At 33.5% G+C, this 125,854-nt stretch overlaps 3 protein-coding genes and 1 non-coding gene across 9 annotated transcripts; 1 reads left to right on the plus strand and 3 right to left on the minus strand.

The window, feature by feature from the left end:
• Positions 1-26,085: 26,085 nt before the first annotated feature.
• On the minus strand, positions 26,086-26,192 carry LOC128195682 (small nucleolar RNA R71). Its single transcript, XR_008247479.1, has one exon. It is a non-coding gene; the product is annotated as a small nucleolar RNA R71 (small nucleolar RNA).
• Positions 26,193-64,502: 38,310 nt separating this feature from the next.
• LOC108328971 (E3 ubiquitin-protein ligase PRT1) lies at positions 64,503-82,754 on the minus strand. 2 transcript variants are annotated; one of them, XM_017562909.2, is made up of 8 exons: positions 82,586-82,754; positions 82,006-82,034; positions 81,742-81,921; positions 67,181-67,261; positions 66,905-67,099; positions 66,594-66,794; positions 65,838-65,932; positions 64,503-65,164 (listed from the first exon to the last, which is right to left on the minus strand). In XM_017562909.2, the coding sequence occupies exons 1-8, from the start codon at positions 82,669-82,671 to the stop codon at positions 64,865-64,867; spliced, it is 1,167 nt and encodes a 388-aa protein (XP_017418398.1). In that variant the 5' UTR covers positions 82,672-82,754; the 3' UTR covers positions 64,503-64,864. The 2 variants fall into 2 exon arrangements, with proteins under 2 accessions (XP_017418398.1, XP_017418397.1); XM_017562908.2 differs by having other exon boundaries at positions 66,905-67,261; positions 82,586-82,747.
• Positions 82,755-105,317: 22,563 nt separating this feature from the next.
• Positions 105,318-113,997, minus strand: LOC108318704 (transcriptional corepressor LEUNIG_HOMOLOG). 4 transcript variants are annotated; one of them, XM_017556424.2, is made up of 19 exons: positions 113,725-113,997; positions 113,552-113,609; positions 113,199-113,285; positions 112,942-113,039; positions 111,442-111,551; positions 111,066-111,358; positions 110,877-110,952; positions 110,668-110,776; positions 110,049-110,101; positions 109,705-109,956; positions 109,164-109,238; positions 108,822-109,037; positions 108,144-108,285; positions 107,959-108,068; positions 107,539-107,688; positions 107,218-107,373; positions 107,019-107,135; positions 106,324-106,521; positions 105,318-105,829 (listed from the first exon to the last, which is right to left on the minus strand). In XM_017556424.2, exons 3-19 carry the CDS (start codon positions 113,246-113,248, stop codon positions 105,686-105,688), a joined length of 2,349 nt encoding a protein of 782 aa, XP_017411913.1. In that variant the 5' UTR covers positions 113,249-113,285; positions 113,552-113,609; positions 113,725-113,997; the 3' UTR covers positions 105,318-105,685. The 4 variants fall into 4 exon arrangements, with proteins under 4 accessions (XP_017411913.1, XP_052729083.1, XP_017411914.1 ...); XM_052873123.1 differs by having other exon boundaries at positions 109,164-109,235; positions 113,725-113,941; XM_017556425.2 differs by having other exon boundaries at positions 109,164-109,235; positions 113,714-113,941.
• Positions 113,857-115,066, plus strand: LOC128195456 (uncharacterized). Of its 2 annotated transcripts, none has more exons than XM_052873124.1 (2): positions 113,857-113,983; positions 114,411-115,066. In XM_052873124.1, exons 1-2 carry the CDS (start codon positions 113,963-113,965, stop codon positions 114,966-114,968), a joined length of 579 nt encoding a protein of 192 aa, XP_052729084.1. In that variant the 5' UTR covers positions 113,857-113,962; the 3' UTR covers positions 114,969-115,066. The 2 variants fall into 2 exon arrangements, with proteins under 2 accessions (XP_052729084.1, XP_052729085.1); XM_052873125.1 differs by having other exon boundaries at positions 113,886-114,015.
• Positions 115,067-125,854: the final 10,788 nt, after the last annotated feature.

Consider the following 125,854-nt stretch of genomic DNA (forward strand, 5'->3'; position numbering starts at 1 on the left):
GGTTAGCGTGGGATAACAAACCAAGAGGGGGGGTGAATTGGTTCTTACTAAAATCGTGTGCCTTAAAAATTTCTACTCAATTAAACTTACTTAGCAAATAATAAAGACTATAAAATAGAGTAAGGTTGAGAGAAATTTGCACAGTTGATTTTATCCTGGTTCGGATCTTACCAATCCTACGTCCAGTCGCTTATCTCAAAAATAAGATAAACACTTCACTAATCACAAAACTATTACAAACTACAATCACACAGATACAATTTGTAAAAGTTTAGAAAACACCTCTCTTGAAGCCACAAGAGATGAAACACCACCTCCTTTGAATCTTCACAAAGGATGAAACACTTCCTCCGAATACTTCACGAAGGATGAATTCCTCTTCCAAACACTTCCTTAGATGCACCAAGGATGAACCAGCTATTCCTCTATCACCGTAGCAGTATTTCACCAACTCTACAGACAGAGTTTCCTTAGCTGAGCAAGAGTACACAATTCTCAAGAGTTTCAGAGTATTTGAGCACAAGGGAAGAGTTGGAGTTGAGAGAAAATGAGAGTCTATTTATAGACTCATCCAAAGGCTCCTCCATTTTCGCTTTTAGACTTTCTGACTGTGTTAATCGATTAGCTACAGTGGTTAATCGATTAACAACCCAACGGATACTTCAACGGCTCTAAAAACGGCTAGTTTTTCAAACGTTCACCTTGTTAATCGATTAACAGCCCTTGTTAATCGATTAACGCTAATCGATTAACACCTTCTGTTAATCGATTAGCACTGCACTGCTGGGCTTCTTCATGGCGCACTGGAACAATCGATTAACAGCCCTTGTTAATCGATTAACGCTAATCGATTAGCACCTCTTGTTAATCGATTAGCACTGCACAGAATTTTGCTTATGGCTTATTTTTACATCACTTTTGAATGCATACATAAAACTACTAATTTTCCTATGTTCATACAATTATTACAAAAGATTACAAGTCTTCAAAGATCATTCTTCATGAGTCTTGTTTGTTCTTGACTTGAGTTGGACATCATCAAAACTTCATCTTCATCAATTTGCTAACAATCTCCCCCTTTTTGATGATGATCAAAACTTTCTTGATTTAAAGCTTTTGGTAATAATCTGTATTTGAAACACAACTTAAGGAAGAAATAATTGTTAGGGTACTTAGAAATAAGTTTAAGGCTTTAAATATTTCTCCCCCTTTTTGATCATTATTAAAAAGTGATGAATAAGTGCTCCCCCTAATTTGATTAGAAATTATACTCCCCCTTAATAAAAGCATGTATGCATAGAAAGAATAAGAAAAGACAACATACATTTTATTGAATATTAAGAAGCAAGCATACAAGGAAATATAAAGGGCACACACTAATAAAAGCATAGAAACATAAATTTCCTAGGGCTCATCATCGCTATCGGGTACATAGAGTTTTGCCAGTTTTTCATCAATCTCCTTAAGATGATTATCAATTGCATCATATCTAAGAGCATGATAAGCCATCATATCATCCATCCGTGATTGCTGCATAGAAGCCATATCTGCAATTTGTCTAGATATACTCTCTAGACTATATTCTTGGGGAGGATGGGATGGTCCAGCAACATTGGTTGGATGAGGCATAGGTATATCTTCATCTTCTTCAGCTGATGCATCATCTTCTGGTGCAATATCATCTTCAGCACGGACAAACATATTTCCTTGGCGTATAAATCCCATTTGATGCAAAGCTGATTCCTCAATTTCATGACTTCTTAAGACGGATAGATGTTTCTCTCCGGTGACATCAACTCCTTTATACACACATATTAAGGAAATAAGGAGGGGATATGGAAGATGACTTCTATCATACCTCTTTGCCCGGACAATAGTGTCGGAGATAAGATCCACCCAATTGATTTTGATATTTTGAGTAATGGCAGACATGATCATGAGATCAATTTCAAAGCATTGGGCTAGGTTTGAGCCTCTTGGACACAACAACCATACAATAAGATAATGAAGAACCCTTTCCTCCATTCTAAGATTTCCTACAAGAAGATATCGCCTATTTGGTAGAGGTTGTTGAGGGTTGCGCATGAAAGAACGATATGCCAAAATTTTGTTAAAATCACCAAAGTCATTTGGCACATGCATGGTATTTTCTAAGATGGGAAGATGAGCAACATTGGTCCAAATGTCATTATCCAGAATGATATCTATCCCTTTTACACGAGTGTAAATAATACCATTTTGGGATTTTAGATTGTAGTAGAATACTCTTACCAAATCTGGATAGTAATCCCCTTGTAGTTGCAGGAGATGCTGGACACCTTGCTCAATCAATTGCTGAGAAAATTGAAATTGATGTGTGGTAAACCAATTGAGATCTACAAATTTTTGACGAAGAATCTTGCGTTCTTTCCACATTTGTAGATATTCTTCATGCTTTCCATCATCGGAAATCCACCCTTGAATGTTCGGACCACGTGCAATAGGTGTGCTTTCCGATCCATAGCTTCTTCTTCTTCTTCTTCTTGATGGTTCAGCCATGAGAGCAAGAGATTTGAATTTTGAGAGAAGAAATGAAGTGATTTTGAGTTGTAGAGGGATGGGTAAGGTGAGTGGGTAAAAATGAGGGATGGTATGGGTTTAAATAGGCAAAAAAAAAAAAATGACCCCCCAACGTTCAAATTCAAAAAGTTACCGTTTATAGCCGTTTATAACGGCTAGATTCTGCAGAATTTACTGCAGGTTACCGTTGTTAATCGATTAACAGGGTGTGTTAATCGATTAACGTTAATCGATTAACAGGACGTGTTAATCGATTAACAGACGCTGATTTCCGAAAATCAGCAAATTGTTCTGCTTTTCAATTTTTAACATGTTTTTAATATCCCTAGGTCTCTTCTAAGCTCATAGAATCTATCTTTAGGCAATGCTTTGGTGAAAATATCAGCTAATTGGTGTTGGGTATCAATATACTCTATTTCACAATCTCCTTTTTGCACATGATCTCTAAGAAAGTGATGCCTAATCTCAATGTGCTTGGTTCTAGAGTGCATTATGGGATTCTTTGTAAGGTTTATTGCACTTGTATTGTCACACTTAAGTGGTATATGATCTAAGTGAATGTCATAATCTTCTAATTGCTGTTTCATCCATAAGATTTGTGCACAGCAATTTCCCGCAGCAATATATTCAGCCTCAGTGATAGATAAGGCTACACAGGCTTGTTTCTTAGAATGCCAAGAAACTAAGGAGCTACCTAGAAGATGACATGTTCCACTAGTGCTTTTTCTATCTATCTTACAACCTCCATAATCAGCATCTGAAAATCCTACAAGACTAGGTTCCGTTCCAGATGGATACCATAAACCAAAGGATGCAGTTCCCTTAAGATATTTCAATATTCTTTTAACTGCAGTAAGGTGAGATTCTCTAGGACTAGATTGATACCTAGCACACACACAGACACTTTGCATAATATCTGGTCTACTAGCAGTGAGATATAACAAAGAACCTATCATACATCTATATTTGGTTTGATTTACCTCTTTACCTGACTCATCTTTGTCAAGATAGCATGAGGTTCCCATAGGTGTAGATGCTTCCTTTGCTTTGTCCATTTCAAACTTCTTAAGAATTTCTCTACAATACTTAGTTTGAGAAATGAACGTACCTTCTTTCGTTTGCTTAATTTGAAGACCAAGGAAGAATGTTAATTCTCCCATCATAGACATTTCAAATTCACCCTGCATAGTCTTAGCAAATTCCTCACAAAGAGATTTATTAGTTGATCCAAAAATAATATCATCAACATATACTTGAATAATCAAAATATGTTTTCCAACTCTTTTAATAAACAAAGTGGAATCAACTTTTCCTCTATTAAAGTCATTTTCTAAAAGAAAATTGCTAAGTCTTTCATACCAAGATCTAGGTGCTTGTTTTAAACCATAAAGTGCTTTCTTTAATTTATAGATGTGATTTGGAAATTTAAAATCTTCAAAACCGGGTGGTTGTTCAACATACACATCTTCTTTTATAAAACCATTTAGAAATGAACTTTTAACATCCATTTGAAATAATTTAAATTTCATTATAGATGCATAAGCAAGAAGTAGGCGTATTGCCTCTAACCTGGCAACTGGAGCATATGTCTCATCATAATCTATACCTTCTTCTTGACTATATCCTTGAGCCACAAGCCTAGCTTTATTCTTGGTGATGTTTCCATCTTCATCCAGTTTGTTTCTAAATACCCATTTTGTTCCAATTACTTGATGAGTATCTTCTCTAGGAATCAATTCCCAAACTTGATTTCTTTCAAACTGGTTGAGTTCTTCTTGCATTGCTATACACCATTGTTCATCTTGAAGAGCTTCCTTAATGTTCTTAGGTTCAATCTGCGACATAAAAGCTACATTCATACAAAAATTAACTAAATTTCTTCTAGTGTTTACCCCTTTTGATATGTCGCCAATGATGTTGTCCAATGATAATCCTCTAGGTTGTTGCCATATTTTGTTTAGATCTTCATCATCTTGAGGATTATTCATTTTCTCTTCATTGGTTGTCTTTTGCAAGTCTTCATTTTCACCTGCATCTGATTCATCTGACTCAAGAGGTTTTACCTCAAGGTCCACAATTTCATCAAAGACAACATGCACAGATTCTTCTATTTCAAGTGTTTTCCGATTAAAAACTCTATAAGCTTTACTAGTTAGAGAATATCCTAGAAAAATAGCTTCATCGGATTTGGAATCAAATTTTCCTAAATTTTGTTTTCCATTATTTAAGACAAAACATTTGCATCCAAAAATTCTTAAATGTGAAACATTTGGTTTTCTACCTTTAAAAAGTTCATAAGGAGTACATTTCAAAATTGGCCTAATAAGCATTCTATTTAATACATAACATGCAGTACTGACAGCATCAGCCCAAAATTGTTTAGGAACACTATATTCATTTAACATAGTTCTAGCAAGTTCCTCTAAGGATCTATTCTTTCTTTCTACAACTCCATTTTGTTGAGGAGTTCTAGGTGCAGAAAAATTATGAGAAATGCCATATTCTTCACAAAAAGTTTCAAAAGATTCATTTTGAAATTCACCTCCATGGTCACTTCTAATAGCCTTTATTTTCAAGTCCTTTTCATTTTGAACTAAATTTGCAAATTTTTTAAATTCTTTGAAAGCTTCACTTTTAAGAAAAAGAAAGAAAGTCCAAGTATATCTTGAATAATCATCCACAATAACTAAAGCATAATAATTTCCTCCAAAACTTTTTATCCTAGAGGGACCAAATAAATCCATGTGCAAAAGTTCTAAGGGTTTTAAACTAGAAACAACATTTTTCGAATGGAAAGATGATTTCACTTGTTTTCCCTTTTGACATGCATCACACAATTTATTTTTCACAAATTTTAGTTTTGGTAGACCAATTACTAAGTCTTTAGAAATGAGTTTATTCAATTGTTGCATATGAATATGTGCAGCTCTTTTATGCCATAACCATGGATTTTCTTCTTTTACTACTAAACATGAAATATTCCTATTTGATGCATTTTCTAAATCAATCAAATAAATATTGTTATGCCTAATTCCTTTCAAAGCAATTTCAGAAAAATCATCTTTATAAATAGTGCAAGAATTTTGTTCGAAGGTTACCTTGAATCCTTTATCACATAATTGACTAATGCTAATTAAGTTATGCTTTAATCCTTCCACATATAGCACGTCTTTGATCATCAAGGTATCTTCACTTCCAATATCTCCAATTCCAAGGATTTTTCCTTTGTTGTTATCACCATAGGTGACAAAGCCTCGTTCCTTTTTCCGGAAGCTTGTAAATTTCTTTTTATCTCCGGTCATGTGTTTTGAACATCCACTGTCAAGACACCACATATACTTCCTTGGTTTTGATAATTCCTACAACATAAAAAGAACAAGCTATTTGGGTACCCAACTACTTTGTATGGGTCCTTTGGGTTAGATTTAAAAAGATTAAAATCATTTTGCAACCCAAGCATATCTTCCACTTGGAACACCATAATGCTTAATTTTACATTTATTAGATGTATGACCCTTTTTCATACAATAAAAGCATGATGCAACATTTGTGTTCCTATAAGTAGTTCCTTTTTGTACCTAAGTTCTACGGGTTCTATGATTATGTTTAGTTTTAGGAACATACTTATTTTTAACAACCTTATTTTCATTAGTTTTACTACATTCTCCAGTGGTTGTATTTTCAGAAAAATATTTGAATTTTATGCAAGATTCACATTCATTTTTAGTAACATATTTTTCTTTTTCATAATATAAAACCTTATTTTTTAAATTTCTAATTTCTTCCGCTTGATATAAAAATTTATTTTTCAAACTTCTGTTTTCTTCAGATAAATTTGTAAATTCAGTTTTCAAATTATCATTTATTTTAGAGAAGTTTTCAGAAGTAATTTTCAATTTTTCATTTTCTTCAAGAATATTTTCAAAATTCAATTTTAACTTTTTGAAGTCCTTTTTCAATTTCTTATGAGCTATATCTAATTTTTCAGATTCTACTAATAAAGCAGCATAAGTATCATGCAGTTCATCTTCATCCATATGACTATCATTATCAGAATAGTGTGAACTACTTACTTGGCTGACGTTATCATCATCTGCCATCAAACAGATATTTGCTTCTTCATCTGAGTCGCTTGAATCTGAAATGGTCTCATTGTCGTCTTCCCAGGCAATGTAGGCCTTCTTTTTCTTGAAGAATCTTTTCTCCTTCTTTTCTTCACCCTTCTTTTGATTTGGGCAGTCTGCTTTTAGATGCCCCTTTTCTCCACAACCGTAACATCGGTAATTTGAGGAAGATGCTTGATTATCTTTCTTTTCGTATCTAAATCTTCCTTTACCTTTAGACTTCATGAACCTGTTTAACCTTTTGATCATGAGACTTAAATTTTCTTCTTCGTCTGAGTCTTCATCTTCTGATTTACCTTTGTTTCTTTCAACCTCCGACTTTAATGCCAAACTCTTCTTGTTGTTTTTGGCTTTTGCTTCTTCTTCATCAAGTCTTCCAAGATCAAGTTCATGCTCTCTCAACTTTCCAAATAATGCAGCCATTGTCATCGTGTTGAGATTTTGTGACTCAGAAATTGCAGTCACTTTTGGTTGCCAAGACATGTCTAAAGATTTCAAAATTTTAATGTTAAGCTCATCAGTATCGAAAGACTTACCTAATCCAATAAGATGATTTACGATGTTGGTGAAGCGTTTCTGAACATCTACTATTGTTTCCCCTTGCTTCATCCTGAACATTTCGTATTCCTGGATTAATGTATTCTTTCTTGCTCTCTTAACATCATCTGTACCTTCGTGGGTTACTCTAAGTACTTCCCACATTTCTTGTGCAGTTTTACAAATAGAAATCCTGTAAAACTCATCAACAGTTAAAGCAGATGAAATAATATTACGAGCTTTTACATCATTACCAAATTTTCTCTTATCTTCAGCAGTCCATTGGTCACGGGGATTTGGTTCCTGCATATTGTTAATTGGAACAAAAGGACCAGATACAACAGCATCCCAAATATCTATATCAATAGATTCCATAAAAATTTGCATTCTTACCTTCCAGAATGCGTAATTTTCACCTGTGAATAGTGGTGGTCTATTGATAGAAGCACCCTCTGCAAAGGTTTGATGTGATCCCGCCATTTGAATGACTATCAAAGCAAGCTCTGATACCAATTGTCAGAGCGGCTGCAGCGGAATGGTTAGCGTGGGATAACAAACCAAGAGGGGGGGTGAATTGGTTCTTACTAAAATCGTGTGCCTTAAAAATTTCTACTCAATTAAACTTACTTAGCAAATAATAAAGACTATAAAATAGAGTAAGGTTGAGAGAAATTTGCACAGTTGATTTTATCCTGGTTCGGATCTTACCAATCCTACGTCCAGTCGCTTATCTCAAAAATAAGATAAACACTTCACTAATCACAAAACTATTACAAACTACAATCACACAGATACAATTTGTAAAAGTTTAGAAAACACCTCTCTTGAAGCCACAAGAGATGAAACACCACCTCCTTTGAATCTTCACAAAGGATGAAACACTTCCTCCGAATACTTCACGAAGGATGAATTCCTCTTCCAAACACTTCCTTAGATGCACCAAGGATGAACCAGCTATTCCTCTATCACCGTAGCAGTATTTCACCAACTCTACAGACAGAGTTTCCTTAGCTGAGCAAGAGTACACAATTCTCAAGAGTTTCAGAGTATTTGAGCACAAGGGAAGAGTTGGAGTTGAGAGAAAATGAGAGTCTATTTATAGACTCATCCAAAGGCTCCTCCATTTTCGCTTTTAGACTTTCTGACTGTGTTAATCGATTAGCTACAGTGGTTAATCGATTAACAACCCAACGGATACTTCAACGGCTCTAAAAACGGCTAGTTTTTCAAACGTTCACCTTGTTAATCGATTAACAGCCCTTGTTAATCGATTAACGCTAATCGATTAACACCTTCTGTTAATCGATTAGCACTGCACTGCTGGGCTTCTTCATGGCGCACTGGAACAATCGATTAACAGCCCTTGTTAATCGATTAACGCTAATCGATTAGCACCTCTTGTTAATCGATTAGCACTGCACAGAATTTTGCTTATGGCTTATTTTTACATCACTTTTGAATGCATACATAAAACTACTAATTTTCCTATGTTCATACAATTATTACAAAAGATTACAAGTCTTCAAAGATCATTCTTCATGAGTCTTGTTTGTTCTTGACTTGAGTTGGACATCATCAAAACTTCATCTTCATCAATTTGCTAACAAACTTGTCCTGAGTCCACTTCTAAGGTTGAAGTGTAATTCTAGGGGAGACCATAAGGAGGGAAAGTTTGTGCTTCTGGAACTCTTTGTTGCGCTCGTGATGTGTGCAAATCTACTAGGCTTTTTGTAAGGCATTCAAAATAGGCTTCACCTCATCTGCTCATTCAATTGTTGGATATTAACTTTCATTCCTTCTTGAACTTCTCCTTGGTTCTCCAAGATTTGATAACTGGTTTGAGTCCTTTAGGGTATCTTGGATGTTTAGCCATATTTTTAAGTTTTTTTTAGATGAAACAAATTAAAAAAATAATGAAAATGAAAAGAAAAAGAAGAGGCAATGTAGTTCAAATACTCTAGTCGGAAATTATAAAGCTGTGAAAACATTGCCCCGGCATAGTTTGGAAATTAACACGAAATAGAGTCAATAGGGTGGCTCATCATTCAGAAGTTCCGAAAAAGTGAGTCATAGGAAGTCTTGGTCAACTGACTCGGGCCTCATCCATCAGATTCTTGCAATAACTGAGGAAATTTTCAATCCCCTTAGGCGGGTTAGAGATCGGCTTTGCAGACTCAACATCAGCTAATAACTTTAGAAGACCTTCAATGGCTTCATTGGCGAGGGAAGCTAGTTATGAGAGACTTCTCTTTCAATGCCCCTTGCTCAACAATATGCTTCTTCATCTGAATTATCAATTCTTTATGTCTCTGTTTTAGCTTGATGTCAACATTCCTTATTCCAGTTTTCCCACTGCTGCTTTCACACGCTGCTCAGCAGTGTGAAATTGCTCTTCACAATTTGGGTCTGGAGAAATTGCATTGAATGAAAATTTGACTGTCTTAACCCTCTCTGTGATCCATTGGCTAAGGGAATCTTTCATCAAAACTCCATGATCTTGGATCTCCCATCGAACGAAACATCATTACTCCAAGCATCTCTAACTTGATGGAGCATTCCAATAATGGTTCCTTCCTTTGAAGATCTACGATGTGGCAAGGGATGCAGGCGTTGGTGATCATCTCGCAGGATACCCAAAAGGTTTTTTTTTGACACACAAATGTAATCAATACACAACACTAGATACCCATGAGGGAGACATCAGGATAACTCCTGCAATGGTGTATGATACACGATCTTTGCTGCCAAGAAAACATGCCCTTTAAAAACTTTTCCTTCTCTAAGCTTGCACAAAGTTGCACTCATTCATTTGCCCTTTTCAGCTTTGGCTTACACTATAGTAACTCGCTCAAAGGACATGTGGCATTCAAGGCTCCCTTACTCATGCGAGAAATGAAGCATATATACAACACAGGTAAGCAACATAACATCTTCCTGCCCTTTAGCTCATAACAGTGAGTAAGAGTCCTATAAACTTCAGCTAGGACAATGGTGATTGGATTCTCAGAGGGAATTTTATACCCCACAAATGCATTCATGGCAGCTTAGTCGACGAAATCCTTGGTATTAGGAAAGGGCATGACACCATAGGGGATCAGAGCAAGTACATTCGTAAATGTTTCCCACTTTTCGATGCAAGTACCATTCTAAGTATCCTTGACAAAGGCCCTTTGCTTTACCCTTAAGTGTGAATTCACTCTCCAACTTCATAGGGGTACTTTTATAATTCTCGCTCGCTGCAAGACATGGGTATACTACCCAAGATAGTTGCATAGAGTTTTTCCCTCGGGAGGTGTATCTAAGATTTGCCCGAATTCTTCCATTTTGACAGGCTCAACAAATTTTCATATTCCTTCTTGCATGCATCTTTCAGGATTATCTTTTTTTTCTTCAGGAGTTCTCTCAGACCATCCATATTACCCTTCTTTACTTCAATGGCTATCATTTCCTTTAAAATGTCTGAACTTGAACCCCCCTTGACTTCAGATCTCATGTTAATTTCCATTTTATCTCAAAGGCTTAGTCACAAATTTATAATTTCCTGACTAGAACCAGTGACAAGACCGTAAAAATGTATGAGAAAAAGAAAGAAAGAAAAGAAAAAGGTGTATAAAAAAGGTATAAAGATATGTACAAGGTGCTTGATTTTATTAAGCAACAATAAGGATTATAAGGCTGCATACATCTCCCTTTGTGCCCTAGATAAGGTTCAACGCTAAAGATTCAAGGTCAAGTATATGCAATGTCACAAGGATGGTTCCCTGAGCCTAAATATCAATGGTCACTAGAGCTATGGCCCCCTTCACAACATCTCCACAACAGTCGAGTAATCAACTAGATGTGAAAACACAAATGAAGAGAACAAACTCTAGCTGGGGTTCTCACGATAGCCAAACAGGAAGTATGTCCCAAATGGCACCGCTACACAACCCCTCTATTTCTAAGTTACACTCAGACCCGGGTATAGGGTCCCACTCATGATATGCATAATGTGTGTGTGTGAAGGGAGAATGCAATGCATAGCCAAACCCCCACCTGCAAAACAACCAGAAAAATTCCCAGGCAGATATAAACATGGTTTCTACCCTGGGGTTCAACATACAACAATTTTTTCAAAGAACAAGCAAAACAACTCACATGCAATTATTATAAATATCAAACATAGATAAAGAAAAGGAAAGGACAACATAAAGAAAAACCACATCGAATTCGCATATCTAATTAAATGGCTTGACTCTCTGAGAATCGCGACGGGACGACGATCCAAAAAAAGAAACGGGTTTGAAAAAGAGATTTGGAGTCGCCACCATAGTTTATTATGGAAAACTACGGAAAAACCATAAAATAATAAGACACGGTCCACGAAAACGAGATTCTAGGTTCGGGAGTCGGTTACGTGTAGGGAAGGTATTAGCACCCTACAACGCCTGCCCGAAGACAGTACCTTTAACTAAATACGCGAATATGATGTGGTTTTCAAAATGTTTAACTATCCCCTAAAATAAAACTCTAAATAAACAAAATATATTTTTTAATTTTTTGGGCCCGACAAGGATGAACCTTGCTCCTACATATTCTCATTCAGAATGAGAAATCAGGGTTACGTAGTTCTTTTGGAGCTGTTTCAGAAAGTTTATTTGGAAATTGTTTGAAAATTTGTTTTGAAATGATTTTGGATTTTTGGGAAGTGAACCTGACAAGGACTAGCCTTGCTCCTACGTATCTCCACTCTTGATGGAGAATCAAGGATCACGTAGTTCTGGCAGAAAAATTGTTTGTTGTTTGAAAATGCAGATGTTTTTATGGCTGAAAGATTGTTTATTCAAAATGGACGTTTTTAGTTTTTGAAGGTTTTTATTTTTGGTATATTTTTATAAAAGAAAGCAAAAAGGTTTTTAGCACAAGGACGATGCGAGCGATCACACATGTGCTTAATCTTTAAAATATTTATTGGTATTTTTTTTATAAAAGAAAGATAAAAGGTTTTTAGCACAAGGACGATGTGTGCGATCACGCATGTGCTTAAACCTTAAAAACATTTTTATTATTTTTTTTAGAAGAGAAGAAGAAAAGGTTTTAGCACAAGGACGATGCGTGCGATCACACATGTGCCTAAACCTTTAAAATATTTTATTATATTTTATTTTTATTTTTTTAGAAAAGAAGAAGAAAAGGTTTTAGCACAAGGACGATGCGTGCGATCACACATGTGCCTAAACCTTTAAAATATTTTATTATATTTTATTTTTAATTTTTTAGAAAAGAAGAAAAAAAGGTTTTAGCACAAGGACGATGCGTGCGATCACACATGTGCCTAAACCTTTAAAATATTTTTGTAAATAAGGGAACAAAATAAAATAAATAAAGAAAAGCAAATAAATAAATAAGTAATAAAAATAAAACAAATAGTGGGGGTGCCCAAATGAGAAAATGGGGTGTCTAAATTATTTTTCCTTTTATAAACAGATTGGGCCTAAACACAAACTGAAAGGGGGTGAGGAAGTGAGAAAAAAGGGGTGAGGAAATGAAAATAGGGGGTGAGGAAGTGAGAATAGGGGGTACAGGCAAGAAAACGAATTTTAGTTTTTTTGTCATTATGTTTTAGGAACAGGATGGGCCTGAGCCTAGGCCAAGAGAACGTATGGGGGTGTGCGGGTAAAAAACGGGGGCTGCGCGAAGGAGAAAGGAGTTTTTCTTCTTGGGCTTGACCCAGCCCTGGCCCAGGGTGGCTTTTCTGACCTAGAATCCCCTAGGGGTTCAGCATTCCCCTTCCATTCCTCACCCACTCAGATCCAACACTCTCCCGTAAGCTCACTCCCTCAGCTCACACATTCTCCAGAGACCCAAGGTCTCTTACTCTCTCCGCAGGCTCACCACCTCTTCAGCCGGAACCGACCACCGCGACATTGGCGACACCTCGTCTCGACGCCGTCGGCGAGACCTCGCCCCACCGTGGCCACTGTTGGCCGCAACCCCTTCGCCCTCCCTCTCTTCTCGCTTCGGAGACGATGACCCAGGGAGGGGTTTGCTTCCTCTACACATGCGCCACCACCTCCGCCAAGACCGGTCGCCGCCAGTGCGCCGATGGCCGCCACAGATCCTGCCAGTTTCCGCGCCAAGCCCTCGCTCCTCTACCTCCCTCCTTCTCTTCTTCGTTTGCAAAGGGGGCAATCCCTTTCCCTCTTCTCCGCGTTCGAGAGCGGCAACCCCGAGGAGGGTTCTGCCTCCGCTGCACGTGCACTACAACTTCTTCAAACCGACCCCGCGCCACCACCTTCTACTCGGTTGATGATCTTCTCCCCGCTCCGACGAATGGTGGTGTCAAACGTTGAAGGCTATGGAAAATCAGATGGCTCGCGCTGCTCCATGTCTTCGAAGAGGAGAAACCGAGAATGGATTTTCACAACTTCATTGTACAGGATTGGAACGTGTTTGTGTGCGTATGAGTGTGAATGTGGATGTTGATTCTCCGCTTTTCAGGTGAAGGGATACAACAAAGCCATGTTTATGGTGTTGGAGTTGGGGATGAATGAGTGGCGAGGGAGAGCATCCATACGAAGTTACAGAACACAGCCAAATGCAACGAAACAAATACCATTCCAGATACCATCTCAATGGTGATATGGCTTCAAAAACAGAATTTTGGTTTGGCTTATTTGAGAATGGGATGGAAAAGGATGGTGATGGATAATGTGGTGAAGGGAACGGGACACACGCAAAGAGAAGGGTCTTCTTCGAAGAAGCAGAAGATGTTATGGAATGGTTGGGAGAGAGATTTCAATGGATGATGATTCAGTGAGTGTGGGGAGGGTGACGATGGTGTTTGGTAACAATGGCCCGTATACAAATAACCATGAAACAATCATATGCAAATTTAACAACAACGTAACAGAGGTATATTCATGGGAAAGTAACCAATTTAGTAGAACATGGAGTGCAAGGCATTACTTACCTCTTGAAGATCCGATTGCTACTGCCAGCCTTGCGCCTCCAATGAATCTCTCCCTTTCCCTTTGACTGGCTTCTTCCTCCCTTTCCTTGTTGAATGATGTCTCTTGTTTTTCTCTGCAGGTGCCAATGTCTCCTTCTCGGCAATGGATGATGATCCAGTGAAGATGAAGGTCCCAGGCTGCGTGTCAAATCCTTCTTTGCTTTTCTCTCCAAAACCAGAATAATCACCGCCTTCCCTCTGCTCTCTCTCTCTGTGTGTTTTTGTGCAATTCTATGTGCCCCAAATCGCTCCGTACCCAATTCCGTATCCTCCAAAACGGATTGTACCAGTACCCTACAAGCCGCCTCTGCCATCACCCCAGCACTATGCAGAAAATGTTTTGCTCCCTCTCATTCCAACACACACGTACACTGCTCCCTAAAAAAAAAACACTTTTTCCTTCTTCTTTTTCACGTTTCAAACCTTTTCTCTTTTTTTTTTGCTTTTCCCTTTTTTTTAAAAAAAAACCACTAAATCAAATACAAAATAGTAAAATGAAATTAAAAATAATAACATAAAATAAAATGAAAATGCATAAAATAAAATAAAACAAATCAAAAATAGAAAGAGACCTATCATTTAGTCAATCCGAACGAAATTGGGTGTTGACAATGTGGCTTATCACGGTTTAAAAATAAGGTTTAATGTCTTCATAAGTCCCTATTTTTATCCAGAATTTCAAATAGGACCCTTTTTTGTTTGGCGTCTCAATTGGATCTTATTTTTGTAAAATTTGAGCAATTAAAGGTCTGCCGTTAAATTAGGCAAATGACCGTTTAAGTGTTGATTACATGGCATGGTTAAACTTCAAGTTAATGAGACGTGGCATTATAAATTAATTTTGTATTAAAAGTTATGAATGCATGATGGTGTAATAAGCTTTTTGAAAGGGCAAAGTGGGAAAAATAAAGACTTTCTGTTTCTTCTTCTACCTCCACATTCTCGCTCCTGCGTCCCAAATTTCCATGGCTGCGTTTTGGTTCTTTTGAATTGGGAATGCACGAACCTTGATGGTGGTTTCCCTTCAGGTTGCGATTGGGATTCTGGCCTAGAGGAGGTGAATAGAGATTCACTGTGGTGCTCTGGATGCATTTTGAGGGTTTCTGTTGTGGCCAGATTTGGGGGTTTTTGGGTTTTTCTGGTTTGGCTTTGCTAGTCCGGTAATGGTGGAGAGTGATAGTTTTAGTGCTTGCAGTTGGAGCGTGGAGGAGATTGAATCTTGCGATCTGGCATAGAGGAACACGCTACTGGTTATGCGATAGTGGAGAAGACAAAGATGTCGCGGCGCACTCGCGATGATGGAAGGACATGGTCTGAAGGTTCTCGCGACGGTGTCCATGGTAGCGCGAGGTAAGATTGGATGAACTCTGTCTGTGTCACGGTGGTCATAGAGGCTGGCGATTTGGGTGGTGCGACTGGGTTGTCTGCTTTGCGCGGATTGGGGTTCATGGTGTTGGTGGCGGCGACTTTCGCTCCGACGAGGATGATGATAGTGGAGGCGCGCGATGATGATTTTTGCGAATTGGTTTTCTCTGTTTAGGTTTCTGCGATTTTGTGCTTTGATTGACAAAGGAGATGATGGGGTGTGTCGCGATTCTGATGGTGGTGGCTGTGGAGGCTCGCGACTCTGCAGCGACACTAACGGTGTAGATGAATAACGATGGTGGGCCACAGCGAGATGAGCAAGGTGGTCGTGCTTCAACTTGTTTCAAACCGATGTTCTTCCCCCCACCAACACTTGCATCTACTTCAACAACAACGATTTTGTGGATGAATGATGAGCCCTGTGACTCAAATTTCCCCAATTTCATTTCGATATAGCAATTGCAGAGAGAATGAATAATACCAATTTCCAACTTTGTCCTTTCTTTAATTGAATTTCCATTCTGTTTACTTAATTTTTTTAATTCAAAATTTAAAATAATAGAATTGAGTCACGTTTTTAATGACACATATGTTAAAACAACACTATCAGCATGTCAGGTGACACAATCTTTAACACCGTTTAATCAATTTGACGGAAAGTCCCTATTTGATTCAATTTTACAAGAATAAGGACCCAATTGAGATGCCAAAAAAAAAGGGTCCTATTTGAAATTCTGGATATAAATAGGGACTTATGGAGACATTAAACCTAAAAATAAATTTGAAAAAAAATGGTGATGAAGGCAATGATAGTCCACCTACTTAGGTGGTGTGGTACTTGCCTATAATACCTAAGTTTAAACAATTATTTTCAATTAAAGAAGATGCAAAGAACCTTAAATGACACATTGACGAAAGAAAGTGTGATAATCTTCTTTGACACCCAATTCATTCCCCACAATGGAAGAAGATAAATAAAACATTTTCAAAATTTGGTGCAAAACCAAGAAACTTAAGACTTGCACTTGCAATTGATGGTATGAACACTTAAGTAGCAAAGATAGTTCATGGGATATTTTGTTGATGATATACAATCTTTCTCCTTTGTTGTTCATGAACAAAAAATATGTGATGTTTTCCATGATGATATCCAGTCCTAGACAATGAGACCATCACATTATTGTGCCAATGTGAAATGTATTTTCCACCTTCATTTTTTTATATCATGGTTTATTTGATTGTTCATCTAGTCAGGGAAATTCAGATATGTGGGCTGCTATTCTTGACGGAGATGTACCTTGTTGAAAGATACTTGAAAATCTTAAAGGGATATATATCAAGAATCAGAATCGACCGGAAGCTTCAATCATAGAGCTATAAGTTGCAGAAGAAGTCATTGAATTTTGTTCAAGTTATATGTCAAGTTTTGAACCAGTGGGACTTCCTAAGAGTAGACATGAAGGTAAATGTGAAGGTAAGGGTGTTCGAGGAGTAAAAATTGAAAGTGTTAGTAGAAAAGAAGTTGATCAAGCTCATTTGTAGATCTTAAACAATATTGTTATGTGATTCCTTACATTTTGCAACATGTTGATGAAACAAAGTCTGCATATACCCACAAATGAGTGAAAAATGAAAACTTAATGAACATATCAAAACTTTCTTACCATGGTTTAAGAAAAAGATTTATGTGATAAGGTTCAAAATAGTGGTGTTAGACTACAAGCTAAGGCTGTACATTTCATCAATTCTAAAGATAAAATTTCAATTACAACATCCATGAGTTATTTTGGAATAGCACAAGAAATATGGAAAGTTGATTATGTTAGATTTAGAGTTCAAGTTTTCAAGTGTAAATGGATTGATATAAATTTCGATGTGATGATAGCTGACTTCGGGTTCACTTTGGTGGACCTTAGCAAGATGAGTTACACGGATGAACCATTTATTATGACTAGTAAAGCAAGACAAATATTTTATGTCAATGATCCAACCAATAAAAAATGGTCAATGGTATTGGAAGGTAAAAACATGCACAAATATATGATGATGAAGATTCTTTGGATATACTTTAAACGATATCTTTTTCATCAAGACCCATTGAAGGGCAGGTGGATGACGTAGCTGATGACATCAATGCAATTTAGAGTGATCACAATGAAGGGATCTGAAAGAAAACAATACCTTAATAGTTTTTTTTTTGTTTTTTTATCACGTTTACAATTTGTTCTATTTTTTTATCACGTTTACAGTTTGTACTAACATTGTGTTTTCATGTATGACGAGCTTCAGATAAGGAAAGAGCAGACGTTGTAGATTTGTGACTCGATTGTCTGATGTAACACCCGGATGCGTTGCCATGGAGAGTTTGGTGGTCAAGATTGATCCCTCGATTAGGTATGCCTTTAGGGCCACATGCAGAAAAGTTTAGGAGCTATTTGGGCATGTTGGCAAAAGCCCATTTCTTTATTATCATTGCATCTTGGGATGACGTCCCAGAGATGGACAAAAACCTTCTATGACAGGACAATCAGGTATGTTTACTTAAAACAAAATTGATATATTGTTTAAAATGATTTAATTATATCACTAACGTTTTTTTTTCAACAACAAAATTTTGATATTCCAAACACTGTATAAATTAGAAAGAAAGTCTTATCGCACATAGTGATTAGATGGAGGGACTTTAGGACAAGGCTGACATGTCTATATGTGTTTGAAGACAAACAACATGAAACTCCTTGTGTGAAGTACATAATAACTGAAGAGGAGTGGATGCAGTTTCGTGCATCTAGAGAGTTTGGAGAGTGACATGTTTTTTTCTTAAAGTTTTGGTATAGTGGGATAAGGCATTCAATTGTGATTTACACTTATGAATATACAGGGTTTGATAGGGTAAAAGGTTAGCAGCCCAAGAAAGACAAATACGTAATGATGCACAACATGTACTATCACGAGATGGGTTAGGCATTATTCGAGTGAAAGATAAGAAATAATCATGTAGAGGCTTTAGAACTTGAGTCCCCTAACTTAGCACCTGCACCTGCTAGGCACGAGATGTGGAAGGCTGCTCGGACTAAGTCTGATGGGAACATGACATCACAATCAGCTGTATTGATATCACAAAGAATTTTAAGTACAAATTCTGAACAGATAAACAGTCTATTGAATGTATAAATGTTTTATGTAACAAACTTCAGTGTCATATGCATGATGACTTGGTTGAGCAACAAACTCAGGGTTCCTTTGTTGGCTAAGGTAGGGACGATATTCCTAGAATGGTCATTGGAAATCCAGAGCACCCAAAGCGTGTGTGTGACGTTGGAGGACCAATTGGTCTTCGAGACTACTTTTGCACTACGCAAAGAAGTAGTGAATCCTTAAGTCAGGAGGCATAGAGGAAGATGTAGTTCTAAATAGACGAAAGGCTCAACCAATGCATGAGTTTTATGGAGCAACACTTCATGGAGCAGCTACAACAACAATAAGAAATTCAAAGAGCAGTTGAAGAAAATTTCAGTCCATGACCCAAGCAAGCATGGGGTTGCCCACTAATGCTCCAATATGACGTTGTGTGAGCACAAAAGGCTCATTCTCTGTTGCAGATCCTACTAACTAGGTCAATATGAGTTGTTGGTTGATACAAATCTCCCACACGTAGTGGTTTTCGGACGAGTAGTTGAAGGAGGACAAAATATTCATGGTACTCCCTTATTACTCCACCACATGCGTGTGACGATGGATGAATTTCGTGATCCCCATGCTCAAGTGTCTATGCCAACTTCAGAAATCCAATTTGTGGGGGAGGCTATAGGCACATTTATAGCTTGAGCTAAAGAATTGATCAAGCCATACATTGGCACACAACAAGTATTATATTTTTATTATTAATATTTTTATGTTAAATTTATAAATATTGATAAACTACTTTGAAAATATTTATTTCAACTCTTACGTCCTGAGAAGCAACCCATGCATCAGTCTGTGATCCTTGAAGATGATGACATGGTAGAAATAAAGGATGATCCTCTAACAAAACTAATGAAAAAATTACCCAGGTTGAATAGAGGACCAGTAGTTGCACTAGTATTTGGCTTCGAGTGTCATGCATCACTATATATCACTCTAAATTATACACTAGAGGTCATTAAGGGAGCGAAGATGTTGAATATTTCAATCATACAACTATGGTTCACGTAAGATATTTCATTGTCTTCAATACCAATTATATTTAGATTGTAAGATTTTAAGAATATACTTAACTTTCTTGTTATAGGTACATGGACACAGTCATTGTGGACCAAGGTGGGGCTTTCATATATGGATTTCCTGAACCTCAGACCACTCAACCTTCTGGTAACACACTTGATACTAGGGAAAAATATATACAAACATGGATGGTTAAGTCAAAAAGAGACATATCATTAATGCAGAAATGGCCTTTAACGTCACCCCTTAAACGTCGGACCACAAAATAACCAACGTAAATTATTGACTAGTGGCATTTTCGTAAATAAGTTGGGCATATAGACGTCTGTTAGGAGGGGCCCCGACTTCTATAATATTATAGACGTCGGGGCCCCTCCTAACCGACTTCTATATGCCTAACTGGTAGGTGAAAAGTCATTTTTTTCCGCCATATAGACGTCTGATGCCGCCATCTCGACATTGTTGATGAATCGACAAGTGTACCGAATCGCCAAGTAATATAAAATGGTTAGACCAAGTATCGTATCCCAAAGGAATCTCGACACTAGACAATAACTTGATTAATTAAGACTTAAAGAAAACGAGATCATTAGTTTCAAAATGCAAAAATAGAAAATTAAATATGAATGCAGTTTGATCAATAGTAGAATAGTACAGTGATGAATGAATGTTGTTTTTAATATGGGATGAGTATGTTGTTGGGGTTAGATTTCACCAAGTTCCCTCTCATGTATGTAAGAATTCTTCTTTATGCATTAATGTTAACGTCACTCACTAAATCACTTAAACCCGATCGCTCGACGAAATAAGTCTGTCCTTAATCACCAGTTCATGCAATTCCTAGCATTCCTAGTAATTAAATGTGAAGATCAAGAGCTTTAAGACGACCAAGACTCATACCCTCCCAGCACTCATACAATTCATACACCACACTATGAACAGGTTAAACGAAGCATGCAATAATCACAAATGAATTACTCTAACAATTAATGAAAAAGCATATGTTATTAAGAATCAATTCAAATACATGAGAGTTCACAAGGTTACATCATCCCCCAACAACAAATAGAGTTTAGTTCACCATAGACATGGTGAAACTAGATGAACAATGGAGAAAAATGAGATAGAAAAACCCTAAAAGTAGAAGATGGAAGCTCCCGCACCAAATCCGCCTCTAGAGGGTGCAAGAATGTGCTGCTGCGCTCCTCAAGCCAAAGATACGAAACCTAGGACGTCTGGGTCCTTTAAATAGAGCGAAAACAGAACAAAAATAAGGTCCAAGCCCGTGTCGCTGGCGCTCAAGCGCCGCACTTAGGGCGCCCGGGCGGTGAACGGTGGTTCCTGGCGCTTAAGCCTAAAAAAGGGGAGTCCAAGCTTCGTGCTTCTGACGCTCAAGCGCCCAAAAGGGGCGCCCGGGAGGTGAGCGACACTCTTCTGTGCTTAAGCCTCCAAAAAGGGCGCCCAAGCTTCGAGCATTCCTCCCTTCTGGTGCTTTTCCAGGCCTTTCTGAGCTCCATCTCCTTGGAACTTCATCTCTACTTTCCATATTATCTCATTTCCTGCCAAAACAAGGGAAATTAGTCATAAAACCATCAAATTCAACCTCAACTCTCTTATTCACACAACTTAACAGAAAAACATGATTCCAAGCAAGTTTGTAAGCAGAAAAAGGTGCATTTAGTGTCAAAATTACATCACAGATAACTGTATTTTCAATCGTTATCACAACCCCAAACTTAGAACTTTGCTTGTCCTCAAGCAAAACAGAATGTAACTCAGCTTTTCAAAACAATCACTACAATGACTCAACATTTTTCAAAAACTTTTTCTTCCAAAACAAGAGATCACTTTTATCAACTCAACATACAGATGTCAGTCAAGATGAACAAATGCCTTAATTCAATTAAAATCAATGTGATGCTCATATACTTCAACAGATGCTATCCTTAAGAATGATCAATCAATCAAGCAAAGATGTAATCAGAAATTCAAAGAACTACTCCTCACCACGGAAAGTGTTTCACTTAAATACTCAAAAGTGTATCACTCAAGCACTCAAAAGTGTATCACTCAACTCAAAGGTGTATAGTGAGGTTTTGATGTCTTTTTCACTCTGCTATCACAATATCACATAAATTAACTTTGCCTTTCATTTAACCACAATCAAACATGCTCACAAACAAGTTCTCATCACAAGGGCTTTTCATGGCTTGTAACTTAGCTGGGCTAAGAAGAAAATTGGTTTTTCTAGTAAGCAAAATCCTTGAGTTAAGAGAGAAATTTATGATTTCATCATTCAAGCACAAACTCTCTTTCTTTTTCTCAGCTTTCCCTTGCATTGAGCTTTTCTTTTCTTTTCTTTTCATCTTTCTTTTTCTTTTGCTTTTGCTTTTCCTGTACTCACTGCTTAGCTCAATGCTTTTTCTTTTCCTTTCTCAATCTTTCCAGCAACCCCAAACTTGAACCTTTATCAATACCTCACAAATGTTCTCAACTTAACTCAAGGTAAAGATTTTCACAAAGGGTTTTCAAAACATGCATAAGGCTCAAGGTTCAAAGGTTAGAACAAATTGTTTTCTTTTCAGTGGACAAAAATCATGTGAAGGCTAAAAGAATAAGGGATAACAAAAGATGGCCTTGATCATATGAAAATTGCAAGCAAGTAATTCAATCACAAAAAATTTGGGCAAAATCATTCATGCTTCCAAAGTAATAGCAATTATTCACAATAACTCTGAAGCCCAAAACTCACACAAGTAAACTCTCAAGTCCCATAATTCAGAAAAACACCCTGCTTAGTATCTCAATCAAATTTTACCTCAAGCACCTGTTTCATACACTATGAGCCATCACCTGTATATTAGCACATCATGCATCATCTCAACATCAATCAATACACTAGAGCATCACAAAGCAATACTTATCACAAAACAAAACATAGTTGAACCAAAGCAATGTAGTTCATTCAAGCAGAGTACAATAATCCTATACTACAATCAAAAGGGAAACAATGAAAATAGAGCAAAATAAAGTAAAGCAATAAAGACAGTAAAATAACAGAAATCCTGTTCTAGAACAAAGGTGGCATCCATCAGTAGATGCCAAGTACAACTCATCACTCATCATCATTAGAGTCCTGATCCTCCTCAGCTTCCTCATCTTCATCATCCTCATCTTTAGTGTCCTCATCCATGGCTGAAGCTTTAGTTGCTTCAGCTCTACCACCCTCCTGTGCTGGGTCAACGAGCCATGCCACTCGGTCTGCAAAGTCCTCCTGAGATTTGAACTGTCGCTCAGGAAAGGTGGACGTCAGTGTCCTCAACAGCTCCTTCTCGCCCATGTATAGAGCAGCCAGTCTAGCATCCAATAGAGACAGGTAGATGTCCCGCATCTGAAAAGGAGTGGCCTCATGAATTGGCTCCTGGGCTGGTGGTGGTGCTCTCTCGTGTGCCCTGGGCGGCTGCAGTGGATGAGCACTAGGCGGTTGTGGTGGTGGCACTGGTTGGCCTAGCCCATCCACTGCACAGTAGTGTGTAAAGTAAGTAGTGTGTAAAGTAAGTTGCGTCCAATTCCTTTCTTGGAAGCTCCCGTGGTGGTCTGGACACATCAACACCTACAATCTAACAAAGATGGGTGATCAAGGAGGAGTGTCCCAGGGGTGCCTTATTGCTTGCACCACGAGCACAACTTTGGATTTCATTAGCTATAACCTGCCTAATGTTGATGTTGAGACCCCTAAGAACACAGTAAAGGAAGATGGCCCTCTGGATAGTGATGTTTGACACATGGGAGCATGGCTGGATGTTGGCATGAGTGAAAGCCATCCAGTACTTTGCCAGAGGCGTGAGGTGGGGTCTTATGATGTGAATAGGTGCCCCAATGTTGTTTCTTTGAAAGTGACCTCCGGGCACACATAAAGTTCGCTCCACATCATTATAGTCCACTCCTTCCATCATGGACATTGCATACTGGCATTTCTCCCCCTCCCAGTCTGTACCTAGAAAACTGTTAATGGTGTCAACATCAAAAGAAACCTTATTACCCCTTACGTAGCTAAAGTACGTCTCTTGCTCTACCCCCAACGCTTTTGCATTTGTATAGAATTCCTTGATGATGGCAATGTTGGCGGGTGTGAGGTAGGTTGCCAAGTGGCCCCAGTCTCTATTTTTCAGCTCCCTTTCAAATTGAGGAGCCAAGGATGGTATGTTGGCCACCTTCCGCTCCATGAGCAGTCTCCTTCCCTCCACAGTTGGGAAGTATCTCTCATAAGCTACAGTTTTGAACTTATTAGAGTAGAACTGCTGCTTCTCCTTCCTCCTGGTTCCTTTGTCTTTGCTATCAAGAGTTTTGATCCTTTTTCCTAATGAAGAGGTCATTCCTACACATAGAGATTCACAAAACAAACACATAAATCATCAAGCATTAGTCCCTAAAAATCACAAACTCTTCTCATTCAAGCTGAGGGCAAAACAGAGAGCCCTCAGCGCCACCTGCACAGAACCAAACAGCCAAGAAATAAAGAAAAAAGAACAAGAAAACATCTACTGCCGCGTTGCGCTTGGGCACCCCTGAAGGGGCGCTTGAACGGCGAGCGGTGCTTGATAAGTGTGAAAAAGAGTTGTTTTTACACTTATAAATGAGCTCAATCTTTTAATTATTCATGTTGTTCTTCATTGAAAAGTTGTAATAGGTAGTAGATTGTTATGTAAAATATTGTATAGGAAAGGGTGTGTTATTTGGACTCTGTCAACCAATTTTCGCAAAGCGAAAGCCAAAATTCGCACTGCCAGAAGAAGGAAATTCGTTGTGCCCTGAGCAAATAACATCAGTTAAAGTGCATCAGTTAACAAAATTCGCATAGCACACCAGTACATGTGGGCTGAGCGAATTAATGAAGTTAAGTGGCTTTAAAAGAAGTGACAGAAAGACAGAAACTTACTTCTGACACACGAACAAAGCGAGAAAAATACTGGAGAACTTAGGAGACCTTTCAAGACATCAAGACTTCACTTTCTCCAAGGAATTGTTGAAAAGAGTACGTTTGAGATGTCTAGGATAGGCTAATCTTTCTGTTCATTGGAATTGGTTGTATGACGACACATTAATGTAAATTTCCTGTATAATTCTTTTTAAAATTTCTTTTGTACTGGAAAGTATTTTTAGAACCAGAAACGTAAGAAAATAAACTAAAAGTAACTACGCTAGGAATAGCTTTTGTGCTTTTGGTCATTCTCAACATCTGAATCTAATTCAATAGATAATTTTAGAACTTATTTTAAGGAATTAAACCAAGATACTCTTATGTGAATGCTTGAATAGAGAATCTATGTTGTCCAGTGATCTTTTATCGTATTTTTCAATCTTAATATTTTTACGTTGTTAATTTCATGCTAATTTACAAATTGAAATCACAAATGTTATCATCAGTAATTGATCTTGATAAATAATTTTAATTGAATAACGTGACTCAAATTCCCTTGGGAGAACGATACTCTTAACTTAATTCACTGTATTACTTGAACGATTTGGTATACTTGCCAAAAAGCTATCAAGTTTTTGGCATCGTTGCCGGGGAATTTGATTGTTATTATTATTTCAATTATTCATTGTTTATCAATTTCAATTCTGTTCCATTATCTGTATATCCATTATTTTTAATTTTTGTATATATATTGTGTTTTGTTTCTGTTGTTATTTTTTTGGGTTGATCACTTGAGATTGTTGTTCTGCATGAGAAGCAGAACAAAATCTGAAAATTTATTGTTTGATTCTGAGATTGAGAGAACATCTCGTAGGAATAACAGTAGACGTAGGAAAGAAAATAGGAAAAAAGAAGCTAGAGAACCTAGCTTGTCTGCTACTTCCAACACTTTTTCTTCTTCAGATCAAGAGGATAAGGATATGGAGGGAAATCACGATGATGAACAACCAAGAGTTAGGCATACGTTGGAAGATTATGCTTCTGCGTTTGTACCTTCATCTTTCAATAGTATAGCCCGACCTGTGGTGAATGCTGCTCATATGGAAATGAAGTCAGCGCTGATTCACCTTGTTCAGAGCAATCAGTTTACTGGACTGTCCCATGAAAATCCCTATGATCATCTGGCAACTTTTAATGAGATATGTAACACTGTGAAAATTTTACATGTGGCAGATGAAGCAATCAGACTAAGTTTTTTTCCCTTTTCTTTGGCTGGAAATGCCAAGCTTTGGCTCAATTATTTTCCTGAAGGAAGTCTGACTGTTTGGGATGATGTAGTGGTAAAGTTTATGAATAAATATTTTCCCCATTCCAAGATCAATAAAGGCAAAAAGGAAATATCCTCCTTTCAACAAGAGCCTGAAGAGTCGTTGAGTCAAACATGGGATAGGTTCAAGGGGTTGCTAAGAAAGACTCCAATTCATGGGTTTGACGTTCCCACTCAATTAAACCTTTTCTTAGGAGGATTAAAATCTCACACAAAGCTTATGCTAGATGCCTTAGCTGGAGGTAACATTAGGTGGAAGACACCTGATGAGGCACATGAAATAATTAATAATATGGCATCCAGTGACAATGATGTTCAAAGTGAGAGAGTGCAAACCCAAAAGAAGGAAATGTTTGAATTGCAATCCCAAGATGCCTTGTTAGCCCAAAATAAAATCATGACTCAACAACTTGAGTCTTTAATGAAAAAGTTGTCACAACTACCCAAGGAACATCAAATTGTATGATAGGCACAACATCATCAAACTGTGCAAGGCTGTGAACTGTATGGTGGAGAACACCAAAATGGACAGTGTGCTATTCAGACCAAAGCAAATGAAGAGGTTAATTACATGGGAAATCAAGGTCGTCAAGGAAATTTTGGAAATTATAATCAAGGATGTAGACCTTATCCTAGCATGGGTCAGGTTAGTTCTAGTAGACCACCACCACAACAGTTTCAACAATAACCTTCTTTAGCTGATAGGACTTCAAAGTTGGAGGAAACACTTCACCAATTCATGCAAGTATCCATCTCCAACCATAAAAGCACTGAAGCTTCTATTCGAAACTTGGAGACACAAGTGGGTCAACTTGCTAAGAAGCTTAATGAGAAATCTGAGAAAAAAATTGTGGCTAAGAATGAAGTTCAACTCAGGGAGGAATGTAATGTCATAATAACCAGAAGTGGAAAAGAAGTGGGGTTTGATTACAAGGAGAAGCCAACAAATAAAGAGATTCAAGCACAAGAAGAGGATGATCAAAAGAAGGTAATTGAAGAAGAAGAAAGTGGAGACAAGAAGGAAGATGGAAGTCAAAAAGAGAAAGTGTTGGTGAAACAACTTCCTTATCCTAAAAATACTTCACAAAAGGATAAGGAGAGACAAATGGATCAATTCAAGAAGATATTTAATCAACTTCAGATTACTATGCCCTTGACTGAAGCACTACAACAAATTCCTGCTTATGCAAAATATGTGAAGCAATTCCTCAGTAAAAAGAAAAAGTATTTAGATGAGGAAATAATTGAAGTGCAAGGAAATTGCAGTGCAATTATGCAGAAATCTCTACCTCCAAAAGTCAAAGATCCAGGGAGTTTCACTATTCCCTACATCATTGGAAATCTTGATATAGGAAAGGCTCTTGTTGACTTAGGGGCTAGCATCAATTTGATGTCCCTAGCTATGCTAAAAAAGATTGGTGGCCTTAAAGTCAAGTCAACAAGAATGATCTTGCAAATGGAAGATAGGTCAATTAAGCATCCCTATGGTGTAGTGGAAGATGTTGTGATTAAAGTTGATAAACTAAAATTCCCTGTTGATTTTGTAGTAATGGAAATGGAGGAAGGTGTAGATATACCTCTCATTCTTGGAAGACCTTTCATGAAGACAGCTAAGGTTTTCATTCATGTTGATGATGGAACTGTGAAATTAAAAGACCAAGATGAAGAGGTGACATTTAATGTCTTTGAAGAGGTGAAGCAAAGTCAAGAGGAAAAGACTGGTTCCAAATTAAAAGATGAAGTTTTAGTAGTTACTAGTCTTTCAAGGCAAGTTGCCAAGTTGGCCAAAAAGAACCTTAATTATTTCAATCCCAAAGTGAAGGAAAGAGATGAAGCTAAGGAGGAGCAAAGAGTTCACCAACAATCTGATGTGAAAAATGATGAACTCAAACCTGGCAAACCTGTGAGTCATAAGAATAGGTTATGGGTTATCAAGGACATAAAGGCAAATGGGGTACTCGAAATAGAGGCTCCATATTCAAGAAGAATTAAGTTGGTGACAAGAAAATTACTCAGAAAATGTTGGTGTCAAGAAAGGAAGAAGCACACCAACATCAAGAATCCAACTTAACCATGAAATGTCTGGGTCAAGCTAGTGACGTTAAAGAAGCGCTTGCTAGGAGGCACCCTAGCACATGTCTGTATATATGTGTATTGTTGATTTTATTTTTGTAATTGTTGAGTTTGAGTATGGAGAGGAAGTGTTGATGAAGCTTGAATATTGATTCTGACGCTCTAGTCGCGCAGCGCATAGCTCAGGTGCGCTAAGTGACTAGATGATATTATGAGGCAGTGATTTACTCGCACAGCGTATTCCATGTGCTATACGTGAGAGAAAAAGAAATTGCTCACTATATTGAGGTTCGCACATCGCACCACATGTGCTTTGCAACCTAAAATTTAATTTTCTCTCTGTAAAGCAATCCGCATAGCGCATTGGAAAAGCAAAGCGAGCAAAATCACTGGAGCAAATAAGGAGAAAATGAGCCATTAATTTGCATCGCGAACATCTTGCGCTATGTTATCCAAAGTTTGAAGGAACTCTTTGTCAAAATATTCGCAAGGCGAAATTTTGCGTAGAGCGAGCAAAAATTTAAGAGGGGCTTTGATATATTTATTCGCAGAGCGCACAGCTGAGGTGCGCACTGCGAAAGAAGTTGAGAAAAAAATATTAAAACAAGGAGGAGTGGTCAGAAAGTAGTCATTCGCATAGCGCACAACTGAGTTGCCCTCTGCGAATGTTGTTAAAAAAAATAAAAATAAATAAATATAAAGTAAAAAAAAAACATTAAAAATTCGCATAGCGCACAGCTGAGGTGCACGTTGCGACTGAACTCCAATATTCAAAAAAATAATAAATTATCAACGTGTGCGCGAGCATTTATTGCACGCAGATTCGCACAGCGCACAGGTAAGGTGCTCTATGCGAATCCACTCGGAGGGGTTTTTTTAAAAAAACCTATTCTTTACTTTTTCATTTTACCACTCTTCACTCTTTTACCCTAACCTCACTTCTCTATCACTTTCGCATAGTCTTACCTGTGCTCATTCTCTTCCTCCCAATTTTCACTTTTTGTCCTCCATTGTTAGCACAATCAAACTCTATTGTGGTGTGCTTGCTGTGATTGCTTCTTTGTTGTGGCTGCTGGTGTCTTTGCATTCTATTACCTTTTTCGTTGCTTCCAAAAAGCTTCATTCGAAGTTAGTTTTCTTCCTCTATTTCATAGGAGTTCATGGTTTAGGAGTTAGTGTGCATTCTTTTGTCCATCTGAAATCATTGGTGATCTGTAAATGTTAAAGGTGTAGTCGTTTCGCTGTTCTAGACTTGATTCGCACAACGAACGTACTGAGATTTGGCAATTGAAAATTTTTGCACAGCGAGCCAATCACATAACGAATAAACAATTCCTGCACCTTCTGATTTGAAACTTTCGCATAGCGAATTTTTCATGACAAGCACAGCGATTAGTTTCGCATAGCGACTCTTGGTACTACACTACTCTGATAGTAATTTTGCATAGCGCATCTATGCGCATAGCGAGTTGATTTTTCAACAACTACTGAATTTTCAGATTCGCATAGCGCACACTGGCGCATAACGAATCCCATCTGGCAGCATCTCTGTTTTGTGCCATTCACTTGCTTTGACCCCTTCATCCACAGTTGTTGCACTGTATATTGTTTCTTGCAGATGGTATCTTTTAAGAGCACACAAGAGAAGAAGACAAAGACCACCAGAGGGTCTTCTTCTAGATCCCAACCTATAGAAGCCCAAGAGGAGAACCTTGTCCTGAACTATGATCAGGACCGTTTTGTTTCAGAGGCAGTCTCCGATAGGTTCCATCAGAACATTATGGGCAGGGGACTATTACCTGAGAGGAGGATTGAACTGAAACCAGGGGAATATGACGATATACAGGAAGAACTTGAGAGGAGGAAATGACCTTTTGTCTTAGCCAACCTCCCAGATGAGATTAATGAAGTGTTGGTCAAGAAATTTTATGCAAATGCTTGGGAACCTAACCACTCTCAGCCTCCCTCTCGAGTCTCCAAGGTGCGAGGAAAGATTGTACGCTGAATATCATTAAACAGGATGATGCGTACACTCAGCTAGGGATATGGTTATCAGCTAGGGACTAGTGGGATGCCAGTGAGAATTTTAAGAAAACATCTGAATTCACTTGCAACCATCTGGAGTACCTTCACATTCACAAACATTTGTCCCAACTCTCATACTTCCGACATCAACCTGGAACGGTCGTATATGGTATATGGTATATGGTATTATGATAGGGATTGATATGGATGTGAGAGCTTATATCTCCTAGGAGATTGCGCTGATTGGTGATAATGATTCTTGTAAGCTTGGGTTTCCTGCTCTGGTGACATCCTTGTGTAAGGCAAGTGGAGTAGCTGGGGTATCCGATATAACTTTGAAACTACAACCCCCTCTCAACAAGAAATTTTTTTACAGGAATTGCACCAACAGGGGGGAGTTGTCTGCTATGAATGTTCCTCCTCCAGTTCCTCCTCCACGCAGGAATGTTAGAGCTGCCAGACCGCCCTCAGCTCCTTCAGTTCCTTCACCATACCTATTCACTCGTTACATGCAGCAGAGTCTGGCTCGACGGGACGACATTCGTGACTGGTGCACCAGTATGAGGCAGGGTCAGGTGTCCTTACAAGAGAGCATGTATCACCTGTCCCTGGGCATCCCTGATTTTCCTCCATATTCATTAATGATTGAAGCCCAGTTTGCAACGCAGATTCCATGGCTTGAGGGCAGGCCTGAGTCCAGGTGGGGGAGTGCTTACCCAACAGCACCAAAGTCAGAGCAGCAGGAGGACATGATGGCAGGTGACAGTGATAAGGAGGAAGGGGAGCCAGATCCCAAATGGACACAACAGAGTTACCAAACACATGAGAGCCAGTGGAGATCAAGACCAGATGGGTCTTGGTAAAGCAGATGGACAGAGACTCCTGTTGTTTTGTGTTTAGTGTCATGTTGTTATTTGAGTTCATTTGTTATTATGTGGAACTTTGTTTAGTTGATTTATGTTTGTGGTTGTAAAGACAATTGTGTTTTGATTTATTGATTATGCAGCATCTGATTAAGTTATGTGATTCTTGAGGATGATAACATGTATGTTTGTGGGGCTGTGCTTCAGAATTTTTATCTGTGTATGAATATGACCATATCTGTGAGTGTTGAGAGCATATGTTGATTGAGAGATATTGAGTTGTCTAGATATGGAATTGGCTTTTGCATGATTTTGCTTCTACGTACATACACACACTTTTTGGTTAAGGATGAAAAAGGCCCTGTTTGTTATTGATTATACAGCTACTTGGCCAGATAACCCACCTTGAGACACTGTGCTACTTTGCAAACCCTCTTTGAGCCTTGAATTCTTTCTTTCACCTTGAGCCTATTGTGTTATCCTACCTTACACCTTAGAAGAGAACATGTATTATGCTTTAAATGAGGTTAAGGTTGAATTTAAGTTTGGGGGAAGAAAAGATCATATAAAAAATAAGTTGATCAAAAGGATGCTCAAAATGAAAAAGAAGGTTGAGCTGGAAAGAAAATGGTATGCGATGAATGATATATTTTGGGAATTGAAGTTGTTCTCTTCTTAATAGGTTTCTTTGAATCCAAGAAAAACCATGATTCTTTTTCTAGCCTAGCCAAGCATTAACCTGAAAAGACCTTTGGACTTAACCAATAGTGTGTGAATCAAATGAAATTCAAAAGCTGATGAAGTTCTATGACAATTCTACTGCCATGTGAGGACAAACACTTGAGTGTGAGTAATGATAAATGTTGATCTGGTTGTTCATATTCTATGCACAGGTGATTTTGTGGGTGATGCACCATGTCATACTTGTTTGAAATCTTTGGGAATGCATGTGATTATTCTGATGTCCAGAGCCATTTTATCAAAATGTCAAATGTTTGTTGTGATGTTCATTTTCTTATGTGATTTCATGAGGGCATGAAATAGTTCAAGTTTGGGAGAGTTGATAAATGTGAAAAAGAGTTGTTTTTACACTTATAAATGAGCTCAATCTTGTAATTATTCATGTTGTTCCTCATTGAAAAGTTGTAATAGGTAGTAGATTATTATGTAAAATATTGTACAAGAAAGGGTGTGTTATTTGGTCTCTGTCAGCCAATTTTCGCAAAGCGAAAGCCAAAATTCGCACTGCCAGAAGAAGAAAATTCGCATAGCGCACCAGTACCTATGCGCTGAGCGAATAACATCAGTTAAAGTGTAGCAGTTAAGAAAATTCGCATAGCGCACCAGTACATGTGCGCTGAGTGAATTACTAATCTTTCTGTTCATTGGAATTGGTTGTATGACGACACATTAATGTAAATTTGTTGTGCAATATATGGTTTTGTTCTTGTTCTTTTCTTGACTTGTTTTTTATTATATGGAAGTATAATTCTCTTTAAAAGTTCTTTTGTACTAAGAAGTATTTTTAGAACCAGAAACGTAAGAAAAGAAACTAAAAGTAACTACGCTAGGAATAACTTTTGTGCTTTTGGTCATTCTCAACATCTGAATCTAATGCAAAATTATCTGCTAAGTTAATTAAGGATTTAATAATTCAATAGATAATTTTAGAACTTGTTTTAAGGAATTAAACCAAGATACTCTTATGTGAATGCTTGAACAGAGAATGTATGTTGTCCAAAATTTTACTGTAATGTTAGTCAAAGACCAATTCCAGTGATCTTTTATCGTATTTTTCAATCTTAATTTTTTTTACGTTGTTAATTTCATGCTAATTTACAAATTGAAATCACAAATGTTATCATCAGTAATTATTCTTGATAAATAATTTTAATTGAATAACGTGACTCAAATTCCCTTGGGAGAACGATACTCTTAACTTAATTCACTGTATTACTTGAACGATTTGGTATACTTGCCAAAAAGCTATCAGTGTTGTCAAGCATGGCTTTGCTGCATTTTTCACATTCCAATTCACTTTTCACTCAATCCCAACCACAATTAGCACAATTTAATCGGTCCAAACAGTGATAAAGCATGCATAGACAGTACCAATCACCAAAAATCAAGCTTTTTCATCAACATTCATCAAGAATCAAACTTTTGAAAGATTAAAACACTAGATGCATTACTTACTTGGTTGGAGACAAAGGATTAGTAGATAATGCTCAAACAAATGGAAGAAATTTAAACTTCTAGCAGCTACACACTCCAAAACCCCAAACTTGAATGGTTGAATGATGCAAAATGGGTGAGAACTAGGGTTCTTGGTGGAAAAATGAGGGGAAAAGTGAGGAGAGAACTTATGAGGAGTGTTTAGGGAAGCTAAAGTGGAAGAATTCTTAAAAAGGGGGCTTGGGCGAAACCCTAGGGTACAAAGTGGGCCGAAATCCCGCTTAAGCCCTCTTAAAAACCCAATTCTGCAAATCGCGCCGCCCAAGCGCTCCTTAGGGGGCGCTTGAGCGGCGTGCGGCACTTTTCTCCCTTTGCTCTTTTGGCTTGTTTTGGGTATTCCTGACCATGGGTTCTCAGATTCAACTTAGAATTTTCAAGTTTCTTTTCCCTAGCTCTCACAACAACACTTAAGTCAAACAATTAATCTCTCTCCACCCCTCAAACATTAAGTTATTACAGACTATGCACACTGGAATCAAGCAAACACAAAATAAACAGAAACAGAATTCAAATGACAAAAATCCAAACTAAAAAGACAAAATAAAAGTTTTTAAAACACTGGGTTGCCTCTCAGTAAGCGCTTCTTTAACGTCACTAGCTTGACCCAATAAGTTCATGTCACATCTTTGATCTTGGAGTCATCTTTTCCTTCTCCACAACAATTGATCTTCAATAGCTTCCTGTTCACCTTTTTTATTCTCCTGGAAATTGGAGATTCAATCTCTATTAGTCAATCAGTTTTGAGTTCTTTCACAACCCACAACTTTTTGTTGAATCTCACTGGGATGCCTGGTCTAAGTTCTTCATGTTTCTCCAGGGAGTCTTGATGAACACTTTTTCCTTTGATGTCTTTTTCTTCTTCCTTTACCCGTGACAGGAAAAACTTTTTACCTTTCTTTCCTAGCTTGGCAGCTTTAGTACTAGTCTCTGATGCATCTCCACATGCAGCTTTGAGACTAGTCTTCTTCACCTGGATTTGCTGCTCAACATTGAAGACATTTAAAATCACCTCCTCTTTTTGGTCTTTAAGTGCTATAGTTCCATCATCAACATTGATGATCACCTTGGCCGTTTTCATGAATGACCTTCCAAGAATTATAGGGATCTCCAAATCTTCCTCCATCTTCATTACTACAAAGTCCACCAGGAATCTGAGGTTGTCAGTTTGAACCATCACATCTTCCATCACACCATAGGGCTTTTTGGTGGATCCATCCGTCATAAACAGAGTCATCCTTGCAGGATTGACTTCAAGACCACCAATCTTTTCAAGAATAGATAAGGGCATCAAATTGATACTGGACCATAAATCAATCAGGGCTTTCCCTATTTTATTGCTCCTGATAGTGTAAGGAATGGTGAAACTTCCTGGATCTTTAACCTTAGGAGGAAGTGTCTTCTGCAAGATCACACTGCACTCTCCTTGTACCTCAATTGTTTCCTCCTCTAAATATTTCTTTCTTTTAAGGAGTTTCTTAAAAAACTTAGCATATTCAGGAATCTGTTGCAATGCTTCAGTCACAGGAATTATAATCCTCAATTTTCTGAAGATTTCTTCAAAGCACCATAATTGCATCTCTTTTTCATTTCTGGAACACTCCTTAGGGTGATGAAGATTTTTCTGATTTTTTTCTTTTTTTCTCTCAACCTCTTCTTTTTCTTTTCTCTCTTCTTTTACAATCTTTTCTTTTTCTTTTCTCTCAACTTCAATTTTTCTCTCTTCTTTTTCTTCTCTCTCTTTTAACTCAACTTTTTCTTTTCTCTCTACTTTTTTCTCTTTCTCCCTCTTATCTTTTACGCTCACAATAGCCTTGCATTCTTCCTTGGGGTTAACTTCAGTATTAGCCCCGAAACTTTTGATAGGTATCTCTTCCAACTTCTTGGCTATTTGACCAACCTGCATCTCCAGATTTCTAATAGCAGCTTCAGTGCTTTTCTGATTGGAGAGAGTTGCCTGCATGAACTGTTGAAGAGTCTTCTCAAGCTTTGTAGTTCTGTTAGCTAGAGAGGGTTGTTGTTGCCACTGTTGTTGTTGTTGTTGTGGTGGTCTATTGAATTTTCCACCAGCTTGCCCAAATTGACCTTGTCCCATGCTTGGATGAGATTTCCACCCTTGATTGTAATTGTTGGGACGAAACTGGTTGCCCATGTAGTTAACTTCTTCATTGAGATTCTCGAGCATTGCACATTGACCATTAATATGATCACCACCACATAGTTCCCAAAGTTGTTATTGAACCTGTAAGACACTCTGGCACTCTTTTGATGGCTGAGAAAGCTTCTTTGTCAAGACCTCCAATTTTTGAGTAATAATCTTGTTTTGAGCAAGCAGGGCATCATAAGACTGTAATTGTAGAACTTCCTTAGGTTGTGATGGAGTTCCTCTTTCACTGTGCATCTCATTGTCATTGGTAGCCATGTTGTCAATTAATTCATAGGCTTCCTCTAGAGTCTTGCATTTGATATTGCCTCCAGCTGAGGCATCCAACATCAATTTAGTTTGTGAACCAAGACCTCCAAGGAAAAGAATGACTACCGTTGCTTCATCAAAACCATGAGTAGGTGTCTTTCTCATAAAGCTCTTGTATCTATCCCATGCTTGCCCTAATGTCTCCTCTAAGTCTTACCTGAAAGAAGAGATTTCCTACTTCCCTTTGTTGATCTTTGACTGTGGGAAGTATTTGTTTAAGAATTTTGCAACCACATCTTCCCACTCAGTCAAGCTATTTTAAGGAAAAGAGTTCAACCATAGTTTAGCATTGCCTCCTAGTAAGAAAGGAAACAAGCTCAGTCTAATAGAATCATCTGGCACTCCATTCAGTTTCACAATATTGCAGATCTCATTAAAAGTGGTCAGATGCTCATATGGACTTTCATGTAACAGTCCATTGAATTGGTTGCTCTTCACTAGATGGACCAATGTAGGCTTCATCTCCATAATTGTGGCATTGACCCTCGACTTTGGAATGTTGTTAAAATGGTGAGGGCCAACAACTGTTTCATAATCTGCCAAAGTACGCCTACCACCATTGTTGTTCATGCTTTCCTGATCAGATTGTGAGGCCTGTGAAATTTCCTCTAGAGAAGGTTCTCTAGCTAATCTATTTCTTATTGGCCTTCTACTAGTCTCAAGTCCTTCAAGAAGAGGTTCAGAACTTTTGTTGCTCCTAGTCCTGACTGTATCCTACATAAACTAGACACAAAACCCTAGAAAACACTGTTAGCACAAAAACAAAAACAAAAACAAACGACACAAAACATAAATTAAAAATAAGATAAAAATAAAAATAAAAATAAAGTCAAAGTTAATCAAGAATCACACAAATAGAATAAGACTTAAAGAAAATGAGACCATTGGTTTCAAATGCAAAAACAGAAAATTAAATATGAATGCAGTTTGATCAATAGCAGAATAGCACAATAATGAACGAATATTGTGTTTAATATGAGATGAGTATGTTGTTGGGGTTAGATTTCACCAAGTTCCCTCTCATGTATGTAAGAATTCTTCTTTATGCATTAATGTTAATGTCACTCACTAAATCACTTAAACCCGATCCCTCGGTGAAATAAGCTTGTCCTTAATCACCAGTTCATACAATTCCTAGCATTCCTAGTAATTAAATGTGAAGATCAAGAGCTTTAAGACGACCAAGACTCATACCCTCATCCCTAAGAAATATTACTCTTGGGAGTAATTCAACAAGAACCTGAATTGCAAGGAACCTCCTAGCACTCATGCAATTCATACACCACGCTATGAATGGGTTAAACAAAGCATGCAATAATCACAGATGAATTACTCTAACAATTAATGAAAAAGCATATGTTATTAAGAATCAATTCAAATACATGAGAGTTCACAAGGTTACATCATCCCCCAACAACAAATAGAGTTTAGTTCACCATAGACATGGTGAAACTAGATGAACAATGGAGAAGAATGAGATAGAAAAACCCTAAAAGTAGAAGATGGAAGCTCCCGCATCCAAATCCGCCTCCAGAGGGTGCAAGAATGTGCTATTGCGCTCCTCAAGCCAAAGATACAAAACCTAGGACGTCTGGGTCCTTTAAATAGAGCGAAAACAGAACAAAAATAAGGCCTAGGTCGTGTCACTCACTACTACAAATTCATTTATTACCGAAGGATTATTACCGAAGGTCTCTTACCCCTCGGTAAAAATGACATTACCGAAGGCTTTTGGCCGTCGGTATATGCATTCACATAATAAAATCTGAATTTGGGATTTCCCTCCTCCGTTTTCCTAAATGCTTTTTGGGAAAGCTTCTCCCAAATTTTCACTCCCGTCCCCGCGCCATCGCTGCCCTTCCTGGGATTTCCCTCTTCCATTCACTGGAACCGGACGTCCAGGGTCGCCGGACGCCTACCGCAGTCCGCACCGCCGCTCTTGGGAGCGCCCACCGCTCCTGCAGTCCGCACCGCCGCTCCTGGGATTTTTCTCCAGCGCCCACCGCTCCTGCAGTCCGCACCGCCGCTCCTGGGATTTTGCTCCAGCGCCCACTGCTCCTGCAGTCCGCACCGCCGCACCGCCGCTCCTGCAGTCCATGGTCGTCGGACGCCTACCGTGATGAAGCCTGGCTCCGCCGCAAGGGAAACTGGAAGAACCCTCCCCAAGACCACGACCATCACGACCACGCCGTCTTCCTCTGCCGCATCTGACTGCGAAGACACTCCTTCCCCGCATGGCCCACTCTGCCATCTTCACCACAGGTACTTAATTAACACTTAGCTGATCTCTTGTTTGCTTTCTATAATAATTTGCTTGCATTATTAAGTTTGCATAAATAAACTCAGGTTATCAAATTCTTTGAGAAATATAGATAAGGACATTTAAATCTTGGTCTTTCTATGCTTAATTTGTGTTGATTGTGATTGAAGTAGATTAAGATGTGATGATGTTTTTTCTGAATTATTGGGTTGTTTGATGTGAATTAAGACGTCTTAGAGTTTCTGGAGGTGCCAACATTTGTTGGATCTTGGTCGTTGAGGATATTTGAATAAATAGATTGTTGGATGCTTAACTGGAAATTTCAAGCTGTTGTGTGCTTCTTCTTCATGTTGTTGTGGCTTCTTTTACTGCACCGTGAGTGCTTTTCCCATGTCTTTTCCTTACACCGTGCAGCTCCACTCCCTTCAACGTGGTGTGCCTCGTGAGCTCTTGTTGTAGCTAAATATCTTCACTTGTTAATTGAAATGAGTTGCAAGTGTTGAATGCAAGCCGTGGAGTATGAGCTGGATGCCACTTTAATTAAATTATGTGCAGCTCTTCATTTTGATGGCTTCAAGATTCACGTTCCAGCCAAGAGAATTTGGTGGTTCCCACCTTTATTCCATCTTTCTGAATGCTTTTCCAAAATGCTTCTTCATGGGCCCTAGGCCGTGGAGTGTATGTGTGTTTTTGCTTCTTTTCTTTTCTCTGGACTTGCTGATAAGAACCGTGACCTCCACCTCCTTAACAATACTAATTTAATAGATTTCAGCCACTTCATTTTGTAGCTTCTCTCATGGCCATAAGCTTCAACAAGTGTGGCCCCCTCCATTATTTCAAACCATGTGGTAGATACTTATCAAATTGAGTTGGCCGAGAGTTGTGGCCCATTGTTGTCTCCTACGTGATATGCTTCCAAGTCATCACTAAATAAAAAATTAAAGCCTTGGGAATAAAAGTGAGTGGTGGCCCATTGTTGTCTCCTTTATAAAATGACAAAATAAACAAAACCAATGCTGCACTTCTTTTCCCACATGGCCGTGAGCTACTCCTCTTGTTTCTCTTAGAAACCAAAATGAAAACAAAAGAATTTTGCTTGCATTATTCTTTCCATGACCGTGAGCAAAGTGGTTCCTCATTATAAAATTCACACTTCATTCTTCATTCTTCAACATGAAAGCTCTAAAACCGTGAGCTTCAATTCCTCCATGACTTGCAGGGGAAGGGAGCAGGACCTAAGCAAAGAAGAGCCTTGATTTCTTGTGCCAGTAAATACAAAGCAATGTTGATAGTTGATGTTCCACAAGCCACCGAGGCTCTGCAGAAAGGAGACCCCAAGTTTGCTGAAGATGGAGCCAATGATGCTGCTAATGAGGCTACCTTTTGTGAGAGTGATTTCTCTGGGAATTGAAAACTCACCAAACAGAACAATGCTATGCACGATGTTACTGCTATTACTGCTGCTATTGTTAGATTGCTGCTCTAGATTTTCAACTTCCTCGAACCAGTACTTAGTTGTATTCACTGATTGTTGCAGATGTCTTGGAACCTGCTCTTGCTTGTTATGTAAAAAAAAAAGCTGGTATCTATTTTAAAGCTCTAATAATAAGTTAATTTCATTTTGCTTTCTTTTTGTATATTTAGACATCATGTTCTGGAAGAATATGGTAGTGTACATTCTTTAATGCTTGCCCCTGTTCCTGTATTTTTGTTTCTATGCAGTTTTGTGCTTAATAAGTGTGCAGTATATATGTATGTAATGGCTGAAACAGTACCAAAGATTTGAAATAAAAGGAGGAACGTACCGAAGGCTTACCGAAGGCTTTTGCCCTTCGGTAATTACCGAAGGCTTACCGAAGGCTTTTGCCCTTCGGTAATTACCGAAGGGCAAAAGCCCTCGGTAAATTTTAGCGACAAGGGATTTACCGAGGGCTTTTTGGCCGTCGATAAGCCTTCGGTAATTACCTTTTACCGACGGTTTTGGGCTTTTTCCGAGGGCTTCTGGCCTTCGGTAATGCCCTTCTTTTTTGTAGTGACTGGCGCTCAAGCGCCCCACTTAGGGCGCATGGGCGATGAACGGTGGTTCCTGGCGCTTAAGCCTCAAAAAGGGGCACCCAAGCTTCGTGCTTCTAATGCTCAAGCGCCCAAAAGGGGCGCCCGGGCGGTGAGCGACACTCTTCTGCGCTTAAGCCTCCAAAAAGGGCGCCCAAGCTTCGAGCATTCCTGCCTTCTAGTGCTTTTCCAAGTCTTTCTGAGCTCCATCTCCTTGGCACTTCATCTCTGCTTTCCATATTATCTCATTTCCTGCCAAAACAAGGGAAATTAGTCATAAAACCATCAAATTCAACCTCAACTCTCTTATTCACACAAGTTAACTGAAAAACCTGATTTCAAGCAAGTTTCTAAGCAGAAAACGGTGCATTTAGTGTCAAAATTAAATCATAGATAACGGTATTTTTAACCATTATCAGACGTCTATATACGATTATCAATGTCGGCCCCTTGTAACAGACGTCTATATGTCTGACAGGGTAGGTGAAAAGTTAATTCAGACATCGGGCACCCTTCTAACCGACGTCTATATGCCCCGCGAATATTAATTTTTAAATCAAAAAGACGTCATATTAGTGAGGGCCCCGACGTCTATACTATTATAGACGTCGGTCCCCACCAGAGCCCGACGTCTATAGCGTATTATACTGGAAAACGCGAACCCGTGAGGAGTTACGCTCAATGTTCATCGTCTTCCTCTCGCGTTTTCTCTTTGCGGCATTACATTTCCAGGTGCGTTTTTTCTCTTTTGGACCGTTTAAATTTACTTTTACTCCGATTAAATTACTCTTTCATGAAATATCTTCCATTTGAACCGATTAAAATTCGTTTTCGTTGCGTTTTGGTGCAGTTTCTAACGTGTTCTTGGGCGGCGTTTTTGACCCTTTTTGGCCTATGTTTTTGGCGTGCACTCCTCCATTTCCCTCCATTGCTTTTTTAATCTGCTAAAAAGGTTAGCTTCTTTGTTGAAAACATTTTTTGTATACATGTTATTGGCTTTTGTGTATGCATGTTATTGGCTTTTGTGTATGCATGTTATTAGCTTTTGCGTATGCATGTTTTTGGCTTTTACGTATGCATGTGTTATTGGCTTTTGATTATGCATGTGATAAAGTTTAGTTGTGTTATTATAATTGGCATGTTAGATTATAAGTATCAAATCATTGAGTGAAACTTAGTTCCCGTTTGAAATTTAACACAAACGATTAATCTTTTAATCGTTTGTATTAAATTTTGAATTATCCGATTGGACAGTTTGGGAAAATTATTTTTCATAATTTGCTATAACATGTACGTTGGAGTTTATGGATAAGATTGATAAAATTTCAGTTTAGTATTTGTGTTGTTCTCTAGATGCATAGTTGATTGTTGTCATCCTTGACTACTCTCATTTCGTGTATTTTGGAGACCAATGCGAAATGCTGCCGAAATCTTATCAAATTTATGATGTAGACTTCTTTGCATGTGTCTTAGCAATTTATAGAAAATAATTTTTCTGAATGGGTAGGGCATAACCTTGTGAGAGTTAAAAAATTGAAATTGATGAAGTATGTTACGAACATAGTATGGATCGAAGCTGGATGAATGAACATCGCATCAGTGAAGATGATGAGATGGCTGAAGCGGAGGATGAACCTCTATCAAAGCTAATGACAAGATTACCCAGGTTGAAGAGAGGAGCATTAGAAATATACTAGGATTTGAGAGTATTTGGTCTCCCCCCATGTGCCATTATATATCACATTCAATTATGCATTGGAGATCATTGGGGGAGACAGGATGTTGAATATTTCCATCCTTCAACTATGGTGCATGTAAGATAGTTAATATTGTCTTCCATATTAGTTTTATTTAGATTCCTAGTTTCTAACAACTTAACTTTGTTGTTTTAGGTACATGGACACAATCATTGTAGACCAAGGTCGGTCTTCCATGTACAGATTTGTTGAACCTCAGACCATTCAACCTTCTGGTAACACACTTGAAAGCAAACAATATTATCTGCAAACATGGATGACTGAGTCAAATAGAGACGTATACCTTGTGCCATACATTGATGGGTATGTGTTGTTTTATGTAAAAGTTCATTAAAGTTTACTTAATTAGTTTACTAACTATTTATGATTCATGATAGGTCTCACTGGCAGCTGATGGTCATCATTCCCAGACAATGTAGAATTATATGGTTTTGTTCGCTGCACAGGAAGACGAAAAATGACTTGAGAAACATGCTTCAAGGGTAAGTGTTTCTCCAAAGAATGACTTTGAATTTCTTGTTGACCTTAAATTTTTATGATAAATATAGTTATATTAATTTTACTCTGTGTTTTCAATCTAAATAGAGTTATGGGTAAATCCCGAGGTCAACTAGTTCAAGTTTTGTATCCAAAGGTTGTAAGTCATTTATAGTTCTAATTCATTTTCTATGTTATTGAATGATCTAAATTCTTGACTATTTAGTTTGTCATTTTAGTGTAACAAGTAGCTAGATTCATGGGAATGTGGCTTCTATATCATGTCTTGGATTAAGACCATCATTCGAGCTGCCATTACAGATGACTGGAATGAGGTAATGATGCATACCTTCAATACATTACAAATCAAATTCATCTTTGAAGATATATGAAACCATAATGAATCTTTCTTCATTTTGTAGTGCTTCAAGAGTACATCTTCTATACCAGAGGACACAATTAGGCAGATAAGACAGGAGTGGACAGCTTATCTTCTGCAAAGATGGAGTTAGGAACACTTATATTTGTTGTTGAACATTACTTAGGTTTAGTTTAAGTTTATATTTTGATAGTTTCGGTATTGGATTGTGTTTTAGATTAAGTAGAACTTTCTTTAGTTCAAACGCATATATATATATATATATATATATATATATATATATATATATATTATAGTATACTGTTTTGTGACAATTTTCTGTTTTTCAGGTGTGGTTTTATTGTAAAAATAAATTAATTTGAAAAAAAAAACACCAAGTAGACGTCTGTTAAAGCCATGTCCGACGTCTATAGACGTCTGTCAGTGCACAAACAGACGTCCAATGAGTTACAATGGACAAAACGTTCCAGGGCCTATAGACGTCAGATATGGATGCATCTGACGTCTATGTAGACGTCTGGTATACCCATATCCGACGTTTATATAGACGTCTGGTATATCAACATTCGACGTCTATATAGACGTTTGGTATATCCAGTCCGACGTCTATATAGACGTCTGGTATATCCAGTCCGACGTCTTCTTAACGTCACCCACAAAGACGTCGAATCTGGATCAGACGTTAAAAGGCCAAAATAACAGACGTTTAAAGCCCTGTGTAACAAAATGTAAAAATTTATTAAAGTTTACTTAACTAATCGACTAACTATTTGTGATTCATGATAGGTCTCATTGGAAATTGATGGTCATCGTACCAAGACAATGCACAATTCTATGGTTTTGTTCCTTGCACATAAGGATGAAAAATTACTTGAAATCTATGTTACAAACGTAAGTGTTTTTTTTTTATGTTTCAAATGCTACAAATCCATGTTGTAAATGTGTGGTTTTCTTATGATGAATATAGTTATATTAATATTAACCTATGTTTCAATTGTAAATAGGGTTATGGGTAAACTGAAAGGACAGCTGGTTCAAATACTCTAGCCAAAGGTTGTAACCCATTGATATTTTACTTATTCATTTTCTATGTTATTGTATGATCTACATATGTGACTATTTTCTGTCATGTTTAGTGTAACAAGCATATAGATTCATGGGAATGTGGCTACTATGTCATGTCTTGGATCAAAATCATCATTCGAGCAGGAATTATAGATGATTGAATTGAGGTAATAATACTTAGCTTCCATGCATTACAAATCACATCTAGCTTTGAACATTAGTATGCAAACATAATGAATTTGAATTAATTTTGCAGCATTTCAAGAACACAACTAATAAGATACGACAAGAGTGAACAATGTATCTTCTACAGAGATGGACTTAGGACCTACGGTCATCCGATTACGAACAATTCTATTTTTTGTTGAATACATTAATTAATTTACTTTTGATACTTTTACTTTTGGATTGCTTTAGTATTCACATGACTTGAAACGAATAGTATACATAATTATGTGATGTGCTGCAATCTGAAATGATTTTCTATATTTCAGATGTGATAAAATTGTAAAAACAAATTAATTATTTTAAAAAATAATAAAATTTATGTTTGTTAGTGTCAAAACAGACGTCAATTGAGGCCTGTTAATTTTGAGTCTGACATTAAATTAGTTTATAAGACAATCCAGCATTTTCTCGCTCAACAAGGCAAAGAACGCGCTCAGCTGTGGTGGACGTCAGTTTTGTAGGCGTCTAACGTCAATTTTGACGTATGTCCATGTGGCAGCTGATGTCAATAGACATCATATTTAGAATTCGACGTCAAATTGGCATCTTCCAATAAGACGTAAGAATTTGGTTAGAAGTTAAATGTCGGAAATAACAGCCGTCAAAAGTCTTTTTTGTAGTAGTCTATGATGTTGGTGAAATTTAAAAAAAAAAATCATTTATATGATTCTCTTATATCTAATTTAGAGGAAGAATTATACTTAGATACTTTATGTTTACATAACATTTTTGATAACTTTGAAATTGAAAAAGTACAAAAATAAACAACAATACCACTAAATTTTATGATATGGGAAATGGTAAACAAAGAAAAAATCAATAAAAATTCATACATTTTAGTGATTGGATCCCTAAAATCAATCATAATTCAATATATATATATATATATATATATATATATATATATATATATATATATATATCTTAGTAATGCACTTAAATAAAAAAAACTCCAAGGCAATCAAAGAGAAATATCCACCACGAAAACCCACCTGTTCAAAGCACAAAAATAACCTCTTAAACAATCGTGTTGCTACCATCCGGAACAAAGAAATGAGAAGAGAAGGACAAGAAATCATGAAGAAATTGAGAATCTTAATTTATGTCAGATTATTAGGGTTCGATATAAATTCAACGACGTAATTATCAAGTCTTACGTTGGTACTGTCTGACATAAAGTTCAATTTTTTAGAAAAGCATCACTGTATATTTTTGTCATTTTTTTCCTAGACCAATATAAATTTATTGTTGTAAAAAAAAGCCAATTTTACAATAATGTGTTTCTTTTAGCCAACTAGCTTACATTATTCAAAATCCAATTTACAAGCACTCAACGCGGGTCTAGCAGAGGTACCAAAATCACAGGGAAACGTTAAAAATGTTAAAACTTAGACCCTTACATTGGATTTTTACAAACTAAGCAGGAAAGAAAAACCATCTAAAAGATCTCTCGGATTTTATAAGTGCTGGTAATATTTTATTTTCACATATTTCATTCATTCTGATAAATAAACTCTCAGCCTGATAATATTTTTTCTTTGATATTTCATTTTTTATTTTTATTTTCCTTAATAAAATCTTCATAAAAGTGATACTAACATGAATTTATTTGAAAACACTAACCCAAGTTGTTTTAGACTTTTTGACATATGTAAAATGTCTGACGTCATAGCGAGAGACATTAAATTAATATTTGTTGTTTTTGAACAAACGTCAATTAATGTATGTTGTATTTATATTACGTCTATTGTTTTTATACAACAGATGTCAATTTATGAATTTGTTTTTTTAAAATTTTTTTGCCAATATTTATCGTTACTACAACCATGAAAAATCAATATATAATTGACCTCTATTCTTTGATTAACAAAGGTTAAAAAGACAATTAAAATCTGTTTTTTTACCAACAGACATTAATCGCATGATTTTATTTATGATATTGTCACCGGTCATATTTAAAGTTAGGAGAAAATTAAACATTGTACACTATTTTACACTCATTGAAATTTAATTGGTCATAATCATTTAAAACTTTAATTTAATGCGTAATAACAACGTCTGAATCACATATTATCCTTTAATACAAACTGTTTGTAACTTTTTATATTCAAAACGTAAATAAATACTTTAAACATTAAACTAGATAAAAGAATTTTGATTATGTTTGCAAGAATATTTGGGATATTCCTATTTAAGTCTATGCTTCCACTAAAGTAAGGACTCTTCCTAGTCTAATGAACCGAATTAAATGGATTCAACTCTTGTACCAATTACTTGAACTTAACTTACCTTTCTATATTTTGAAAAAATTGTCACCAATACAAATCAAGAAAAAGCCTAAATGATGATGAAGAAATTTCATGCTATTTCGACTTTATCAATGTAAATCCCTGTTTTCATGAACAAGCATAGTTGAAGTGTACCTATATTGACATTAAACTCATTTCTATTTCAAACCTTATTAACCATAACCTTATCTTTTGTTTTGTAGCATTTAAAATGTTTTAAATGTGCTATAAGAGCAACTTTGTAGATTTATTTCAACTAGTGCATGATTATCTTCTTTATGAATACAACTTAATATATACTCAATTGTTTTTTATTCACGAGTCATTACTGTACAAAATTAGTCTACCACCATGTCGGATCAACACAAAAATGACAAAAGAAATGTGCGAACATACAAGAAAATAAGTGAAACTTTTTTATGTTGAGAGTTTTGGGGTTCAATGTAAAAGTCAATATAAATTCATGATCTTAGGATTAAGGAAATAGACAAACACTATAAAAAGAAATAAAGGAAGAATGAAGATAAAGAAAGAAAACAACTCTAACTTTATGAAATTTACATTGAATTTTACCATGTTCAATATATATTTATATTCGAATATTAAGACCAACATAAATTTATATCTCCTACTTTTATGTTGGACTCTTATCCGACCAACATAATTAGCTTGAATATGAAAAGTCCCTTTTTTACTAATACAAGATAAATTAGTTTCTTACATAGTTTGTAGATTATTGCAAGAACTTACAAATATCATATAATTTGATCATATTACAACTCATACATTCATAACCTTCATTCAACATAAATTAAGCAAAAACATTAGCTCGATCAAACTAATTCCTATTTTTAATAATGTCACTTAAGTACTTCACGGGAAAAAATTGTAAAGAATAGATAATTTCAGACTAAAGGGAAATGTGAAGATGAAGTGAGGGTTTTGATGTTGCCAACAGGGTTAAGGAATTGAGGAAGTGAAAGAAATTACAATTATTATTTTTTTGTAAATTTTTTTAATGTCCTTTAAATTTGTATAAAAAATGTATAACATTTTTATTTCTATCAAATTTAAATGTGATAGTTTGATAAGTTAGCTTGTATTCTAAATATAATAAATTAAAAGAGTATTTTATGTTATATTTCTGCACGAAATAATTTGCAAAAAGCTAACACGAATTTGAAACATTAATTTTTTTTACTTATTATAATGTTACTATCTGCAAATTTATATTAATAAAAAAACTCTAAAAATAATTCATAATTTCTAATAGTTTTTCTGGATTTTTATTTTCAATAATAATAATCATAATAATTAATATAGGTATATAATTTTACAATTATAAACAATAACGTTTGGCAAAAAAGTTTCTTAGAAGAAAATTCTCATAGTTTCACAAAAAAGTTTACCTATAGACAGAAAATATTATATATATATATATATATATAATTATTTTTCAAAATTTAAAACCTTTATATATTAAGAGAAATGTACAAAACACAATTATATAAATAGAGCATATATTATTCTTAAACAATCCACTACCAGACTTATTATTACCCACTACTTGCATCTACACCATCATTTACTTAGGTATAATATAAGACTGTAGTAGATTAACAAATCACAAATCAAACGCTAAGTTAATATAATTATAATAAATCAATAAAGACATATTGGAATTTTCCTCAACTTTCACAATTAAATATATTTCTCCAAGTAAGTTGAATATTAGTAGACTCAAATAATATCATCAAATCACAATTTAATACACCCTAAACCCAACTCAATATAATACTTCCTCCCAAAAAGTCACTATACCCTCATTTTTTTTCACAGGACGGTTCATTCATCCCATATTTCATCTCAAACATTTATATAAATATGAAATTAAAAGTAATCAAATTTAAGTTATAAACTTTATACAATTTACTTTTTACTTACTGCCCTATAGACAGTAAGACCTTCCTCTAAGGAAGTTCACTAAATTGTATGACTTGTGTTGAAAGTCCTACAAAACCGATTTGTAAGGTGAGGTTTGCACCTCACTTATATATTATAATTTGGTCTTATCTCTAGTCGATATGGGACTTCCAACAACTTGTCCAAAGAAATCATATTATTATTGTATCTTTATATTGTATCTTTATATTTTTAAAATATTATTAATTGCTTTTGTTTTTATTAATATTATTATTTTTTTTATTTTGCAGGATCAAAATTTTTAAAGATACTGTCATTTACTGTTATTTTTGAAATATTTCTTTGATTTAAATTTTATGACGTTTTGAATATAACTTTGGATTTATTATTTATTTTTTACATTGAAAACTCAATAGATAATTTATATTTTAATGTTTATTTCTTTTAATTAATATTTATTTATGGCATGGAACTAATTTGTGACATTTATACATCAAAATAATGTCTAATAATATGAAGAAAAGAATATCTATAATAAAAAATTATTAATTTTCACTATAAGTTTAATATTAAAATGATGATAATTATTAATTACAAATTAATAACAATGACAAGTAATGCATCATCATTTTCACTATTAATATTACCTACAATATATTTACGATGTGATGACTTGCAATAATGTTACAAGTATAGTAATAAATAGTAAAAATAACAATTTAATTATTGTCTTTAAAGGTAAACAGGATCAAATTTGTAATTTTTTATGATAAACATTTATATCACTGAAACTAATTTACTTCTAATAATTAGAAATGTTATATATAGAAGGTAGAATTAATTAATTATTTTAACTGTATTAATTTTGTTTTAAATTTTAAACATTATCATCATTTAGTTCTTGTTTTTCTCGTTAATTATGTTATAGAAAATTTACTTTTACATCAAGATAATTATTGAGTATATATTTCTTATCACATAATAATATATTTCATATTACACATTGTTATGAATATTGATATCTCAATATGTTGATACTTTAAAAATTATTAATCATTTTTTTATCACATGATGATTTATTAAAAAAAATAAAATACAAAATATGAGAAATCACACTAAATCCATGATAAAAATTAAATTGCACAAAATATAGACAAATTATAATATTATAAAAAAACATATAAATAAATACATAGATATAAAATATTAAACCAATTATATGATTATTTATGAATGAAAGTCAAATTATCCAACTTATCAACATAATGAATCCCTTCATGAAAAATATGAGAAATTTTGAATTGCGCATACAAAAATGTAAGCACCAACATCATCTACCTTTAAGACATCAAGCAACCACTTGAAATGCATTAATGGCCCCCACAAACTCAGCATAAAGAAGTATGTACCCCTAAAAAAAATTAAAAACTACTCACATATTCACCCCGGTCCACTTCCTCATATGAAGTCAAACTAAAACAACCCCTAGCCACACCATCAATATTCACCTTGAAGCCAATTAATATATGGAACTTGTCCTATTATGTTCATAAATGAAACCATTTACCTTTCCTAGTTTGAATATTAAAAAATTTAACACAAAAAAATATGTTTTTTTATATTCTTTTGAAGTTTCCAATCATACACACTAACTCTTTAATTTGAAAAATAACATAGGGAAATACATTTGAACCTTGAAATCTATTATGATTTCTCATCCTTCAAATCATTTGAATAACTATAGTAATGACATCCACTTTAATCACTTTAAGCAAAATAATTAAGCAACCAAATCCAAAGAAAAAAACTGTAAATCCTAAAAGATGTCTTTCAACCATTCTCACAATCATATAACAATATAATAACGAAATAACAAATGAAAAAAAAAATTTCGACCCACACAAAGAATGCAAAAAACATAAAGTCACTCTTTTTTTAACATCCAAATTAGTAGGTAAACAACTTCCAAAGAACCAAAGTTTTAGTTTGTGGCACCTCATCCATTTAAATCAAGTTACTCCAGTCCACACATTCCATACGAGAAGAATAAAATCTTCTTGCAACTTTTTGGAAATGCACACCAGTATCGTCCAAAATCTAATTAGCATTAACAATTAAAGAAGAAAAATCACATAAAGTAGTAACAAAAAAAGGAAAGTTTCAGTGAGTACCTATTTAGGCATGGTTTATTTAGCAATCATAGTTCATGGTTTATTTTTCTAGTGATTTATAAGTTAGCTCTAGGTTTTTGTATGCAGAGAAAGTATATGAAGATATCTATGATGATTTCTGGTCCACGACAACCAAGGTGACATAGATGTCTATCTTAATCCATTGATTGATAATTTGAAGTTTTTATGGGATGATGGGATTGAAGTGTTTAATGGATTTTCCAATGAATCACAAAGGATACCTGAGCGAATTATAAGTAATCATGTTTTGTTAGTGTTAATTTAAATTTTAAAATAATATAAAGTCTTCTAATTTATGATGCCTTGTTGTAGGATTCTCTAGTTGAGCAACGCACCTAGGGTACTTTTAATCCTCAAGGTCGAGATTATATTCTTACTTCTATTATTAGACGAGTCGAACACCCTATACATGTTCATACTACTGGATATGAAATAGGGGTTCACTCCTACTTTAGAGCCTATTGCAATGTCAATCCCATTGGTCTTTTACACCTAGTTAAGTATACATGAAGGAACTAAGGAAACAACTAAAAGATTACCTCAAACAAGAGCTAATGAAGAAGTTTGACAAGCAGCTAAAGAGCTTATTACTCTCACATTAGCTCCCCATTATAGTACAACTTGACCTTCTTCCTATTATCAGAGTTAGAACTAAAGGGAGTTTTCAACTATAACTCAATTTTGGGATGCCATTGACTTCAGTGGCCAATAAAAGTTATACATATTGGTTGGTTATGATTATGACCCCCGATTGGTGGCCCAAGGGAAGTGCTTTGAAAGTGTCACCATGTTACATGGTCAGCCTCTCCCCTCTCTTTTGGTAAAGGTTATGGTGGAGAAGGTATACTATAGTGATGCTTCAGTTCCTATGCCAACATTGGAGGTTGGCATTGAATAAGAAACATTGCAAACCTTCATCGTTTGTCCCCAACATCTCATGAGGATGGCATCAAACACTTCGCTTTGTATCTCCACTAATATTGTTACATATGTAGTTTATAATATTCTAACCAATGTCAATGTCTCATAGTGTGTAGAAACATCAAATAGACTTGAATGTGAACAAAAAGAAAATAGTGTCTAACAAGGATCCAATGGTCGCATTTAAGGATAATGTTACAACTATAGGGACAAAGCCAATAACAATTGGGATGTAACTATTTTTTGGAGAAGAGTGAGCTTCCTTTATACATGTATATGTCTAATTTGATAAAGATTGTATCAGCAATCAAGAGTTAAACATATCTGTTATGCAGTTACGGAAGATGTAAGATCATTTTTTAAAATCATTTTTATTCATTACCTTATTACACATATGTTATTAATAATATATCAAATTTAGGTACTTGCTTTTGGCAATTTAAATATGTTATAACTAATTTTTAATTTTTATCGTTATTGACAATCCTAATTATATCAGTCTCAGATTATATTGTTGCATAGTTTTGTTCCTTGCATAAACAGATCTCTAGTTCCTTTAAACAATTAGTATTAGTAAGTTTTTTTTAAGAAACATTTATTATTACATTGACCTTGAATATACAATATCACATTATCTAACATAAAATGTTCTTATTTTAGTGCTTACAATGAATATAACATATTGAGAGGTAAACCAAGTGAATATCTCAAATTTGTATATTTTTTATTCACAATTTATGTTGAGCTAAAAAACTATTTTTTTTTTGTTTCCACCTATTTTCAACAACCATTCTCATCCAACAGTTGTTACTTGTTTAAACTCTTAACAATGGTGAAGCAACTGTCGTCAAATTTTTACATCTTTAACAACGGTTAAAATTACGATGGTTACAAAATCATCATTATATATCTATTTTACCATCTTTAAAAAAATCATTAGTGTTTCAATCTTTTTTATTTTAACAATATAATCTACACGGCGTTCTCATAATTAAATTATAAATTACTTATTTAAATCATTAACAAAGTGAAAGTAGTGCAAAATAATTCCATTTATGGATACTAATAATTTATAATTTAATATATTGTTTTTTAATTCAATTTACGGAGATAAATTACTTATTAAAATCATTAGATCAAAAATAAAAAAATAAAAATGAAAAATAAGAACATTTTAGAAGCACTCTTAAAATAATTCTTCTAGAAAATCGTTTTGAAATAACTACATTTTAAGATAGTTAGGTGACGTAGTGCATCCTTATCAACCATATTAGTAGCAATAATGCATCACTTCGTTTAGTAGGTAAGAAATTAGAGAATAAAATAATATGGTGCATTTGGGTGAAAAAGGTAAATTAGAATTCTTTTTGAAAAATTATATTATTTTTATTTAATTTTTATCTTTCTCTTCTAATTTTCCACTTTTATTTCTTAAATGTTTTTATTATCATTTTTTCAATTTCTTTTATTTTGTAAGTTTATTCTCCTAATTTTGTTATAACGTTTTTCAACGTTGATTGACATAAATAATAATAGTTTATTTTTTAATGTAATAATTTAAGATTTAATAAATTATGATAATATAAGTCTGAAGATAGAATATATTGGATTCGGAAAATAGTTTGGTTGTTTTGTAAGTATGCATGTGGGTGGCATGAGTCTCAGCCAAAGAAGGTCACATTAATGTTGTACTTACATTGCAATCATGACTTTTGTTCTGTATTCGCATTGAATGATTAAACTGGAATTTGGATCTTGCAGGCATATGCATGACATGATGATTTTGAAATTCAGGCCCATTTTTCATCCAATAAAACTTTGGGTGAGGTGGGGGTTGTTGGATAATTTCTTGAGATACTGGTCCATTCTATGGGGTCTGGTTGTCACGCAGGTGGCTTAGAGTGAAAAAAGTTTGTAAGGTTAAAAGTCCTTAAATGAAATTCATAACATCCAAATATTTACAAAGTTTTATTGTTCAGATTAAAATATGAATTTTTTTATAAACATGAAAAAATATTTTTCAAATATATTATTAAATTTAAGTGGTTTGTGTTGACTTTTAATATATGTTTTGAACTTTAATTAAAGTAGTGAAAATTGACCTTCAAGACAATCAATCTCAACCTTTAATCTAAGTTAAGATCAACTCAATCAAATTTGTCTTTGGTCAACACATCTCGACCTTGGACATGCAATCCGTCTTAATCTTCAGTCGGAATTATTCTCTTTTCATTTTATACTCAAGTATGTTTTTGTCGACCTTCTTCTCAGATTAACTTGTATCGATTTTTGATCCTAGTAGGTCTATCCTAACCTTCAGCCCAGCCAGCTTGTCATGACCTTCTACTTGGGTCAATCTATCTCAAACTTCGACTTGAGTTGGCCTATCTCGACATTCGACGTTAGCCGACACATTTCGACTTTCAGTCTGGATAGACTTTTCTTGACCCTCAGCTTGGTTCGAGGTGTCACAATTGTTAGCTCATCTCAAGTTCGAGATAACTCATCTCCATGATGATCTATTTCAAATTTTCGTCCAAAATAACTCATTTATGTTAGAAATACGCAACAAAATGTTTGTGGGCAAATAATAACCAAGAGAGGGTGAATTGATTTTCTTAATAAAATTAGTGCCTTTTTATAAAATGTTTCCTTTTTAAAAAGTAACTTAACAACACAAATAATTACTTCAAATAATAACAAGTAAATAAACGAATGTAGGGAAATAGAAGTTTGCATAAGTGATTTTATACTAGTTCAGATCAAAAGATCTTACATCCAATAGTGATTAACCAATAACTAATAAGTAACCAAAACTTACAACAATAAAGTAAAGGTTTAGAGTTCACCTCTCTTGAATACATAAGAGATGACCAACACTTTCTTTTGACACACAAAAGGATAGAGACTTAACCTTGGAACAAGAGAGTGCACTCACTTAGACACATTAAAGGGAGCACTTCCTTCTACCAACACAAGGGTTATGAGCGACACTTAAAGCATAGAGAGTTTTTAGGACAAACACTAAACTTCTCATAAAAGATTAAGTTTCAAAAGTACTTAGAATTATAGGCCCAAGTTTGAAATAAGGTAAGAAGTTGAAGAGTCTCTTCACAACTACACTAATAATTGATTGTGTCTAGTGATAATCAATTATTTGCGAACCATTTTGAAAGTTATTTTTCTTAAGATAATCGATTATCTGCGAGTCGTATTAAAATTTGTTTTTCTAGGATAATCGATTATCTTAAGTGATGATTGATTATTCTAGAGGACCTTGCCAATTTTGAGTTTGACTGAGATAATCAATTATTTTAAGTGATAATTGATTATTCCAGTGTGTTTTTGAAATATAGATTTTCTTTGAGGTCTTTCTGTTCTGCATCATTTTATCTAAGCCTAGTAAAATACTAAAATTAACTATTTTTCTAATCTTCTTTGACTTCAATTCTTTCTTGTTGCTAACAATTTCAACTTTCAAATTGATTGATTCGTTTTAACTTTCAACTTAAAACGACTCAATTCAATTTTTGATTCAAAATCAAAATATTGTTTTTAAGAATTAATTAAAAAAACCAAATCCACCTTAATTCTAATCCTAATTTACTTGAAAGGTAGTTTTCAAGACTAAACATTTTCCTTTTGTTCTTTAATTTGGAGGCTCTCTAAAATCATTTATTGAAAAATGGACTAGAATTAACTATTCAACAAATTAACACCTCTATACATTATGTTTAGAGATATTAGACTCACCACTTATAACTTAATTTCTAAGTAGAGATACTTATTTTATTTATTTATTTTAATACATTTTCTTACCCTAATTTAATATTAGATTTATGAATAATCTTTTAAAGGTGAGTTGAATTTTACCATTAAAGTAAGGATATATTACTGGATCTGATACTATTATTATAAATTTTACGAAAAACATATGAATTGATACAGAAATTGATTATATAAGATATTTAATATCATCTTTAATATAAAATTTTAAGATTTAACTTGTGTTTCCAGTTATGGAAGCATCAAAAAGCAAGGATTGTGTGGAAACCTCCACTCTGATGAAAACTGTAATGAACGAAAAATATTTTTCTTTTTGTAATTTTCTTCTTATTTGTGCAAGGAAAGTATAAAGAGTGTGTGAAAAATATATTAATATAATTTTTATATTAAAATAAGTAAATAATTAAAATTAAAAATATTAAAAGAATAAAATTAATTATTTATATTTTGATAATTTATTTTAATATATTGTTATCATAAATCATAATCTTTTATTTATTAAAATATTTTTTATTTTTCACATTTAATAAATCATTAACAAATTCTCATAAATTCTTCTTCTATTTATTTCCATATTTTCAATTCCACTTTCACTTATCTTTTGTCTTAAATTTACTTCCTTTCACTCTCTTAAATTCAGTTTTCAATCTAAATACAAACTTAATGTGTAGATGTTTTTTTTATGTGACTTAATTTTCCTATTTGTATTTATTGTATAACTTCAAGTCACAATTAAGTTCCTAACAAAGATAAGATTGGGTCAATATATTAATTTTTATTAGTAAAGATTTGAATTTAAGACCTATCTTACCTTTTCTTTAACTTTTATGAGCAAACTAATTTTGTAACTTAAAAAAAACAATATAGTATTGTTTATGCAGTTGATATGAATAATGCTTAAAATGGAAGAAACAAAATTCAAGATGCAAACCACTTTTAGACTTGACTCTAGTGTAGCATGAGGATGGTTTAGTTATAAATAAGATTGATAAGGATAATACAAATGAAGTATGTAAAGAGTTAAAAACAAGGGTAAAAGGTGTAAAGGAAAATAATTTTCCTTTTATTAAATAATTTTATTAATTGTATGTCAAATATGTCCAAATCCAAGAAATAGAATATGAAAAATGTGATTTATATATGATGTGATGTGTCTCACTCCCACCAGTGAGATCGTTTTCCCCTTTTTAGTTTTATCTTCTCACAAATCCGGGGTTTTTTTTTTTTTAACAAGCTTTTTAACTAGACAATGTGTATAATTCTAATGGGTGTTGAAAAATTATTCGTAAAAAACTATTTTATTATTTTCTTGCGTGGCATGTTAGTAAACGTACTTTTCTTAATATTTTGTCTTTGAAATTTATTTAAATCATTTTTAAAATTGCGCAACTAATGAACGGAAATATGAGATCATCTTTATTAACTTTAAATAAATAAAAAAGTGTTTATAAAATAAATTTTATTTTAATTTTAATTTATAGAATTGGTTTTACTTTATTTTTGTTTTATTTTAAAAATAAATAAATAAATAAATAACTATCTTTTGTATTTGGGTCCATTAAGTACAGTATGAATAGGGAATGTGGAATTGGGTGACAAGGAAACAAGTAGTAATACATGGATCTTATCTTAGTCACTGATTTATATCTAAGTTTTAAATTTTAAAATTTAATTTAGAGAAATTTTTGTGAGATTGATCAACTTTTTTTGGAGTCTTATCTTGATTTTTAGGAGTCAGGTTATTAATATTTTACACCACATTTCAGTAAGAAATAAAAGGAAAAAACGAGAGAGAGAAAAGTGAAATGAGAGATAAGAAAGAATCTCCTTTTTACTTAATGAAATATTACACTTCCAAAAGAAATGCAGAGAAAGCTATATAAAAGAAGAAAATATTACAACATAACTAATAAATAAAGTATCCTATACTATATTCATTCCAAGAAAAATTAATTTTATACATAGTTTCTATTATATTAAACAATGTACATGTTTTTTTGTCTTTTATTATATTTCTAGTTGTTGTTCTCATTTTGTACCCATCATTTTCTCTATATTTTCATTTCTTTTTCTTGATTTCATAGTTATGATTCCTTTAAACATAAATTTTCATACTTATAATCTTATTAGTGGTTAAATGTGTTTTTAGTGACAAACATTTTGAGTGCATCTTCATATTTTATATCTCAAAATATTTTAAAAAAACATTATACCAAGCATCTTTCAAGCTATATACTAAATCTTTCAATATTTTCTCACAATATGTCTCAACTAATCAATAATGAATTATTTACATTGATCATCAATTAAAAACTTTTTCTAATATTGCAAGTTGGAGATTTATTGAGGATTTTTGTTTGTCAACCATTCTTCACCCAAATAATGGTTAAATAAAGAAAGTGCCTTAGGTAAACATGTCTTCACTACATTCTTCATAGTAAATATAAAGATGAGATTGTGCTTATGAAAGTAACACATTTTATTCCAAAGAACATAACAATATGATAGAAAAATATGTCATGAAAACATTATCAGCAAATTTTCTTTTAATTTCAAAAGGCCAAAATCATATTAAAACCCCTATCTTTTAGAGATTTTAGTTAAGACCAATTAAAATTAAAATAAAGAGAAAAATAAAAAAAAGAAAGGATATGGAAACTAAAGGAAAGTTTGTCTAAGCAAATAAAAAAATTCCATATCATCAAATAAACTATTATTAATAATTTTTTCAATCTTCTAAAGATGAATTGTCTCCTGTACTAGGTTTGAAAGATCAACTATCCAAGGTTGAGAAAAATGTTGAGTATCTAGGATTTAAAATGCCCCGTGAGATAATAAATCTCTCGAAATTTCTACTCTTGCAAGATTAAAGAAGCTACCAAAAAAAGATGTTAATTTTAGTTCTGTGAATATTTACATTATAATAACAACTTTTTACATCTTAATTGACCTAATGAGCATAAATATAACAAACAATAGTGCTTCCAACAAAAATTATGAATAAAAAGAAAAGAAATAATTTGGAACGTGAAACAGATTTGATTTTAAAAACATTTGAAAGAGGGATGAAAAATCTAAAAGTTGTTACAAATAAATTGTTTTAAAGGTCACTTCTTTTATATAATAAAAAGAAAAAAGAAAAATTCGTTATTGATCTTTACATATTGAAGGTTTGACGAAAACTCGAGATGGAAAGTATGACGAAAACATGTGAGACATGGATCTCATCTAGATTAAGGTTTTAAATTTTAAAATTTATTTCCCCTTTGTACATTAAAATTTTGGTCACCCCTCCATTGTACACACTACAGTGATTCTTCATTGAAATTATCATGAAGATTTTTTACACTCTATTTTCAAGTGACACTTTTCTTCTGTCATCTCCTCCATGTCTTCTTTTTTTTTTTTACTTTTTTTTGTTCTTTTTATAGCTCTTGTTATTTTGTATCCATCTTTTTGTTTTCTATATTGTTCTGACATTCTTTTTCTTGATTCCATAGCTATGTTTTTATCTCGGATGCTAATTTATACACTACATGAGTTCATCTTCATGTTTATCAAACATCTTTCAGGCTAAACAAAATTGGATCCTTTATCACCAACCATGTGTTTAACCATTAACAAATCAACCTTCAAACAAGTACATTAATCATCTCTATAAGAAGTAGAAGATGCAAAATTTGAGGAAGATTAATGCTTATTATTCACATGTTGTTCTTTTCTTAAAATTGCAGTTTTCTTTTGGAATAGTTTGAAGCAATGTGTCTTTAGAAGAGACCATTCTTGTTTGTATTTAAAATTATACTTTTCATTTAATTTATAGAAACTATCTTTAAAAACTTCCTTTTTTATATATTGAAATTTTTCTTTATTTGCTTAGTAAATAAAGCTTTATACTCATATAGCTTTACTGTATCTTGAATATTTCTATTTAGAATATTCTTAAACCCTAACATTTTAGCATCATTATCTTCATCCATATCAAGCTTTTTTACACACTTTCTATAGCATTTAGAGAGAGAAAAGAAATAAAATAAATAAATACTTTCTCATTAAATTTTACAATGTTGTGTATACAAGTTTATATATACACACTGAAGAATGACAAAACAAAGATGAAAACAATGTAATAACACAGAGTTTAGGAATAAATGTCATAACAAACAGTTTTTGGTTTAACACTAACACTTTTTGGAACAAATTTGCTTGAATTATGAGTATCTTAGTCTTAACAAAAATGTTGAGACAATTATCTTTCATTCTCATTACAAATCCTTTCTACAACAATTGCCTAGGCTTAGAAGATTAATTTTCAACCTTAGCACATATAACACCTCCTCAATCACAACTTCTCTTTCATCATCATCTCATAGTACCACTCTTCTTGCTTCCTCTACTATTAGGCTTTTGTCATTAGCGAATTTGATTCTTCCATGAACAACTTCATTCATTTTTATAAACCTGCCAATCACATGAGTCGAACAACTTAAGTCTAGGTACCATGATGCATCCTCTGACTAACTTTTAGTTATTCTAGCCATTAACATTACAACTTCAAAATCAGATGTATCATCTTATGCCAAATGAGCTTGTTGTTTTGTCTTGTTCTTAGCCTCCTCTCCATCCCAAAATTCCTTGGAAAAATGGCCAAACTTCTAACAATCATAGCATCGCACCTTTTTCTTTTCAAACTTCCACTCTTTATCTCCTTTAGAGTTAGTGCAAGATACCATCACCCAAATCTCCACCTTTCTGTTGTTATTGTGATTTTTGTTTGGTGTTACCTTTGTGAGCCTTCTTGGATCCTTTCACCTTTCTTTTATACTAGGATTGTGCTTGCAGCGCTTGTTCTTGATAGTGTCTTCTCTTATTTATACGATATTCATGTGCCTCCTAAGAGTTTCGTAGTTCCTTAATTTCCATAGTGTCCAAGTCCCATGTTTCTTAAATTGCTACAACCACACGGTCGAATCTTAAAGGCAGTGTTCTAAGGATTTTATCTACTACATGTTGATTTGAAATGTTGTCTTTACATTCTCGCATAGCATTGACATGTTCTTAAACTTTATCAAAATACTCTGTCACAATCTCATTCTCCTCCATGGTTAAGAATTCGAATTGTCTTCGAAAGGTTTGGAGCTTCACCTTTTTATTCTTGTCTCCATCACCAGAGCTCTTGATCAAGATTACCCAACATTGTTTGGCAATGGCTTCTTTTAAGATCTTGTCGAAGATCTTAGGACTTAAACACTTATAGATAAGGAATTATGCCCTACTATCAAGTTTTTGCAACACCTTGTAATTTCTCTTTACACCTTTAGTGGCTTTCAAACCCAACTTTTCAACCTCATCGCATACCACTTCTACAAAATCTTGAAAGCCAAATATGGCTAGCATCTTGATCCCTTCATCATCAAATATCTTGCCATCAAAGATTGGCAACACTCCTTATATCATTCCTCCCTTGCCAGCCATAATCTCTTCTTGATTATTTCCTAAAGCTTCTTCTATCTTCTTGTTTCAGCCTAGAAACACACTATCACTAAAGAATACTCCCTGTTGAATCACCCTCTCAACTCTTACTAGAGAACATGCAAGTTTCCCTTCTCGAACTGTACACAACTTTAGATACCATATAAGATTTAGGTAGAGAAGAGAGATACAAAAAGGAGACTTATTTTCATTAAATTTTGCAATGTTGTGTATACAAGTTTATATATGAACAATACTAAAGAATAATATAACAAAGATGAAAACAATGTAACAACACAGAGTTTAGAAATAACTATCATAACAGACAATTTTTAGCTTAACACTAATATTTTCTTGGTCTTTTGACTAATCATTCACACATTTATCTCCTTGTTGAAGTCATTGAAATTAAATAGATTTCCTTCTATAGTAAGAAGGCATAAATTTAGCTTGTATGAATTTTTGAAATTGCAACCATGAGACCACATGTGACCTCTTATTTATTCGAATGTCTATCAAAGTTTTATGCAACCAAAATATGATATAGTTTTTAAACTCTTTATATGTTAGTTGGACATTTAGATCCTCATCAAATTTACCAAAGTAAAACAAAAATAACTTAATGTTGTCTCCCATTCAAGATCCTTTTCTTGAACATTTGTACCATAAGAATTTTGAATCTTCAACTTTATTTTAACACTTTGTATTAAAAGGAATCATGCCTCCTTTCTTTCTCCAATATATTCCAGTTAGAAGAACTTTTTGATACTTCTTTCAAAGTAGCTCTTATTTTCTTCAATTTTTATTTAAAATTGAACTTCTAGTCATTTATTGCTCAAAAACTTTATACAAGAATAATAATTAACACTTCCCATATTTGGTTGAGCAAATTGTATGAACTCTTCAATGTCATTCTTATACATCTCATTAATTCAACTTTGACCCATTACTACATAGCAAGAAAACTTGATTTGCACATAAATATATGTCTTTTCCTTAAAATAATTGTGACCCTATCTAATATAAAAAGAATAAATTTTTTATATTTGTGAATATGTGAATCATAATCATTATTTTTATATTTCACAATTTCAACTACATTTAACATTAAACTTTAGATGACATATATGGAAGCGTTGATAACAAATCAAGCATAATCAAATATGTGCTAGAAGATAACACAAAATAAACAATATTAATTTTACAAATATAATTAAAATATACATAATAATAAATTATTGAAAAGTATTATCTTTTCAAAGTATCCAATTGACAAGATTCACTGTAATGATTAACATTATTCATTCCTTTTAATTTTAAATAAAAGAAACGCCTGAATAATTCAAATTAAAAAGTACTATTCAATTCTACCAAATCTCAAATATGAAATTAAGGTTTATTCAATATATATCACAAATCAACCAAAATTTTAATTGCATAACACTTAGAATATCAACTTTCAAAAATTAAACAATACGATGTATCAACGTCAAATACCCTTAGACCCAATAATTATACATTCAACATACATTTAACATATGACATACCAAAATTACAACAAACCATATCAATGAGAATCAATAATACAATTTTTACTAATGTAATTAAACAACTATTTACCAAATAACAACTAATTAATTAAAATTAAAATATCTAATAAAATGATATAACTAAACTTATCATATAAATAAATTTTACATAAAGAAACAATAACCTATATGTAACCAAATTCTAACATCAAATAAATTTTGTTTTTCTAAAATTTTATTTAATTTCTAACATATATTTCTAATGTTTGGTTTCCTATAATTTTATGTAATATATATTATTCCAAATAAAATCTTATTTCATTTAATTTAATGTCATCTATTTCAATCGAATAATATAATTAAATTTTAACTTAAATAATTTGTTTTTTTTAAGTTTTGTTTAAGTTCTTCAAGTTATTCGTGAAACTCACATTGAGTTTAAGCACAAGTACATAATGTCTTTCTAAACTAAGTACACAAAAATATCTTTAGACTATATAAAAATTAAGTGTTGTTTATTAGACTTCACACTCAAACAACTATTCCTTGTCTAGACAATAACTTTACAAACATGTGAAGGATTTACAAGAATGAGCACTCTCATTACAAGTTGCCTAGAAGTTGATTTTTCTAAATACTAGAAGCTTTTAAAGAATGAAAGAATATAGATGTAGAAAGTATGTTTATTTTCATTTTGCCATCAAGTTTTCATATGTTTGACAAACTTCTATTTATATGTGTCACAAAAATAGTTATTGTGACTATAGTGCTTTTACATTATCCTTTGTGTCCAAGCTTTTCAACATGGATGCTTGACTTTAATCTTATACTTCATTATAATACTCATTTTGCTGAGAAAAAAAACTTGTTTTATTTGAGTTGGTATGTTGACCTTACTAGTCCATCTAAAACGAGTATACAATTCTTAGAAGTATGTTTAAAGATGTCAAAATCTTCTTCAAAGTATGTAAGGTTAATCATTCAAATACATAAATTATCTTATAAACATTCAATGTACTATGGAAACCTTTATTGATATCATAGTCATTCAACTCTTCATGTGTTTGTTGTTTCTTCATGAGTTGGTTGATGCTTCTTCACAAGTCGTACAAAACTAAATTGTTTAATCAATGACACATTACAAGTTCTTGATTCATATTTAACAAATCTATTATATATTTATAAACCTAGTATTATTTGCCATCATCAAAATGATTGATGATTTGTTGAAAATTGTGTAGGTTTTTGTTTAGTCATATATGTTTAACAAGGGGAATATTTGTGTTGGTGGTGAGAACAATGTTTTACACAAGAGAGAAATATAAAAGTTTTGATTATGACCTATTGGGAGAGAGGAGGGTGTTTTTTTACGATGTCATGAGAAAGAGAGGAATTGAAAAATGCAATAGTAACACAACAATAAAAAAGAAAGTAATGGAAAGGCATGTAGGTGTGTCTTATTAATTACATCTTCTACCTCGATTGTACATATAATTGATGTAGAAGCCACTTCAAATATTTAGAATAATAACACAAATTCATTTTCACATTGATTTCACAAAAATTTAATAAATTTAATATTATTTTAGCTACATAAATTAACTTTTTCTCGTTCATAAATATATGTATATAAAATTGGATTACAATATGTTATTACTATATTAGATTTTTTATAATGTTTTAATTGTGGCAAGTATATCACGATAAACACGAATAAAGATCAATAGAAGGAATAAGAGTACGTAATTTCAAAAATAACAAGAGACAAGACGAAATATTTTGTTCCCAATAATAGTCTCTCTTTTTTTTGTATTCGTTGGATTTAGAATTAATTTTTTCTTTTAAATTTTTGTACAATTTGTAATTCGTAAAATACTTGTTTAGTGGGCTAATCCAAACCCAATTACCTCAAGAACATAAAACTTAATTCAACACACCTCTAAAAATAAACTGTTCCTGTACCTCCAATCATTACATCTTGCACATTCAATTCAAAGAAAGTTTACTCAATGGTAGCTTGTAGGCCAGTTTAAACCAGTTGTGGTTTCTTGCAATTTCATTTAATATCTTTACTATTGATGTTTAATGTAAACTGAAATTAATTTATGAAAAAGTTAAAAATAAAAACTTTTAAAACTTAAAAGAAAAAAACTTCCACTTTTAATTTATTAAAAAATTTAATTTAATTTGTTATTTCTCTTCTAACAGTTTCATTGAAAAAATTGACACTTGCATCAAAGCTTCTTGAATGAGAAACACGACATACATATTTTAATTGGTAAATTTATTTTGACAATTTTAACCATAAAATTTATTGAAATAAATTAAAAAGCTCTTTTAAGAAAAGTGAGGAGCCACTTTGGTTTTTTAAATTTACATCTAAGAATCTAAAATCAAGCCCATAAAAGTTACTTCAAACATTCTCAGTAATGCCATCATCATTGATAATAAGGTTAAGAGAAAGTGCTTGTGGTATATTATTCACAATGATATACTAAATATTATTAATGTTATTGTAAGAAACAGTTATGATCTGTGACAAACTCCAAGAATATGTACATTGCCGAATAATATGTTCATATAGCCAGACACAGGAATGAGGTTGTTACCATGAAAGGGGTAACAGAATTGCCTGCACCAAATGCAACAACAGAAAAACAGTCAAGTTGCCATGCATTAGGAAACTGAATACACCATGTAGAATTGAGAATTTCCCCAACCAAACTTCCTTCAGCATTGCATTATTTCCTCCTCTAAAATCAGGAGTTATCCACTCAAACCCCCCAACCAAACACAACAACACAAGACCATGGACTTTTTTTTTGCTAAGCTCAGTTTCTCAATTGGTGGTTTCAGAATCACTGTGGTTATCTTCTTCATCATCAAACATAGTGGGGCTGTCTGAGGCAATCTCTCCTACAGAAATAGAAGTGTCCCCTAACTGTGCTGTGGCCAGCCTCAACATTATGTTATGAATAATGTTGGATTGTTCAAGGTTGAACTTGTGCTCTGAGGTGTGTTGTTGATTAAATCGACCCGGGAGTTTGGAACGAGTTGCATAGCAATCACCACAAAGATCAAAACCCATCTTCTCCGTACAATCAGCACATCTATATCTATCTCCAATTATTGGAAACATCTGTGATGAGTAGTCACACATTAGCATTCTACACAAAAACTAGAAGCATGAGTTATAGACACTGCAGCTTCAAGAGAAATACTAAGTTAAAAAGAAGTGAAATAAGACCTTGTTTGTTAACTGCTTTCAAAAAAAAAAAAATTCTAAAAGTTTTTTCTCCCCAAAGCAAATTTGGAATTTTTTTTTGCTAAAGCAAAGATAATATTAATTATCACTTTGAATAATAAACAAAATATGGCTTCAACAGAATGCAATTTCCATATAAAACCATATATAGATCAACTTGAAAACAACAAAATTGAAATTAGTTATCAGATAAATATCTATGAACGTATGTTTAATGTAGTGTAGGTCCTTGAAACATGAAAATACACAACTATTGTAAATTGGCAGTGTGCAGCAAACAGGCAAGTTATAGGTTTGGAGCTTGAACAAGGAACCTATAACTCCCTTTGTGCACATGAAATACCTAGTCATTAAGAAAGACAAGCAACCACATGAAATGACAGCCACCTATCTAGATCAATGAATAGAGAATCTTGATGTACTTTATGACCCACTACAGGACAATAAGTGAAAAGAATATAAAAGGCACGATAAACGCAAAAGAAAATGGAAACGGAGCAACAAAATGAAGAAAAAAATAGAAGATATGATGGAATAGAACTTTTACCCCACAAAAATCACAACCAACTCCAATGTGAACTTTTGAGTCAGGATCTGACCACCAATCTATATTTTCTCCTTTATTACCCTTATCCAATGAACCTGAAAGAAAACCAACACAAGTAACTAGAAGAACATGAAAAAAGATAGAAAAATAATGAAAGAAATACCGTACAACAATAAATCAATCACCACTTGGGAAATATCTGTAAAATATAATAAAATATTTAGAGTATTGTAGATGATACCATAAGAATGACTTCAATATTTTAATATATTTCATACATTGTTTGGTTGTTTAAGTAAATTAGGATTCAAATATTTAGTATAAACAGTGGTTATGCTTGAATGCTAAATACAGGCCAAACAATATAAAATATCCTAGGAAAAAGTATTTTTCTAATCCCTATACTTTTATAAAATGTCAAGATTCCTATACTTTCAAGTTGATGAATTTATTCCGCAACTTAAGAAAGGTGTGAATTTAATCCCTCCGAACTTTAAAAAACATGATGAATTATTAGAGGGGTAACTAAATACACATGTTTTTTCAAGTTTGAAGAGCAGATTCATCAATATGAAAATACAAGAACTTTTTTACCATGCCTGACCGAGAGAGTATGAAAACAAAAACACATTTCCCAATATTCTATCACATTCTCAATGGAAAGCTGAAAGATATACACATATTCCTATATTTTCACCCAAAGCTGTACGCTTCAAGATATCAGTCATGTAATAAAAATGTATGCAATATACATACAAGAAGGTGTCTCAAGTTTGACTTTGATCTGCTTTAGTTCAATGGCATCTCTCCGCTGTCTATATTCTTCAGGAAATTGTTCCTCCAAAAAGTGATCTAACTCCAAACATACTTTTGGAAACCTACTAGGATGTGGACTTTGACAAACCTGGCATCTGAGCATGTCGTCATCTGTGTTGACGACGCAAGTTTGACAGTATACTGATGGGAATGTGAAAAAGTAGAACAAAATCAACATACCACTTTAAGTGTTTTATTATTAATAAATCCAATCAGTTACACTTGAAAGAAAACTTAAGTGCATTGAGTACCATGGCCACAATTAAGAACTACAGGATGAAAGAGAAGTTGCTTGCACATTGTACACGTCACATCTGCAACTGACAATTTTTGTTGGAGAGAAATATCTTCCTGAGGCAATTTTTTTCTTTTAGCAGGAGTTCCAACAATATCAGGCTCTCCATTAGAATAGACTGTTCCTTCGTCTCTTTCATGGGTGGTGGACCCTGATTGCTCCATACATTCAGAAGTTCCCACATTACATGAGTTGGATTTCAAATTCACAATAGAGGAGGAAAAAGGGATACCAGAATGACCAAATTTAGCTTGTGATTCACATGTCTCAGGATCAAATTGAGGAGAGTAGAATCCTGATTTCTTTTCTTCCTCTGAAGCAAGATTTCAATAAGAATGATTGTCAAAACTAGCCCAACAAAGTAGACAAAAGGATTACTTATGCTAAATACAAATTTACTAGAAAGTAGCATCAAAAAAGGAGAAAACTGCATTTTCAAGAAGTATAAAAGGAATACCAAGAATCATAATGCAGTAAAAAAGAAAGAACAAAATCATATAATAAAATTTTGGATATCCATAAAACCTGAGGACATAAAATCAAAAACAGAGAAGAAAAAGTTTATCAGTGAAAGGCCTAGTTTATATAAATTTATCAATAAATACTCTGTAACAGAAGGAAATGACGTAAGATGAATCGTTCTTGCAAAAGTTAAAATTAATTTATGCACTTTAGTTTTTCTTTTAATTTTTCTCATCTACTCCAAAAGCTAAGGTGCATAACTAACATGTGTGAGATGTTTGGTTCGTTTTACTTTCCTACTTCTTCTCAAATATCTATTTTATGAGAAGTTTATCCAAACTAAGCCAAATTCTACTTAATCCAAGACAGATGGGTACTTCTAATAGTTGCCGGTGTCAAGTACCTATTACAGTACGGAATCCGCATGTGAATTACACAGACACAGTGGAAGATATTTGTTATAATAAGTGGCGTAAAGACAAGAATTTACAATTACCCTACTATAATTACAAATACAGCACGGAATCAGACTCAAACAACCATATTTACATCATTTCTAACATTTCTCTTCAAGTAGTAGCATATAAATATTTGCAGTAATCTTTAACATATGTAACTTATTTGAAGACCTCCCAATGACTTGGTGAAGACCTCTACTAGTTGATCAATTGAATTGAATAATCTAGTTTTAATGTCTCCAGATAAGGTCTCTGAAACTAAACAACAACCTATCTCAATATGCAGGGCTATTGACTATGGTACTTAACTGTAATTGTTTACATATCAAACATGGATTGGTTGATTTCTCATAGTCGATGTTGTTGTGCATGCAGCTATGTTTATGGTAGAATATTAGGATCCCACTATTCAATACAATGATCTATTAGATTTCGACAGCATCTGAAATAACTAGTGAATTACAACTCTATAGTACAGCAGTTTGTGCATTTGTCATTGCAGCCTTAATGTCCTCTCAACAACTCCACGATTTGCCTCCCATTAAGCCATACCGTATTTAACCAGCTTGGGGTTAATGCCACTGTATTTCTCTTTTCTACAAGCATTTCACCACTAGAGAGGATGTTTCACTAAGTATTAAAATGGCCCGTTGCTTACTAAGAGAATAGAGAAGATGAACTCTATGAAAAATCCTAGACAAGTAAAGATAAAAAAAATGTTCAGACAGCTTATGACAAGTCCACTAGAGAAGAAAACCTAAACTGACATAATAAGAGGAAGAGACCAATTCAAGGAAAAGAAAGGAAAGGAGATGGCTGGTTACTTTAAACTGCCAGGATTATAACATTTTTTTTTCTTAACACAAAAGTTCAGTTACTATGTCCCCTACCGCCCTGCAGGTTGATCATAAAAAAACCCTCTATCACAAGAAGAGAAACCACCACCTAGAGGAGGAAGGTACAATAATATTATAAACTAAAGTTATTTCAAACTTAAGTATTTCTGCCCTCTTTTTGGCTTGGCTTATTGTACAAGCTTCATATTGAACGTGTAACTTGACTAATTAAATGAATATAGTTTAACAACTTTTTACTTCTGATATATTTTCTTGCAAGATTCCCGTTGTATGACTCTTAGTGTTTAGTTGTTCAATAATAGCCATACAACAAAACTCAAGTGACCAATTAGAAGTAATTCATCTCATGTTTAGTTGTACAAAAACAATTTGGTATCAGACCCATATGGTCTGATTATATGTGTTGTAAATTATGGATTCTTATGATAAAGGTATCCTTGATAGCTCCATACTGTGATTAAGAGAAAATTTCTTCAGAATTTTTTTATTCATTAAAAAATATTCTATTTCCTTATTTTAAAGAATTTGATTGTTACAAATAGAGATGATGAAAATATAATTGGTGAGATGATTATCAATAAAAAGAATTATACATTTCGTTACATGGTTCAAAAATTGGTATTAAAGCTCTTGATCTTGGGAGTCATGTTTCTACTTCCACGTAAATAGCCACCACCACCGTTATTCACAACCGTAACAGGCGGAGCAATTGGGACCTCTTGAGCCCATACCAAGAGGTGGTGATGTCCCATTTGACTCTGATTTGAGTAGTTCTGAAATTTTTTTTGTGCCTTTGCCGAACAAGTTCTCTTTGTTACGTCTTTGCATTTTAGTGTTTTTTTAATGCCTAGTATGAAAGTCAATAAGGAGAAACTAGATTGTCAGAGAACAATAGTTGAATCAATGAATAACTCCCCTGGATTGTATGCCCTACCATAAAAGGTAAAAGTACATTCAATATTATTGGTTTCGTATCTATAGGTGTTTGGTTTCTTGATTACTAGAGAATCACATGACCATTTCCTATGCTCTGCAATTCATACTTCAAAATTACTAGAGAACAACTCCTTAAAGTTGTAAATGATAATAGTCTACCCATAAAGAATGTTTTACATATCTCAACTAAAAAAAGTCTTATCACTGTACAAGAACTTAAAAAAGATTCAAACTATTTACTAACTTTTTTTTCTTCTTAATGTGTATTGAAAGACCTTGCTTCCCTAGTGTCAAGTTTACTTGTTGAATCTTTGGCTGCGTTGTTTTTGTTAACTATCATAATCCTAATAGTATCAAATTAGATCCTAGAGATCTTAAATATGTATTTATTGGTTCTTGTGTAAAAAGTGGTTGTTTTTGTTAACTATCATAATCCTAATAGTATCAAATTAGATCCTAGAGATCTTAAATATGTATTTATTGGTTCTTGTGTAAAAAGTGGTACAAATGTTATTTTCTTTAGAGTCATCGTGTTTTTATCATCATGGATATTACCTTTTTCATGAAATAAAATTATTTTATGTTAGTCATCGACTTCAGGAGGAGAAAACACTTGAAATTAAGGAGCTTTCCATCTTGTCATTACAAATGTCTTCATAGGATGCTCAAGATCTAAGTGATGAAGTCACCACAATTGAGACCAGACCAACTCAGTGAGGAAGAGAAAGACAAATTCTTTTGGTAAAAATATCAAAGAAGAAAACAATCCATTTAGCAAGGAGTTATTTGACTCAAAGGTGAGAAAGATAAGAGTAAATTGTTATCGAGAATTTACCCATTGCATCGAAAAAAGAAATGAGATAATGTGTTAAATATTATATTCTCAATGTCTGCAACAACAATCTCTATAATAAACATTCTAGCTTTATTGGTGTCATAGAAATTCCTATCTCAATCCAAACCATAAAATGTGAACATTGGACTAAAGCCATGAGAAAAAAGACAAATGCATTTGAAAGAAACTCAACATGGGAGATTGTTGACAAACCAAAAGAAAGAGGGATTGTATGGTGCAATTAGAACTTTAGAATTTAATATAAAGCATATAGAATTGTATATGTTTTGAATGTATTGTGTGTCTAATGTAGACCACACCGAATATATTTATAGCATAATACAAAATTAATCATAATAAATACATTTAATGATTAGGAATCAATCATCCTAATTTTCCAGATTATGTAACACTTAATTCTCTAGAAATCTGTAAAAGTTGATTTCATTCTAACACTCCCCCTCAAGCTAGAGCATATATGTCATATGTACCAAGCTTCAATAAAGGTACTCAATCAGCCTCTAAGGGACTTGGTGAACATATAGCTAGTTGATTGCTAGAGTTGAAAAAACCCGTAGTGATTTCTCCGGGGAACACCTTTTCTTTAACAAAGTGACAATCAATTTCAATATATTTGGTTCTTTCAAGGAAAACCGGGTTTGATGCAATGTGATGTGCATCTTGATTGTCACAAATAAGCTTTGTTTCATGGATGTCTCCTATTTTTAGCTATAGAAGTAGTTGCCTAAGCCATGTAAGCTCACAAGTGAATGTTGCATGATATTATGCTTCTGCACTAGATCTAGCAACTATGTTTTGCTTCTTGCTTCTCCATGAGATAAGGTTTCGTCCGATAAGAACACAAGTACCCAAAAGTGGATCTTCTATCTGATGGTGATCCTGCCCAATCTGCATCAAAGTATAAGTGATCTTAGTACTCCCTTTGTCTTCATACAATAATCCTTATCCTTGAGCATTTTTTATGTATCGGAGGATACGTGTCACAACATCCCAATGGCTATCACAAGGAGCATTTAGAAATTGGCTTACCACACTAACCACAAAAGTGATGTTAAGTATGCTTATAGTGAGATAGTTGAGTCTACCTACCAAGCAATGATATCTTTTCGGGTCTTTCAATGGCTACCCTTGATCCGGAAGAAGCTTGATATTAGGATCCATAGGAGTATCACAAGGACGATAGTCAAGCATAATAGTTTCAATAAGAATGCCTAAGACATACTTATGTTGATTAATGACAATTCCAAAGATTGAGCAATTTCAATGCCTAAGAAATATTTTAGAGAGCCCAAATCTTTAGTATGAAATTGTTGTGAAAGGTGCTCTTTGAGTTGTCAAATTCCAATCTCATTGTCACCCGTGATGACAATGTCATCAACATAGACAACAAGGTAAATGAACTTGCAAGAAAAGGAGCGAAAAGATAAGAAAGATTGATCAACCTCACACCTAGTCATGCCAAACTATGTCAAGACAGAACTAAAACAAAAACCAAGCTCGAGGAGATTGCTTTAAGCCATAGAGAGACCATTGAAGCTTACAAACAAGACGAGAATCAACCAAAGGGTTGATCCATATAAACTTCTTGCATTTCACCATATAAAAATGCATTTTTAATATCTAGCTGATGAAGAGACCAATGATGAATAGTAACCATAGCCAGAAAGAGACGAACAAAAGTTATTTTGCCCACAGGGAAAAAGGTGCTAACACATAATCAAGACAAAAAATCTGTGTATATACTTTGGCAACCAAGTGAGCTTTTAACCGATCAATATGACAATCAGATCCAATCACTATATAAACTCAATGACAGTCAACCATTTGCTTGCCAAAGAGGTAAAGGAATGAGGTCCCAAGTAGGGATGACAAAAAAATTCACGTCCACGGATATCCGTAGATAAAATCCACGACGGATAGTTGGTATTCGCGGATATTTACTATCAGTGGGTTGCAGGTAGTGGGTATGTCAATACTCGCTTATAAACGAGTCGGGTGCAAGTATTACACTACCCCCGACCCGCGGATATCCGTTACCCCCTAAAAAATTGAAATTACGTTTTTATCCTTAGGTTTAAATTAGGTTTTATTCCTTTGCCTCTTTGCCTCTTTGTGTATCTATGCAACAGCTACTCGTGCTTTCAGAACGTGTGCCACTATCGTCAGACCTAGTGTTGGATTTACGACTGTTAGATTGCAAAGAGAAATGAACCATCAAATTATAAGTTAAAACTTGATTATTACTTGGAGGAACCGACACTACCGGATTCAGATGAAGATTTGACATTTTAATTTGTGCAAGACTAATGGATTAAAATATCTAATCTTACAAATGTTTGCAAGAGATTTTCTAGCCATTCCTATCTCAACAATTGCTTCTAAGTCTTGTTTTAGTACTGGTGGTCGATTTCTTACTCCATATCGGAGTAGATTACACCCAAACACTTTAGAAGCATTAATGTGTGTTCAAGATTGACTATGGAGTGACATACAAGGTAACTAAATGAACAATTCAAATTACATATTTATATTCATTCAAATGATTGGCTATGACAAATTAATTTATTTTCCTTTTTCATGTTCTTCAAAATTGAAAGTGGATAACATGAAGCTTAATACAATACTAGAGGAGATAATTGATGATGATGTTAGTGTTTAATCTAATTTTATTAATAATGTCACTTTGTCATTGATTGATGACTTTATTTGTATTTATTTGTTTCAGGAATTAAGTGGTCAAAAATGAAGATATGGGAGAAGAAACATAAATCTTGGAGTGTTATTTTTAGAACAATTATTTTTAAAATTACTTGTATTTGGATATATGTTTTACTATTAATTTGTATTAATTTAAATTTATGTTTTAACTTTTATTTACTTATCCATTGACTTTACTTGGATATATGTTTTAGATATTATTTGTATTTTTTTTTTGCAATTTAATTTGGATTTCATTTAAAAACTTATAAAATAATTTTTATAGAATAAGTTTTTTTAAATATTCGTGGGTTGAAAACGGGTATCCAACAGGTATCTGCGAGTTGAAAAAAATTTGTGGATTTTTTTATGTGAGTATCCAGCGGGTAGCGAGTACAATTTTGTCCGGCGGGTCGGGTTGCGGGTAGGCACTATCTGTGTCCGACCCGACCTGTTGTCACCCCGGGTCCCAAGTGCCATTGGAATGTACAAATGCCATCTCCTTTACCATTGTCCAACGTCAGTCGAGATCAGCCATGGCTTCACATGTAGTCTTAGGAATAGACACATAATCCAAAGAAGAAACAAAGGAGAAATGGGATGGAGACAAACGATGATAATTAATGGTAAAAGCATAGAGAGGGTTAGGATTACAAGAGGAACAAAATGTATCGCAATAGGAAGTTCAGGTGTAGGAAGCGTAGGTGAAAGGGTGGTTGGAGCAAGAGATGATGCTTGAGAATTAGTAAAGTCAGTCACAATTGGAGTTTGATCCCTGTCTGTGGCATTGAAGCAAAGGATGTTGAGGAGAAGCAATCACCCGAGCCGAAACAGGCGAGACTTCAGAAGGTTTGATTGTAAGATTCACATCCAGTATAGTGGAAGTGTAGAAGGGGGTAGTCTCAAAAAAGTGACATCATTAGAAACTATATTACGTTGAAGTTAAGGACAAAAACAACGATACCCCTTTTGAAGCATGAGTAACCAAAGAAAATACATTTGAGTGATTTGGCAAGAAAGTTTATCTTTACCTGAAGTAAGGTCATGGACAAAGCATGTGCAACCAAAGACACGAAGAGGAATGGTGTAAAGATCTTGAGTTGGATATAAGAGAGAGTGTGGAACCTGATTATTAAGGACAGAGGAAGGCATGTGGTTGATCAGATAACATGTTAGAATGGATTCTCCACAAAAGCAAAGAGAAATATTATGGTGAAGAAGAAGGGTATGGGCAGTTTCAACCAAGTGTCAATTCTTTCTTACGATAACACCATTCTATTGTGGTGTGAGAGCAAGATGTTGAATGGAGGATCCCCTACGAACTTAGGAAAGACTGAAATTGGGAAGAAATATACTCACGAGCATTGTCAATGTGTAAAATTTTAATAGAGGTGCTGAATTGATTTTGAATTTCAGTCGAGAAACCTTCGAATATAGAAAGCACATCAGAACGATTTTTCATTAAGAATAACCAAGTACATCGAGAGAAATTGTCAATGAAAGTAATAAAGTAATAAAAAGACAAACTAGGACCCAAAATATCAAAGTGAACTAAGGCAAAAGGTGATAAAGAACTTTTATTAACTCAAGGACCATTTGTATGACGAGTGTGTTTTCCTAATTGATAAGACTCGCATTGAAAAGACAAATTGTGAGATAGATTAGGAAGCATGAGACACATTTTGGTAGGACAATGATAAGCTAAGCGTTGATGCTCAATAGCTTGAGACAGAGTGGAGATACAAGCAATTGATTGTGACAGATAGAATAATCCTTGAGACTCATGTCCTACTCCAATTGTTTGTCTGATATGCTGATGCTGAACAACAACAAAATTATTAGCAAAAAGGAGAGAGTAATTTTAGGTGCGAATGAGCTTACATATGGAGATTAAATTAGAAGGACACCCAGGAATATAAAGCACAGAATCTAGGGTAAGATTAAAAGCAGGTCGTGTTTCACCAATGCCATGATCTTTTATTTGAGAGCCATTTGCCATGGTAACAAAGGGTAAATAATCCAAATAAGCTAGTTGAGAGAAAAGGGACTTGTTACCAGACATGTGGTCGAGTCACCGAAGTCAAGAATCCAAGGTCCAAGGGAGGAGAACTGAGAAATACAAGCTACAGGATTACCAGACTGAGCAATGGCAGCGACAAGTTGTGTAGGTTGCATGGCTACCTAGTATTGGAGGAACGCATTATAGGCATTAACAGAAATTGAAATCTCAGCTGATAGTTTTAGAGAATTGACCTGAGCAATATTAGTTGTCTTATGTTGTTGTCGTGCCTTTATACGACATTTTGCCTCAATACGGCCATATTGTTGACAAAAATTGCAACGAGGCTGTTGACCACGATATCCACCACAATTCCCACTTCGTCCACCCCAGTAGGAAGATTGGCAATAAAAAGCAGAGGAATTAGTGGGAGATACATGTGACTGACCAAAACATGTGAGAAACGACGATGTGAAGTAATTGTTCACTAACGGTGTCATAAGATGGAACAACTATGCTAGATAAGATTTGATTGCGGACAAATTCAAACTCAGGAGGAAGTCTAGCAAGTCCAAGGACCATAAAAAACTTGCCCCGTTGTTTAACATGTTTGTCTACATCATTAGTGAAAGGAATAAGTGACTCAATCAGCAATTAAGCGATCGAGCTTACCAAGATATGTCTGTATATCACGATTCTCCAACTTCACCATGATAAAATTGGAAATAACATTATAAAGTTGATGAACATCATTGGAATATATTCTCTTGGCTTTGTTCCACACATCATAACAAGTAGTAAAGGCATGGTATTAAGGTTGCAATTTGACATCAATAGAGAACTAGAGAACGCTACACAAGGAGGCATCAATTTGCATCCATTGGGCTTGATCATGGTGGGGAATGTCTTTGGCCTATTTAGTCAAGTGATCGGCATGACCTTGACCTCGAAACCATAGCCGGACAACAACAGCCCAGGAGCCAGTCCCGATCAGTTTTTCACATGGAATTAGCGAAAGAGTGGTAAAAGTAACGCCAAAGGAGGTACTTGAGTGTGAGCTTCCGAAAGCCATGGAAAAAGTACTCGAAATGTGCTAACAAGAATCGTCCAGGTGTGAGGGAGTTGAGGAGAAGCTCAGTATTCCGGGTTGAAGCTTCGTTTAGTCGGGTTTAAGAACGGTCAGTCGGGTTTAAGCACGTTCAGTCAGGGAGGAGCACAATCAATCGAGATGGAGTAGGGTTAGCCAAGGTGGAGCGCGGTCAGACAAGTTTGAGCACGGTCATTCGGGTTTGAGCACGGTCAATCAGGTTTGAGCACGGTCAACTGGGTTGGAGTACGGTCAACCAGGTTGGAGACCGGTCAGTCGGGTTAGAGCATGATCAGCCGGGTTAGAGCACAATCAGTTGGAAATAGGTAGCGCACGAGGGCACGTGCAGCAGGGTGAATTAAGCTTGATGGTCGTCGAGGAAGACAATCTCGATTACAATGGTCACCAGAGGAAAAGGATGCTCAATGACAAAGAAAAAGGGCACACAGTGGTTGCAGGTACTATTCACCCAAAAAGAAAGAAAGAAACCAGATCGAGAAACCTAAACTAATGATATAATTATAAAATTGTATTTGTTTCTAATGTATTATGTGTCTAATGCAGACCACATAGAATGTATTTATATCATAATACATAATCAATCATAATAAATACACCTAATAATTAGGAACTAATCATCCTAATTTCCAAAAATATTTAACACTTGATTCCTTAGAATCTATAACAATTTATTTAATTTTAACAAGGAAAATGGAACAGTAGACAAATATAAAGTCCAATTGGTAATACACTCTAATACACTCTAACTTAATGTAAGCTTTTATGTCTCATGTAACATGTAACTTGTTAATTAGAGGGACCAATAAGTAAATAAACAATAATTGGACCAATAAGGAGTGGTTTCTTGATGATGACTACTATTTAATGGGCTTAGCAAAAATCACAAGGTTTATATTTATATAAATCGTTGATACAAATACAAAGTCCACTCCCTACCAAGTAGTAGGTTTTGTAGGCCTTCGTACACCAAAAAAGAGAGGTTGTACAATAAAAAGTAAAAGGGAGTGAAACCTTATATCAAAATCGTGAGCCAACTCGTAAACACGTGCAAGTTTACGTTCTCATACCCTCAAACATAGCTAACTCGCACGTAGAATTGTTTCTAAGTATGCTTGTGTAAAATTAAGCAAACTCGATTAAAATTGTGAGTTTATAAGTGATTCATCGAGCTTAGTTTGACATTATTAAAAGGCCAAAAATATTACTGGATTTGTTTGTTTATAGGTCACGATTTATGCAAAAAGGCACCTAGGAAAAATTTCATGGTTCACTAGTTCTCTTGCAAGTTTCTATTTGTTTTGGGTGTTGATGTCAGCAATCAAAGTTCTAAGTTTAACATGTAGTTCATAGAGATGTGAACACAATTGGAATATATTTGAGCAAGTAAAATTATTGTTCATGACATGACTCATTTCATTATTATCTTTTATTTAGAACATAGAAAGAAATAGATTCAGCTTTACTTATTTATTATGGAGATTCATCAAAAAAAGAATAGGTTAGACCACAAAAGATTGCATGATTTGGTAAACATAAAGTATAGCCAACAATTTTCTCAAAAATACAATATTAGGGATAAAAAAGACCCTATTGTACTTGATGACATTGATGAGAGTTAGAGTGGTTAGGGAGACAAGTGGACAATGATAACGATAATGAAGAGTGGTCAGTATCCCATTTATATATTATAATTTGGCCTTATTCTTAATCGATGTGAATCTCTAACACACTCAATAAGGAATGAACATCTCTCAAGTGTGAGTGTGGGATTAGATATTTGTGAATGGTCTAACAAGAGCCCAGTAGTGGCAGCACAATAGTTCCGATGAACTGAACTAGGATAGGTTTTAAATGGCTTTGATGTCATCTTAGTAAGTGAGTTTACGTTTAACTCAATCTCACAAAACTAAATTGTAAAATAAAGCCTGCACTCCACTTATATATTATAATTTGACATAATTTTTAATTGATGTGGGATCTCCAACAAAGATATATCTCCTAAAGAAGGGTTTATATGGTTTTAATAAATCCCCAAGAATACAGTTTGGGAGATTTACAAAAGCAATAATTTCCTTAGGATACAAGCAAAACCAATAAGATCATACTTTATTCATAAAATACTCTATTACAAGTACACTCACTATATTATTGACCTATGTGAATGATATCATTATGGCAAGAAATGATGAAACAGAGAAATTTGCTTTAAAGGATTAATTAACATCCCAACTTGAAATGAAACACCTATGGAAACTTAAGTATTTCGTCAGAATAAAGGTTGATTATTCCAGAAATGGGATTTGCATCTCCTAAAGAAAGTATGTTATTTGATCTCCTCGAAAAAACAAGTTGGGATGTAAAACTTCAAAAGTTCATATTAAACAAAATCATAAAATAAATTTGGAAATGAAAAGAGTTCTGCTGTAGAAAACTTTATTTATCTATCACACACGAAACCAAACATTGCTTATGCAATTAGTATGATAAAGTAGTTTAACCATAATCCAAAAGAAAGACATGTGCAAGAAATTGACAAAATTTGTAGTACTTGATCAAGCCCAAGAATAGGGCTACTGTTCAAGAAAGAAGACACTATGATCTGAAGATATTTAGAGATGCAAACTATGCAGCTTATGTTCCTAACAGAAAATCTACCCCTAGGTATTGTGTATTTCTTGGAGAAAGTTTGGTAATCTGAAGAAGCAAAACCCAAGATAGAGTATTTCGTTCTAGAGCGAAAGTTGAATTTTGAATCTGATAGGATTTAATATGATAGGTTATAATGGGTAATAGGTGTGCAGGAGAGAGAAAACAGTTGAAGAATTAATTGTTCAGTTAAGGAATTAATTGTTGTTGGGTAGTTAGAAGTGGGCTGCCTTTATAAGAAGGCAAGGGGGGGTCTGGTAGAGGGGAGTTTTTGATATCAATTATATAGACAGGAACCTTGATCCTGTGGAGGGGAATTATGCTCCCAGTTATTGGTTGTACATGACATTGGTTGATGTGAATACATATTTTCATTCTTTTCTTACCATTTGGGTGCTATTGTGTGAGTGTGTGTTGTGAGACAGCTAGGTTTCATACCCAGAAACCTAACAATTTGGTCCGACATGCCGGATCAAAGTGGGGGTGAAGGATTAAGAAGCTGCTCCGCTTAGGAGGGACTGCCGGATCAAGAAGGGATCAAGAAGTGATCAAGAAAGGGTGGAAGCATGGAAGGAAGAGACAATACCTTGGAGAGAAGGGTCAGTGAATAGAAAATGGGGATGGCAGAATGGAGGAGAGATATCCAAGAAATAAAAGAAATGTTGCAGGAAATCAAGATTCACATAATGGGCTCAGAAAGAAGTGAGAAAGCTATCATGAGAGGAAAGAAAGATGGTTCAGAGGAAGAGCTGGAGGAAGACAGGGGCAAAGGGCAGCAGAATTGGAGGCAGCGGGTAGAATTGCCCAGGTTTGAGGGGTTGGACCCGTTGGGATGGATCTCTCAAGTTGAGAAGTTTTTTGACACCCAAAATATCACAGAGAAGGAGAGGCTCAGGTTGGCTTACAGCTGCATGGAGGGAGGCACAATTTATTGGTTCAGGGCCTGGAAAAATAAAACCAAGAACCTTTCTTGGAAAGGGCTGAAAGAGGCATTGATAATGGGGTTCGGAGAAAGAGATAGAGGTTTTGTTTTTGAAAAGTTAGGCCAAACTGCAAAAATCACCGAAGCTGCTGATGAGAAAGTTGTTGGTGTTGCTACCCAGGGAGTGGCAAAAGCTGCTCTTTCTGGGAAGGAAAGAGAAAGAGATATCAGTGCAGAAGACAAAAAATGTGATGGAGGCATTGTTTGTGTTGCTGCCCAGGAAGTGGCAGAAGCTGCCGTTTCTAGGAGAGATAGTGGGGTAGGTTGTGATGTGTATGATAAAACAGTGAAGAAGGGTGAAGACAGAGGAAAGAAAGCAGAATATGGTGGGAACAGGGTGACTATGATGGCTGGAAATAAAGTAGAAGATGCAGTTGTCTTGAGTGGGGAAAAAATATGGTTGTCACAAACATATAAAACACTAGAAGACCAATGGCAGAGATATTTCTTTGCAGGGCTGCAATTTAACATTCAGAGGAAACAGTTAGCTCAACATGATGATGATGAAGGAATTGGATGGTCAAATCAACAAGTTCTTTCCTTTTTAGCTTCTAGGATGAACAAATTTGGGCAAGGAGAGGGCTTCGCCAGTACTGCTGCTATAAAAATACAAAAAAGGTTTTGGGGGTGGAAGAAGAGAAAAGAATTCTTGATCATTCATCAGAAAAGAGTTAAAATCCAGGCCCATGTAAGTGGTCACCAAGTCAGAAGGCAATATAGAAGAATCATAGGGTCCATGGGAATTCTGGAAAAAAAGCAACTCTTAAAGGAGTCAACAATTCTTTCATATAGACCACCACCCAAGCCTCCAGACCTGAATTGGAGGCAACAGCCAATGGGTTCCCTTCCTATGATGAAGATGAGCCATGGGAACAAGCATTACTGTACCAACCTTGAGGACAAGGTTGTTTTGCAGCAGGGTGTAATGATAGGATTTAATATGATAGGTTATAATGGGTAATAGGTGTGCAGGAGAGAGAAAACAGTTGAAGAATTAATTGTTCAGTTTAGGAATTAATTGTTGTTGGGTAGTTAGAAGTGGGCTGCCTTTATAAGAAGGCAAGGGGGGGTCTGGTAGAAGGGAGTTTTTGATATCAATTGTATAGACAGGAACCTTGATCCTGTGGAGGGGGATTATGCTCCCAGTTACTGGTTGTACATGACATTGGTTGATGTGAATACATATTTTCATTCTTTTCTTACCATTTGGGTGCTATTGTGTGAGTGTGTGTTGTGAGACAGTTAGGTTTCATACCCAGAAACCTAACAGAATCCTTTCTCAAGGTGTGTGTGAAAAGAAAATTTCCAGTACTTGAATCAAGTTTTTATAATGGTTTCTCTTAATCTTTCGCTAACTCTTCCTTTTTCATTTTGAATTGAACTCCCTTCCCTTTGATCAACTTTTCTCACCAGAATCTATATTGATCTTTTTCCACATATAACCAAACAACCTTTACTGAGTTTCTATAAAAGATGCTAACTAAAAATTTTCCTTAATCATCCCTCCATCTTGGCATTGGGATATGTAAAATAGAACAAGGGATCCCAAATTGAGCCTGTGCCAATTCAGAAAAAATAATGGACGACAGAAGTAGGCAATAATAACTCAATCAATCATGTTGGAATGCATTGATCACACAGCTTGAACGGATCACCATCAATAGAAGACCATAGCAATTTTAGAAACACAATTATATTCAATGCATTGCACAATAAATCATTGAGATGTATAAGAATTATTGCACAAATATTTAGTATGCTCGTGCATAGGCCATTAGGGAAAGTGATATACCAAGCGTTTGCTCTTCCCTTCTTTTGTAAGGAACACTATAAATCTTAAGGAGCAAAAAGTGAAGCATTTGGCAGACTGTTGGGAAGTGATAGTATTGATGCCTACATACTGGACATTGAGACTCGCGCAGACAATTCATGGAATTATAGACACACCAGAAACAGCATATGTGGCCACATGCTGCAAATAGAGAAGAAAAAAAGACAGAATTTATCAAACTGATAGCATAATCACGTGCATCTGTAGAAAATAATGCTGCCTTACATAGCACAATGGGTTTGTATAATAGATCCCTGCACAATGAAGTAAAACCAAAATCAGTACACACAATTTGAAAAAGGGAAATATGGCAGCTCAAGCCGACTTAAAATGACACAATAGCCAATCCATTTTTTCAAACAATAGATTAAAAATTTCAAAGCTCAAGAATATGAAACCTTTAGTCCTTCCTCAAGAGACAAGATTTTTGGGTTTTGGAGTCAGATTTCATTTCACATTTTCAAACAAAAATTAAGGAACTATTTACTCTGATTTATTCCTTTTCTTAGCATTTAAACCACGCCCAAGGAATTTCGCATTCAATTGAAATTTCGAATGTAAAATTCAAGAGCACCCGCTTCAGATCGAGGAAAAGAAAAATAACCCTGGAATTGTCCACATCATCTAAGCTTGAATCAAGAACAAAATTCATGTTTTTTAAGAAATAACGGTATCCCTGGTAACCCTCTTGAAATATGAATAAGAATTGAAGCACACAATTGAATCTTGATGAACAACACAACAAAGGGCGTTTCACTTTGGAAACATAAGAGCTACAAATTATATGCAATTAGAAGTGACTTACAGACAAACGCAGCATACGAATGAATCAGGGATTTCTTCGTGTTCATTGTCCGCAAAGATTCGATCTCTGAGTGCGTTGTTCTCCATTTCTTGAATGTCCCAACAACCCAGAGAGAGAATGCGGTGGTGTCACAGAAGAATCAGGATAGGAACGAACAAAGGAACCTGGTGTTCTACAATATATTTTTAATATTTAATATTTAATTATTACGTACAATATAAAAATAAAAAATGACTAATTCTCTTCTCCCAAAGGAAAACGTCACATTAAATAAAAATATTTTTCACAATAGACTGAATTTATAAAATCCTCAAAAGAGGAAATAAATTGAATAAAGTAAAAGAATTAAATTAATAATTAAATCTAACATTGGAAATCCGTATTATCGTGCATCCCATTTCTTATTTATTTAATACGTTTAGTTCATAATAGAAAAAGAAAATAGCTTTTATATTTTTAGTGTTTCTCAACTTTTAAAAATCGGTAACTTTAATCTTTATTTATTTTTAAAAACATACTAATTGTTTAAGAAAAAGAGACTAAATTTATATTTTCCTTTTAAGTTTGAGAATTCAACTGAACATAGGAACTTTAAGTATGTTTGAACTAAAAATATTATTCCCTCTAAATTTCAACTATTAATGAAAAAGAGTGTTACTAATTGGATTTAGATAAGTTAGGGTTAAAATGAGTTCGACCTACTTAAAAAAATTAAGTTCAAGTTTGATTTACTTTTTCACAGTGATTTTTATTGAAGGTATGATCTGACCTTTTTGAGATTTTAACTTAGTTTATTAACAAACTTAAAATTTTATTATGTTTTTTTTAAGTAAATTTGAGTTATTCTCATGAATAATAATACTTTATTTAATAATATCTTTTTAACAATATTTTAACATTATCTACGTATCATTCTATGATTGATATAAAATTATTTTACGATCAGTAATAATAATCATAAACATCAACATGAACTAATCATAAAATAATACGTAGATGATATTAAAATATTGTCAAAAAAATATTATAAAAGTATCATTATCATATTCTTATATTAGTTGTCAAAATATTTGTCCCTGCATTTTAAATATAATTTTTCTGCTTTCTTTTGTCACTCTTATATCAAAATAAATTTGGGAATAAAGAAAACCTCCATTAACATTTCAGAAAATACAAGAACTTTATAAATGTAAGAAGTAAAGCTAATTTAAATAAATTTTCAGGTAATACACATTTTATTCAAGTTAAAATATTAGCTACTAGTTTATGAAAAGAATTATGGAAATGGGTAGCTTAAGTTTTCTAGGCGAGTATAACTTACATAAAAATATATTCTATAATAAAATGTGTTAAATTATAGTATTGACTTTTCGAGTAATATGTTTGATATTTTAGATTCTAAAATTTTTAATAATTAAAAAATATATATACAAATATATTTAAATATTTAAATTAAAAGATAAATTAGTTTATTAGTTGTAATTTAAAAGATTTATTTTATTTTAAAAGATTTTCTAAGAAATAATATGGTGAATAATTATTTAATTAGAAAATGATATTATTAGTATTGTTAGATATTTTAAAATATACTCTTGGTTATTATTATATTGTTATAAATTAAAAGATATTTTACGTCAATAACTTAATAATAAAAATAAAATACAGTATTTTACTTAAAAATATATAAAAGAATAAAGTGTATGGAGAAAGTTTTAAAGGTTGAATTTTGAAGGGATGAAGGGAGAAACCCAAAGTAAAAGGTAGAGGAAGTTAACATTCTTATTTTCTTGTATTCTCTTTTTATATTTTTGTATATGGTGACTCAACAAAAAGTGGTAAAGGATATTTTTGTTAGATTCTTGAGAGAAGTAATGGAAGTCACACATGTATATTTTGTCAAAGCTTTCAAGAAAATAATGGAAAGTTACATTTTAGAAGCTGCTGTTAGGAGAGTTACAATTTAGTGACATAATAGATTTAATGTTTGAGTTTTATGTTTTTTTATTAAAAAATATATTTAAACTTATAATGTGATGAAAACTATTATTATTATTTATTTATTTAGCTCATACTAAACAAATAATAGTACAAGTCTTAATATCAAGGAAATGATTTGGATAGTAATTTAGTCTCAAATTTTTTATTTCCAATTAAATTTGTGTGTAAAACAATTTTAAGAAAAAAATAGAACATTACAAGTATAACTTACATAAAATATATTTTATAATAAAATATCTTAAATTATAGTATTGACTCTATGGGTAAATATGTTTGATGTTTAAAATGGTAAGTAAATATTTTATTTCAATGCATTATAAAAATGTTTTAATATAGTAAAAATATCAACTATAGCCTTTTAATCAAATTTTTTTTTTCATAAAGTTTACATAGTTTATTCCAGTTTGATTTGACACGAAATTGATCATAAATTATGCATCTTATATTATATATGCTTTTAGAATCATAGGTGAAGTAAAGAGGAATAAGGTGAACTATGAAAGACTTTTAAGAAAAAGATTATTAACTTTAACTAAATAAATTTAAATAAATTTGTAAAACAAGTCTTATAAAGATCTGAAATGTGTTCTTAATTATTTTTTAAATTTCAAGAATATTAAATATATAATAAATAATATATTAATTGAAAAGGTATGAAAAAAAAAGAGATAAACATAATTATAGTAGGCTATTCTATTGCAAAAGTTACATAAATCTTGTGTATTTCAAGCATTGAGAAAAACCTTCAAGAAAATATAAAATCTAACTAGATTTCCTACCATCACTTGTAAAATTATATCACAAAAGAGAAGAAGATTTAAAATAGTATAGGAACAAAATCACTTGGAAAAGTATGAACATACATAGCAAAAATGTTGGATAAAGGTTGACACAATGAACTTCTTGAACCAAGGATTCGATTAAAATATTAAAGTAAGAAAGATTTAAGTAAATTCTTTGTACTAAAAGAATTTTCTGAATAAATGAAATTGATTTTTGTGTAATTTCAATAATAAAAAAGAGAGAGAGAGGTATGAGTACTTTTATACTTTTAATGGATTGAAACTGCTTTAATTAATTCAAATTGTGGATTCTAATAAAGAAAAGGTGAGAATTGTGACCAATATACAAATTCAAAAAAAATTGAACAAGGATCTATATATTAAATATATTCAAGAATTAGGATTGTCTTTCAAAATACTCATATCAAGTATGTCCTACTAACATCTGATCCAATAAAAAACTTGAATTTACAAGCAAACTCAAAAATATGAAATTAAGATAAGTCCATTACAATTCATTGGATACATCTATACACGTCGTGATGTGTTAGGATTTCCCTAAACTACTCACCACTTGAAATAAGTCTATGTGACTTAGTTCATAAGGAGATATATATTGCAATGTGTGTCAATGCTTCTTAATACACAAACCAAAAAGTAAATTTACAAATCATCCCATATATTTGACCACATATTCATATAAATCTTATCATTTTCAATAATCATTTTCGTACAACATAATTAACTTAAACAAAATCACAAATCAATTAAATATACAAACTAATATTCGTTTTACATTTATCATCTACATTCAAATACAATCTATCAAATAGGAAAGAAGATAAAAAAAAATTAAAAAAAAAATCTTTTACCTCAAGCGAAGATTGAACAAATCTAATGATTGAATTGCAATATTATTTTTATTTGAGTAAATAATCCTTCCCTTATATTAAAAATCTTTCACTTGAGTGAAAATGGGATCCATAATAAAGGTTGGATTTCTTATTCTATTTGAAAATATGATTGATTAAAATTAATACTTAACTCTTCACTTACGAGGAAATGTTATCAAAATTTGAAAGAGATAGAATATTAAAAAAAGAAAGCTAAAGAAAAGAATAAGAAAAAATTGCAGAGATAAAGAGTGAGTATTAAACTTTACACAATGCTTTCTAATTCAAAATTAATCAATAATCTAACTTTTACATTATTAGTACGATAAATAATTCATATAAGTATAACACATAGTGACCTATTTTAATTTTAATACAATAAACAATTATAATTTTAGTACAAAACTTTAATTCGACAAATAATTAGGATATTTTAATATATTTATTATCACAATGATTTATTAAATAAAATAGAATATTAATATGCAATTATAATTATATTTAAATAAATTTTTTTACTCTTTATTTTTTTTATAAATTTTAAATTTTTAATAATTTCTTTAAAATTAATTACATACAAAATATGTAAATACTTATACTCAATCCACCATTTATCTATATTACTACATGTCCGTTAAATTCATATATAAATTTAGAGTGCATTATGCAACTGTTATTTTCCTTTATTTTGTCATTATGTAAACGTGGACGTAGTGAAAGTGAAATTCTTAGTATCTCTTTTCCTATAAACCTTCAATAATTGAGCAATGATTATGAGAATACTGATGAAAACGACATCATTTATGTGCTACAATATTACTCACTTTTTCTCTTTCATCATACTAAACGACATTTTTAGGGACGTGACAGAGAAATGTCTCATGTGAAATAGTAGACGAAGTGTTAGATGTTTCTATAAACTAAGTTATTATTTATTTTAGGTTTAAACCAAAGTTTGTATGAAAATCTAAAGTGGTTTTCCACATGTGCAACTATCTCTTCGGTCATAATATTTGTAAAATTAAGCTAATTTTGTTCTATTTATTAAATTGTTGCAGACAATGTCAAAGTCGACTGATGTGGTGATACTGATATGTGATTTTATTACGTGGAAATAAATTTTAAATTATGACGTGAAATTTGATAACTCTTACTGCCACATCATCATCCTCTCCACAAAACCCTAATTCTCTAACTCTTGTCGTCGTGCCGCAACTGTGCCGCCACCATCACCGTCCATGTCGCGCTGCCGCAAGGCCGCTGCCTAACCTTAATTTGTCCTCCTCCATCAACCTTCATCAGAAACCCTCCTCCACACCGTCGTTAAGCTTTAACGCATCATCTTCTTCGCAGCACAAACAACGCTTACCTTGTCGTCATTGCCTTAGGCAACCGTCGCCATCAACAGCGCAAGACCTCACGCCACCACCCAATTTTCTCCACCACATCAGACCATCACCGGAACGCCAACAACGCCTCCATGGCCGTTGCAATTTGTAAATCTCCACGAACGCATCCATAATCTCTGCAAGCCAAATCGGAAGCCTTTTCCATGGCATTCTCTAAAATCCAAAAATTGCAGAGGAGGGGAACCTTTCCACCACAATCTCCTTCGCATGAATCACCTACAACAACCACACAGCAAAAACCCTAATAGCGACTCCGTAATGTTCGCTCCAGCATTCATCTTCTTCACCAGGAACTTGAAAATGCAGAAAACCAAATCAAAATCGCGACAAAAATGGTCGCTACGATTCACAAATATCTACGAGCCTTCTCCATGGCAATAACAAGAATCTTGAACTCGCAGAGTAGGGGAACCCTTCCACCACCATCACCTAACACACAAACCTGCAAAAAATCAAAATAGAGAAACCTCAAAGAACCAACCAAATCGCAACGTTCCGTCTCACTTCACCATCATCGCAAGAGACCACCGTGAACAGATAGCCACCTCAACGCGAGTTCAATTTCACCGCCAGCATCCATGCCAGCACTGTTATCGCGAGATCGATTCCACCTTAAAATCAATCTCCTTCGCGCCTCCACTACGTGTGACGACACAACCTTTTCCTCCCCTGTGCAGAATGAAAAATCCTAATTTTCCATGTCATAATTTTTTAATTTAAATAAAAATTCCACCTAATTAAACAATGCACAACAACATAAACACGTCATCACAGTTTAACGCCGTCTGTGAGAACTTAACGAACATGGCAAAATTGGCTTAATTTTACAAATATTATGATCCAATTGAGACAGTTGCAAATATGAGGACTCACTTGAGATTCTCATACAAATATGAGGATCATCCAAGGGTTTAAACCTTTATTTTATTTTATAATATTAAATTATTTATTTATTATTAATAAATATATGTGTTGGGAATGTAAGTATGAGTCTCAGTTTCATTAGATAACAATAAGAAAATGAAACACTATACAATTTATTGTCTCAAAGTTTTGGGTTTAGAGTGATATGTTAATCTTTTATGTAGTTGACATCAAATCTCACTGGTGTTGTATCTCCAAGTGAATCTTCTCTTCCATAAATCCAACAGTGGTATAGAGTCGATACTTAGTCTTGGTGACATGATCAGATGAGTATAATATGGTCGTTGTATGTACAAAAATAACTATTTATGGTTGGAAATGTTTTCGCTGGAGAAGAGTGTATCAATGTAAAAAGGACTCATTCCTAATAGAAAGATTGTTGAAAATCCAAGTTTGAGTCTAAGTTTCACAATGAATTAAAATAAAAAAAGTGAAATATTATATAATAACAAGAAAACCAATTAACTAATTAGCCTAAGATTTTAGATTCAGACTCAATTTTTTATGTGGTTGAACTTAAGTCTAATTGACTCTCAAATAAGTTCAATATTTATATAATTATTTATAATTTTAAAATATTTGTTTATAATACAATGTATATAATTATGCAATGTACCTGCATGCAATAGCATTTTAATAAAAACAACAAAGATAAAAAAATTTATTTTAATAAATTATAAGTGCTTCTTTTTAAAATTTTGAAATATATGTACTTAGAAAAAGAAAAATATTTTAAAACAATATGATTGATGAGAATGATTTTTGTAGTGTTATGAATTATTTTTCTGACTGTCTATAATATCCTTATTGCTCCTTAAAAGTCTTAATATAAATAAATCTTTGAGCTACATTCATATTTTTGTATTTAAAAAAAATATTTTACTTTTAAAAAAAAATTATGAAAATAGTTTATCCTTTATTTTCTTTCTTTACCTTTACTCAAAATAACACGTTATAAGTATAGGATTCTAACATATTCCACTAGGTAATTACATTTTTTATTTTCACTCTATTATTTAAAGCTTCTATTTTAGAATACTAGTAATTAGTGAAAATAAAAATCTATGCATTTTTTTGTTGTAAGTAGTATTATTATTTTAGTATCTACTAACAACTTTGACATATGTTTCTTAATATATTCTTTTGTTTACTTTACAATATAATTAATTATGTATTTTACATTATTTTTTTCTTTTTATCTTATTAATTTCATTATATGATTATTTTTAATTCAGTATTTTATTTTCTTGTAATAATTATGAATTGGTGAAATCTTAAAAAAAAACTAAAATTTGTAGATTCAAATATTATGAGAAAAAAAATATTTATTACATTTATAAATAGATGTTATTAAAGAAAGAAGTAAAACATTCAAACAAGATAAGATAAGATAAAATTATGACTTCCCTTTTTCGCTTGAAAACATTTTGTTAAGAAGACCCTCTTATTTTACAGAATAATTTTAAAAAATATATGACAGCTAAAAAGTAATAATTCTCTTGAAAGTTTGCTATAATTTGGATGCATGTTAAATGAGTGTAAATAAGAAGATGACTAAATGTATAGGAACTTACATCATCAAAGAATATTGGTTGTTGATGTGATATGTAATGGATAATATGTTGAATATATCATTCCATATATTGTGTATCACAAATATTTTTTTCATTCAATTCTTTTTGCTGAATATGTTTATGTTAATGATTTTACATTGTTATCCACTTTTCATGATACTATGATCAATATTTATAGATAACATGATCCAAAGTCCATGATTGAATAAATAATGTGTGACATATGATATTTTCCTTATTGAAATTAATTCCATGATCTATAACATGATAAAGGTATGTTAATATAATTGAGTCTCAATTATAATTCGACACCTCATTTAGGTGTGAAAGTAACAACAGATGCATAAAATGAACTCCACTAGTAGAAGAGTTTGGCATCAACAAACACCTTATGGATGTCAAATTATGTGTTTGTGCATGTTGAGGTATAAAAAGGTTGGTTGCATATCAAGAAGTTCTTAAAATGCACTATTCAACTAAGATAGTTTTATTGTATTTTTTTTTGTCACACCTATGGGTGATAACAATCAAAGTAATTGTTCACACATTAAGACTAAGTCATCCTCGCTGACACCAATCATAACTTCTCCATCAATTGGTAAACCAAGTTGCAAGTCAAGATATTATAATGTAATTATTGTTTCTTTTAGGGAAAAATGAGAGTATGTGTTTTTTCTCTCATTCTCTTTAGAAATGTTGTTACCAAGTGATGATTGATGTCAATATTTTGAAAATTCAATAGTTGTGCAAATATAACATGATGAATTCAATTTATGACTTAAGAATCTACCGATCCTAAATGATTTATCTCCCAAATTGCATGTCATATAGGATGTCACTTTTTCATTGTCTTTCCACAATGCCTTAATCCTTACTAACATGCTTATGAAGCTACCTTATAATGTGCTCAACTATATCATTTTTATCTAATGTGAGACTTAGAATCGTACTTGAATTCCTAATAATCTTCCCCATAAAGGGTGAGTCCTTCCGCAGCTACACTCCCTCTCTGGCGGAAACATTTACCTATTTTGAACCATTGTTCATCTTAGTGGGACATGCTTACCTAAACCCTTTATCAGGAAGACTTTCAACATAGGAAAGAAATTGTACTTGTATGAGCCAATCACCAACACTAATCATACACTCTTATGCGATTGATGGGTTTATCAATGTGAGAATTCACCAAGGTGACATAACAACAATTAGACCGGAGTCCAACCCACACAAGGGATTGACACCATTTCTAACAAAAAACCTTAAGACAATAGATTTATCATCTTCTACCTCATAAGGTGCTTAACTTTATCAACTTTATCCAATGTAAGACTTATAATCGCACTTTAATTCCTAATAAAGATGTAGTAGAGACATATCAAATGACAATTGTGTTGGTGCAATGTGACTCTAAAAGAAGGAAGAGTGAATAGAGTCTATAAACATTTGATAATCATTTTGTGTGGACATATTATAACACATACAATTAACGTAAAGAGTAAAACAAAGAATAATGCACACAAGAATTTATATTAGTTCACCTCCACCTGAGGCTATGTTCAATCTCTTAAGCCATCTACATAAGAAATTCATTAATCAACACATTTGACTAGCAACAAGTATCAACCTCTCCAAGTTACAACGAGTCACTCTTCTTCAGGTTCACGAGTTTATCCTTTCTAGGAACATGAGTATAAACCTCTCTTGGTTACAACGAGTTTAACCTCTCTTGGTATTATGTCTTAATCTCCCCCTGAGTTCAACAAATCACAATTACAATAATCAAATGATCTCTCACACAGAGAGTTACAATAATGCTAACATGATTCATTTCACATAATGAAGGATTTACAATGGCTTCGCTCAATCCAATATAACTCTCTGAAAAATTCATATGATAGTATAAGCTCCTAAAGTATTCTATCTTTCTCTTTTCTCTTCAAGAATAGATTTGACATTATTTCAACACTTTGATTATTTTTAATTTCTCTCTTATGTATTTCTTCTTCATCTAGGTCTTAATGTATATATAGTTATGTTGTGTCATTTGACCGTTGATGCAAAGTATCTTCATATATCTTCAAATATTTTCATCATTCTTCACTTGGAAATTCTTGATATTCAATCAAGATGTATTGTTCCTATGAATTATCAATTCTTTCCTTTTTAGCCATTTAACAATTTGAATTTCAAATATCATAACGTTAAAGCTTCAATCATCTGAGTATACTCTCGCAATCTTCAATTTTCAAAGTCTTTTCCTATCTTGTGATTGGTTAATATTCATATGAAAATATTTAGAGTAATCAATCAGAGAAGAATTCAAAATACTTCCTTATATGGATAATTTGATATTCAATCGTATTTCTAGATTTTCTTCAAATATATTTTCAGTAATATCTTCAATTATCTTTTTGTTTCTATAATCAAATCTTCAAAATTTGTTGAGCTTTGCTATGCAATCTTGCTCATATGAGATTTTTCTTATTGACTTGATCATCTATTTCAACATTAAGATATTATTGATCAATTTGCATTTGATCTTTATCACCTTGTGATTTGATAGATTTCTTTCGCATCATTCTGAACTTGAGTTGTGTTATCAATCTAATACATGTTTAGTGCTTTGACCTTTTACTTGTTCACTCATCCTCTGAATTAGGTCGTTTAATGGAAGTAATCATCTAATAGGTGTTTCAACAATTTGCTTCATGAGTTGACTTGACTCGTCTAACAAATACTCGTCTAGTATCTTTTGTGTGCTTCTACATTAACTTGTCTAATACATTGTATTGACTTGTTCTAATGCTCTTATATGACTTGTCTAATGCTTCTTTTCTTTGTTCGTCTAATGCTTATTTTTACTCATCTACTCCTTTATATAAATTCAATGCTTTACCACTTTAAGTTGACTCGTTCGATCAACACAATTATCTATTTTTCCTGCATTGTTGAGTCGTTTGACACTTGTATTTTGATCATGTAGTATTAAGTCGTCCAACGCGTTCAAATAACCCAAGGTGTTTGCCATTTGTATAGAACTTGAGTCATCTGATGGGTTGGTTGTCTGATACAGTCGTCTAACCAATGTTTTCAACTAAGCTTGTCTAAGCCTTGGTTTTTCATAATTTTGCTTCTTTCCTCAAGAATTAACTTTTTCGTTGTTTTGTTGTGCTTGGCTTAAACTCATTGAACAAACATTAGCTTAACAAGACATATACATATGCATTTAATATTTACAAGCACCAAATTCACAAAGGGTCGTCTAAGGGTCATGTTCATATATCTAATGAAGTCTATTTTTTGATTGACCTTTCCCATGTTTAGATCTTTATCTAAGATATAATTATAATCAATCTAACCTTATCCAAAACATGTGTAATTGACTTATCTTTGTTCGTTTCATTATACGTTTTGTTATCACCAAAACGTATTCAATCTCAGACTCATCTAATGGAGTTTCCAACATTTAATGCTAACAATCTCCCTCTTTTTTATGATGAAAAAATTATTATGAAACATGTTGTGTTGCTTATGGTGAAATAATTATTGCTTTCTGGTGACAGTGGAAATAAGGTTCAATTTCTACTTTGTTATTAATCACACTATCATTTGATTAGTACTTGTTGATTAACTTGTATTGATACCACTTGTTAAAATATTTATTGTAAGATTCAATCAAGTATCAATGTCAGAGTTGAACTTCATTTTCAAAGTAAAGCAATAATTTATCATAGAATAAGCAAGTATAGATCAACAAATAAATCATACACCACTGGTTGGTTATCAAATTCATTTATACCATTTGTTTATTATCAATTGTTAATACGATATTTTATTAGGTCCTTTTTTACTAAATACTCCTCCTAACCTATATGTATCTATTTTCTTTAAGTTTCTTCATGTTTTGTTTCTACTTCTCCCCATGTTTCATTTCTACTTCTCCCTCATTTTGTCAATCAACAAAAAGGTGATAAGTAAGGATAGAATATGAAAAACATAGATTCTAAAGCAACCAAATTTTCATTGATAGAACCATATTACAAAGGAAGAATATAGGTGCAAAGAGAACATGCAAAGTTCAAGGTTGAGAAGGAGAAGGAGAAGGAGTGGAATCAGATGAGGATGGAACATTCAAATTTGGCAAGAATGTTAGGAGAATGGTTTTAACTTGTTTTGCAATCACTACAGACATTTCTTTCATCTACTCTTACTTCATTTCCTTCATATTATCAGACAAAGCAGCATCCTAAGGGCTTTAACATCCTCTTGAGGAGTCTCAGTCATCCATGACATTTTCTTATAATTGTCTCTACTGACCTTATAGAATCCTCTAGCTCCTTTTGCTAAGCTCTCCAAATATCTGGTTGAATTGAAGATCTAATCATTTAGGAACATGGTTGTCAGGTCATCAAGTGAGAAGGTATGAGTAGGACTAAGAATGGAGATAGAATCCTTGGTATAGTGACCTGAGTCAGTTTCCTCAAAAAGTTATTTTCAGGACTAAATACAGAGGAACAATTCCTTACATATGGTTTGGAAGCTTTTGTTGTGTGAGAGAAGGAGGGAAGAGGAATCTCCTTTCTGTTCTTTCTTAGATGGAAGGCCTTTATTCTAGGACAAATGAAATTCGATGCGACCTTGACAAAAGAGTTTTGATTGAACATATAGAAATTTATTAGATGTTTTGCTAACTCTTGTTCTTCATCAAAGGATAAGGGATAATTATGATCACTAAAGTTGTAGGAGGGGTGCTTAGTGCAGGGGCTAAGAGGGTCTAGTAAGATTGATATTGGAAGGAAGAATAGTAGGCGGTGGATAAGGCATAATCTCTATACAAACATTTTCATATTGTACAGTTGGATCCTGTGTAGTTGTCTCAAATGCTTGCTGATAATTTTCCTTTCTAAGTGTTACCTTAGTTGTTTCTTATGTCATCATTTCAAAAGATTCTACAGTTTCCTGGGCAAACACCAAGCCACTTTGTTTCTGGCTGTCGGGTTCAAAGATGCACTATTTCCCTTCACTACCTAATGTGGTGGTTCCCTATTTTCCAACATATGATTTTTCATATTTTCTAAATCCAATGGCTCAAAATTGACAGGCTCTAAAGAAAATAAAATAAATTATATTCATAAATTTTTCCTTGAATTAAAAAATCCAAATAAGTGCCCCTAAAAGAATTTAAGAAAATGAAAACACAAAAACAAATTAAAAAAAATTCAAAGCATTAGTTGAAACGAACTTGTAAAAAAAAGTAGAGTTCATGTTTTGAAGCACAAACTCCAGAAAAATAAAAGCCACAAAAACCATGCTTCCATGCATGATTTTTCTCTGTTGACTTAGAATTTGTGCTCGTAAGAACTACTTTATTTTGAAATTGTACTTGAAAGCATAATTTGCCCATTACTATAATTTGTTTAAATTTTTGGTAAAATACAATGAAAACAACTCCATTTTGGTAAAAAAAAATTGTGTGAAAATGAAGTATATAGTCCTTATACTTTTTGTACACCTTTAGGTGTAATATGACCTGAATAAGTATAATGTAAAGATCTTGGTCTCCATATTGAGTAGAATCCTAAAAAGAATCTACTTTGAAGTTGAACTTCTAAAGTAAGGGGTTTAGACATTTGTTTGTATTTGTAAGGTATCTCTAATTTGGTTACTGTTTGTGATGAGATCTTTATGTGTTATTGCAGAAGATATGTGATGAACATGACAAAAAATTGAAAGAATTGTTCATAAATATAGCAAATCACACAAAATGGATACCATGAACAAAAATGAAAAATAAAAATTAAAGTGAACACCATCACTTAGATACGTGTCACTAACATCACTTAGATATGCAAACAACTCACCTTATAAAAGGGATATGAGTACTATAAACACCATCACTTAATCAGATTATCTACCCTTAAATGTTCATTAACTATACAACATACCCATGTAAAAGTTTAGTACACCAAAATATGATAAGCTCCACCTTGAACTGTAATCTCTTTTACTTGAAATTAGTCATTGTAATCAACATTCAACAAGCACAAAGAATTCATGAACATGTTCTTGATAATTGATTTTATAAATATACAAGAGTTATATAGTATTTTAAGCTTAGTGTGAATTGTTCTTTGTAGGATATGTGCAACATTTTCATTAGACACCATCACTTCATTATATTATCTACTCTTATATGCTCATAAACTAGACAACATACCCATGAAAAAGTTTAGTTCACCAAAATACAATAAGCTTTACCTTAGACTAAAACCCTTTTTACTTGGAACTATGCATTGTAATTAATGTTCAACAACTATGAACATTTCATGAACTTTCTCTTAGGAACTGGCTTATAACATACAATAGTTATATAGTATTTTAAACTTGAGTGTGAAACCTTTGTCTTCTTCATTTTATAAGATTATCCACTTATGAGAATTTTCTTGTTATATATTCTCTTTGAGAGAGTAAACTTAAGATTGTTTAATGTGTATATATATATATATATATATATATATATCTAATTTTATCATAAGGTAATTTCTGGCAGTTTAGAAAATTTCCATAAATTTCCAATGGTTTTTGAAGAGAAATGTTAGCAAAATGTTAAAGATGAAGTTTTGATGATGTCCAAATCAAGTCAAGAGAAATCAAGATTCAAGATGTTATGAAGACTTGTATTGCTATGGAAAGCTTTTGTAATAATTGTAGTTTAGTGTATAGGACTTAGATAAGAAAAAGAAGAGTGTTTTGTAAAATTACTATAGTAAATCATTGCAACAAAACACTATATTACTATTCACATGAATAGTAACACTATTCACGTGAATAGTGACGGTTAACGGTAAGAGTATCGCACTTAACACGGACGTGGGAGAAACTAGTCGTTGAAGAAACTAGCCATTTATAACTATTGGACAAACTAGCCGTTTATGACCGTTGGACAAAGTATCCGTTTATGGCCGTTGGACAAAGTAGCCGTTTATGGCCGTTGGACAAAGTAGCCGTTAAATTTGTCTTTTAGTAAATGGAAGAGCCTTTGGATGAGTCTATAAATAGACTCTCATTTCCTCTCAAGAAAAACAATCAGAGACACAGAAACTCTTCCCTTGTGCTCAAAATACTCAGAAATTCTTGAGACTTGTGTGTTCTTGTTCGGCTTGTGAAACTCTTGTCTGTGGAGCTGGTGAAGTGCTGCTACGGTGACAGAGGAAATAGTCGGTTCATCCTTGGTGTGTCTAAGGAGGTGTTCGGAAGAGAATCATCCTTCGTGAAGTATTCGGAGGAGGTGTTCATCCTTTGTGAAGACTCAAAGGAGGTGTAGTTTCATCTCTTGTGGTATCAAGAGAGGTGGTTTCTAAACTCTTACAAATTGTTTCTTTGTGATTGTAATTTGTAATTGTTTTGTGATTAGTGAATTGTTTATCTTGCTTTGAGATAAACGACTGGACGTAGGATTGGTAAGATCCGAACCAGGATAAAATCATCTGTGCAAATTTCTCTCAACCTTACTCTCTTTATTTGTCTTTATTAATTGCTTGGTAAGTTTAATTGAGTAGAAATTAAAAGGCACACGTTAGTATTAAAAACCCTCTTGGTTTGTTATTCCACGCTAACCATTCCGCTGCAGCCGCTCCTGACAATTGGTATCAGAGCTTGCTTTGATAGTCATTCAAATGGCAGGATCACATCAAACCTTTGCAGAGGGTGCATCAATCAATAGACCACCACTATTCACAGGTGAGAACTATGCATTCTGGAAGGTAAGAATGCAAATATTTATGGAATCTATTGATATAGATATTTGGGATGCTGTTGCATTTGGTCCTTTTGTTCCAACTAACAATATGCAGGAACCAAAGCCCCGTGATCAATGGACCATTGAAGAAAAGAGAAGATCTCAGAATGATGTAAAAGCTCGTAATATTATTTCATCTGCTTTAACTGTTGATGAGTTTTACAGGATTTCTATTTGTAAAACTGCACAAGAAATGTGGGAAGTACTTAAAGTAACCCATGAAGGTACAGATGATGTTAAGAGAGCTAGAAAGAATACCTTAATCCAGGAATACGAAATGTTCAGGATGAAGCAAGGGGAAACAATAGTAGATGTTCAAAAACGCTTCACCAACATTGTCAATCATCTCATTGGACTAGGTAAATCTTTCGATACTGATGAGCTTAATATAAAAATTCTGAAATCTTTAGACAGGTCTTGGCAACCAAAAGTGACTGCAATTTCTGAGTCACAAAATCTCAACACAATGACTATGGCGGCATTATTTGGAAAGTTGAGGGAACATGAACTTGACCTCGGAAGACTAGATGAAGAAGAAGCAAAAGCAAAAACTAAGAAAAAGAGTCTAGCCTTGAAATCTGAGGTTGAAAGAAGCAAAGGTAAATCGGAAGATGAAGACTCAGACGAAGAAGAAGAATTGAGACTCATGATAAAAAGACTCAACAAGTTCATGAAGTCTAAAGGTAAAGGAAAATTTAGATATGAAAAGAAAGATAATCCAGTATCTTCCTCAAATTACCGATGCTACGGTTGCGGAGAAAAGGGACATTTAAAAGCAGACTGCCCAAATCAAAGGAAAGGTGAAGAAAAGAAAGAAAAGAAATTCTTCAAGAAAAAGAAGGCATACATTGCATGGGAAGACGACAATGAGACCATTTCAGATTCAAGCTACTCAGATGAAGAAGCAAACATCTGTTTAGTAGTGAACGACGACGCTGGAAGCCAAGTAAGTACATCTAGCGATTCTGATAATTCCAGTCAAATTAGTGAAAATGAATTGCATGAAATTTATGCTGCTTTAATAGTAGAATCTGAAAAATTAGATAAAGCCCATCAAAAATTGAAAAAGGATTTTAAAAATTTAAAGTTAAATTTTGAAAATATTCTTGAAGAAAATAAGAATTTAAAATTAAATTTGGAAAATATTTTTGAAGAAAATAAAGATTTGAAAAATAAAGTTTTAATTTATGAAAAAGGTAAATTTACTAGTAGTGATAAATGTGCATCTTGTGTTAATCATAAGAAACTACTAGATGAAACAACCTCAGGAGAATGTAGTAAAACTAATGAAAATAAGGTTGTTAAAAATAAGTATGTTCCTAGAATTAAAAATAAACACAATCATAGAACCCTTAGAACTTGGGTAGAAAAAGGAACAACTTATAGGAACACAAATGTTGTATCATGCTTTTATTGTATGAAAAAGGGTCATACATCAAACAAATGTAAAATTAAGCATTATGGTGTTCCAAGTGGTAGATATATTTGGGTTGTAAAATGATTTCAAATTTTCAAACTAACCCAAAGGACCCATAAAAATAGTTGGGTACCTATTGTTTAAAATTTAGCATTTCTTTAAAACAATATTTAAGAAAAATGTTTTAAAAAAAATGTTTTTGTTCTAAATATTTGAAAAGAAGAATTAAGAAATTTTTATTCCAATGTAGATGGAACTATTTTTCAAACGGAAAACATTTGAAATAGAAGAATATGTGCATGTTGTCTTTGATGAAATTGTAGACCTTGAGGCAAAACCTCTTGAGTCAGTTGAATTACATGCAGGCAATGATGAAGATTTGTAGAAGACAACAAATGAAGCAAAGAATGATGACAATCCTCAAGATGAAGATCTTAACAATGTTTTATAAGCTCTTTCTCCTAAAAATATTTGCTTTAAATATCCTATTGTGCATGTTTAAATGAATCTTTAAATTTGCATACATGCTTTTATTAAGGGGGAGTATTATCTTAGGGGAAGAACATCAACACAACTTTTTAATTATGATCAAAAAGGGGGAGAAAATGTTTAAAGCTTATTTGCCTATTTGTGCTATTTGTGCTTATTCATTAATGCACCTTTTTCTTCCTTAAGTTGTGTTTTAAATACAGATTATTACCAAAAGCTTTAAATCAAAGGAGTTTTTGATCATCATCAAAAAGGGGGAGATTGTTAGCAAAATGTTAAAGATGAAGTTTTGATGATGTCCAAATCAAGTCAAGAGAAATCAAGATTCAAGATGTTATGAAGACTTGTATTGCTATGGAAAGCTTTTGTAATAATTGTAGTTTAGTGTATAGGACTTAGATAAGAAAAAGAAGAGTGTTTTGTAAAATTACTATAGTAAATCATTGCAACAAAACACTATATTACTATTCACATGAATAGTAACACTATTCACGTGAATAGTGACGGTTAACGGTAAGAGTATCGCACTTAACACGGACGTGGGAGAAACTAGTCGTTGAAGAAACTAGCCATTTATAACTATTGGACAAACTAGCCGTTTATGACCGTTGGACAAAGTATCCGTTTATGGCCGTTGGACAAAGTAGCCGTTTATGGCCGTTGGACAAAGTAGCCGTTAAATTTGTCTTTTAGTAAATGGAAGAGCCTTTGGATGAGTCTATAAATAGACTCTCATTTCCTCTCAAGAAAAACAATCAGAGACACAGAAACTCTTCCCTTGTGCTCAAAATACTCAGAAATTCTTGAGACTTGTGTGTTCTTGTTCGGCTTGTGAAAATCTTGTCTGTGGAGCTGGTGAAGTGCTGCTACGGTGACAGAGGAAATAGTCGGTTCATCCTTGGTGTGTCTAAGGAGGTGTTCGGAAGAGAATCATCCTTCGTGAAGTATTCGGAGGAGGTGTTCATCCTTTGTGAAGACTCAAAGGAGGTGTAGTTTCATCTCTTGTGGTATCAAGAGAGGTGGTTTCTAAACTCTTACAAATTGTTTCTTTGTGATTGTAATTTGTAATTGTTTTGTGATTAGTGAATTGTTTATCTTGCTTTGAGATAAACGACTGGACGTAGGATTGGTAAGATCCGAACCAGGATAAAATCATCTGTGCAAATTTCTCTCAACCTTACTCTCTTTATTTGTCTTTATTAATTGCTTGGTAAGTTTAATTGAGTAGAAATTAAAAGGCACACGTTAGTATTAAAAACCCTCTTGGTTTGTTATTCCACGCTAACCATTCCGCTGCAGCCGCTCCTGACAAGAAACACCAGTAAGTGTTTTGAAATTATTCCCACAACCCTAATTTTTCCAAACCGCGCTCATGCTACCTCTTCTTCTTCACTTGTTGGTCTCGTCGACCTGTGATTTTTCACTCAACAACCCTAATTTTGTCAAATCGCAAATTCAAAGTTGGCGTTTTCTTCATCCTTGGCCCCGTCGTCGTGTTGTTGTTGTCGTCTTAATGTGTCTTCTCTTCTCCTTTCATTGTGTTGGCATTTTTTCGTCAAACCACAATCCCTATGTTGATGTATTGTTCTCCTCCATTATTGTGCCGCCATTGTTGCTTGAACCTTTCTTCTGTTTTTTGTTCATTGTGTTTGTCGTTGTTAGGCATTATAACAATCCTTAAGTTCACGTTTTCTTTCTTCTTCATTACAGAGTATTGGTGCTTCACCCGTCATTGTATTGTCGTTGTCGCTTGAACCTCTATTTTGTTCTCCGTTCATTCTCTTCGTCGTTGTTTGACATTGTCACAATCTCTAAATTGGATTATTTTTTAGTTCATCGTTAAGTTGTCTTCCCCTGCAATTCGTAATTCCATGGTGGCTTGAAACTCATCTCAATTCCATTTTCCATCCTTCTACCTTTTTCCCACCACCCCTGATTCATCTTTAATTTGCCTTGTAATCTCATAGAGTGGTTCAATTCAAGTAGTAGACAACAATAGAAAACTCCAATAGCAACAAGCGTAGATTGCAGACTTGGTATAATATTTTACTGATTAACTATTATTTTTTATTGTAGACATTTGATAAAGGTAGCGTACCAAATGGTGAGGATAATGAAGAACAAAATTAATGAATGTTATTGAGAATATATTTAATTATTAATTTTTAGGATTGAACAATGCTATTACTTATGTTGAATAATTAATTGTATTTCTAATGTTTATAGTTTACTTTATATAATAATATTTATATTTTTTTTAGATTATTTAATTTTGGTTTATTATTAAATCTTTTTTTATGATGATTAAACAATTTCAATAATGCACAAAAAAAAATTAAAATGATTTTTAGTCTCGGCAGTTTTGGAAACCTCTATTGGGTAACCCCAACAACTAGCGATGGTTTTGGGAAACCACCGGGGAAACTCCAACAAGTATCAGTGGTTTTCAAAAACCTTAGCAAGTCCCGACGGTTTTCTAGAACTCTAACAAGTAAGGACGATTTTCCAAAACTTCATTAAATAGCGACAATTTTTCAAAACTTCAGCAAGTAGCCGCGATTTCTTAGAACTTCAGCAAGTAGCAGTGATTTCCCAGAACCCCAACAAGTAGTGGCGGTTTCCAGAAAATCGCTGGAAATTATTTGTCAATGTTGTTTTTCCCGACAATTTTTGCAATCGTGGGAAATGTATTTACCAGTGATTAAAACTGTCGATAATGTAAAAATTAACCATTGGTAAAATTTAACATTTTTGTAGTTTGTATTTGTAATTAGGAGAGACAATTGAATAATACTCTTTCTCTTAATCTTAGGGGGAATATTGAGAAGACATGATCAAAAGTGATTTGTATACTCATTTATAGGGATGAAAAAAAAAACTCGTCCCTGTGAGTATTGTCCAAATTTGTTCCTATTTCAATTGGATATGATGATGGGTATGTGTATATACATTTTTTTCCTGCTCCCATATCTATTTTTGCCTTCATCCTCGTCTCTTTTTAAATTATTAAAATACACATAGTTTATTAAGTAACCACATATATATATATATATATATATATATATATATACTTACTTTTAATTTTTTTTATTTTTTGTAATTGTTTGTCTTGTCATGAAATTAATTTATATTTTCAAGATATTTTTCCTTTTAACACGTTTAATTATGGTCAAATGATGTATCTCAATTAAATATTTTTATATTTCACATTTGAATATTTCAACTCTTTTTAATATTTTTATTTGTTGTGTTTTTTTTCGTATAACAAAAATCTTTCATTTACTAAGTAATATAAAAAATTATCTTCTCATTATTAATTTTTGTTTCATTTGAAGAACTTTTTTATTTCACTGAACAAAGTTCAAGTAGGTTGTTATTTGAAAATTTTTCTTACATCTCTAAGGTATTTTTATCTTATTATACTTTTAATTATACATTTGTTTTTCTTTATGTAATTTCATTCAACGATCTATTAAATAGTTTCTAAAAAACACATTTGATAATTTTTTTTAACATTTTATTTCTTATTTATTTTTATCATGTAAAATATTGTTTTGATTTGTTTTATATGATTATTTTTATTTTCTAATTCATTATCATAAGTGTAATTTTATCATTATAATTGTATAAATAAATTTTATTTACTATAATATAATAATTTATTATGATTATCATAAATCTTTTTTATTATTGTCCAACATATATCAAAGTTCAAAAATGAAATATCTATGTTAAATTTTAATTATTATTAGTTTAATCTTTGCTCTTTGTGATTTTGATCAAGTGACGTATTACAATTTTTATTAGTGTATAAAAAAAATAAATTTCATTAGAATTTACATTTTGAAGTAAAGAGACGTTTAAAATATTTTTTAATTTGAATATTTGTTTTCCTTTTATATTTTTTAAAAAATATTTTTAAATTTTATCGACTAGGTTTCATTAATGTTTTCAAATTTAATAAAATAATTTTGTTCTCATTAAATTTTATTTGGTATTTTAATTCAAAATGTATATAATTATAATTTTTTTAAAATATTTGATATTAAAAAATAAGAATATCTTCTTTTGATATTTAATATTTGATAATATTATATTCGTTTGCCGTAATTTTCTATTATTTTATAAAAAATAAGTAATTGATATTAAAATAGTAAGAAAATATATATGGGTACAATGAGTATATACTCATTGTTTGGTGGAGATGGGAAAGAGACAAAAATTTGATACCTGTTTAGCTTAGATACGGGGATAGAAGTGATTTTTTTTTTCTTTAAGGATGAATATAGGATAGCAAAACATATTCTCATCTTGTCGCGTTGTTATCTCAAGTCATTTGTAATCAATATTTAATGAAATTGTTTGAAAATTTTCTTAAAAGATAAATGGATGTAAGAGCTATGGACGAACTAGTATAATTTGTTATGTTATTTTAGTTTATTTGTTATATGGTCTATTAGTACGTGAAAAAAAATCTCATACTCTATTCAACATTCTTTATAAAGCTAATTTGTATTTTCATCTTTAATACTCTTTAATATCGTATAACATAACATAATATAAGGTTCTAATATATGATAGTAACTTTGCTAAACAGAAAATGTGTTAGAAGTTTCATCGAATTTGGTTACTTATATTTTTAATAATCAAAACTTTTCACGAAGTGTGATTTAATACTTTTATACATGTATTATACGATCATGGTCTTAACAACAATAATTTCTTGTGCTCCAATAACTGGCCAAGTTCTCATAGGATGGTGGGAAATAAGTTAGTAGAATCATCTTTGCATTAAGTTTATCAAGATGGGTCTCTTAACTTCTCCATCTTCGGAATGATACTCATTTTCTTGCAAGAATTTACTACCAAAAATAAAAATAAAAAAATCGACTATAATACTAGTTTGTCGTACACAAGGTGTCAAATGAGCATTAAACTACAGTGAAATGATTGTGAATAGATAAAATATCGCATAAAAAATAAATGAAAACAAATATAAAAATAAATATAATTTGGTTATAACACTAGAAATAAATGTTGACGTCCTTCCAAATTAGACTGAATATAATTTACGGACTAAATGGGGTGGATTACATAGTGCACAATTTTTTTTACAAAATTACACAAATTTGCTTACTGAAAAGGATTTATACAAGGGGATTCGATTTTAACTTGAGTTGGTATTTTGTTGTTTTGGGTCTGTAAGGTTTCCTTATATATATAATATGTGAATTTTATTATTAGCTAATAAAATATCAAATAACTTTAAATTTGGTATTTTAGTCTGAGTTTTGAAAAATATAACTGTTAAAAAATATTGAATGATGTAATTAATAGTACAGGATTTAATTTCTTGAAGTAAATAATTAAGCTCCAAGGACAATAATGGATTTCTTGAGTGGGAAAATAAATTACCTTGAATTTTGCTGGTGCTGCTATAAAAATGAATTGCACAAAGCGAAAGAAATATATTATCACACGATGGTGGTGAGAAAATTCCACTAGTTTTCACAACCAACATACAATATATATTAAAACCCTATGAATAAAAAATGCACTGCAGCTGAGTGCAATTTCTTCATGTTTACAACTAAATGCAAAATTGTATATATATTTACGTGAGTCTAGTAATACACCTTATTGCAACATCTACGTAGAAGACAACTAAGATTAAGGTAATGGTAAGGGGTTTGGATTGGCACTATTATATAAAAAGGGAAAAAAAAGGGAAAACTAAATTCAGAGACCCCTTTTTGCTTTGAGTAAGGTCTCTGTTGATAAAGAATATAGGTGGTGTTAGGATCTAAATACGGATTTTATTTCCACACCTTTACATAGTTGTCAAAACTTGCAGATGCAACCATTCCAGTGACAGAAGACTGAGCCATGCTAGATATTACATTTTCATGTGCAGGAATTGTCATGCTTTTGTTCTCGCTCATGTTCCATAACTCTAAGCACTGCAAAACCATAAGGAAGAAAAAAATGTATATTAGTAAATTAGCTCTTGATTAACACATTATCACTAAAAGACCAATGTAGTAAAACTTCTCAAGGTAAGCCTTTCTTTTTCCTTCTGATGGTTTGAGACTTTATGAAAATCCTATTTTCAGGATTTAGCTGCCTCGGAAATGTTATAGCTGGTTCATGGAAGACATATGACTCAATTTATTATACTTTTTTTCTATCCAAGTTAAATGGAAGTGAAAGAAACGAAACCAGAAGATTGAGTGTTATTGATCTGATGGAAAGTTTGAAGCAATGAAGACCACGTAATCATAATGGATGTGTTGAATTTCTGGGTTTTGATGGAGCCTAATGGTATTTTTTCATCCAAGCCAACCCAAGTTTAGTGGAATGTTTTTCCATTGTCTGATGCATGCAAGTCCAGAAGATTGATTTTTGAAACCATGTGTTTATTACAAGTTACAAAAGGCAATGTACAAAAGCTTACCGAAAATCCTCCAATCACCAACAAAGTTGAATAACTTGGATGAAAAACACAGGAATGAAATCCGCTTCCGGTAGAGCTGATCTCTTGAATGCATTCTCCTGAGTTCAAACTCCAAATCTTTACCATATTAAGACTCACAGATGCCAAGGCTTCACCATTTCCATCCCAGCAAATATAGCTCACTGGATCAGGATGACCCTACAAACACAAAATGATTTAATTTAAACAACAAAAATCCATCAAAGATGCAAACTTCCAAATAAGATAGTAATGTTCCATAACAAATCTTCAGTTCCTCAAACAAATTATTGCGTCTCATTTGCTTTCTGATTTGCCAAGTTAATTTTTCCATCTATACTGCAAATTAGATAATTATAACAGACGTCTTCCTCTAACAAATTATTGCCTCTCTGATTTGCCAAGTTATATTTTTTCATCTATACTGCAAATTAGATTATTATAACGGACATCGATAAAAATAGAAAGAGGAGAACAGAGAAAATAGAACAAACTCCATCAAATATTTAGATATTAGCTGATAAGAAACTTATATAAGACAAACAACCCTCAATTTATGAAGGATGGGTTTAAAATTCATCTCTGTGATTATACAATTTGAATGGCCTTTGTTGAAATCAGATTACATTACACTACTACATTATAGATAACCAAGCAAATGTGCATATGGACTATACCTGCAGGGAGTAGATTTTTGTGTCAGATTCAACATCAAAAATTGACACTCCTTTATCAGAACCTGCTGCTAGTAAATGCCCCAGTCTAGGCTGAAACCTCACTTGTGTATTACCTCCCTAAAACAATCAATTGTGAGAAAAATATCACACGCATCACAAAATATTCAGAGGAAATGATAAATGCATTTACTCAACAAACCTTAGTTGCTCGCATGCTGTTGGGAGAATTAATATTCCAATACCGAATTTCATTTTCTCCATCGCAGAAGCAGAAAAGTTCAGTCTTCTTAGGATGGAAATCAAGAGACACTATAGGTGAAGAGTGCCCACTATATTCTTGTACACAGCGGTTAGGCTGTGCGTTGAAAGAAAGAAAGAAAAAAAGTTAATTGCAGCTAATAGAATATAATTACAAACGCAGGGAACAAGGCCTGAAGCAGCTAGAATCTAGTTACAAGTTTTAAACATCATATGTATGAGCTACACATAATTTATAGTAAAACAGGAAAAAGACCATTACATTTGTTGTGTCCCATAACCGCACACATTTATCCATTGAGGCAGTTGCCACCTGAAGTGAATTTGGTCTATAACGGACATCTGTAATAACTGCTTTGTGTTCTGCAGGACTGTTCTCTGTCTTAAAAGTGTCCATGTTCCAGAAGACAACCTAATGAATACATCCCCACGAAAAAGCAACATATACAACTTTTAGTATTTGAATTTATATATTGAATGAAAATTTGCTCAAACCAGTTGTTTTGAAAATTAGCCAAATACGAGAGACCAATTTCTCACAAAACAATCATTTATGTGCACAAAAAATCAATCAGCATAATCCTATTATCTATACAATAGAAAAAGATAATTCACAAGGAAAAAAAAAATTACCAACGTTCCTTTAATGATGCACACTATCTTTATTATTCAAGGGAATTACCTTCATGTCATCTCCAGCACTGGCAAGCCACTTTCCATCTGAAGAAAAGTGACAGCACGTAACTTTGCTGTTCCTCGATCTTATGCTACTAACTTCTGCAAAGGTGAAACCTGAAATGAAAAAGGAGGTTAATGATAATTTTCAGTAATACTTAGATAGGGAAGAGAGTCATATATAAAGATTACCTTTTGAAGACTCTTTCTGTTGCTCAGCTGGGCTTTGTTTCACTGCTCCATAGAGATTTCCACCATCTCCACCATCATTTGATAGAAAGGATTCTACATTATCATCTAAGGCATCAACATCTCCAAATCGTTCCATGTCCTCCTGGTTTATGAAATAATAGTGCCCAGAGCTCAAAAAAGCTTATTAACTCAGTATATCTCAAAACATGGACACTCAAATATTCTCATCAAGATTAATGGTTATTGTGACATTATATAACCAGTGTTCTAGTTAGTTTCGGTTCTGTACAACTGATAAGAACAATATAACAGCTGATGAGAGCTATCAATATAATAGAATTTGATTGGAAGCTATGATCCAGTTAATTCTAAAATAATTTGATGTATCTTAGTCTAGTAATAGAATCTACTTCTTAAACCCGCCTGATTGACTAATATCAAAACATCATGTGGACTATTACTTGTTTGCGGCAATCTGAATAGTTAGCTAAATAGAACGTTTCAACTAATCACAACTGAAATAAACATATGTAATGTAGAACAATGAACTGTAAGTACAAAGTAAAAACATATGCCATACAGGTCAACAATCAAGATAAGCACATCAAATGTGCAAAGAATACATAATTTATATGATGACAAACACAAAAATAAACTAATATTATTGACAAAACTTACCAGTAAATTGGAGGATGATGCAAGGCCTCCTGTTGCCTCTGTACCATACATCATCATGCTCTTTTGCACATTGTTAACATGCTGCATGTTGTTTGCTGTATTTAATCCATCACCAGGTGTATGAGTTGATGGTGGTGAATTAGGTGAAGGAACAGCAGTGTTACCAGTGCCAGTGCTATTGGCAGCTCCAGAATGCTGTTTTCTTTTTCTGTTATTCTGATGTCAAAGCAGAAACACCAAGTTAATTAGCTTTAAAATTGAGATAAATTTTGGTGGGGACACTTGGTACGAAGTACATCAGGTCACCATCCACCAAGAAAAAAGTGAGACATTAAGCACAACCTGCTGCAGTTGATGCTGCTGTAATTGCTCCTGTTGTTGAGATAATGAATGTTGTGACTGGGCCATCTTCATCTGCTACACCCATTAAAGATAAAACCAAAAGGGAATATTAAAATTGATCTCGAAGTGTGTACTTTGTTGCAATTTGTATTAACACAAGGCAAATACAATATAAAACATTGATTATGTTGGAAATAATTATAGTGCAGTCATTAGGAATGATGTATAATTCTAAAGATTGGAATCATATAAGATATTTTAATTCTTTATATTTTACGAATAAGATGTACTAATTCCTCTATTTTTTTATATATAGACGAACCAACTAATGGGACAAGGCTATGTTTTTGTATGTATAGAACTATGAACTACCAAGTGTGCTAGAAGCTCTCACTCAAGCAATTCTGAGAACTTTAGTCTATTCTTAAAAGTTTTCCACATGTGATACCCGTTGAATTGAAAGATATTTTACATGTTAACTGAATATTGATGTTTTTAAATTTTAATTGACATTTCAAAAAATTTAAAAAGCTAGTCCAACCTTAGGTGAATCAGACTGCATTTGGGAGCAAATAGATCCATCGTTCCTGGTAGATTGACCATCCTTTGCACTCAAGCTACCTCGAGGAAGACCAGAAAGCCTACGAGGATCCATGTCACCATAACTAGAATTTCCAAGGTTATTCTGAGTCAAGACCTGTTGCTGTTGTGATGACATGACAAATTGGTTCTGGGTTGTCAAATTGGGCTTCGGAACTTGTACACCCAAATTAGGCCTTAGTTGATCAATTCCCTGTAAAAGAAAGAATTGGTCAATAATTCCACTCTCAAGGAGTTCAATAGCCTAAAGAGAAACAACATTTATGAAGATACCATTCAACTTACAGATGCTAGAGGCCAACCCTTCAATGGAAGACCTGTAACACCTTGATTTAATCCTGAAGGATAATTAATAAACAAAATCATAAGTGTCAATAGAAAGATTCCACCATGTCTACTATTCTGCAATATATATGGAAGACAAATTTAGGTATTAATGTCATAACAAGGCCATCATGAGCGAATCCATTTGCAAGGAATTAATATTATAACTACACATAAAACCCACACTACAAATGCGTGACCGAATCCACTGCAAGGTTGCAAAGCTTGCATTTCCAATGAGGAACTTCCTTCATCACTTAAGATATATTGGAAACCAAAATTTTGAACTTGACAAACGATTATTAAGAAAGACAACAGGAAACAAAACTATCTTTCATTTTTCACCACTGAAAACATGTCACGCGCACCAGCAATGTGGCCTTCTAAACCACAGCAATCCACAGAAAGAAAAAAGATTAATGATGAAGACAGAAAAAGAACTAGACACAGATATTTTGACTAATTCACCTATAAAATAAGAATTGGACTATTTATGAAGACAGAAAGTTAAAATTATTCATATATAGTCATTAAGGTAGAAATTTGATGTAACAACATGAAGGTGGCACAGTGGTAATACCTGCACTCCCTAGCCCTGATTTTGATTGTAAAATTGCTTGTCGATAAACTGATGTATCCATAGGCAAACTCTTTGGAGGGGCCCCTAAATTAACTTCTGTTTTTATGTCCTGTAAACATAATTTGTCAAGTTGCTTGTCACATGTAGAAGAGAAAATAGTAGAAAAAGCTCAAGAAATCGCCAACATAGAATATGGTTGAAGTAGTTACAGTGGTCAAAGGAGTTCGCCCAGGAATTTGGTGCAATGCAGTTGACATATTCCCTGAATTTCCATGAACCAATTGGCTGAGGCAGCAAAAAGAATCCAAAATATGAACAGCCCAATCAAAGTTGTTAAGATCCAGTTAAGAATAACTCTCTAACCTACAGTAACTAAAAACTAAAGCAAATTTATTTACCCTTGATGACTAGCTGCTGATTTGAGTAAGGCCATCCTATTAGCATCAATAAGAGTTGGAGATGCCTCTGAATCCATTGGTTGGGGGTGTTTCATTCGATCTTCATACATTTTCATTGCCAACACACTTGCTGGTTGCTGTCCCAACATTCCTTCAGAGTTCATAGCATTTATGGAACTACCAAGAGCAGGATGATTAGGATCTCTTCGCTGTAATTGTGCATTGCGTTGCTGCATTAGCTGCATCTGCTGTATTTGAAGTTGTTGGTGTTCTCTAACTTTTGTTTGCTGTGTCTACCAACATGCAAATATATATTCAGTTTGCTGCAATAATAACAAAGGAACAGAAAAACATAGATTCAACATGATAAGATTACCTCAATGTAAGCTGCAGCAGCCTCAGAATGTTTCTCATTTGTCCTTGAGATGAATATGTCCCAAAAGACAGACCACCACTCATAAAGGAATCCTCCAGGTGCATCAATAGCTGTCAAGGACCAAACAATACAGCTCAAACATAAATTCCATTGCTCAACCACCTCAAACATATATACTATCATAAACTAGTAATAATGTCCCCCAATGTTTGAACAACAAGGTTTAAACAAAAGCCGAGATTTTGTAAGGAAAGAGAAAGGAAAAAGCACAAGTTCAGAGGATAAGTTGATTTACCAGAGAAACCAATTCTCTACTGCCCTCGACTAGGAGTGATACAGGGAAGAAAAAAATGAGAAAGAAAGAAATGTGGAGGATGCAAATAAAGGGGAATACAGTAGAAAAAGCCTTTGTTTGAACTGAGAAATAAAAACAAAAAGTGAAAAAATTTCTTCCTAACCTTTTAGATGAGAGAAAAGAAATTAAGAAATGATACAAAAACTAATTAAATGAATTTAATTAAAATACACTATCAAATCAATGTATAATTTTTGTACAATATCCACTCATCCTAGATTGTAATATTATTGAAAATCATTGAATATTATGATAATTACCATTTTGTTCTTTACCAATCCTCCTCGGGACATTCTCCCTCCAAGTACAGAACACAGTTCATCAATGTTATCAAATTGATATTTGAATTAAGAATCACCAAGCTATCTTTTGAATCGCAAATTGTAATTTTGTATCAAATCGTAAACATATGAATCATGGAATCGTTTGAATATAATCAGTGATAAGAAATAACAAAGATTAATTCATTTATAGTAAGATACAATGTCATTTAAGATTTATCTTGTGATACATATAAGTATATATCAAAACATACCATTTCATAGGATTCTATTAACTATGCAATTCTTACCCAGAACTCAAATTTGGACCATTGGATAAGCTGGAACAACCCCACACTAAATAATCTAAGTGCAAGTGACTATGGTAACTACTTTAAAATTCATACTTAAGATGTTATCTTACTAGTTGATAGTATAAATTTTTTCACCATGTATCAACAGTAAACTCTTCTATTATATTATATTTTCCTTGATATAAAATTATTTTATATGTTAATGTTACAAACGTTTTTAGATTTTTCAAACATTTAAAAGAAAAAAAATAATAATAATCCCCTTCTTCCTTCACATTTCGCAGTTGATATTGAAGAAGTCCTTCTCGACGTGGCCCACTTCAAAATTTCTCTTTGCCCTATATTTACAAATCCAATATATTTCCTTTTCCCCTAATTCCCACAAACAAACACACTGTACATGATTAACAAAGAAACCCAACCCTAAAGCAATGAACTATAGACTAATAATAAACTAGTCACCCAGCCAAAAAGAAGACTAATAATAGACAAACATTTTGACTTAATTCATACAATGACCATTGTGGTGAGGCAAAACATTAACATTGTAAAAAATAATCAGCAATCTCACCTACTGGATCCGTGGCAACCTTTCCTTCTGCGACAAAAGCTTTTGCAGTGGCATGCAATTTTCTTTTCATTAAATAATCATAAATATAAACATCAAGCCTGCAGAATAACAAAAAAAAAATAGGGAAGCAAATAAACAAACAAGTCAGGATCAAAGCAGAAAAGGGAGAAATAAAAATAACAATAATAATTATTATTATAATTATAATTAGAGTCAAACAGAAGAACAGGGCAAGAATAAAGCAAGTGACAACATACATTTTATCAGCTTCCCAATTACTCTGATTCTGAGCCATAGTAGGCTTCATCGGGACAAACCCAATTCCAAGAGACTAGAGATCTTCTCTGTAAAGAAGGAAAATTTAATTTAAGGAACCTTAAATATGAAAATAACTCATAATACAAGCAATCACATTCCATACATTTTTCCCTTGTTCAATTAAACCTTTTAAACGCCACCGTGAATTGAACTCTCTCAATTGTTGACAATTTTTTCCCTTTCCTTCTAATTCCCTCTTATTCTCAAAAACGGCACAGACTAAAGAAAAGTCCACAATCAAATTCAACTCTCCCAATTGAACCAGAAAAGAGAAGAAAAAAAAAAAGCATACCAGTCCCTCGGATCAAAGCTTAAACCACCGCCCCAGAAGTTATCCACGTCACGAAAACCTGTCACAAGCAAGGAAAAGTCAGAATTAAGCGAAAAGAAAAGACAAGATGCAATTCAAGGGTGACCCATCAAAAAAGCACGTATTTTTATTAATTAATTTTACGTATTTGCAACCCTGAGACGGTGTTGGAGTGAAACAGGAGTGATCGAAGTCTTGTAGGCGCGCGCGCAGAGGATAAGCTTGTGTGAACCCAGAAAATCTTGGATTTTTGTTGAGAATAAACTGAGAGAAAGAAGAAAGAAGAAAAAAGAAAAAGAAAAAAAGAGAAAAGCGTGGAACTTGTTTGAGTGTGAGTGAAGTGCAACAACCACGCTTGAGTTTGGCACAAGTGGAGTGAGCATAGACGGAGAGATGAGAGATATTTATGACAAGGTAAAACGTACAGGTGTATAAATGCAACGAAGGTTAGGTTCTTTTTTAAATATTGTACTGCATCAAACATCAACAAATGTAACATTATTATTTACATCTATCTTCTTTACTAAAATTTTCTTCGTTATAGATATATATAGGTTTAATACCCAATTTTGTCCCTAGTTTAGTTCGGAAATTTCAAGTTAGTCTCTCGTTAGAAAAGTAATTGTAATGGATCCTTACTTATAAATTTGTGAGTCAAGTTAGTCTCTTCCGTTAAATATAAGCAAATGAAGTTAATGGGATGATGATGTGGCAGTAGTTAGTGGTTAGGTGTCAAAACGCAATTGTGTGCGTGTGTTGTTGTCAAAACGCAATTTATCCCCAATTTCTAATAAAACTCAATTTCTGTAACAGCTGCCCTAACTTTGTTTCTATGTAACAGCTGCCCCCCGCCAAACCGGCCACCGCGAAGAGGCCCTCCGCCTGGTCCATGACGTCGCCGGTGACGCCAAGCGCCACCAGGGTCGCGGCTGGCTGCGGCGTCAGATCTTCTCTCTTGCCCCATTTCCGTGCGATAGAGCAGAAGCCCCTTGGGTCTGAGAACGACATCTACCGTCGCCTGGGCAAGCCCGACCACCATGAGCCACGAGCCAGGACGCCGCCAGTTGCAGCGTCAAGGCCCTCCTCACCCTCCGATTCGGCGCGAGCTCTCTCCCTTCTCTGTCGAACAGCACTTGAGAAAGCCCAAACGTCTCGAACCAGGACGCCGCCAACGCCACAAATCACGGCCAAGGTTGCCGCCGGTCGCCGTACCCCAAGCACCGTCTTTCGGGCCACAAGCGAAATTAATCGCCGTCAACGAAACTGGCCACCGTTGTCCTCGCCGGAATTTGCTTCCTCATCGGCGCCGTCAGCACCATTCTCCTCGTTCGATGTTTTGTCTATTGGGGTTGGAAACTATGAGTGTGTGTTGAGTGAATATGAGTGTGAGTGTGAGTAGTCATGGCCGTTTTGGAATTAATCTGATGAATGTTGTAGCATAGAAATGTTGAGGGAGATCTTGTTAGATAGAAAAACTATTTCTGCCTTCTGTTTTGCTTTATGAAAATGCGTCTCTGCTATTCCAGTTTGCTTTTATTTGCATGTTTTCTGGGTGCTAAAGGGGTATGAAGTGTTGATGTTAGGGAAGTGTATGCCCAACTTAGGGACCCAAACTTCTCTGATTCAACAACACGTAAGCACGCACACAATTGCGTTTTGACACCTAACCACTAACTACTGCCACATCATCATCCCATTAACTCCGTTTGTTTATATTTAACGAAAGGGACTAACTTGACTCACAAATTTATAAGTAAGGATCCATTACAATTACTTTTCTAACGAGGGACTAAATTGAGATTTCCGAACCAAATTGGGAACAAAATTGGGTATTAAACCATATATATATATATATATATATATATATATATATATATATATATATATATATATATATATATATATATATATATATATATATATATATTTAATCATGTATAATTTATTATCCACCTGGGTCCCTATTTTTTTAATTTAAATAATGTAATTTAAAAAATATAACTTAAGAAGATATTTAAAAATTAAAAAAGATATTGTATATTATTCTAAGTGGAAAAACTAGTTATAAGAAAATTATTTTTTTATCAAAAGATATAATTGTCAATTAAAAAATATGTTATTATTATATTATTTTATTCAATATATTATTATCAAGGTCATTTAGTCTAATTTATATACAGTACAAAAATAATTCCTTTCATGCTTCTCTTTCAATCACACAGTTAATTCAAAAAAATCACAATTTATTCTACCATGATTTTTCAATGAGAAAATACTTGAGACTACTTAAGAGCACACCAATTTTCAGTTATAAACTACACTTTTTACCTAGATTCTAATTTATAAAATGGTGGTTTCTTAATCACAATTAAAATTATGAAATCATGATATGATTAATTACGCCGAAGAAACATTAATGACTAAGTTAAAACACTTAATCAAATAACCAAATAATATTTGAAATCAAAGAAAAATTATGAATTGGTAGTTTGTTGAAATTTAAGAGTATTAGAGACAGTTTTCAGATTCATGAAGAGTTACAATATTCATGAAGAGTTAAAACCATTCATGAAAAGTTACAATCAAGAAATGTAACTAATCTGAATCTGGTATCTCTTGGATTTGAAAGATGCCTGATCAACATCTATATAAAGGGATCATGTGCTCTACTGAAATTAATTCGGTGATTCTCTTAACACACAAATCAATTCCTGCGAATCATATTCTTGTTTAACGTTAATACTAAGAGTGAGTATCATCGTTGTATTTTCTTCTTTGTATCTCAAAAGCGGATTACGTGGTCCCCTTCACTCTTACAAGGGACGAAATATTGCTTTTAGGAAAGTGTGTATTCACGCCTAGAAGATTATATCAAGTCTACATTGTTGTTCATCTTGTTTCCCTAAGTTCTTAGAAAATTGTTCCAACAGTCTAAAAGCAATATTTTCTCTAAGATGACAACAATTCGTGAGATGTCTGCAAACTTTCACAAATTAGACAAGTTTGAAGGCGTTGGTTTCAGACGAGGGCAAAAGAAGATGCATTTCCTTCTCTCGGCTCTAAACGTGGCATATGTTCTAAGTTCTCCCCAACCCAAAGAAAGCAAAAACGAGACATTGGAGGAACAACGGAAAAGGAACAAATGGGAGAATGATGATTATGTTTGTCGTGGTCACATTCTGAACGGTATGTCTGATCCTTTATTTGACATATATCAATATGTGGATTCTGCAAAAGAACTTTGGGATCAACTTGAAAGCAAATACATTTCTGAAGATGCATCAAGCAAGAAATTCCTGGTTAGTAATTTTAATAATTACAAAATGATTGATGCTAGACCAATAATGAAACAAATTTAGATCAAGTTAATTTGACTAAAACATTTCTATCATCTTATTTCTCTATGAAGGATATGGGAGAAGCAGATGTTATACTGGGTATAAAGATTAAGAGAGAAATGAGAAATTAATTTTGTCTCAATCTCATTACATTGAGAAAGTACTCAGGAAATTCAACAATTATGAATGCTCTCTTGCTTCAACCCCTATGGATCCTAGTTTAAAGATATTACCTAATGGTAGTAAAGAAGTTTCACAACTGGAATATGCAAGGGTAATAGGATGTTTAATGTATGCAATGACAAGTACAAGGCCAGATATTGCTTTTGCGATAAGCAAATTGAGTAGATATACTAGTAACCCTTGTATATCACATTGGCAAGCAGTACGTCGAGTACTTAAGTATTTAAAGAAAACTATTAATTATGAATTAACATATAGTGGTTATCCTTCAGTTTTTGAAGGATATTCTGATGCAAGTTGGATTACAAATGCAGAAGATCACTCTTCAACTAGTGGTTGGATTTTCCTCCTTGGGGGAGGTGCAATTTCTTGGTCGTCCAAGAAACAAACTTGCATTACAGATTCCACTATGGCTTCAGAGTTTATAACTCTAGCCTCGGCAGGAAAGGAAGTCGAATGGTTGAGGAATCTCATGTTCGAAATACCATTGTTACCAAAACCAATATCACCAATAGCAATACATTGTGACAATGCTGCAACATTGGCAAAGGCTTATAGTCAAGTATACAATGACAAATCAAGACATATTGGTGTGAGACATAGTTATGTCCAAGGACTCATCAAAGATGGAGTTATTACTGTAGATTTCGTACGAACAAATTAAATTTAGCTGATGGATTTACTAAGGCATTGGCTAAAGATTCCATTTTCAGAATGACAATTGGAATATGAATGGAGCCCACAATTAATCACAAGTAAGTGAATCTTAACTTAACGCTTAATATGACATTGAGTCTTAAGTTCAATAAGATTAAATCTCTTATTTGATGATTGAAAGCACAAATAATTATTTCAAGAGTGCTTTAGATCTGTGATGCTTAAGAGGTTGAGTAATTCTTAATTGATTTCTTGAATTTATGTTTTGTCACAGAAACATGTTTACCTAAGAAATCAACCTATGTAAGTGTGAAGTTTGGCCGCTTCAAGAAGTCAAGGGGGCATGGCTTTGTTGCACTTATGAATAGATATGGACGCATGGCCCTATTGTGTCAAGTATAACAAGAATATGTAATTTATCTTATATGTAGAGTATCTTTAGGATTTCATTATGTATTATGTTGGTTCAATCATTTCAACACCAATAAAATTCGAATTCCTGGAATGTGTATTCTACTAAGTGAAAGTTCAAGTCTATGTACACTTTCATTTATGTGTAAGATTGTAATTATTAAATTGATGTTTGTGTTAAGTAATTATACAATACTCTCAAATGGTGGAGGATTGTTGGAATTTAAAAGTATTAGAGACAGTTTTCAGATTCATGAAGAGTTACAATATTCATGAAGAGTTACAACCATTCATGAAAAGTTACAATCAAGAAATGTAACTAGTCAGAAAAGTTGTTATTCATGAAGAGTTACAACCATTCATGAAAAGTTACAATCAAGAAATGTAACTAATTAGAATCTGGTATCTCTTGGATTTGAAAGATGCCTGATCAACATCTATATAAAGGGATCATGTGCTCTACTGAAATTAATTCGGTGATTCTCTTAACACACAAATCAATTCTTGAGAATCATATTCTTGTTTAACGTTAATACTAAGAGTGAGTATCATCGTTGTATTTTCTTCTTTGTATCTCAAAAGCGGATTTCGTGGTCCTCTTCACTCTTATAAGGGACGAAATATTGCTTTTAGGAAAGTGTGTATTCACGCCTAGAAGATTATATCAAGTCTACATTGTTGTTCATTTTGTTTCCCTAAGTTCTTGGAAAATTGTTCCAACATAGTTATGCTAACATTTAACTATAACAGTTCACTTATGTCTTTAAACTTACTCAAAAAAAAAAGAAAAAAAAAAGTACTTAGTACACAAATATTTTGATGTGTGTATTGTCTAGGATGATTTACAATGTTTAACAACACTAAGATCTAGAGAAATATGGGTTCTAAAAATAAAGTAGTTTTAAAACTTTTAGTTTTGTTTAGAAATTAGTGCTTTTAAGTGTATATTTTTGTTAGAACATAATTGTTATGTTATTTCTTTATTTTAATATTTTTTCCTAGGGGTAAAATGATCTTTTACCTTTATTTAATTGGTGTATAAATTAATTATGGGAGTATAGAAAGGAAAAACATGCAAATTAAATAATCTGAATATTTAATAAAATGATATTATGTAAATCTTTTAGAAGATTTAGTTGTTGTTATTTTAAAAATTAGTTAAATATAAATAGGAGATATAATCTTGGTGGGTTTGAAGATTAAAAGAGATATTATTATTAGAGAAAATCATTATTAGATATTGTTAGATATTTTAAAAGATTACGTGAATTTTAAAAAGATTTGGTGGTTGATCATATTTTAAAAAGTAGTTAGGAGAGAATAAGAGAGGAAATCTTAGTGATTTTAGAGATAAATTGAGAGATTTTATTAAAATAAAAAAGATAGAGATAGAATAGAAGAAGATAAAAAGGAGAAGAGTAAAAATGAGATTGCCTTTTGTTACTATAAAATCAAAAACGAAAATTAGAAAGATAAGGGAGAGAAAAGACGTTTTTTTAGGAGAAAAAAGGAAGAGTTGCAGAAAGTCTTAGTGAAAAGGAAGATTCTTGATACCTAAGGTTTTTTTTATATAAAGGTTTTCGACAATTTTTCCTCTTTTCTCTTAGGAAACGTCTTTTCTCCTAGAAAACGTCTTTTCTCTCCCTTATATTTCTAATTTTTGTTTTCTAATTTTAGGGTAAGAAAATTCAGACCGCCTCTATTTATAACATTTTGAGTTGTATTTTTTATTTGTAACCAAGTCTTGTAATGTCTTTTTAGGACCAAGAGCAATAATGGTACTATATAAATAAGGTACAAATTCTCTTAATCTTTTATAATCTTTTAAGAATGTAAGTTATATGTCTTTCTCTCTCAAGCTTTGAAAGTCAAGATAGAATAATTAATTAAGTTAACCGTTTGCAAAGATTCATATGAAGACAATGACAAAATGTAATAAGAAAATTATCATTGAGAAAAGAGCCCACGAGAACTCTTAGGTGTTGATCAAGTTCATTACACCAAGGTGTTTGAAGATTTTTATGAGAAAGAATTAACAATTGTATTATGTGTTAAAACCTTTTATGATTGCATGCGTATGATCATATATATAACATTGTATGATTAATAAGCATAAGTCATTACACCATTTTGATTTTTTTTCAAAAACTATTTAATGAAAGTTTTCATGAAAAAATTAATTGATTATCAATAATAACATATTATCATAAGTTAAGTTCATACTCTATTATCATTAATATTAATATATAAAAATTTGATCAGTACAAATTATTTTAAAACATCACTTTTTATAATTTTTTTAATTAATCATTTTGTATTAATTGATTATTTTTTCAGATGAGATTATTTTTTTAAAGGTTTAATCATCTAGTTGGTTCCTATTTTTGGTGACTTTTCTTAAATGGATCATTCACTTTTTTTTATTTCAATTAGATCCCTATTTTTGAAAAATTGAAGTAATTAGATCATTATTGTTAGGTTCGTACTAACAACGTTAAAGAGGTGCCATGTGTCAGTTCGTGGTTTTTTTTTAATTTTTTTTTAATTTTTAATTTTTTAATTTTTTTTAAATTACCACGTGTCTAATTGATTTTGTGTCACATGTTACTGTCAGGCCACATGTCATTGCATTGGTCTCAGTTTTGTCTCTCTATTTTCATTTTGTCCTAATGTTTTTTAAAATTAAACAATTTTGTCCCTGCCCAAATTCAAACAAAATTTAATTTGTATATAAAATGTTATACAAATATTTTTATTATAATTGATATTTTTATTTAATATTTTTAACAAAATTAAGTTTATTTATATTTATATTTAGTTAAAGTTTAATCATTTCGGAGGTCCCTATTTCTGCATAATCGTCTCAAATAGGTCATTGTATTTTTTTTATCTCATCAATTAGGTCCTTATTTTTGTAAAATTGAGTCAATTGGAACCTTGCCATTAATTTCAGTGGATGGCCTTAAATTTTGCTGTGTCATGGCATGCTGACCAAGCAATTTTTAATGACATGGCACTCAATCTCGTTCTTCTGTGGTGACTTGCTGAAGATCACTTCCAACTCACCGCAATTGCTCTCCCTCGACGTTGCATCACTTGAGTACATTGTTTCCGACAAAGTTATGGGTGCACAGAGGAGGACGGGGGTTGCTTCTCCCTAACGCTAGACGGAGATAGCCACTTTGCGAGCATGTAATCGTGCTTCCTCCAAGGCAGAACATGCATTCCTTTCTTCTTCAAACTCTACTTTGCCGCTTCGGAGAATATCGCCACGATCTGCTTCAGTCTCCTCGCCCTCCGCTAGATCCGCTGCATCCGCGCGTCCTCAGAAGAGATCCTTCCCCGAAGAGCCTTGGTACTCGAACCTGCCGACTTCATACATCACGATAAATGGTTTGGCGACGAAGCATGGGAATGGCGCATACAAGGAAGTTTACGCGACGATTGACGGTCAGGTTGTCGGGTTGGAGGTTCCGTTTCCGGTGATATTCACCGACGGGATCAACCCTTTGTTCTGGGAGCCCATGGTGGCCATCAAGCCTTTTAACCTTTCCTCATACGACATCGATTTGACGCTGTTTTTGGGGAAAGTTTTGGATGGGAAGGAGCACGTGTTTGGAATAGGGGTGGTGAAGGGTATATCTTACTCGCTGATAAACGCAAACTTACATCTTTGGTTGGACCATGAATCAATGGTGGTTCATGCTAATCCCGTGGTTCATCACAGTCCTGAAACTTCCCTTGAACGACAAGACGGGTTTCGAGGGCTTGATGGGTCGTTTGATGTGGACGCGGAGCAGGAAATGCACATCACAGGGTGAGTCATGACTAGTGCTAACAACATCACGGAAAATATGAGTTTGTTTGATTCGAAATTAATTTACTACTGAAATCGATTGATTATGAGATTGAACTCCTGATTTTGAACTGAACTTGATTTCTACTGGAAAACGTTGAATTCTCTTGTTGAAATTGTCTTCATCGAAGCTATTTGCGTTGAAGTAGTTGCAGTGGTTGGGACCGCATTTCGGTCTCATCCATGTAATGAGACGTCATTGTGCCACGTGGTTATTAATTGCTAGCTTAGTATGCCACTAGACACCAAAGTTAACGTCGTCCACATCAATTAACGGCAAGGCCATAATTGACTCAATTTTACAGAAAAATGGACCTAATTGGGACAAAAAAAATACAAGGACCTATTTGAGACGAATATGCACAAATAGGGACCTTCGAATTAATTAAACCTTTAGTTAATTACATAAATGTTAATTATGTTTTTTAAATATACGTGTAAGAGTTAAAAAATATAGTAAACAAATTAATGACGTGGAGCTTACCTAGTTTTTTATGCATGTACATGTGAATAGGGTTTATGATTTTCTATTTCCATTGATGGGTAAGGGTATGCTAATGTATGGATGATGGTTCTATGTTGAGATATCCATTGTATATTGGCTATTTATGTATTCTTTTATGTTGATATGATTATGATGAGAATCATGGTGCATGTATATATGTGAGGGTGATTTTAAATAATGAAAGAGTATGATTTGCTTGGATACATGACGTATGAATTAGGGCTTGGGATTTGTATTAATTTGTGTGTGATGGTTGAGTATATGAGAAATATGAAAGTTGAAGGTTATCCTATGCAAATGGGTGTTGTAAGGGGTGTTTCATTGGATATTACAATATTTCATGTCGTATTGGTTTTAATTTGCATGGTGATGAATTTTGGATGATTCATTTGGCATTATGTCAGTATCTAGGTATTTTCCATGTATCTAGGATGCTTGAATGTGTACATAAGGTGTTAATTTAGTTTTCACGAAGTTTGGAGATCATGTATGAAAGCTATAAGCCTATCGAATTTTTCCACAACGATTTTGGCCTCTCAAATAATCGATTATAATTAGTGATAATCAATTATCTGCGCGTGTGTGTTGAGTCTTGTCTCTGGAATAATCGATTATCCATTCATATGTTGTAAACCCGAATTTGTAGTTGAAAACCTTACTAGATTAATCGAATATCTCTAGAGGTAAGTACCACAAAAAGCCATATGACAAGCCACAGTAGGGAGGTTTTGGAGGCTTAAAGTGTTATGAGTGTGGAGGTCCTCACATTAAGAGGAATTGTTCGAAATTGGCAGCTTTGCAGCCCGAGGAAAATAAATGTTATTTTTGTCGTAAGCAAGGACACTTTGCAGCTTCATGTCTAGAAAAGAAAACATCAAGTGAAGTGTCGTAGACATAGAAGTCTTCTAGAGAGAAGCCGAAGGCAGCAAAACGAGTCTTCGCGATGACAAGGATCGAGGCGTCTAAATCAGGTAACTTAATCCAAGACAATTGTTTCTTGAATGATAGATGTGTGCATGTTCTGTTTGAATTTGGTGCAACACACTCATTTATATCCCTTGCTTGTTTGGATGAGCTTGGATTACCTGTGTTTGATTTGGGATATGAGTTGGTGGTTTCTACACCAGTATCAGGAAAGTTTCAACCAACTCAATTTGTATTGGGTGTTCGTTAGAAATGGTCACACACATATTCAAGGTTAATCTATTGTGTCTACCACTTGAGGGCTTGGATGTAATCTTAGCGATGGATTGGTTGACGACCAATGGTGTTCTCATTAATTGCGATTAGTAAAAGGTCATTTTTCCATAAGAGGAACATGTGAAGAAGATTACGTCTCGGGAAGTTTTGTAGGATATCAGAGAGGGAGCTACTTGTGTTGTTATGAAGGTAACAGAGAAGAAAAAATGTAGAATAATTATCCTACACACGACATGGAGTTGGTTACAGTAGGGTTTGCTTTGAAGACATGGAGACATTATCTTTATGGGCGCATTTCTAAATCTTCAACGATCACAAGAGTCTGAAGTATTTGTTCGACCAGAAAGAGTTGAACATGCGTCAAAGCAAGTGAATGGAGTACTTGAAGGACTACAACTTTGAGTGAGTTGAAGTACCATTCGAGTAAAGAAAATGTCGTTGTTGATGCTTTGAATAGAAAGGAGGTTCATGTTGATGCTTTAATGATGAAAGAGTTATAATTGATCGAGAAGTTGCGAGATATGAATTTGGGTTTACAGGTGGATCAAGAGCATATCTATTGTAGTCATTTGGCTATTACAAGTGACTTCTTAAAGCATATAAAGGCAGAACATATAGTAGATAAAGGTTGTAATGCACAATTGAATTATTAGGTACTGGACAGGTCAAAGATTTTTTTATAGGTGTCGATTGTATTCTTCGGTTCAAGCATAAAGTGTGTGTGTCGATGAAGTCAGAGTTGAGGAGAATGATCTTAGAAGAAGGCCATAAGAGTCATCTTAGGCTATTACAAGTGACTTCTTAAAGCATATAAAGGCAGAACATATGGAAGATAAAGGTTGTAATGCACAATTGAATTATCAGTACTGGTCAGGTCAAAGATTTTTTTATAGGTGTCGATTGTATTCTTCGGTTCAAGCATAAAGTGTGTGTGTCGATGAAGTCATAGTTGAGGAGAATAATCTTAGAAGAAGGCCATAAGAGTCATCTTAGTATACATCCTGGTATGACTAAGATGTACAAAGATTTGAAGGATTCGTTTTGGTGGAGTGGGATGAAGAAAGATGTGGTTGAGTTTGTATCGTCTTGTTTGATATGTTAGAAGGCTAAAGTGGAGCACTAGAGACTAAGAGGAATGTTGCAATAGTTGGAGATTCCTTAGTTTAAGTGGGACAATATCTCGATGAACTTTTAACTCACCTACCTATATCATCGAGGGGTCATGATTCCATTTGGGTAATCGTGAACATGTTGACAAAATGTGTTCACTTTTTACCAATCAATGAACGAATGTCGTTGGAGAAGTTGACAGAGTTGTATATCCTGAAGATAGTGAGGTTGCATGGGTGCTTACAAGTGTTATTTCATATCGAGATTTGAGGTTCACATCAAGGTTTTGGCAAACATTGCAGAGAGCTTTGGGCACACAGTTAAGGATGAGCTCAGCATATCATCATCAAACTGATGGAAATGCGAAAGAACCATTAAGTCGTTGGAAGATTTGTTGAGGACCTATGTTTTGGACCATCTAGGATGTTGGAATGAGTTTTTACCGTTGGTTGAGTTCATTTACAACAATAGTTACGATTCTAGAATCAGGATGTCACATTTTGAAGCTTTGTATGGAAGGAGATGTCGAACGTCATTGTGTGGGTTTCAGGATGGAGAATTAGTGACAGTAGGTATTGAGTTGTTGCAATAGATTACTAACAAGGTGAAAATGATTCAAGAATGGATGAGAGTCACTCAAAGTAGAAAGAATTCTTATGCAGATAAGAGGAAGAGACCACTATAGTTTGAAGTTAGAGATCATGTGTTTTGTGAGAGACACTAATAATAGGAGTTGGGAGAGCTATAAAGTCAATGAAGTTTTTGCCAAAGTTTCTAGGGCTATATCAAGTGCGAAGGAGAGTTGGTCTAGTAGCATATAAGATAACACTACCACCTCAATTGGGAAACTTGCATAATATTTTTTATGTATCTTAGTTGAGGAAGTATGTTTCAGATCTTGTTCATGTGTTGGAGGATGATGACATTCAAGTCAAGGAGGATTTAACTATAGATGTTGGAATGATACGCGTATTAGATGTAGAAACCAAGACGTTGCAAGAAAATGACATTCTGAAGGTATTTTG

Source organism: Vigna angularis, chromosome 2, assembly GCF_016808095.1.
Source record: "Vigna angularis cultivar LongXiaoDou No.4 chromosome 2, ASM1680809v1, whole genome shotgun sequence".
NCBI lineage: Eukaryota > Viridiplantae > Streptophyta > Magnoliopsida > Fabales > Fabaceae > Vigna > Vigna angularis.

Bases quoted from the DNA above. Each gene is read 5' to 3' on its own strand.
- LOC108328971 (XM_017562908.2), bottom strand. From the start codon at position 82,671: ATGGAGAACAACGCACTCAGAGATCGAATCTTTGCGGACAATGAACAC. The intron at 81,922-82,005 runs GTAAGGCAGCAT...CTCTATTTGCAG, and splicing joins ATACAAACCCATTGTGCTAT to CATGTGGCCACATATGCTGT. The intron at 66,795-66,904 runs GTACTCAATGCA...CATTCCCATCAG, and splicing joins AGTTCTTAATTGTGGCCATG to TATACTGTCAAACTTGCGTC.
- LOC128195456 (XM_052873124.1), top strand. From the start codon at position 113,963: ATGAGAGATATTTATGACAAG. The intron at 113,984-114,410 runs GTAAAACGTACA...TCTATGTAACAG, and splicing joins TGAGAGATATTTATGACAAG to CTGCCCCCCGCCAAACCGGC.
- LOC108318704 (XM_017556424.2), bottom strand. From the start codon at position 113,248: ATGAAGCCTACTATGGCTCAGAATCAGAGTAATTGGGAAGCTGATAAA. The intron at 109,239-109,704 runs GTTGGACTAGCT...TAATGGGTGTAG, and splicing joins TGCAGTCTGATTCACCTAAG to CAGATGAAGATGGCCCAGTC. The intron at 108,286-108,821 runs GTAAGTTTTGTC...TTCATAAACCAG, and splicing joins CATCATCCTCCAATTTACTG to GAGGACATGGAACGATTTGG.